The sequence below is a fragment of the Phascolarctos cinereus genome, unplaced genomic scaffold, assembly GCF_003287225.1.
Source record: "Phascolarctos cinereus isolate Bilbo 61053 unplaced genomic scaffold, phaCin_HiC Scaffold_2;HRSCAF=192, whole genome shotgun sequence".
In the NCBI taxonomy this organism is placed as follows: domain Eukaryota; kingdom Metazoa; phylum Chordata; class Mammalia; order Diprotodontia; family Phascolarctidae; genus Phascolarctos; species Phascolarctos cinereus.
The window spans coordinates 317470164-317614342 of NW_027555625.1; the positions used below are offsets into that span (position 1 = coordinate 317470164).

The 144179-nt window shown below is 43.8% G+C and overlaps 1 protein-coding gene across 9 annotated transcripts; it reads right to left on the bottom strand.

Moving 5' to 3' along the window:
• Positions 1–1200: 1200 nt before the first annotated feature.
• Positions 1201–114548, bottom strand: SRC (SRC proto-oncogene, non-receptor tyrosine kinase). 9 transcript variants are annotated; one of them, XM_078150215.1, is made up of 16 exons: positions 112847–113794; positions 89325–89373; positions 40440–40586; positions 38837–38901; positions 35455–35700; positions 32654–32753; positions 31528–31545; positions 21588–21686; positions 20686–20789; positions 14315–14464; positions 13172–13327; positions 10713–10892; positions 9387–9463; positions 8103–8256; positions 6377–6508; positions 1201–4800 (listed from the first exon to the last, which is right to left on the bottom strand). In XM_078150215.1, exons 5-16 carry the CDS (start codon positions 35690–35692, stop codon positions 4592–4594), a joined length of 1617 nt encoding a protein of 538 aa, XP_078006341.1. In that variant the 5' UTR covers positions 35693–35700; positions 38837–38901; positions 40440–40586; positions 89325–89373; positions 112847–113794; the 3' UTR covers positions 1201–4591. The 9 variants fall into 9 exon arrangements, with proteins under 9 accessions (XP_078006341.1, XP_078006343.1, XP_078006344.1 ...); XM_078150217.1 differs by lacking the exons at positions 38837–38901; positions 40440–40586 and adding exons at positions 54284–54327; positions 58617–58673; XM_078150218.1 differs by lacking the exons at positions 38837–38901; positions 40440–40586; positions 112847–113794 and adding exons at positions 54284–54327; positions 114527–114548.
• Between the last annotated feature and the right edge of the window lie 29631 nt (positions 114549–144179).

Genomic DNA, 144179 nt, shown 5'->3' on the forward strand with positions numbered 1-144179 from the left:
GGGAAAAAGAAGTAAGAATCAGAGGTGCTCAGCCCAGGAAGGCCTGGAGAGGAAGCTCCGTAATGACTAGGCCCTGGCAGGGGACCAGCCAGGGGTGGGCAGCCTGCGGCCTCGAGGCCAAATGTGGCCCTCTAGGTCCTCAGGTGTGGCCCTTTGACTGAATCCAGACTTCAAGAAAAACCTTAATAAAAAGATTTGTTCTGTAAAGCTGGACTCAGTCAGAAGGCCGGACCCAAGGACCTAGAGGGCTACGTGTGGCCTTGAGGCCGCAGGTTCCCCACCCCTGGCTGATCCCCTGCTAGGACCTCAATTTTAGACATTCTCTTTGGCTGTTGGAGTTAAGTGCCTCACTGAAAAACTCACCCTTCCCTCCCCACCCCTTCTATTATAAACCTCCTGGCAGCCAGAGCTGAAAAGGCTATGGAGCAAGGGAGAGAAGAAGGCACCAGAGATGAGGCATTCTTCAGGCTAAGAGCTCCACCTGTCAAGGAGAAGACCTGGCCTGGCAGCTTGACCTTCTTCATAGGACAGGCCTGAAGACAGCTCACAACTTCCCCCTGAAAAGTTTGGGACTTCGACTTCTGACGTTCTGAGTCTTAAAACCAAATTACAGTGAACACACAGGTAATGTGTGGGCACAAAGGTACTGTGTACATGTGAGCTTGGTGCGTACTCTTTTTTTTTCTCTCGATGTAGTGGGGTGAAGTGACCTGCCCAGGGTCACACAGCTAGTAAGTGTCAAGGGTCTGAGGCCAGATTTGAACTCAGGTCTTCCTGAATCCAGGCTGGTGCTGCATCCATTGTGCCATCTGGTGCACTCTTATGCACAGTAACCTTTGATATGTTTAAGGATCTGTGATTTCATCAGCCTCTCATCCTCTTACCCTGATGCAGATCTCAGGGCACAGGGATGTTTTCATGAGATGCTGTAGCCACCTTGGAGGTGCCTTTGAACTTAATCAGGCCAGTGCTCAGATAACAACCAAACCCTTATTTAAAGACTTTTCTGTTTGGTGGGGCCCGCAGAAGCTTTGGATGAGCTGGTATGGCCTCTGATAACCCAGGGTCATCACAGTGAGGTATCAGAGAGGATGACTGATGGTGGAGGCAACATATATACAAACGTGCACAAACATTCCTACAGAGGTACACATGCCCTCTTCTCCCCCCCCCACACATAAATACACTTTCTTGCACCAGTGAGGTCTGTTTGTGTTTAATCAGACAAAATGCAAAGTATTTACAAACCACCTTTTTGCAATTCTCAAAACATTCCTCCCTCCCCGCCCCCCACCAAGGCTGAATGCTACGCATAGCCAAACCAGGGTGAGGGCGAGAGACCCCAAGGCCTCTGCATAGTCATCTGGAATTTACAAAACACTGTTTTAAAAAATGACAGCTTCAGAACCTCTTGTAGCAAGGGACTGAGTTCTTCAGAAGGACAGGAATGCTAAAGAGCATCCAGACAGTGACAGCAATCATTATGGTACAGTTTCATTAGGTAACAAATTACCTCTTTATTGGCTGGGCGTGAGGGAGGGGAGGTTGAAGAATGGAAGTGGTGAAACCCTCAGAACTGCCTGAGGCATCTAGGGAGGCCATCACCAGTGCCCTTCCTTATAGGCAAGGCCTGGTTGGCACAAGGAATCCCAGCCACCTCTTCCTGGGGCTCCCTGGGCCTGAGCCTGCATTCTCAGCTAATTGGTGCAGAGATTGGAGAGATTAGCCCCAGGTGTGGCAGCCCCAGGCACTGGGCTGACCCAGCACTGGGCAAGTGAACCCCAGGGTGCCTGTGGTCATTATTGCTATACTACTGAGAGGTGGGAGGGATGACAGACTGGGCCTATCACTGGGGGATGTGGAATAGGAAAAAGGTAATGTACAATGTTCCCCAAAGGATTTTTTACATGTTAAATATGGACACACAGCTACACACATGCACCCACATACACACACACACGCCAACCTTGGCTTCCCGACCTTTTGAGGACCTCTTTTGCAAAGTTAAGTTTCTGAGGAAATGCTGCTCCCTCCATCCCTGTTGCCATCAGCATTAACAACCTTGTCAGGGTCTGTGCTTGAAAGACAAGGTTGAAGATGGGAGGTTAGGGGTGGGGGTGAGGGTAAAGGAGGGATAGGAATGAGGAAGACCTAGCCAAAAATGGCTGTGAGCCTTCAGGGTCTATAAGAAATGCCAGGCCCCTGTCAGGCAGTGTTCTGACCCAGGAAAGACTCTAGGGCCAGGTTCCTTATCTTTGACAGTTGTTTCTGTCACCAGATTTTAGATTCCTTCTACCAGGCCCCACCACTTTTCTCCTGCCTCATGAGTTGGAGGAGCAGGTCCAAGTTCTCTTGGCACATTTAAATTATTTTAAAGGGAGCAAGTTTCCTGTCATTGGTTTCCAAGCAGAGGCTGGATAATCCCATCAGGGATACTGACAGGGGGTTGGACTGTAGAACTTCTAAGGTCACTTCCAACTTGGAGACTATGAAACTCCCCCACCACCACCAAAAAAAAAAAAAGACACCAAACCCTCTCCCCCTCCCCCGATTTCTCTGTGGCCATATTGGGTTTTCCCTCTCAACCAGCACATTTGGTCATTTGGTGCTAAGAATGGTCTGGGGTGCACCACCTTGGAAGGGGTGAGGGTGTTGCTGGTCATCTTGGTCACTGCTTCTGTTCCCATCTCCCCGGAACAAAGACCATCATGTTCTCAGCTTTGGAAACAGGTTTTAAGCTGTCAGATTCTCCAGCTGTTGTCATGTTTCAGGATTCTCAAGTCCCCACTCCTGCCACTAATTCGCTAATTCACTGTGAGGGAAAAGTTCTTTTCCCTCTGCTGGGCCTGTTTCATCCCCTGTAAAATGGGGTCATTAGACTAGTTGATGTCTTTAGAGCCTGAAGTCACCTGGTCAGAATTGGAAAAACAAATAATAAATCTTTAAGGATAACAGGGACTGAGTTCAGAAAAGGAAGAGAACTGTGATGGACTTAGACCACTAACGGCTGCTGACCAGTCCCTAGCTCTGTCCTGACTTTTCTGGTTCTTCCCCTATTCCACCTCCTTCCTCCCCAAATTAGAAGCCCTAGAAGCCCCACCCTGGAGGAAGAACATTCTTGAGGAGGGGGAAGGAGTGGAAAGCATGGGAGGGATCAAGTGAGGATTCTATACCAGCCTTTAATGATGGAGCCCAGTGCTCAGTGGGCATCCCATGTAGAGCCCTGGAGACACTGCACTGGTCTGGAACAAGGGAAGGAAGATTTGAAGGAAGTCATTGTAAAGCCTGCAGCCCCAAAGGATCAGGACCTGCTGCTGATCTATGAGAAAGTGAAGAGTGAAGCTGTGATGGGTTGGGTCCTCCAACATGCCCTTAGAGCTCTGTAAGATTTAGTCCCTCATGGGGATAAAAGGTCAACTCTAACGCAAAGGGGTTGCAAGCACAGTGGCTAGGGGCTGCAAGACCTCTTACCCCCATGGATTGACAGGGAAGAGTGTATGAGTGAAGGGTGAGGGAAAGGAATGAGCCCTGCAGCCCTGGAGGACCCCTGGGTGAGAGGTGGCTCTTCGCCTTGGAAAAGGGGATCTTTGGACAGCTCAGGAGCAAGAAGCTGGGAATAAATAAATCAGCAACAGGAGGTGGGGGAAAGGGTTTGATAGGTACTAGGCCTAAACACTGAGCCGACCACAGCCAAACATTAAATGGGAGTGATCTCAGAGAAAGCATTCATTAGAAATGTTCGACCAGTTTCAAGGAGAAGAGGAAAGTCCTCAACATGAGGTCCCAGAAAATGTTAAGAAGATATCTTCATCGTGATTTTCTAACGGACAAGTCCTGTGGTGTTAACTGTTGAAGGAAGGAGACTAGACTGGAGACAGGGACTGGAAGACTGATATCTGCAACCTGATTCACACTGAGCCAGATATGGGCCTTGCCCTTGTCTGGGCAGGCTCCAGGCCCTTTGGGCTGAGCTAGATGTGGCTCAGCTGTGAGCAGAAACGGCTCTGAACATCCCTAATCCACCCAAGAAACGCCCCAAGCTCTTTTTTTCCATAAGAACCTGTTGTTGTACTGGCTGGTAACACCAGACAAGGCAGTTAGCCCAGGAAAGGTAACATGGTTTTTTTGGGGGAGGAGGGAGTGAGTGACAAAGGACAGTTAAGGAAGGGAAAGGGGTCTTCAGTGCCCACGTTGACCTTCAGTGCTGAGATCTGCTGCTCCAAGAATCTGGTCCCTCCATCCTCCCAATGAGCAGAGGGAGGCTAGGAGCTGGAACGCCCATGGCAGAGTAGGCCTAAGGCTTAGACATTCAGCCTTTCAGCTCCATAACTGGCAGCTCTGGGGCCACCACCTCACTGCTGCTCACCTCAAGGACAAAATCATCATCAACAAACTGTTGGCAGGGAGGGGGTGACCAAGTCCCTTTGGCCAGGCAAGGGGGGAAGAAGTGGCCCATTGCCCAAGCTCTGGGAAGAGCCCACCATAGCTACAGCACCATGGTCTCAGCTGGATAGGCCTCTGGCCCAGCAAGCCCTCAGGGCAATCCTGAGGGACAAGAGGGAGTCTTTGGCACCAGGGCCCCAGCCCAACTCTATAGGTTCTCCCCAGGCTGATATTGGGGCTCTGTGGATGTGAAGTAGTCCTCCAGGAATGCTTGGAGGTATTCAAAGGTGGGTCGTTCTTCGGGGTCCTTTCGCCAGCACTGGCACATGAGGTCATGCAGGGATTCAGGGCACTCTGGTGGGCAGGGCATCCGGTATCCCCGCTCAACCTGGTCCAGCACCTCCCGGTTCACCATCCCTGTGGGCAAGGGTGAGAGGAGGAAAACTGAAGGGGGCAGAAGGGCAGGAGAGGGATGCCCTCTCCTTTCTTCTAGACACTGAGTCCATTAGAATCACAGAGGTGAAATCACAGACGCCTCTAGAGCAAACGTCCCTATCTGAAAGGATTCTACTCTGCGGCATGTGCCGTCATCCAGCCTAGTCCTGCCTTCTGGGGCCAAGCAAACCAAGTCTACTCCCCCTTCTACAGGACAGCCCTTCAAGTACTTGAAGATAAAGATAACCACAAAGTTTTCCTTCTCCAAGCCAAACACCCCTAGGGTCTTTTATAACATGATCTCCAGTTTCCTCACCGTCTTTACCATTTTGCCCTGAACGTTCTTCAAACCTGCTAACATCCTTCCTAAGATCTGGTGTCCAAATCTGAATACAAAATTCCCAATGTGCTCTGACCCAGACACAAGACAGAGGGATCATCACCTCCCTCATCTGGGACATCAGGCCTGTATGACAGTGTCACTCTGGATGCCACATCATCCTCTTGATTGCCTCGGGTTCTTCCCGGGACACAACCCCTGTCTGTAGGCACCCCCAGAACCAAGCCATCCTTCCTCAGTGCCTTCTAGGCTGCTCCGGCCTGATGAGGAGGGGGAGCCCACAGCTGATGATAGGGCTGGTCTCAGGCATTCACCTTATTGTTCTGAATACAGGCCACACTTTCTTCCTCAAAAAGGGCATGTAGAAAACATGAGGATGGTCAATAATCTTACTCCAGTTGGTTTTTATCTATCTGCCACTAACCTAGTGACAACTGGATGTTGGGGTCTCATTTCCCTTCCTGGTGATTTTTTCCCCCTTTGGCCTGAGAATTTGCCAGTGATGCCTGGTAGAGACTACTCCAGACCAAGTATACACAGCTCCCAGCCCTTTCTCAACCATCTATCTCTGCAACTTTCATAATAACAATTATTTTTTCAATGTTGACCACTAGGGGATACATTTTTCTGTCCATAGCCACCCATGAAGACTATCTACAAAGCTATGTCAATGAAGAGAACACGCACTTCATTGAAATCGTGGGTTCCCTAAAGTATATCTAGGGTTTTTTTTCTTCTCAAAAAGACCTTTTTTTTGGGGGGGGGTTGGAAGTGAGGTGTTGCCATCCATACCTAGGTGGAGCCCATATTCAGGACAATTTGGTATATAAAAGTCACTGGGCAGTTTCTTCCTGACCTCTACCCATGTTCTTGTCTGTGCCTATAATTCCACCATTTGGTTTTCACTTGTTCCTTAGGTTAAGGCATTGCCACTTGTAAAAATGCAAGTTCCTTCATGAAAGATTATGTTCTAACTTGTTCTTACTCATTACTTTTCTAAGTTAGCAAGAAGAGTGCCAGAAGTAACTTCTCAGTGGGAGAAGCATAAGGGGAATTATGTGACCAGAAAAGCCAGGTCAACCAAGAGCACGGATACACAAGATGAATTGTACCTGTTCATTTTTGGCTGCATGCTGGTCCTGGAGGTACCTACCAACTGGGCGGTCCCTTTTGGTAGTCCTGCTGACACCCACCCAGAACCCTGCACTCTGTATTTACCTGGGTAGGGCACTCGACCCTTGGTTGTCAGCTCAGTCAGCAGGATTCCAAAGGACCACACGTCAGATTTGATGGTAAATCGGCCATATAGGGCAGCTTCTGGAGCTGTCCATTTGATAGGAAATTTGGCACCTAAAGGAGAAAGGTGTGTCAGGGAGGAAAGAGAAGCCGCTCTGTCCCTAGGGGGACCTAGGCTAAGGACTTCCTGGCTACACAGATGTTACAGAATCACATGTTCATAGTTGAAAGGGGCATCAAACGGCATCTAGCCCAAGCTTCCTCCCAGGGTAGCCCCTCCACAGCTTCCTTGACTGTTCACTCCCTCACCCCAGGTATATAAACAGTTGCTAAATCTTATCATTTCTCTTTCCACAACATCTCTTGCAAATGTCCCCTTCTCTTCACCCACCTAGCAACCACTGTAGTTCAATTCTTCATCATATATCAGCTGGACTATGGCAATAGCCTCTTAGACTCTGCTTCTAGTCCCTCCCTTCTCCAAAGCATCCTCTACCCAGCTACTGAAGAGATTCTCTTAAAGCACAGATTTAACCATGTTGCCTCCCTCCCTTATTCAGTAAACTCCATTGGTTTCCTATCGCCTTCTGAATCAAGTACAAAGTCCTCTGTTTGGCATCTGTAGTTCTGTATAATGCGGCTCCTTCCTACCTCTCTAGTCTTCTCAGAAATTATTCCCCTTCCTGCACCTAGGGCTCAATTATCCTGGCCCATTGGGCAGCTTCTCCTGTCTCGGTGCCATTGCTGTGGCTGTTCCCCAAGCCTGGGATGCTTTCCCTCATCCCTTTCTCTCTTGGAATAGCTGGTTTCCTTCAACACTCAGCTCAAGCACTATCTTTCACAGGGGACCTTTCCTGTCCCAGCCCCCAGCCCAGTTGCTAGTGCTTTCCTTTCTAAGGTTACCTTGTATCTTATCTATACCTATGTGTGTCAGTAAGGTCTCTCTCCATTAGAATGCCATGGCTCCTTGACAGTAGGATGGCAAATATAGTTCCCAAGAGCAGCTCTTCCCCCCAGATCATGACTAGCCTCAGATGGTGTACACACGTCAGCTTGGAACAGAGCTCGTGCTTTTAAAAGCATTTTCAGGTCCCTTATCTCATTCAGTCTTCACGAGACCCCTTACCCTGGTCAGTAGGTGAGGGCATGTGTTTCTGTCCTCATTTCACAGATAAGATGATGTGACTGGCATGACGTCACATGGTGAGTTAGGGATTTATTAGTAAGGCAGGGAATTAAAGTTGGCAAGGGCCTTAAAGATCATCTAGCCCAACTCTCCCACATTCTGAAGATGGAAATGGGCCCAAAGACATGAGCTAAATTATCCACAGCCATGCCAAATCCCCTGGGCTACATGGCTCTCTAACTTGCTTCCCCACTGGTACATTTGTTGCATCTGCCATAACCTTCCATTCCCCTCCCCCACCTCTGCTAATCCATATCTCTTTGCTTCTCCTTCAAAATCAGACCAAACCTCACCTCCTCCAAGATACCATCACTGACCACTGCCTCAGTTGAAGTCAATATCTCCTGGTAAACTGGATAGGTGTCATTATTCCTATTTTGTAAAGAAGGAAACCAAGTGGGCAAGTGAGTTGCCCGAGATCATGCACTGAGTGAAGTCGAAGCAGCCTCTAGGTCTGCTGACCCCAGTCCTCTCTGCTCCGCCAGCCTGCTGACGACTTCCTCGCCCGTGGGGCCCGCATACCTTGTCTGGCGGTGTACTCGTTGTCCTCAATAAGCCGAGCCAGCCCGAAGTCTGCCACCTTGCATACCAGATTCTCTCCCACCAGGATGTTGGCAGCCCGGAGGTCTCGGTGGACGTAGTTCATCCTTTCCACGTAAGCCATACCAGATGCAATCTGTAGGTAAAAGCCATGTTTCTGGGAGAGCCCTAACCAGGGGCCGTGCTGGCCCCTCTCAGTTTCTGACTCAAGTCACTGAGCTCATTCACACATCCAGCTGGAGGCAGGTTTTGAAGTTTAAAACAAACAGCTGGGTCCCCATTAGCCAACCCAGCAAAGGGAGAGAGCTAAGAGCAGCTAGAGAAGGCAGGCCATCCCGGGAAGGGTCAGGTCTCATACATGTTCCATTCCCTACTTACAGGATTTGGAGGTAGAAGAGCCCTTACAGATCCCTAGTCCAACCCCCATAGTTCACAGAGAAGGAAAGTAAGGCCCAGGGAGATAAAATGACTGCCCGAAGCCCTTTGAAATCCTCAAGTCTAAACCCTCATTTGAAAGATGGAAGAAGCTGAGCCCCAGAGAGAAGAAACAACTGGCCGCACATCAGTGGCAGAACTGGGGCTCAACCTTCAGGCTCTGGGCCCACACAACTACTCCTCGTCTTCATTAACCACTTCCTAAGGGTATACCCTTTTGCTAGACTGCAAGTTCTCTTTGGATGGGTACCAGGTCTGGTATATCTGAATCCCCTCCAGTACACTAATCGTTCCTTGATTTCCATCCAGTCAGTAAGTGCTTAATACATACTTAATGATGGATTGCTTGAATCAATAGTAATTACAATAGTCCACATAGCTAAAGTACTTTTAGCCTTATCCAGCACTTAATAGCCCCCTTAGGGAGGCAAGGTAAATAGTATTATGCTCATTTTAGAGATGTGGATACTCAGGTTGAGAGAAGAGGTCACTCAGCTAGGAAACAGCAAAGCAAGGACTGAAAGGCAGGTCTTCTGAATCCAAGACCATCCCTTCTGCAATACCTCACTGCCTCTCAACCAATCAACATGTTCACTGACTTCTTCCATGAGCCAACCCAGCAGTCCCAGCCAAGCTCAAATTTTTTAAAGACACAATTCAAATGATGGCTCAGACAATAAATCCTACAAGTTTATAGAACAGGAGGAGACATGCTGGGCTAGAATGGCCTGAGGGAACCTGGGCTAAACCTTAAATATGAGGCAGTGTTTGGGAGGACACATAAGCCAGAAGTCTAGGTGCACAGGACTCTGGACTACTCCTTGAGCTCACCTGAGCAGCCATGTCCACCAGCTGGGGCAGCCGAAGATACTTGCCCATGTCACCTTTAAGGAAGTCCAGCAAACTCCCTGTGGAGGAAGAAGCATAGTTCTAATCAGGGGTGGCCCTAAGCCTCCCCATCCCAGTATCCACCCCCAATGCCAAAGAAAGGTACCCCAGCCTTGGCTATAGGACAGCGAAGCCAGTTGGGGCACAGGACAAGGAGTCCTAATGGAGAGTAACTTTTGAGGTGTCAGTCTCATGGCTCCTCAATAGAAAATGGGAGGAACTTGCTTTTCATACCACAGGTTTCATAGGATTTAGAAATGAAAGCACCTCAGAGATCATCTAACTCTCTCATGTTGCTGATGGGAAAACTAAGGCCCCAGATGGAAAATTGTTTTTTCCACAAGACCACATGGCTAGGAAGCAGCAGTGCTGTAATTTGAACCCAGGTGTCATAGAAAAAGGCACTGGAAGTCAGAAGGCAGAAGACCGGGGTTTGATTCCCTGCTTGGCTACTAAACAGCCACATGACCTTGGGCAAGTCACTTCTGTGGAAACCTCAACTTCCTCCTCCATAAAATGAGGCTGTTGGATCTCTAAGATCCCTTTGGACTTTGTGTCCCAAGACTCTACAAGAGGGAATATGAAAATCAAGTGAGTGCCCTGAGGGTGCTCATTATTTTAAAGAGATTTCAGGGGAACTTAGGACATGGGTGAGACTGCCTTCGGTTGCCAGTCTGGAGAATGTCAGGACGTTCTGATGTGGTCCCAGGGTCGGCACACAAGGCAGCTCTGGGCCGGGTCCAATCAGGCTCCCAAGATGTTCTCTTAATGAGCCTTTTGTTCAGTTGAAAACCCAATGAAACATTCCCATGTCGAGCAGCAAATGAAAACAGTTTGTTCCAGCTCGTGGTTCACTGTTCATTTCAGATCTGGGGGGCAGGGGGTGAATCTTTTATATAAAATAATCTGTTCTATGAATGTCATCTATTAAGTTGTCCAGATCCAGAATTTACTTGTATTCCCTCCTAAAATCATAGGATGTAGAACCAAAAGGAAGTTCAATCACCATTTTACAAATAAGCAAACTGAAGGTAGAAATGGACCAGTGAGGAAACTGAGGAAAGAACTTGTCTGACATCACATAACTGAATGTAGGGTGAGAACCAGGATCTAAACCCAGGCCTACTGCCTCTCTTCAACTGCTCCATCAATCACCTTTCCACAGGCCCACTGCCTCCCACAGTTCATCTAGACTGCTGTCAGACCCAGCATAACTGACCCATGGCCAGCCCTCTGCCCTATGGCTTCCTCTCTTGCCCTGCAGCTCACCCTTGTTCATATATTCTGTGACGATGTAGATGGGCTCCTCAGACACTACAGCATACAACTGTACCAGCTTCTCATGCCGAAGCTTCTTCATGACCTGTGCTTCTTGCAAGAAGGCTTCTGGGGACATAGTGCCAGGCTTCAGGGTCTTTATCGCCACCCTGGTGGTGCCATTCCAGGTCCCTGAGGGTTGAGAAGTGGTGGGCTCAGGGAAAGGTGCCCCCCAGAGGGTGCCCACCCTGATCTGCTCAGCAAAGGAGAGCTGAGAGACACTGAAAAGGTGGAATCAACGAGATCCAACAACTGATTAGATACATGAAGTGGATGGAGGAGAGGGAGAATGAATGAAGAGTCAGGATTGACTCTGGGGTTTCAAACCTGGATGAACAGAGATAGGGAGGTCAGAAGAAGGTATGGGCTTACGGGGGCAGATAGGAGTTTGGGTTTGGACACGTTGAGGTTGAGATGACTGAGGTACCTCCGGGTGGAGATGTCAAGCAGGTAGTCAGAGATGCAGGACCAGATCTAAGGTCCCAGAGAAGATAGAATCCATCCTATGTGAGAGCCATCAGTTTCCCTCCTCTACTCTTCAGACTTCAGCCTTATCACTCCCTCTCTTCTCCTTCCCTCTGGTCACAGAAGAGGCGGTAACCCTCTGATCATGGGCACTTGATCCTATCCCTCCCTTAAGCCTCCTGTGGCAGCCATCCTTCTCTCTTGGGCATCTTTAGTCTCTCCTCTCCTGGCTCCTTCAAAGCTGCCTACAAACATGCTCAGCTTTTCCAATTCCTTTTAAAATGACCTTTGACCTTTCTATCCTATTCAACTACTATTCGTTTCTTTCCTCCCCATCACTGCTGAACATATGAGAAAAATTGTCTATACCTAATAACTCTACTTCCTCAACTCCTTGCAACCAGGCTTCCACCTTCACCAGTCTGCTAAATTACTCTCTGTAGTCATCACTGACCTCCAGACCAATGGCACTTTTTCAATTCTTATCCTCTCTGCCCTCTCTGCAGCTCTTGATACTGCTGGGCACCCCCTTATTGACTCCTTTCTCTTGTCCCTGGGTTTCACAGCCACCATTCTTTTACTTCTCTAACGGCTTCTCTGTCTCCTTTGCTCCTTCCCCATCTTCTTCCTCACCCCTTAATTGGTTGGTTTTCCTCAAGAGTCTTTCCTCTCTTCTCTCCTTACATCCTCTCCCTTTACCATCTCATTCATTGCCATAACTTCAGCTATCAACATCTCAAGGTAGATTTTCCAGTTCTTCAGTCCTGACCTTTCTTTTGCATCCCAGACATGCACCTCCAACTGACTGTATGACTTCTCTATCTGGATACCCCACAGGCATATCAAACTGAACACATACAAAACTGAGCAAATTAATTAGCTGGTATAGGCCTTCATTACTACCCATGTAGACTGCTGCAACAACGTTCTCCTGCTCAAACACTGTCAGTAACTCCCTTATAGACTTCCAGAGAAAGTTCAGGCCCTTCTGCCTGCCATTCAAGGACCTTCACATACTTCATATTCATCCCCTCTGAAAGCCAACCTAACTGGACTCCTTTCTACTCCTGTAATATGCCCTATATACTCTCAACTGTTCCATTTTGCTTAGGCTGTTCCTTATGCGTGGAATATTATCTCTCCCCCACCTTTTTTCTTTTAATTTAAAAAAAAAATTTTTACAGCACAGAGACTTTTTTATTCTTTTTCAGACTGTCACACCAAAAGGATGGAGGCCATGTCTTAGTTTAGCTTTGTATCTCCCCTCTCCCCAAGTGCCAAGCACAGTGTTCTGCACATAGTATGTGCCAAATAAGTGTTCAATGAATAGATGAATGGAGCCATATTGTAAAAGGCACTGAATGCCAGGCTAAGAAGTTTAGACCTTGGTGGTCATTGCTGTGGGGGAGACGGGAGAAGGAACAGTTCATTTGGAGTGACACAATCAGAGCTATGATCTAGGAAGATTACTCAAGAGGGACTTTGGGTCTCTATGAAGGGGGGTAGCTTTGAGTAAAGGGAAGCTGGCCAGGAGGGGTCCTGATATGATTGACAGGACTGGGCCCAGATACTTGTGTGCATGTCTCATCTCCGCAGCCAGCTCTTGATTTAATTTCCTTCATTTCAGGGACCAGCTGACTTCTCTGACCTCAACACAAGGTGTCCCCTTACAGGTCCAGCAAACAGTAGGGGCTTCATATAGCTTTGCTGACTGACCTGCAGTGACTTAATTAGAAGATCAAACAATATGCCTGAGCAGCAGGGGAGAAATGATGTATACATTCCAAGCTGAGGTGGAGGGTTCAGGTATTTTTCCTGTGCCTTAGGTGGGGAAGTTGGCCAGGCCAGAAGGGAGGATCAGCTGGCATCAGGAACAAAAAGGTAAAGAGAAGAAGAAGGACAGAAGACAGAGGAGGAAGGGAAGCAAGGAAGGAGGGAGCTCTCACCCATCCACACTTCTCCGAAGCAGCCCTGACCCAGTTTCACTTCCAGCCGCAGGGACTCCCGGGGGATCTCCCAGGCATCCTTAGCCAGGCCCTGGGTCTGTGGCTTGGACGTTGGGCAGACGTTGGTGAGTCTGTGGCACAAGCCATCAGCATGTTCTGGAAGAGTAAAGGGGAGAAAGGGAAGTAGGACAGGCCAGACAACTGATCAGAGAGAAACTCCAAGGTAGGCCACACCCTGCGTTCTGTTCCTTAGCTTTTCAAGATTTTGACTGAAGTGATGAAAGTTTATTTGTCCTGGGAACCTTCCTTCTTCCACCTCTTGCTAAACATACACACACACATACATACACGCATACACTCACACACACACACAGAGCAGATACAGAGCACACATCCCATGCACAAAAACACACGTAGGCATGCTTCCAAAACAGACACAGATATGAAAACATATGCAGATTTACAAGTATGCAAAGTCACACAGATGTATCTGCATATACAAATACATGCAGGCAGACACTACTACGGCAATACATACAAACACAGGTCTGCCTGAAGACATGCAGATACTTGGTTAGATGACAAACCCTCCAGAATCTATAAGCAGTTATGCAGAACAACATACATGTGCCCATGAAGATACAAACCAACATAATCATGCACATACCAATGTACAAAGATGACCACAGATACATATACAAATCTACAAAAACAGGCCCATGCACACCCATGCAGCTATATACAAACGCCTTCAGGCACACAGAAACAGATACAGATACAACATACACACATATGCAGATGTGCAAGAAACCACACAGCCACACAGGGAGGTTCACAGCTTCTCCCCTAAGCGGCAGCAGCCTTCCTAGGGACGAGTCTAGCCAGCTGACCCCCGGAGGATGCCCGCATCTCTGCAATGCAGGGGAGGTTCTTCTGGCTTCTTTCTCCATCTCTGGCTCACCCACAGCTCAGTCTTCACCAAGGACCCCCACTTCTTCCTCTTGCCAAGATAAGACACCATGCCCATCACACACATACAACATACTCCATCATTGCCAGGCCCAAGGGAGCAGAGCAGGGGTACTGCTCCATCCCTGTGTCCCTACCCCTGGAACAGCTGACCAGCTCACAACAAAAACATACTGGAGTAATAGGCCACGAGCTGCTGCAGACTGCTGAACTGTGTGCGGGAGGTGATGTAGAAGCCTCCGCTGTCCAGCTTGCGGATCTTGTAATGTTTCACATTGAGGCCCTTGGCATTGTCGAAGTCAGAGACAGAAAGGCAATAGGCACCTACAAAAAGAGCCAGGAGAAAACAGGTTACAGAGGCAGGGCCTCTGCCAAGGAGCCCAGGCCCCTTCTCACCTCAGGACAGCAAAGGAACCACATTCTTCACTCAACTAGAGGTCTCAGCTGGAGAGGGCGGCCCCAGGAAGGAATCCTGAAAGGGAGCCCTCTTTCCCAGAAGGGACAGGGGGTCTCTATGCACACAAAGGACAAGGCACTGGACGGTGGCCAAGACCAGGAACGCTGAGTAAGGATACTCTAGAGATTTACCTGTCACACTGCTCCTGACAGTATGGAGGACCTGCCGGGCCCAACCCAAAGCCACAGCTTGGGAGCAGGGGAACCCCAGGGAATGAAGGGGTGCAGGAAGCAGGGAAATCCTCATCCTTGACCCTCGCTCCACTCCAGGCTTAACAACCTTTGTATCAGATGGCTAGGATTTTGTCCCCTTGATAAACAGATGCTTTGAGTGGAATGATCACAAGGCCAGAAGTCAGAAGAACTGGGTTCTCATCCCAGCTCTATCCCTAACTCACTGTGTCACGTCCCCTCCCTGAGCCTCAGCTTCCCCATCTGTCAAATGGGAATAATGATAACTTTCCCACACTGAAAGTATAAAATCCCAAGTCATTTTAAAAAGAGAGGCCTGCACCTTCCCCTGCTTTTTTGCAGAGGTGGGGAAACCACAGGTGTGGAATACTGCATTATCATCAGGTCAGACTTTTTAGATATGTTGGTCTCTTTTGTGGATTTTTTTTTTCTTTCTCTTTTCTTATTCTTTATCCTAAGCGACTCTCAGGCAAGGCATAACGGGAGGGATAGAATGGGAAATGTAGGTGATATTAAAGCAAAAGCAGTCAGTAAGATTCATTTTTAAAAAAGAAGTGTCCACTGCTCCCTACTATTAACAGTTCAAGATCTAGGAGGCAGTGAAGTGGTGCTGAAATGGAGCTGGATTTTAGACCTGGAGACCTGGATTCTAGAACCACTGCACCTGGAACTGAGTGACTCTATAACCAAGAGCAAGTGATGAGCTCTCCCAGCCTAGTCTGCTCCTCAGTAAAATGTGGATAATGATATTTATGCTAACAACCCTGGGGGACAAAGGGGAGGTGAAGAAACTACTTTAGCAAAATGAGGACTATTAGTATTACCATTACTCTGGGCAGGATGAAGAATTAGTGAGTGTCCTGCCCACCCCCACCCCCCATCTCCCACCCAGCAGCCACACAAATCCCCCTGGGTAGTTGGTAAGGAAGTCCCAGGTCTGCCTGAGTAAAAAATTAACCAGAAATGCTTGCCCCTGTCCCCAGTCCAGGCTCAGGGCCACATACCACCAGCCTAATGGCCCCTGCACTTCTACCTCGGGGAAGCAACAGTAACCTCCTCCTCCTCCCTCCCCCGAGGAGGCAGCAGCCTTTCCAGGCCGGGACTCCAGTGGCCTGAATGCATCATCCCCACAAAACGCTCAGGGTGGGCTGGGGCGGGGGCGGGGAAGTGCTTGGTAAATAGCTAGTGCAGCCACGTTGGTTCACAGTCACATTCCATTCCAAGGTTAATTTCTGTGTCCACATAATAAGCAAAGAGTGGAGCTGGGGGGGTCTGGGGGGAAGGAGGCAGGGAGAAATGTTCAAAACTTGTAGGAGACGGGTTTCTGGGTCATTGGAGGAGGGGCTCTTGAGAATACAGTCTCCTCCAACGAGCCCAGAGCCTGGCTTGGCCACCTGCTTAACACAGAATGCGGGAACCTTATAACAAAACACTGCATGTGACAGCTGGGAGGATCCTTGGAGCACAGAACTTCACAACTGGAAAGGGCCCAGAAATCATCCAATCCAACCGTAACCTCCAAGAAGGGAACAGCGCTTGGGCAGAGTCACAGAGCAAGTCAGCAGCAGTCCCAGGTCCTGAGCTGTGCAAGCATCCATACAGGCTGCTCTCTCTGTCTCTCTAGCTCGCCGGGTGCCAGAGGCTCTGCAGAAGGGGGAGGCCCGAGTCCTCGGTTGTCATGGGTTACCCAGCTATTCCCAGCTTCCTGACCCACTTTCCACACAGCTCTTGGGGAAAAGGCTAGAGCCAGGGCCAGGGCCAGGGCCAGGGCCAGGACTGGCTTCCCACGTGAAGCCTGACGCTCTGCTGATTGGCTGAGGGAGACAATGAAGGGGCCAGGCATCCTCCAAAGGACAGATCAATGCGGCCACAACAACGTGATAGAGAAGGAGGGAGAGGGGAGGAAGAGAAGAGGCGGAGATGATTTGCTGCAGCTCAGGAGGTGGGGAGATTAGAGCTGCTGTCTCTTTCAGTGGTAACCACAGAAAAAGGATGACAGAGAGTCATTAATCACCAGGGCCCCCTCCCCCATAAAAGAGCATTGGGGGACCATGGGGAACTTGGGCCAGCTGGGGTTTAGAGATGCACATGTGATGAATGTGCTCCGGTTGTCTCATGCCTGGAATGCACTTCCTCCTCATCTCTGCCCCTCTGAATCCCCATCTTATATCGAGTCTCAACTCCTTTAAAGCCTTGCCTAATCATCCTAGTGGTCTCTATCCTCTCCCGCCTCAAATGACCTTGCATTTACTTATCTGTGCGCAAACTGTAGCCCTCTGGCGAGAGACAAGCTCCTAGGGGCAGGGGCTGTTTCATCTAATTAACAGAGGTCTAAAGAAAGGCTTCCCATAGAAGGTGGGATTTTATTTGGGACTTAAAAGAAGCCAAGCATGTCAGTGGTCAGAGCAGAGGAGGGAGAGCATTCCAGCCAAGGGGACACTCAGAAAGAATGCCTACAGCCAAGAGATGGAGTGTCTTGTTTGTGAAACAGCCAGGAGGCCAGCGTCACTGGATCGAAGAGTACTTTGGGGAGGAAGGTGTAAGAAGACAGGGAAGGGAGGAGGGGGCTCGATAATAAAGGGCTTTGAATGCCAAACACAGCATTTTATATCTGCTCCTAGAGGCAACAGCAATCCACAGTAGTTTATTGGGGGTCAACCTGTCAAGGAACACAACAGGTGCTTAATATATCTTTGCTGAATTGATAAATAATGAGTCCTAAGATTCAGAGTTAGAAGGAACTTTATGGGTCACCTAGTTGATGAATGTGATTGCTGAGCCACCAACAGGGATGTTTATTATGTGTGTTTTAAGGTTTAGTGATGTTTTGTTTTCCAGTTACATTTACGGTTTACCACCATTCAGTGAGAAATCACTTGTAACAAAACAAAACTGATAATACAGCGACCTTATCTGAAAGTGTATGCAACTTTCCACATCTGTAGCACCCTCCACCTCTCTGCTTTTTAAGCAAACAGAAATCTGTTTTTCCTCCTCTCTCCTCCCATCCCATTGGGAAAAAAAAGAAAGAAAACCAAATTCCACATAAGAAATATGCATAATCAAGCAAAACAAATTCTCTCAATGGCTGTGTACAAATATATGCATTAGTTATCCCTTCCACATCACGACTTTCCTCACTGAGGTTTCAACATATTGCAGATGGCATGAGAAATTAAATGGGAATTTTTTAGGAGTTTTGCGGGAGCTGCAGATGACATGCAAAGGCCAGCAGGTGACATGGAGCCTATGACCAAATGCTTAACCCAACTTTTACAATAAACACCCAATAAAAGAAAAAATTCCGATTTCTTCTTTGGTATGAAGGGAGGGCCAAAAAGTTTTACATGTGGGGGCTGTGCCCCTAACCCCTAAAAAGGCTTGTGTGTGTGTGTGTGCGCGCGCGCGAGTGCGTGCACATGTTTGGCACACTATTTAAATACGGCAGAAAGTGGGAGAGGTACTACAGAATTGGAGAAGGGCTAATGTACTGATTAAAAAACAAATAAGAGAATAAGTTCTGAAAACCATTGGCTTCCAACTTGACTTCAATTCCTGGCAAAGTTCCATGATAGATTATTAAAGAAATGGGTAGGAAACATCTGGAAAAGGAACAGTAATCACAGAGAAGCAGTATGACTTTATTAAGAACAAATCATGTGAATGTGATGAATTCAGAGAAGGATGGAAAGATCTACATGAACTGATACAGAGTAAACAGAGCTAAGAAAACAATATACACAATGACAACAATAATACAAATGGAAAGAAAAACCACGCACACACACATGCAAATCAACAGTAAATCTAGAAAAATGGATAAAGAACAAGAATGACTCAAAAGTAATAGATGTAAGAAAATGCTCCTACTTCACCCCTTTACAGGGGTGGGAGGTCCTCAAATGTTGCACATTGCACATATTATCAGACTTTCAATATATTAGTCAGTTATGCTAATTTTTTCTCTTTTTTTCTTAAAAAATACTATTTACTATATGGAATAGCTCTCAGAGGAAAAATGAAAGAAACTATGGTGATGTAAAAAAAAAGACATCAATAAAACTTTTTTTTTAAAGAAGGAATAATCATGCCAGATTAAATTTATTTCCTTTTTTTTTTTTGACAGGGTTACCAGAGACAGGTAGAACAGGAGATTCGTGTAGATAAAGTTTACCTAGATTTTTGCAAATTATTTGATAAAATATCTCATGCTAGTCTGGTGGAAAAGGAGAGATGTAGGCTAGCTCAGAGGTGTCAAACCAGACTAAAAAATAATTGGGAAATGTTGAACAAAATAAATAAAAATACAATACAACATAGATAATGTTTAATTCATGGTTTTTAAGCCAATGTGCCCTACAGAGATTTGTTTCTATCTGGGTTTGAAACCACTGGCCTAGATGATAATACAATTAGATGGATTCAGAACTGGATGAAGAGTAGGTCAATGATTCAATGTCAGCTTGGAAGGAAGTTTCCAGTGGAGTACCACTGGAATCTGTTTGACTCTGTGTTAGAACATTTTTGTCAGTGACTTAGATAGAAACAGAGATGCCATGCTCATCTTATGCAAAGATGTTACAAAGCTGGAGAGATAGCTAACACACTGGATAAGAGAGTCAGGATCCAAGCAGATTCTAACACTGTAAGAGCAGGGGTTGGCAAACCACTGCCTGACCTAAGAACCAAATCTAGCCTGTGGCTTGTCTTTATATGGCCCCTAAGCTAAGAATTCTGACATTTTAAAATAAAGTTTTACTGTATTTAAAAAAATTTTTTTTAGATTCTTAGCTCATGGGCCATACAAAAACAGGAAGAGGCCCTCAGACTGTGGTTTGCTGACCCCTGGTCTAGAACACTGAGCTGAATCCACTGGGATGAAATTTAAAAGGGATAAATGTAAAGTCTTCTACTTTTAAAACTGACTTCACAAAGACAATGTGAGGAAAGCAGAGTTGAAAAAGAGCAGAAGGTTTAGGAGGCCTGCAAGCCCCATAGGAGGTGACTGGGCATGTGGAGTGGCCACTAAGAAAAGCTAATGCACCACTGGGCCTCATAATGAGAAGCCTAAGGAATAAGGAGGTGATAGGCCTGTTTGGCTCTGCCCTGGACAGCCTGTAACTGAAAGGCTTCGTCCAGTTCTGGGAGGCATTGGGCAGGGAGGGTGTGACTAAGCTGGAAAGCATCCAGGGAAGGGGCAGCCACCGGGATGGTAAAGCGTCTTGAGCCCATGCTCCATGAGGAGCTGGGGAGTTTTAGCCTGCAAGAGACTTGAGGAACACCCAGCTGAACCTGTTTCAGTATTTGGAGTGTGGAAGAGGGTGAGACTTCTTCTGTGTGGTCCCAGAAAGCCAAACCAGAAGGAGCAAGGGTAGGAATTGCAAAGAAAATGAAGTGGATAGCAGGAGAAACTTCCTAACAACCAGACGCCAGATGTTCTGTTATCTAAAAGAGGAATGGAGGTTCCTCCTTCTTGAAGTCTTTAAGCAGAGACTTTTCTGGTATGTTCCAGGGAGGATTCCTTTGACAAAGAGGCTGGACTAGATGGCCATTAAGGTCCCTTCCAACTCTTCATTTCTGTCCTTTAATTTATGACCCTGAGAGGTAAGTTGGGCAAGTATTATTTCCATTTAACAGACAAAAAACCATGAAGCCCAGTGAAGTCCAGTGACTTGGTCCAAATCACAGAATGAATTAGAGATACAGCAGGGACTTAAACCTAGGGTACTAGAACCCAAGCCCAAGGACCCTGGGAGTTGATGGGACCTCTAGATTAACATGGGTGGTGCTTAGTTAGGTACAAGTTGTTTCTAAAGACTCCATCCCAAGCTGAGGCCCTCCCTACAGTGCCCTTTTAGTCCAAGGATCCAGGGGCAAGGAGTGGAAGGGATGGATACCTTTGGTGGTCTCACTTTCCCGGACCAGAAATGTGCCTCGGGGATTCTCCGAATTAAGCAGCAGCCGCTCAGACTCTCGACGGGTGATCTTGCCAAAGTACCACCTTAATTTGGGATGGGAGGGGGAGGGAGGGAGAGGGAGGGAGGGAGAGAGAGACTGCTGATTTTTGCTGCTAAAAAAAATCAAATTTAATTAAAAAAAAAAAGATAGAAGGAGCCAAGTTTGTGTCGGCCCTCTCCAGCATCATTGAAAGGATGCTAGGATGTAGGGCCACAGAGAGTCTCTAGAGGTGGTCTCTAGTACAATCTCACCCACCCACTCCCATTTTAAACATAGAGAAATTGAGGTTCAGATGGTTTGACCAAGGTCCTTTGGGCAGGAAGCAGCAGGGCAGGGATTCAAACCCATGCCCTCTGATTCCATATCTAGCACTGCCCTCTGGGAAAGGCAGTCTTGCCTTATCTGATGCCAGTGAGTCTCTTTTCCTAAGGACCTGGTGGAGATGAGCAGCAAATTAGTTACAAATAGGGCTCATTTCTATAGGGTTTTATGCTTTACCCAAAGCTTCAAGTGCCACAGCCCAGTGAGGCAGATGGTATCATCTCCCTTTTCATAGATGACCAAACTGAAACTGAGGGAAGTGACTTTCCCAGAATCACACGGCTTGCAGAAGCGGTGGGAGTGAGACTTGAAATCAAGTCTTTGATTCTTAGACCGCTGCTTTTTCCTCTAACACCAAAATGCCCTCTTGAGTTAGAAAGGCAAACACTGCTCCTCTGAACAGGCCCACATGAGCCAAGCAAGGACAGGAGGAGGCACAGGGAGCAGGGCGGCAATTGGGAAGCTATCCCCACTGAGAGGGCTGGAGTGGGGAGGGAGGGGTGGCAGGGCTGCTACTTACTCCTCAGCCTGGATAGAATCAGATGGGGCTACGTAGTTGCTGGGGATGTAGCCAGTCTGCCCAGTGGTGAGTGAATGGGCCAGCCACCAGTCTCCCTCTCTGAAGTAAGGGAAGGAAAGGAGAAGAGGAGCTGTCAGTAAGGAGGTCCAGGAAGCTCTCGGTGTGATGCTGAACTCTCTCTGGGCCCCAAAGTGCTGCCCTCCGGCCGACAGGAACATAGAATGGCAGAACTGCAAGGAAAGTCAAGCCCTCCACTCCCCATTTTACAGAGGAGAAAATGGCAGCTGAGAGAGAAAAGAAAACTTGCCTGAGGTCACATGGCTATAGGAAACACAAAATGCAGCTGCTCCAGGCTCTGGGTTCAGCCAGGATCTATTAGATAAAGTTATCCCGAAAGCCAGGGAGGTGACCAAGGGAACAGATATGGTCTGGTCTGGGCCCTCCGCCCTAAACATCAGGAGAAGCCAGGCCTGTCTTACTTTGCCTCATCCACCTGAAAGAGGCAGGGGCTGCACAACTGTCTAAATGGAAGCCCTAGTGGCCAGTCCTCATTCCCAATGGGGTACAAGGTGGCTGCCTAGGTCCCGAAAGGAGAAGGCAGGATGTGACTATTACAGAGGAAGGTACAGCAGCTCTTTGGCTTGGGAAGCTGGGGGCTGCAGTAAGAAGCCACCAGCAGGGGATGGATCTAAGACCGTACTCAGAGGCCATCATCGTTGGTAGGGACCCTCAAATTCACACCCTCCTTCTGTACAGGAAGAAACTGAAGCCAAGAAAGGGGAAACCGCTTGCTTGGGGTCCCAAAGTAAGTCAGTGGTGGAGTTGGGGTTCAAATCGCTGAGGCCTGACTCCTAATCTTGGCTCTTCCACAGCAGTTTTATTGGCACCTTAGCCAGATCCCAAATATCCTGAGTTCTCCATGCTCCCTATCCAGGGGAGGTTGGTGCAGGCCTAAGTCAGGACACTTGGAGAGTTCTTCAGGTTATAAGTTATCCCTTTCCAGATGCCATCATCCTGTAGGGACAGGACCCAGACTCAGGCATAACTGGCCATCTCCTGGGAGGGAGGCTTCTTACTGGCTCTCTGGCAGGGAATTTGGAAATTCCCACCTGAAGGGGCATTGGCACACACACAACACAAGCAAACACACACACACCCTTTGAAGAGATGGGAGAGGAGAAGAGTTTTGCAGTACACACACCAGCAAAATAGGAAGATGAGAGTGGAGGTCTGACAACCTCAACTCTCTGGAGCCTCAGGATTACCCAATAATAATAGTAATAATAACTCGCATTTACATAGTATTTTAAGGCTTACAAAATGCTTTACATATATGATTTCAGTTGTACCTCACAGAGACTTGTTAGGTAGTTGCTATGATAATTCTGACTTTATAGATGAGGAAACTGAGGCTTACTGAGGTCAAGTGACTTGACCATGGTCACACTGCTAGTATCTGGATCAGGATTTGAACCCAGGCCTTCCTGACTCCCTGCCCAGCACTGTATCCACTATACCACAATGCCCTGGGAAGGAAAGAAATTATAAAAACAAGAAGATGCCTGTGATCCTGGCTTTGCAAACCCAGCCACCACCCTCACCTTGTCCTGTACCCTGACTCAGAGGCTGTGATTCATCACTACAGGCCTGCCCCCCTCTTCCCCAGGGGGCATCATGGCTACTTGGGCAGAGCCCTCTCCCTCATTAAATGAATGGCCATCCATTGACGACATGAATTAACTGTTCAGTTACTAGTTTACCCAGCAAATCCAGCTGCTGCTCTTTGCCTGGTGCCGTGTCCCAGCCCCAGCCCCAGCCCAGGTCCCGGCCCCAGCCCCAGCCCCAGCCAGGCGCCCTTGGAAGGCAGTTCCCCAGGATGGGGGTGGGAGGGGGAGGAGAGAAATACCTTTGGAGCCATCTGAATGTGAACCAGGTCTGGCTGGAGCACAGGGAATCCCGATAGACAACAGGGGAGCAGGAGGAAGAAAAAAAAGGAAGAACAGAAAAAGAAAAGAAGCAGAATGATGATGATAGGATAGCAAAAGGGACAGAACAGAAAGAGAAACAGCCCAAAGCATCATCATCTGCCAGATGCCAGCACACAGCAGAAGCAACCAAAAGAAACATGGGCAGGGCATGAGGAAGGAAAGGAGAGAATGGGAGAAAGGATCTGGAGGGGCAGGGGCTCAGCTTGCTCTATGAGGAGGTAGGAGGGAAGGTTGGGACTGAGGGGACCTTTGACAAGTCACTTCCCCCCACCTCTCAATTTTGTCCTCTCTGGGTTCTGGGGGTCAGACCAGATAGTTTCTGAGGCCTTTTCTGCCTCTGAAACTCTACAGACCTCCCAGCTCTGGAATTCTATGGTCTACAAGCCCTTTTAGCTCTAAATTTTTTATGAAATCAAGAGTACAGTTTTAAGATATAAAAGGCATTTTCATCTCTCTTTGATTCCCACAACTCACTTGAGGTGAGGAAGGCAAAAAAAGGAAACAGAGGCCCAGAAAGGGAAATGACTTGTCCAAGGTCATATAAACTGGTAATATTGGAGTTAAAATTCAGATCTCTTAGGTCCTAGTCAGTACTCCTATACCACAAATGCCATGAATATCTAGTGTCCCAAGGATATCTGAAGTAGGATTTTGCTCCAGTATTAGACATCTATATAGAGATTATATATAGATTATATGTACACATACACACAATACACATATGCATATATATACACACGTGTATATACATATAAGTATATACACATGTGTGTATACCTATATACACATATATACATTCATATATATACATATATATGAATGAGTTATAACTGTCACTAAATCCCTATGAAACAGGGTGGGGGCAATGTTACCATTCCCATTTTTATATGGAATACATGAGGCCTAGAGATGAGAGGAAGAAAGAGATTCGATTCAATTCAATAAGCATTTTTTTAAGCACCTTCTACATACCCGGGCATGGTGCTAGATGCTAGGAACACAAAGACAATAATAAAACATTGCCTGACCTCAAGGAGCTTACATTCTACTAGGGAGAAACAAACATGTATGCAGATAGTAGAGCTTACAACATGAAGGATGCATGCTCTCACCATCTGACTGGTCTTAAATCAAGGCAAACTGGGCCAAGAAAAGAGCATAAATGCTAGGAAGCAGATCTGTCCAGCTCAGCCCCTCCCAAATGGAATGATGGACAAGAGTCTAGTCTGAGCCAGTCTGCAGCTTGGAATTTAAGGCCTCCCTTTACTTGGCCCCCAATGAGTCAGCTTCTAGGCATTTTTAGAATATCAAGGATGGGGGAAGGGGGTGGAGGGAGGGAATGCCTGTATCAGTCTGATGGGGGAGGGGGTGGAGGTCACAAAGGGGAGCATACCTGTTTTCAGACTCACCAATCCGGTATGATTTAGCCTGGCCAGGCCTGGGCAAGGAAATATATCCAGGTGTGAGGTTTCTGTGCTTGCTGAGCCCAGACCTGGGAAATTCTAATACAGGAAGTTGGCTCTGCCCAAGGCCAGGCTGACCAGTGTCTGAGGTAATGCTACGGAATATGGAGACATTTTCCAACATTTACCCACCAGAGTTTGTACACCTGAGGGCGTGCTGTCCCCTCAGGAGGCTGAACATTTATTTCCATGAGAAATGGTGTTTGGAGCCATGTGGTGGCCTGAAGAGTGCCGAACTTGGGCTAAGAAGTTTTGAACTTGGGTTCAAATCCCACTTATTCGGCAAATCCTCCAACCTCACTGAGTCTCTGTTTTCTCATCTGTACAACAAAAGGGTTGGACTGGTTTATTCTAGTATGATGATCTTGTGATGAGGCACACAAAACCAGCCTCTATTCCATAATCACACTTTGTTTTAAGTAATAAATGGCATTATCTGATGGGAGAGGCCACCTTATTCATTACGCTTAGCTGTTTACATGTACAAAATCTACCTTCAGAGGGTAAAGACCCACCACCATTGATGTAGTGTGGTGTGGCAGAAAGATCCCTAGGCTATGAGTCAAAAGACCAGAGCTCCCAGCCCTGGTTCTGCTACTGATTCACTGGGCACTCGGGTGAATCACTTCCCCTCTGGGGGCCTAACTTAAAATGCAAGCACTAGAGATTCAATAATCCACCAGCTCACAAATTCTATTCTAATTCCAAAGAATGTACTAAAAGCAATTCCTAACCAGAAACTCAGGTTCTAATCCAGAAGGTTTTATCCTTTTGTGTGTCATGGGCCTTGTTAGCAGCCTGGTAAGACCTATGGACCACTTCTCAGAATAATATTTATTAAATAACTGAAAGAAATGCTAAATTTCACTTAGAGGTTAGTGAAAATAAAGGGAGAATTTTTTATTGCCTTCAAGGACCCCAGGTGAAGAACTCATTATCTAATCAATGACTGTTTTGCTAGAATAAATGGAGCTTGGGTAGCTAGGTGGTGCAGTGCATAGAGCATCAGCCCTGGAGTTAGGAGGACCTGAGTTCAAATCTGGCCTCACTAGCTGTGTGACTCTGGGCAAGTCACTTAACCACAATTGCCTCACCCCCCGGCCCCCCAAAAAATATGAACATAGAATAAATGGAGCTCTTAGGGCTTCTACTTCATAAGATATTTGATTCTGAGTTCCCTGGGCTAAAAGGCCAGGAGCCCTATGTTGGTGGATGGTTTCCAGTCAAAGGAACACCAATTATCCCTCTCTAGAAGCCTCTCTAGGTTTCACTTGCCCTATGTTTATGGGGACATGTTTAAGGGCTCATAGAAGAATGTTCCTGTAAGATTCTCTGAGAGGCCTAAAGAAAAGAACTAAAGACACAAGGGGTATTCTTCAATCCACCCAGAGCCAATCCTAAAGCCTGTTATTTGCACTAGATGTAGGGTCCTACAGGCTGCATCCACAGCAGAGGGGAAAGTCAGGCACATTTTACATGGTCAACCCATGTTAGCCACTGTCACTTCATACTATAATGTTACTGATGTTGAAGTCACAGGTCCTTTGCAGGCCAATTAACACTGGCTGTACCCCTAACCTCAACCAGTAATTCCATCCATGTAGATCTCTAGTCAAAAAGAAGCGGCAGGTAAGACAGTATAGACGGCACTCTACTGATCCCCCATCTTCATTCTGAGGCCAAATCAGGAGTAGCCCCTCCTCATGGTGGGTCAGAAGCACTATCTCCAGTTATATAAAGGCCAGGCCATGAACAGATAAATCATTTTAGCCTGAAAAGCTAACAATCAGATGGTGTGACTCACGCTTGCCAACAAATAATTGGAGTTGGACATCGGGGTTGATGATTCTAACAAGTAACTTTTGGGGTGGCCTAGTTCTGATTCATTTGGCTGGTACAAATCCAACCCAAACAGCCGCTAGGCCAGCAGCGACTGTGTGCCAAGCCTGGGTTTTAGAGGCCTTCCATAAGGGGCTCACAAGAATGGGGAAGCCCCAAAGAGTTTACTCCTGGCCTTGTGATTCAAAGACTAGAAACTGAGAGAAAATGGGTTTGTCGGTGACATAGGAGGAAGAAGGAAGCTATGCAGAGTGTCCAGCTCCAGCTGTCAGATACAGAGGCTAGGGGAGCAAGGAACAGAAGGGAGTCTGTCAGTGAAGGGGATTAAGTTCTATAGGCAGGAGGACTGCAGGGGTCATAGGACCCTGAAATGCTGAGACACAAATGCTTAAAGCAAAGCAAGGCCCAACCAGATATCACAAGGCCACACAGACATGCTTCTAAGTCTCTTCAAGCACAGTGGGGAGCCCCAACTCCTGGGGACCTAGCCTGGACTCAGTCAGACCCAGAGTAGATAACCCCAAAGAAAATCAAGGAGAAACCCCAGAGGCCTAACATTCTGGAGGAGCCCCCACCTTTACCCCCAACCTAAAGCCTTGCCCCAAGTCTCTGCTTTCTTGAAGGGCTGGTTGGTGCAAAATGATTAAGTTAGCAATTTATTTTCTTAAGTTAAGTTAGCAATTATCTAAGTCACTAGACTTGGTTTCTTGGACAGAGCCATAACTAAGGTGGTAAGACTAGAATTTTTGCCCCAGGACACCAAAATTAAGAAGGAACAAGAACTTAATCTATGCATTCTTTCAGCAGAATAAAAACCACTGTAGTAACTAATTCCTCCTCCTAGCCAACTGAATTTGTCTTAATTACCTTTTATATTTATATACACTTTTTTTTAATATGGTGGATTACAAATTTTATGTGAGGGTGTGTCTTGTGTTATTGGCCCTCAACACTCAAATTGCTAATAATAGTTCTGATGCTTACCCAGAGAAGGGCTCAGGGCCTTGAATGTGCTGCCCCTCCCAGAGGAATCTGACTTTTTGAGAAAGGATTCTACAGGGGACAATACTTAGCCTAAAGTAATTAATGCAAATTCCATTCGTGTTAGACTTTTAGGCACTGGGACCTATGGGTGGGGGAAATATTTGGGGACAGGAGAAACTTCTGAGTACCACACAGGTGACTGCCTAGTGCATGTTCATGTTGAGCAGGTAACCTGTAACTCTAATATCTTGTTATGTCTTGAGAGACATATGGTTTTTTTATGGTTCCCTATATTTTTTATTTCTTTAACAGCTCTCCTTGCCATTGAAGAAAAGAGGATTTGGATTTTATATTACAGGCTCCAGTGTCCTAGCTGCATAACCAACTTTTATCTACTAAGCCAGGGCTGATTATATCCTAGAGACTTGAGTTCTGTAAAACCCAAAGCCCAGTTCAACAACTGGGTCATGGAGCATCCCCATCTGGAGACTCAGGGCCTCTCAACCAATGGGATGCCTGAGGTAAAGTTGGTTTCATAGGATTTATTGTATTTTCCTTGTATTCAATCACTTTACATTTTCCAGTAGCAACCTGGGCCTGCAAAACTTTGACGACAGCTGCAAGGAAGGCTGAGGAGGGGTAGAGATGGGATGGAGAAAGAGAGATGGGGGTAGAGAGATAGAGGAAAGAACAGAGGCAGCTTTGGAACTGGATAAAAGTGGCTGTAACCAAAGTTGGGAATCACATACAGCAAGGGTGGGAAAAGTGGCAAGCTCCCCACTGTCTTGTGAATTCCAAGAAGCCTGTCTTTTGTGATCAGCTAGAGCGTCTGTGAGCATGGATTCTTGGCTTAAAGTGGCTCTGGGTTTGAAGCCACATAGGAATCAAAGCCAGGAGAATGTTGGGGGTAGGAGTGGATATGGGCTGCACAGAAATGTCCTTGGGAAAAACCATGGAGATCACTACTGAGGGAGGATATGGCTAGGAGGAATTGAGGGCTGAGGTGCCATTAGAATCACAGAACCTTAGAGCTGGAAGCAATCTTAGAAGGTTTCTCATCCAATGTGCTCCTAAGCAGAAATCCTCTCTAGAACATTCCCAACAAGTAGTCATATAGTTTCTGCCCAAAGACCTCCCGAAATGGGGAAGTCACTACTTCTCAAAGCCGTCCATTCTACTTCTGGAGGTCTATGACGGTTCAGAATTTTTTCCTTCTAATCAAGTGAAAATCGACCTCCCTGAATCTTCCTCTTGTTCCTATTTCAGCCACCTGGGCCCAAGCTGAAAAAGTTGAATCCTTCTTCCATATGAAGGTCTTTCAAATACCTGAAAACAGCTCTCAGGTCCTTCCTCAGTCATCTCTTCTCTAGAATAAGTATCCCTGCTTCTTTTCACTGATCCTCACAAGTCATGTTCTCCAGTCTCCTGGCTACCTACCCCCTCTTTCAGCCTCGGTACACACTTCAGCTGGTCAACGTCATTCCTAGAGGGAGGTGCTTGAACCCACAAAACTCCAGAGAGTGCCCCTGGGGCCTACCCTGCTTAGACCCTCTCATTTCCCTTGCTCTGGCTGAGAGAGCAAGAGAGAATGAGAGAGAGAAAGCAAGAGAGAGAGAGAGAGAGAGAGAGAGAGAGAGAGAGAGAGAGAGAGAGAGAGAGAGATCTATTTGTAGACAGATAGATCTAGACAGATACAGAGATATATAAACCTATATATCTCTATATATATTAATGCAGCCTCAGTATCTTGACCACCATGTTGCTAGTTCATGCTGAGCCAGCAGTCCCCCAAAACCTTCAAATATTTTTCACAGAAATCATTATCTAATCATGCTTACCCCATCCAGTGCTTGTAGAGTTGATTAACATGCAGAATTTGACATTTATTCCTACTAAACTTTATCACATTAGATTTAGTACATTGTTCTAGCATTCCTTCCCTTCTTCCTTCCTTCTTCCCTCCCTTTCTTTTTTCTTTCCTTTCTCTCTCCCTTTCTTTTCTTTCTTTCCCCCTCCAACCCTTCCTTCCTTTCTTTCCTTCTTCCCTCCCTTCTTTTCTTCCTCCCTTCCATTCTTTATTCCTTCCTTCCTTTCTCCCTCCTTCCCCTTCTTCCTTCCTTCCCTCCTTTCTTTCTTCTTCCCTTCTCCTTCCTTCCCTTCTGCCTCTAGAGTTCCAGGGAGGATAAGGAGGTCTAACTGTTGCCAGTCAGTCTCTGCCTCCTCCCTCCAGCATTACAGGACCTTCTTAATTTCATAGGTTGAACTAGAGTCATGACCCACCTGCACACTCTATCCTCAGGCCTACATGCAGAAAAGAGAAATGGTTTTGGAGTCAGTGAACTTGGATCCAAATCCTGGCTTTGCCACTTACTACTTTACTACCTAGTGACCTTGAGAAAGCCACTTCATTTTTCTAGGCCACAGTTTCCTCCTCTTTAATATGAGGTTAGATTAGATGAACTCTAAGATCCTTTCTAGCTCAAAGTATTACAAAAACTCTATATGCTGTCAGTCATCTTCCTTAACTTTGATCATGTCCCTCCCCTGTCTAAACCTTTTATGGCTCCCTATTATCTGTAAGATAAAACCGAAACCATTACCAAATCTTGCCTCTGGTCCTCCAAAACCTAGCCCCAAGACTACCTTCCCAGCCTCATCCCCCACTACTTCCCTACAAAAACCTTCTATCCCACCAGGTCCATCTCCAAAATTCCCTTTAAATATTTCTTACACATTCTCACCTTTATGTCATCAGTCCTACTGTTTTCCTAGGCTTAGAATAATTCCCCACCTCCTCAAAACCTTGGAATTCTGACCACCTTCTAAGAACCAGATGAAATCCTACCTCCTCTGGAGACTTCATCTGACCATCCCTGCTTCTAAAGTGGCTTTCACTCAACAATTAGCATGGACTGCTTGTTCTGTGTGTGTGTGTGTGCGCGCGTGCGCGCATGAGCGTGCGTGCGCACCCCCTCTCCTCAAGTACATTGTAAGGCCCTTGGAGGAAAGGACTATGCTTTATTCATCTTAGTATCTACAGAGCCTTTCATATGGTAGGTGCTAAGTAAAGGTTTGATAAGGGATGGATAGATGGATGGATAGATGGATGGATGCATGGATAGATGGATGCATGGATGGATGCATGGATGGATGCATGGATGTCACTAGGCTTCCATCTCAGCTAGGCCCTGGGTAGCACCTGGGGGCTGAAGTGGAATGAAACTCACAGAGTAGGCCACTTGCAAAATCTAGAATGCACAGACTAAAGAGCTAGGATAGGTTTATACATGGAAATGTGGCAGTCACTGCCCCCCTAGTACTCTCCTACCCAGGGCTGGCTGATATTTATACTGAGAATGGATGCAAGCAGCTTGAGTCACAGGGGATGGGAGAGGAGAAAAAGGAGATAAAGGAAGAAGAGAAAGGATGAGAAGATAAAAAGACAGCTGCAAGCCCAGGCAAAAAAATAGGAGGGCGTTAGTTGCTCTGGATGAAGGAAAGCCAGACCTGGATGAAGCAAGGTAAGCACATGCAAACACAAGAACAGGTGGGCTCCATGAGGGGCCGCCCCAAAGCATCAAACGCCACTAGCAAAAGCACCAATTGCCTCCCCCACAGGCCAGCTGACCACCCCCAACCAAGATGAGAAAAGAGCAAGGTACACACCTGACATCCACTTTTCTCCTAAGCGCAAGCATGTAGCAAGGGAGAGGAGAAAGAGACAGAAAGGGCTTGAGATCAGCACTGTGGAGGGTTAGAAGCTGTTGGGAAGCAAAGTGGGTCACTTAGAGCAGAGGATGGCTCCCAGGAAGCAAGGTCCCCTTAAGTCTGCCCGGCTAAGGCTCAAAGTCCAATTCCCTTCCTCAGCCCACCCGGGACCCTTTCTTCAGGCTCAGGGACTGGATTATCTAGTGGCCTTTTGGCACTAAGCCCTCCCCACTCTGGGCTGAGATATTTGGGCCCTCCATCCCAGGTGAGTGTGCATAGTCAGGGCACAAGGCGGGCTCTGCATTGCCAGTGGACATTGCTCAGCTTCAGAGACTCATGCTGTTGACTACCAGAGGCTTCTTGTTGGCCAGAATCAGCTCCTAGGAAGGAGTATATCTAGCCAGAGCAAGCACAGCTTCCAAGTTCCTTTTCCAGGTAGGGAAGAGATCGGGAAGTAGAGATGAATCATGTTAAAGATGGTTAGAAAGTAACCTTCCCCTGAGCCCGGGCCTGGGCCCTCTCACTTCTCTCCTCTGCCCTCTGTGGCTCCTGTATCTACGCCTCAGCTCAGGCTGCAGTCCCAATTATGCCTGACCTTTTTGGCAGGGGCCATCCCTTTCACCAAGGCTGAGACAATGTTAGATCACTGACACCCATGCTTCCCATGCCAACCCTGGATTCTCCAGAGTCCCTCATCAGCTACACCTAGGGTTAAGGCACATGGGAGCCAAGTCCAGAGTGCCCCAGGGCAACAACCCGAGCATCTGGGATTTTCTCAGGAAAGATCCTGGAGTAGTTTGCCATTTCCTTCTCCAGCTATTTTACAGATGAGGAAACTGAGGCAACCCATGAACAAGCCACAACCAAAGTTTCTGACGCCCTAAAATCCCAACCTAGACAAAAAAAAAACCCATCCCCTCCCCACATTAACAGTCAGGCATTGAGCCCCATAAGAAAGGGAAACAACAGCTAAGCTTGGATTCACAGGGGCTACTTACTGACATGTGGGATTCCAGGTAGGCCCTGAACCTCCCCTCCCCAGGGGACTCAGAGCAGCTGGGAGGGAGTAAGAGGAGACACTCACGTGTTGTTGACTATCTGCAGCCGTTCCCCTTTCTTGAAGGACAGGTCTGTCTCAGTGCGGGATTCATAGTCATACAGGGCCACAAAAGTGGTCACCCCACCTGCCGCAGAGACAACAGACAGGCTATCAAGGGCTACAAGTTAAGTAGACGCAGCCAGTCCCATCTCAGGCTGGGGTCGGGGGCCATCCTTTCAGGCAGCACCAACTCCCAACCTCTTCTTGGTACCAGAGCCCCAAACAAAGGTCGGTCTAGTCTCAACATGGCACAGAAAGAGGGTGTTCAAGAAGAGACTGAAACAACCTTTCAAAATCTAAACAAGGGGAACGAGGCCATGGGCAGAGGTGCTGCCAAGGAGAAGCACTTCCACTTCTATGCCACCCTAAAGTATGACAAGCACTTTCCTCAAAATGACCCTGGGAGGCAGGTAGTAAAAACAAGATTTTAAGTTTTACAGAAAAGGAAACAGGCTCCCCTACAAATGACAAAAATGAAGACTACAAAGTGATAAAAAAAAAAACAAAGAAAGCAGTGTCAAAACGATATATACATGAACCGTGAGTGTGGAAAAGATAATAGTAACCATCTGACAAAAATAATACAGGAATCAAAAGGGGACACAAAGAAATAGGGTTTTATGACTTATTATTTCACTAAAGTTATTTTTTTTTAGTTCAGGTCTCTGATTTCATTGGTATAGGGAGCTTCCTGAGCGTAAACTTCTTTTACCAATGTAGATCAATACTTGTTCTCACATGAGAGTCTTGGAGAGTCCCTTGGGGGCTTTGTTGTTCTTCTCGTTCAATCATGTCCAATTCTTTGTGACCCCATTTGGGATTCTCTGGCAAAGATACTGGAGTGGTTGGCCATTTTCTTCTCTAGCTCATTTGACAGATGAGGAAACTGAGGCAAACAGGGTTAAGTGACTTGCCCAGGGTCACCCAGCTAGTAAGTATCTGAGGCCATATTTGAACTCAGGTCTTCCTGACTCCAGGCCTAGAGCTCTATCCACTGTGCCACCTAGCTACCCCCTTTGAGGACACCAAGAGGTTAAGTGGTCACACAGCCAATAGGTTTCAGAGGCAGGATTTGAACCAGATCGTCCTAACTTTGAGGGCAGTTTTCTATATACTGCCCTAGACTTCTTTTCTAAATGTTTCAAAAGAACAACAAAAACAAATAAACTGAACCTTAGAGAAATAAACTGACTTGCCCAAGTTCTCATGGCTATTAAGTGTTAGAGCTGGGACTCTAACCAAAATCTCTGGCCTCCACATCCCTCTTTCCACTTCACCACATGGATCCTCCAGTGATTTTAAAAGCAGCATGGGGTATTGCAAAGTATTCTGTGCTTAGAGACAGGAGACCTGGTTTAAATTTCAACTCTGATACATACAGGCTACCTCAGTCATGATTTTGCCTAAAACCAGCCTCAGGATCAATACTGGCAGACAGGCCATGATCCAGGGTGGCTATGGAAATCTTGGAGCTGTTATCTCTTTCTCCTTCAGATGGGGCAGGGTACCCCAAAAGGCCTAAGGAAGGAACCATCCAAAGGGTCTGAGAGGCAGGAAGAGGCAAAGGTCCATAACTTGCAGCTCTTCTCCCTTGATCCCGAGGCTGGCTTTAGGCAAAATCATGACTGAGGCAGCAAAGGGACCCCAGTAGGAAATTTTCTCACCTTGCTGCTTTCTAGCCTTCCCTCCCCATCTCCCCAGGAACATATTCCATGTTCCACTCCCTAATGTTTCCTCTCAACTGCTGCCCCTCTCAAGGATAGCTGCATTTAAATAGAGGAGTCAATGAGGATACACATTCTAAATCCAAAGAAAGAAATTTCTAATGGCAGAATTTCAGGCGCTATTACAGTTGTGGAGACAGATGAGGGCAAAGGACTCTTCCCAGCTCCTTTCATGCAATCACAGGATTTAGAAGGCAGAGCGAGAAGGCTAGGTGGCAAAGTGAATAGAGTACAGGAACTGGAGTCAGGAAAACCTGAGTTCAATTCTGGACTCAGACATTTTCTAGCTGTGTGACCCTGGGCAAGTCACTTAACCCTGTTTGCCTCAGTTTCCTCATCTGAAAAAATGAGCTGGAGAAGGAAATAGTAAACTACTCTAGTATCTCTGCCAAGAAAACCCCAAATGGGGTCACGAAGAGTTGGACGTGACTGCAATGAATGAACAACAGCAAAAAAGATGGTGCAGTGGATAGAGTGCTAGGCCTGGAATCAGAAAGATCTGAGTTCAAATCTGGCCTCAGACACTTCCTAGTTCTGTGACCCTGGGCGAGTCGCTTAACCTCTTTCTGCCTCAGTTTCCTCACCTGCAAACTGGGGGGATAACAGTAGCACTTTATCTTCCAGGGCTATGAGAATAAAATTGTATAATATTTATGAGGCACCTAAAATGATATATGAAGGCTGGTTATTATTATTAGTGCCAGAAAGGACCCTAGAGACCAGTGAGTCCAACCCCTCCTTTGACCAAAGAAGACACCGTTGTCCTGAGAATGTGCATGGCTTGATCAGAGTCACACAGAAGCAGGACCAAGGCTCCATCCCAGGTCCTCTGGCTCAAAGCTCTCAAATCATTGTGCTTCCACATAAAGCCAGTTCTCACTCACTCATTCCTCTCAGTTTCAACAAGGCTCTTCCTGGCCCCTTTTCTGGAGCTGACCAGGTGAGAGAAACCCCCAGGGGAGACAGTGAGTCCATGACCAAGTTTTGGGTGATTCAACTTAAGAGTCCTAAATCCCAACGGAATCCAGGACCAAAGGCACCCAAACCTGAGCTTCTCCTCACCTGCCAAAGGCCCCGAACGCTGCGGGGAGGTGACTGTGTCTGACATGTTGAGACCCCCAAAAAGCTTTGACTCAGGTGCTGAGCCAAACTGGGGGTTGGGAGTTCGGTGGGCATCAGGCACAGACACCTTGCTGGGGGTCTGAGAGGCAGGGAAGCCACTGTGGAGGACACTCTCGGTGGGTTCCAGGCTTCGGCGTCGTTGACTGGGGTCTTTGGGTTTGCTTTTGCTACTCCCCATGGTCCAAACTGCAGAAGAAAGGAGAGGCCAAAAAATATTTATATCATATGTTCTCTTAGTATTAAGAGTTACACACAGAATATCAGAGCTATAAGGGACCCTGGAACACAGAACAAAGAATGTCAGAGCTGAGAGAGATTTTAGAACATAGAACACAATGTCAAGAGATGGAAAAAACCTCGGAAGATGGAATATCAGAGCTGGAAGGGCCCTTAGAACATAGACAGTCAGAGCTGGGAGGGATCTTAGAGATCATTTGGTCTAACTCCTTTGTTTTTTAAAAAAAAATTAGGTAGAAAGTGGACAAAGGTCTTGTCCATTGTCAAACAGGTAGCAGGCTGAAGTTACTATTTGAATCCAGATCCCCTGATTCCAAGTCTGACGTTCTTTCCACTATATTTAAGACCAGTTTGCAGCCAGGAACTTTCATCTGACTCCAAGTTCTCAAACCTACTCCCTCTCCTAGGAGGAATCCTACTATCTGAATTCAACTTTCTATGAGCCAAGGATCTCTATGTGCAAATGCCATCACCATCAGATGCCCATGGCTTCCAACATTTCACCTCCATCTTGCACCACAGCTGAGACATGTTGATGTTCAGTGAAGATTTAATTTACAACTTATAAAAGGAAAAGTAGAATTTCAGAAATTATACCTTAAGGGAGAGCTCATCTAAAGAGAGATAAGGAAGGTATACCCAACTAGGGGAAAAAAAAACACAAACACCAAAACCTGGAAATAAAATGGGCACCCATCAAGTGGGGAAAATTGAAACAAATTATAGTATATGAATGTAATAGAATACTACTGTAGTGTAAGAAACCCTGAAAACAGAGAATTCAGAGAACCATGGGAAGAACTGTATGAAGTGATGCAGTGAGGAAAGCAGAACCAAGAGAACAGTTTATATGATACTTACGATAATGCAAATTACAACACTAAAAAGCAGTCAAACTCTGATGAACAATTATAATGAACAATCATGGTCCTAGAGCTGACAAAGAAACCTAGCCTCCTCTTCTCTGTAAAAAGCTGGGGGCTACAGGTGTGGAATGTAGTTGCTGTGTTGGCTGGGTTAGCTTACATTTTTCTGTTTTGGTTTTAAAGAAGGGTTCACAAATCTGGCCTCAGACACTTGACACTAACTAGCAGTGTGACCATGGGCAAGTCACTTAACCCCTATTGCCTCACCAAAAAAAGAAGAAGAAGAAGAAGAAGAAGAAGAAGAAGAAGAAGAAGAAGAAGAAGAAGAAGAAGAAGAAGAAGAAGAAGAAGAAGAAGAAGAAGAAGAAGGGTTCAGTGGGGAAGGAAGAAAGGTAAAGACTCTGGTCTAAAAAGCAAAAAGCAACAATAAAACTTTTTTTTTTTAAAAAGTCCCCCACCACTGACTAGGTAGCTTCTTTTCAAGCTTACTAGATTAATAATAATATAATAATAATAAAAATACCCTGGGCCACATTTTTAACCCTGCCAGAATTCTCCAGGCTCACATGGCAGCTCACATAGCCTTGTCCTTAGACATAAATCCTTCACTCCACCCTGGCCTTGACCCAAAAATTGCCTGATCTACCTCGCCCAGGAGATTGGGCCTAGTCACAGCTAGGTGCTCTGGGTGGAGTTCATTTATTTGTTTGATAGCCAACTGTCAGCCAACAATGAAGCCCCAAGCCAATCAAGAAGGCTCCTGTCTTTCAGTCACCTGAGGCCATCCCTTTTTTTTTGCAGTGGTTGTAGCCACAAACGTGTATAAAGTACCACCAGTGTGTCCGGAACTATGTGAAAGGCTGGGAGAGACACAAAGATTACCCCAGCCCCGAAGCAGCTTGTGTTCTCTTAAGAGGATAAAACACAAACACAAATAACTGGGATACAGAACAGTGCTGGACATGGGCATTAAAGAATTATAAAGCAACAAAGGGCCATGTGAGGTCTGAGGGAGAAGACTGTCAGAGACCAGAGGGAGCAGGGGAAAAGCCTCACAGAACAAGTGGCATTCGAGATGGGCTTTTAAGGCTAAGGAATGATTCAGCACGTAGAGAAGGAAGGCCCTGCCCAGCAGAGGGAAGGGGCGGGTGGCAGCTGGGAAGGCGTCCAGTTTGGCTACAGCATGAGGTACCTGAGGGGACAAATAGAAGATAAAGCAGGAAGGCGCGCTGGTGCCAGACTGCAGAGGGCCGTGACTGCCAGGTAAAGAAGTTTCAACCTTAGGAAACCACTGAAGATTCCTCCATCACATTCATAGTATATCCCCCCCCCCAAAAAAAAATACTGGACTTGGGAGTCAGGAAGACCACTTTTCAAATGCCACCTGTGACACTTACAAACTATGTGACCTTGGGCAATTCATTGTACCTCTCTGCCCCCAAATAGCTCTCTAAGCCTATAAATTTCAGGTGAATTGCTGACCTGCAGTGGTAGAAGGAGTTTTCACACCAGAACTACACTGATAAAATCACGAATTAAAAAAAACTAAAAATGTCAATTGCTGTTATGATTATTCCCTAATCAGTTCTGGTGCCGCTTTCTCCACTGGAGCCTGGAATATTTTTAACAAGTCCGTAATGCAGTTTTCCCATCCCTTCAAAGCTGTGGGGAACCTGCCGCTGCCTTGTGGCTTTATTCTCCCCCATCCGGTACTACTGATAGCCTTGCTTTCTAACTGTGTCTCTCTGAACCCTTCTCTTTGCTTCTACTTATTTTTGTCTCTCTGGGTTCTGACCAGCAGCTCACCCTGCTCTGAGAGCCGGTGCCCAGCTGATCTAAAACATAACCTTGTCTCTATTTCAGAGGTGGCAAGGTGCAGTAGAAAAGAAGGCTAGATTTGGATGGAGTCAGAGGAACTGGGCTATTCACAGCCTATGTGACCTTGAGTGAATCATTTTTTGTCTCTGGGTCTCAGCTTCCCCTATCAAGAAAATTAAGTTTGATCTTGAAATTCTCTTTCAGTTCTTTTTTTGTCCCCATTCAAATTTTTTTTTAATTAACAAGCATTTTTTTTTTCTCCCTGTTCCCCCCACCTACCCCCACATTGGAAAAAAAAATAGAAAATCAAAACCCTTGTAACAAATAAGCACAGTCAAGCAAAACAAATTCCCCCATTGGCCCAGAAACATGTGTCTCATTCTGCATCTCCAGTCCGTCACCTCTCTGTCACAGGTGGGAAGCTGGTTTCATCACCTGATGTCTGAAGTCGTGGCTGGTTACCGCGCTGGCGTCAAAAGCAAACAGAAATGGGGACCATTAAACCAAACAGAAGGATCCCTGTGGGCCATATTTTGACTTGAAAACCACATATTAACAATTATGTTTTACTGTTTTTGATTATTTTTTTATCTATTTCCCAATTACATTTTCATCTGGTTCAGGAGTGCCTGCTGTACTTGGGAATGTTATGTGACACTTCATGACTGATTCCTCTGAGTTACCGTACTGATCAGAGTTCAAAGTTTTTCATCTTTTCAATGTTGTTATTACTATATAAATGGTTCTCCCCATTCAGCTTACTTCACTCTGTATCAGCTTTCCCTAGTTCTAAATTCTATGAACCTGGCTCAGTTACCTGGACCTGCTGGGGCTCATACCCAGTATGATACCTACCGACAACATGGCCAGATAAATGGGAGCAGAGGGCAGTGGCCATATGTTCCCAGCCCTGGTTGGTGATATGAGTAATAACTTATAATAGTTAACATGTATTTGATGCTTTAAGATTTATAAAACACATTCTACCTGGCACTCTATATACGGGAAGTGGGGGGAGAGGGTACTGTAAATATGACTAGCTCCATTTTACAGATGAAGAAACTGAGGCCTAGAGAGGGAAAGTGAGTTGTCCAAGGTCATAACTTGCCTAAGGTACTTGCCATCATGTAGAAGGGATCAGCGACATGATCCTTTCTTTCCCCAGGGCTCACACCCACATGTGATCATCACCCTGTGGTGGCTAGACAGGCCCTAACCTCTTGGGATATCCCAGCTTCCTCATCTCTGAGGTGGAGAAATGACTCCTTCCCCCCACACAGACTGAGGCAACACCTGCTAAAGATCTCGAGTTCCCTGACAGCAAGGACTCGGTACTTGGCCGACTGCTTTCTCTGTGTATTCCTGTAAACGAAGGTGTTCAACGATTCCTTAACTGAGGGGCAAGGCACCAGTATTTGGTCTCTCTATTTAGAGGCCTCAACCCTAGAGCCTCCAGCAGGAGAGTGAGATGGCAGAATCATAGAACTTCAGAGCTGCAAGGGACCGCAGAGGCACCGAGGCAGAATCCCTATATGAACTGAAGTCCTGGTCATCCAGCTTCTGGCTAAGGACCCTTAGTGTTAGGGAACTGCTTCCCACGGGGGCCCATTCTGCTTTTTGACATCTCTAATTATGCACGAGATTTTCCCTATATAGAGTCCCAGGGGTGGGAAACTTGCAGCCTTGAGGCCACATGTGGCCCTCCAGGTCCTCAAGTGTGGCCCTTTGACTGAATCCAAACTTCAAGTTTCAAAGGGCCTCATTTGAGGATCTAGAGAGCCACATGTGGCCTCAAGGGTGCAAGTTCCTCACCCCCGGAAGCTACTTCTCTGAACCTTCTACCCTGGGGCTGAGCAAAATAAAGCTGACACCAATTCCTCATGGCAGTCTTACAAATACCTTAAAGACAGTTACCATGCTCGACTGGGTTATCTTCTCCAGACTAAATGTCACCAGCTCACAGCTAGGTACAGTGTAAAAGAAAATATACTTAAATTAACCCACCTCAATTATGGTCCTGGCGTGGCCTCTCAATTGCTGTGTGGCCCCTGGACCTGCGGGATCATTTAGTCTGAGTCTTGGTTTCTTCACCTGTAAAATGGGGAGGGTCCCAGGCTGTCTCCTTGACTCACAGGCCTGTTGGAGGCTCAGCTGAGAGGGCAGATGGAAAAGAGCTCTGTCAACTATAAAGAACCAGACAGAGGTGAGAGAATCCACCTGCTCCCTCGTCACCCAATGCTGCTGAGCCCGGATGGTACAAGTCTGAGGATCTGTGTCAATCATTTGCAGCCACTTTTGATGGGCTTCACTAGATCACTAGTGGGGGTTGCCAACAGATAGGAGATGGAAAGTGGGGGACATGCTGTGTTCAAATATCTGAAAGGCTGTCACGGGGAAGAGGGATTATTGACTCATTCTGCCTGACCCTGGAGGGCAGAGGCAGGATCAAAGTTGAAGAGAGGAGAGAAAGGGAGACAAATCTTGGTTTGATGTGGGGGGAGAAACTTTCTAACAACGAGTGCTGACCAAAAAGCAGCATGAGCTGACTCATGAGGTGATGAGCTTCCTGTTCCCAGAAGTGTTCAAGAGGATGGATGTCCACCTGTCAGAGATGTCATAATATGGATTCCTGCTTTAGGTAGGAGCTGGACTAGTGGCTCCTCCAGAGCCCGTTCTGTGAGTCCACGACAGAAGCAGGTTATGACTCAGAACCATAACACAGCTAACTCTGAAATCACCCTGAAATAATTCCCCAAATAGGAGGAGACCTAGAGAACACACATCTGAGGTTTAGAGTAGAAAGGAGCTATGGCAGCAAAAACCTCAGACATTACTGAAGAGGAGAGAACTATGGAGAATCATTTTCCAGGCTCTTTTCTCGAACAGTGGAAGACCAACAAAATTATTCTGCAGGCTCTCACTTGTTTCCTGAAATTCCCCCAACATAAAGTGCCCATTTAGCTCTTGGCAGGCCAGTTCCCAGATGAGCCAGTTGCAGGGCCAGAGTCAGATGAGATGAAATCTGCCCACCTGCCTCCTCTCCCTCCTCCCAATCTCCCAGGCTCTCCCTGACTAGGTCTCTGGATCTCATAAGTGCAGTGACCTACATCGGATGTCTGGGCTTCAAACTGTTGGTCTGACCCCCATCACATTTCTTCACCTCATTAGTTTAGCTTTGCAAACAAACAAACAAACATCTCCCAACTACCTATAGTCACTGGGGACCAGCCTTACGGGATCATAGGAACATTAATTTAGAATTGTAAGGCACCTTAGATGTCACCTTCAATCCTCACATTTTACAGATGAGGAGACTAAGGCCCAGAGAGATGTGCCACAAGCTAGTTAGTTAAGTAGCAGGGGTAGGATTTAAACAGTGGCCCTCTGGATTCAGTGAGACAGTGCACAGGCTTTATAAACCACAGAGCCCTAAGAATATGAGAAGCACACAGACACATTGTGAGTCAAGTCAACAAGCTTTCACTAAGCATCTACTATTATGCGAAGCACTGGGGATACAAAGAAAGGCAAAGGCCGGTCCCTGCACTCGGGGAGCCCAGAGTTTAATGCGGGAGACAACAGGCAAGCACAATTATGTACAAACAAAAGGCAGACAAGGTAAATTGCAGATAATCACACAGGGAAGGCACTAACATGTAAGGGGATTATAAAAGTCTTCTTGAAAAAGGTGAAATTTTAGCTAAGACTTGAAGGAAGCCAGAAGGTGAAGATGAAGAGGGGGGAGCATTCCAGGCATAGGGGACAGCCAGTGAAAATGCCTGGAGTCAGGAGGTGCAGTGTCCATCAAACATGGGTGGTTCACTTTCTCACTCCTCTCCTGTCAGGCCAGGGGAACAACCCTTCCTGCCCGGACTCAGAACTGAAGACTGTCAGAGCCAAGATAATATAGGATGACAGCTGTCAGAGCTGGCAATGACCTTAGAGATTATACAGTTCAACCTCCTCATTTTATAGGTGTTCATTCAGTTCCAGAGGGAGGCTGTGACTTACCCAGATTGACTCAGTGAATTTGGGGCAGAACTGGGCTTATTATTAAGAGTAGTAATAATTCCTGAGATGTATCTAGCGCTTAGCAAAGTTGGTGCCTAATAAATGCCAACTGACTGACCATATACGTTACTTTATGGTTTGCAAAGTATTTTCACATCCCTCAGCTCGTCCGATCCCCTCTGTGACAGCATTAGTACCAGCATCGTTATTCTTATTTCATAAATGGCAAATTCAAGGGGAAGTGATGTGCCCAGGTCACATGCCTATTAAATGGTGGAACTGACTGCTTCTCAGTGCTCTCCCAACCACATTACCTTCTGCCTTACAGAAAATGTCAATGACCCAGTACCCCAAATATACCCTAAACTTTGTTCCCTTTTACTCTGTTTCCTCTTTTTTTGGATGAGGAACAACAGCCCTGTGAGGAAGTACAAGGACAGTGATGCCCATTTTACAGATTAAGAGACCGTCAGAGACAGGAAGTGATTTACCCATAGTAAATCATACCTATCAGAGCCGAAACTCAAACTGGACTCCTAGTAAAGCATTCTTTCCACTATGCTATCCTGACTTCGACATGAGAAAATGCACGAAACTGGGAAAGGGTGGGGATTGTAGATTATGGGGAATATTGTGAGATGAGGCCAAGGTCAGATTGTGGAGAGCCTTGAATGCCAGACTAAGAGTTTGGGCTTTGTTCTTTAAGCAAGGGGGAGACAATGACAGCTTTTGAGCAAGAGGATATAATGATCAGAGTTAGGCCTTGGAAAGATTAATCTGTAGGATGGATTGTTCCAGGGGGAAGGGAGGGGAGGGTGGAGAGAGACCGTAGGCAGCCATGGTAGAGTGGAAAGAACTGAACTAGGTGCTGGAGTTGTAGCCCTGGCTCTGACACTATGGAGCTATGTCATCATGGCTGTTATCTCCCTTCTCTGGGACTCAGTTTCCCAATCTGTAAAATGAGAAGGTTGGACCATAAGATCTCTAAGATTCCTTCCGACACTAAAAAGTATGACTCTGTAATTCTATTACCACTACCACCACACACACACACACACACACACACACACACACACACACACCACACACTAGGGTGGGCATAGGGTAATGAGGGCCTGAGCTGGGCAACGATTGAGAGGTTGAAAGTAGTGGACGGCTACAGGAGACACTAGAAAGGTAAATAAAGCTGCCACGACTTGGTCACTGTTTACATCCAGGAAACAATGGCTTCACTGGGAAAGATAACTAACAAATGGAATTTTAAACAATATAAAATGAGGATATCACAAGATGGTGTAAGCTCAGTTGTCCAAAGAAGTCAGGGCTTTGAGTTCCCATAGGAAGGGTTCCTTAGATCACAGGATATAAAGTTGGAAAATACCCTAGAGAATCAACTCACCCAATCCCTTCACAGGATTCAAACCCAATTCTTATGACTCCAGATTCCTACAGGCCCACTTATATTTTTTTCATACTCTCCACTTCCTTTTATTGTTTAAAAAGTGAATGCAGAATTTATGTATAAGCTAAACATTTTCTTTTTTCTTTTTACACTCACTTAACAGCAAAGTTTAATAACTTGATGTAGTTATTTCTTTTTTTTAAATTTTTAAATATTTTTACATAAAGTTTTGAGTTCCAAATTCTATCCTTTCCTCCCTCCTTCCCTTCCCCCCTCCCTGAGATGGTAAGCAATCAGACATAGGTCATATGTGTGTGATTATGTAAAACATTTCCATATTAGTCACTTTGTACAAGAAGACTCGAATAAAAGAAAAAAATGAAAGAAAGTGAAAAAAGCATGTTTCAGTCTGTATTCAATCAATACCAATTCTTTCTCTGGAGGTGGATAGTATGCTTTGGGATTGTCTTGGATCATTGTATTACTGAGAATAGCTAAGTCATTCACAGTTCTTCACTGTACAATATTGCTATCACCGTATACAACATTCTCTTGGTTCTGCTCACTTCACTTTGCATCAGTTCCTGTAAGTCTTTCCAGGTTTTTCTGAAATCATCCTGCTTGTTATTTCTTATAACACAATAATATTCCATTACAATCATACACCACAACTTGTTCAGCCACTCCCCCACTGATGGACAACCCTTTGATTTCCAATTCTTAGCTACTGCAAAAAGAGCTGCTATAAATGTATTTTTGTACATATAGGGCCTTTTCCCTTTTGTGGATGTCTTTGGGGTACAGACCTAGCAGTGGTATTGCTGGATCAAACTGTATGCAGTTTTATAGCCCTTTGGGCATAGTTCCAAATTCAACCACTTACTGAGGAAGATTTACTAATGGAACCTGAAGGATTTAAATAGGTGATGAGCAAAGATATTTCCAGTGGGGGTAAAACAGAGAGAGGAAGCAACAGGCTGGGTGTGTGATGGGCTCAGAGACTACACTGACAGGCAGAAGTAGGAGGAGTGTTTAAGGGAGTAATGAAAAGTAAGGCTGAGGCCAAAGGTTAGAGAGATTCTGGAGAGCTTTGGATGACCGGCTAAGTCTGGACTACATCCTGTAGACAAGGGGGAACCACAGATAGTTTCAGAGCAGGGAAAGGATATGATGAAATGACATTTTCCTTGAACAACGTTCTCTGTTTCTACCTTCTCCTACCCAGGAGAGGGCTTCCTCCTTCTGGCTCCTACCATTTAAGGATGTCTGTCCAAAAGCCATGTTTCCCATTCATCTGTCTCATTCAGCCTTCTGCATCTCTACTCCCCTATCTGGAAAACCAGGCTGCTGCCCCTCTCTCGAGCACTCTTGGCCACCCCACAGCCATCCTCTTGCAACTGCTCTTCAGTATGGTGAGCATTAATCTTCATCATCCCACTGCACTGTGACACACAGACCCAGGCTGCCCCTGCCCTAGCTCCTCTTACCAACGAGGTTCCTGATGTTTTCAAGAGGCAATCAAATCAGAGGGGCCCTGCCCTTCCTTGGGTTTTACACAAAGGACAACGAAGTCCAGTTGACACACTAGAGCAGCAAATGCTTCGTACTTGACATCAAAAGACCTGGGTTCAAATCTAAATTCAGACACTAGCTATGTGATCTAGGGCAAGTCTCTTTTTAGGTTCATCCTCTAATCCTCGCACTACCCTGTCACAAGGTTGCTATAAGGAAAGCACTCTAAATCATAAAGGATTATACAAATATGAAGTGTGAAATAATATTTCTATTTCAAGGATCCATATTTTGTTGGTATAAGTACTCTTTCTACTAACACAGATCCCAACTCCTTTGACTTAATGGGGGTCTTTGAGAGCTGTTGTGGCCAGAAAAGTCATTCCCCTGTGGCCATCCCAGTCATGAGCCTCTCCCAACTTTACCTAGAATAATCCTCAGGCATCAAAAATGCAGACCTTCCCTGGCCCCTTGCCAAGACCTACCTAGAGGTTACACTTTTCTAGAATCATCTCTGAAAGCTCAGAGTCACCCTGGAATTAGGATATTACAATAAGACTAATAAAAATAATTACTGTTATGAATACCATTTTTTTTATCAGACCTGTGATTTTATTGGTGTACGGAACTTCCCAGTGAGAAAACACTATCCATGTAGACCAGCAACTTGTACTCATAGAGAATTGCCTGAGGTCCCTACCCAAAGGTCACAAAGTGACACTTACTAGCTGCATCACCCTGGACAAGTCACTTATTTGCCTCAGTTTTCTCATCTGTTAAATGAGCTGGAGGAGGAAATGGCTAACCAATCCACTACTTTTGCCACGAAATCCCCAAATGGGGTCACAAAGAGCTGGACCGATTAACAGCAACGAACGTTGCCTTCAATATGGGCAAATACCAAAAGCAGGCGAGGGTGAGGAGTGGAGAACAGAGGTGTCACATACACAGCTCGCAGGCCACGTGTGGGCCACGACACTCCTGAGTGCGGACTGAACCAGACCCAAATGGAATTGGAAAATACTAAATAAAGTAAATAAAAATACAATAAAATATAATGTTAAAACGTGGTTTTCTAAGTCCTGATATATGCTTTAGTGCCTTTCCCCTCTCCATCCTCCCTCACCCCCTGTTTCCATCTGAGTTTGACACCGATGGTGTAGATTATATGAAGAGAAGTCAGAAGAAGGACAACAACACAGGCCTTACAGATCCTGAGGCCAGGTCTCTATCCATTACCCCAAGATGCTGCGATAAACAATATTGCACAGAGGGACAGGAGACCTAGGTTCTCTTCCTGGCCCTTTCAGTAATTTGTTGGGTGACCTTGGACGATTCACTTTCCTTTCTGGGCCTCAGATTTCCTTCCATTTTGACTCCAGAAATCAGGAGGCCTTCAATTCTAGGATAAGAGGCTTCCTTCGACGTTCTCATGAAGGTGACAGGAACCCCTGGGGGCTCTGGTTCAAGAGAGGATCAGATCTACAATGGTGTTTTAGAAAGATAACTGACAACAGTTAGTGATTAGTGAGCTAGAAGCCAGAGTCACAGAACTTCAGAACTTGAAGGGACCTCGGAGGCCACTGCCCAAAAGTCATCTCCACTGTCACATGTCTGTCCAATGGTCTTCCAGCCTCCACTCAAGGAGCGCCTGTGAGGGAGAGCCCCTCACTCCCCTCATCCGCAGTCCTTGTCCTTGCCCCTTTTGGACAGCTCTATCAGGAAGCGATTCCTGACTGCAAGCCCAACTGTCCTACCCCTTGCTCCTGGTTCTGGCCTCTGAGACCACATGGAACAAGGCTAATCCCTCTTCCCCACAAGAGCCAGCAGGTCATTCTCCTCCCACTCCTGTCCTCACCCCTTGGCTTCTGCTTTTCCAAACTAAACCTCTTTCCTTCAGTTCCCAATGCTAACACAGCATGGACTCGAGGTCCTCGCCATCTTGCATCCCCTCTTCTGGCCACTCTCCAGTTTATCAATGTCATTCCTAAACTGTGCGTCCTGGAACAGAGACAATACTCCGGATGTGCTCTGACCAGGCACAGCAAGACCATCACCTCCCTGTCCCTGGAAGCTCTGCCGCTCAGTGCAGCTCAAGAGCAAAGTAGCCTTTTTGATGCTGTTGTGAGCCACCAGAACCCCCAGATCTTTTTCAAACTTCTATCTAACCATTCCTTTCCAATAATGTACTTGTAACATTGAATAAAAACAAACGAACCTCAAATTAAAATTCTGAATGGCTGTCCTGTGGAGGGAGATGAAATTTGTTCTATCTGGCCCCAAAGAGCAGGAATAGGAGCAATGGGTGGAAATGTAGCCCTATTGAATTTCTTATTAGATTCAGCTCGATAATCTTGTCTGTCCAGGTTGTTTTTAGATCCTAATTGTGTCACTCAGCTATGCCTTCCAGCTTTCTATCATTTGCAAATGCCATAGGATGTCACCCATGTCTTTATAGAAGTCATTGACTGGGGTGGGGGGGGGGCAGGGGAGGACTCAGAACAGATCCCCGTGGGCCTCCATTGGATGGACATCCTTCTAGAGCTAACACTGAACCATTAAAACTACTCTAAACCTAGCCATTCAACCCGTTCCAAATTCATCTAACTATTATCTAGGTGACCCAACAGACAAAACTCTGGACCTGGAATGAGAAGACCTAAGTTCAAATCCTACCTCCAACACTAACTAGTTGTATGACCTTGGACAAGTCATTTAACTTCTGTCTGCCTCAATTTCCTTATCTGTAAAATGGAGACAATAATAGCACCTACGTCCCAGGGCTGTTGTGAGGATAAAATGAAATAATATTTGTAAAGTATTAGGCAAACTTTAAAATAGTATATAAATGGAAGCTATGATTACTTTTATTATCTAACTCTATTTTCACCTAGTTCAAATCTCTCCATATTTTCCACAGAATAGCATGAAATGCTTTATCAAACATTTTACAAAAATCTAGGTAAACTATATCTAGAGCATTCCATTCATGTGCCAGTTTAAATAAGGTTAATTTCTACATGATCCGTTCTTGATGAAAGCCATGCTGTCTCTTTATAATCACGACTTCATTTTCTAGATGCTCACTAACCATCCCTTTAATAATCCATTCTAATTTTCCCAAGAATTCAAGTTAAGCTGGGTCACCTATTGTTTGTAAACTGTTATTTCCCTTTCTTAAAACTCCTGGAAGGATAGACGGAGTTACTGGGGAGCCAGATACCTAAGAAAAAAAGTTTAGTTCTTCAATCAAAGGTACTAATCCATTGTGCCAAGGTCTTCTTGCTCCTCCTGTTCTCACACGGTATCTTTCAAGATTCTTGGGCTATCTGTGGCAGACAAATGATTGCCACCAGAAAGTTTGGGGGAGGAGAGAGGAAGCAACTAACCAGATAGTCAGGCCTCAACCCTCCTGCTTCTCCTCTTCCTTCCCTTCCTTCCCTTGTATCCCTTTATTAAGGACCTGAAGAGATGTCCAAGAATAATAAATAAGGCAATCTCTTATAGTTTCTGGAACACGTTTCCAGCCACTGACACATATGATACTCAGTAATAATAACAAGGAAATCAGTGTGAGAATTAATATCCTCATTTGGAGGAGAGGGAAACTAAGGTCCAGAGAGGTGACATCAACTTGCTAAACAAATGTCACATACCTCATGGTTAGCAGAGGTGACTCTGCACCTCATGGCCAATGTGAAGTCTCTCCTCTCTACAATTCCGGTCCCTTCCAGAGACAGAAACTGAGCCCAGTTTCACTTGGTGCTGAATCATGATGAGCCACTCATCCCTTCCCCCCACGTTCAGGAAAGTCTTTATTTCACATGACTTCCTCTGATTCCCAAGAGGCCCCTGGTAGGAGGGGAAATTCTAGGGGCCCCACATGAAAATGTGTCACAGCTATAGACAGGCTGACAAGCGGCTGATGAGGGAGTTGTGGTGAGAGGGGGAGGGGAGGAGACAAGATGAGAAGGTAGGCAGCTTCTCTAAAGCCACATGGCACTCCAATCATTTCCTATGGTTGAACTCTGTGGCTTTCTCTTTCCCCTTCCTGGACTGGCTTATCTCTATTCACACCACCCTCTCATTTCTAATGCGAATTTAGTACTCACTAGGTCCTCTACAGGAGACAGCTGGCTGGATAGAGTGCTGGAGTCAAGAAGACCTGAGCTCAAATACAGCCTCAGACATTTAACTTCTGTTTGCCTTAATCCACTGAAGAAGGAAATGGCAAACCACTCCAGTATCTTTGCCAAGAAAACCCCACGCACAGTATGGTCCACAGGGTCATGAAGAGTTGCACGTCACTGAAAAACTGAACGACAACAATAAGGTCCTCTACACTTTCCCGCCCCTGGACCTTTGCTTTCATTCTTCTCCAAGCTGGAATGCCCTTCCATCCCCATTTCTGACTATTTTAATGTCTCCTCACTTTTGAGGTCTAACTTTTTCACAAAGACTTCCCTGTTCCCGTAATTAGGAGCAATCATTTCTCCCTAAGACTTCACATAGCACTTGGTTTGCTCATCTCTCATGCATGGATTACATACAATTTCATATTATACTTATTTGAAGTTGCCTTGTATATCCCTCTTCTAGATAGCAAGGCTATGAGAATGATAGTATGGTTCTATTAATCTTTGCTTACCATATGTTACCGACCACAGGCTGTTGTACAAAGCAGGAATGTAATAAATGTTTGTTAAAGCCACCAATATGCTTTACTTTCAGTCAAAGTGCTAAAGGAGAGAGAGAGACAGGGAGAGAGAGAAGGAAAAGGAAGAGAAGAGAGGAGAAGGGAAGGGAAGGGAAGGGAAGGGAAGGACAGGGAAGGGAAGGACAGGGAAGGGCAGGGCAGGGAAGGGAAGGGAAGGGAAGGGAAGGGAAGGGCAGGGCAGGGAAGGCAGGGCAGGGCAGGGCAGGGAAGGGCAGGGCAGGGAAGGAGGAGAAGGGAAGGGAAGGGCAGGGAAGGGCAGGGCAGGGAAGGGCAGGGCAGGGAGGGCAGGGCAGGGCAGGGAAGGAGGAGAAGGAAGGGAAGGGCAGGGAAGGGCAGGGCAGGACAGGGAAGGGCAGGGCAGGGAATGGCAGGGCAGGGAAGGGCAGGGCAGGGAAGGGGAAGGGGAGGAGGGGAGGGGAGGGGAGGGGAGGGGAGGGAGGGGAGGGAGGGGGGAGGGAGGGAGGGGAGGGAAGGGAAGGGAAGGGAAGGGAAGGGAAGGAAGGGAGGGAAGGGAAGGGAAGGGAGGAGGAGAAGGAAGGAAGGGCAGGGAAGGGCAGGAGGACAGGGAAGGCAGGGAGGGAATGGCAGGGAAGGGAAGGGCAGGGCAGGGAAGGGAGGGAAGGGAAGGGGAGGGGAGGAGGGAGGGGAGGGAGGGGGGGAGGGGAGGGGAGGGAAGGGAAGGGAAGGGAAGGGAAGGGAAGGGAGGAAGGGAAGGGAAGGGAAGGGAAGGGAAGGAAGGGAAGGAAGGGAAGGGAAGGGACAGACCTTATCCTTAGGGACCTCAGGGCCTAACTGGGGAACTAAGACTCTCACACAGGAAACAAGAGCAGTCTTATTTCAATTTAACAGGCATTTTACTATACTCCTGACTCCGATCAAACTGACCTGTTACCTATGGGATTAAGTAAATGAAATCTTTGACTTTAATGCCTTTGTACAAGTGGTCCCCCAAGTCTGGAATGAACTTCCTCCTCAGCTCTGCTTAATGGAATTCCTAATTTCCTTCAAAGTATAGCCCACCTGCCTCTTCCCACATGGGAACCTTCCAGAAGCTCCTTCCCCCCAATTGTTAACACACTCTTCCTCCTGAATTACCTTTTATAAGTTTTCAATTATCAACCTGGCTGTATTATAGTCCCCCAACACCAACACTACCAGCAACTGACTAGAAGGTCCTTGAAGGCAGGAACTGTTTCACTTCCAGCTTCATATTCCCAGCACCTAGCACAAGGCCTGTTGCTGCTCAGTCATTTCGATTGTGTCTGACTTTTTGTGACTCCATTTGGGGTTTTCTTGGCAGAGATACTGGAGTGGTTTGCCATTTCCTTCTCCAGCCCATTTTACAGATGAAGAAACTAAGGCAACCAGGGTTAAATGATTTGCCCAAGGTCACACAGTTAGTAAGTGTCTGAGGCCAGATTTGAACTCAGGAAAGTGAGACTTCCTTGACTCCAGGCCTGGTACTCTATCCAGTGCTCCCCCTAGCTTCCTTGATGTATGTCAATGTGCTGCAAGGATGTCGGTGCTTAATAAATGTCTGAACTGAGCTGAACAGTATGTTGTGTGAAGGAATGCACAGAGCTCCAGAGGGTATTGCTACTCACTAAGTGTGGGACCTTGAACAAATCACTCAGACCCATCTGGGCCTTAGGTTCTTCATCCATAAAATGAAGGCACTGGATGGCATGATCTCTAAGGTCCTTTGGAGCCTGATACTAGTATGGGATACTATGATACTATCAGGGATCTCTGATTTTGTCAGGGAAAACACTCCCTGTCTTACCTTAGCAACTCATTGCTTCATGAGTTTCTGTTGACAAAAAACAAAAAACCCATCACTTGTTCAACCTGATGATGACCATCCTTAGACTGGTCATAACCAGAAACACGAGGATGGTCTGTCACCGAGCCACACAGGAAGGCTTTCTGTCTTGGCAAAACTTGCCAGAGCTTAGACTTCATTGGCATAGCTTGCAAGAGTTCTAAGGTCAAGAGAAGTAACATGAGACTCTATCAGAAAATACAAGCATCAGACTTGGGTTCAGACCCTACCTCGATACTCACTAGTTGTGAGTCCCTGGGCAAGTCATTTAGCTTTTCTGACTCTCAGTTTCTTCATTTGCAAAATAGAGATAATAATGGAACCCATCACATAGGGTTTCTGTGAAGATCAAGTGAAATGATATATGCAAAACACAATATAAATGTCTGCTTTTTTTTTTTAAAAGAGTGATCAGGGTCACTTCTAAACCAGGGTAAGGCACTGAGGGAAGCTGACAGGAGAAAAATAGGAAAATAAGTCCATATGTGATAGTTTGATTAACAAGGGCTTTAAGAGATTTCTAGTAGCTGAAAAAACGACAATGGGGTTGTTTTGGGTCAATGGGAAAACTATAAACTATAAAGCACTAGACTAGTATAAGGGAAAGAGAGATGACACAAGGGAAGATAAGGGCACTGGACCTGGAGCCAGGAAGATCTGAGTTCAAATCCCACCCCAAGCACTCATTAGCTATGTAACATATGAGTTAGAAAGTAGAACATCTGAGTTGGAAGGAAACCCATATGTGCTTAGGTCCCATCCAGCTGTGACATTCTATGTTCTGTGTTCTGAGGTTCCTTCCACTTATGATATGATATATTCTTTACTGGTCAATGGTTCCTAAATCCATACCCATTTGGGCTTTCTTGATGCCTGACATTTTCACCCACATTAGGTAGCAGAAGACAGGACTGATTCTGATTTGTGTTAATGGTTTGGGGGAGCTTTGTTTAATGAAGACTAGCTGATCAATTTAACAAAACAAATTCACCAAACATTTTTAGTGTGTAAGGTATCTTTCTATAGAAAGCAATTTATTCCTTTTGAAGTGATTGTCTGATGTGATCCTTAAGATAACTCTAAGCTCGGCTGGGTGGCAGACAATGAGGTCCTGACAAGTATCCGGATTTGTTCTGGCTTAAGAGCAAACAGTGCCAGAATGGGAAATGGAACCTAGATCTCCTGTGTCTCAATTCAATGCCCATGTCAAGGCACCATGATGTCTTACATCTGTTTGCTTGAGGTCATCTCACTATTACTGTACCAAGTCAGGAATGATCAACCTAGCCCTTCCCAGGAACAGCCTGATTTACACCAGATAGAACAAAGAATACAGGATGTTGAGACCATCTAGTCCAAATCTCTCATTAGAGGTGGGAAACTGGCCCAGAGAAAAGTGATTTGCTCTAAGCTACCCAGTGAATGAATGGTAATGCCTATCTTCCTTACTGCACAATTAATTTATAGCCACAACTCTAAAACCAGAGATATACACTCCCTTAGGGGACCCATCCTGAGGGGTTGTGCACCACGTCAGACTGAGATTAATTCAGTTTCCCTCTCTTCAAAAGGCAACATGAATAGTCAATTGGCTGGAGAGGGAAGGAAAGAGTTAACATTGCAACATCTGCACATAAGCCAGAGGGAAGCTATGACAGCAAAAAGAAATGGGATCACCACCCTCCCCACCACCTCCCAACCTCCTTCCAATAAAGCACAAAGAGGTCACTGGCTATTCACCCACACAGCAAAAGAATCCACATTGATAAAAGGGGCACAGCAGAGGCCCCTAGGAGAAAGGCCTATTAATGAGCCAAGAATGTCCATCCACTGAAAGGAGAGAAGCAGAGAAAAAGCCGGGTGGAAAGGGCTGACTGAGCTTGAATTCTGTCTTGCCTCCTAATCCCAGTTAAAGATTTACGTCCTCCTTGAGGCACCCTTCCCCCCTCCCCATCTCAACTCGCCTAAAACAATAAAGATCACCTGGGAATAATGATGTCATTAGGCATTTTTGTGACCTGTTATACTTTTTCAAGATACTTTCACAGACTGGGTTCCCCTCATCCCCTTTACTATTTTTTTTTTTTTGTTATAAGGACTGACTCTCTCTGGGAGGGGAAGGGGATTCACTGTGAAATGTTGGTGCTATAAAAACAAAAGCTACTGATAATCTTTTTAAAAAATTCTTTTCCTGCAGGAGGGGGCAGTCCTAGGGGCCAAGAGACATGGCTCTTACTAGACTTCGAGCTCCCAAAGGGTAGGGACTTGGCTAGACTTGGTCTCTCTTCCAGCACAGCAGGTGCTTAATAATGCTTGTTGAATTTAATAATGGACATAAAGGTCTGTTAGAAATCCACATAAAGGTGAGGTATGATTATTATTACCTTCTGATCCAGACTTTCTTTAGGTAGTCTTGTAGGCAGAAGACCTGGAAGGAATAAATAGATTTACAATTGTTAAGGACCTTAGAATTGATCTGGCCCAACCCCCTCATTTACAGATTAGGAAACTGAGGTCCAGAGAAGGTAAATCCAAAGTCACATAGGTAGTAAGTGGCAAAACTGAGATTTGGACCCAGATCTTCTGACTTTAGATCCAGTGTTCTTTCCACCCTAGTACCCACATTAGGCAGCAGATTCTACATGTCTTGGTCTCGATACTTCTTGGTCAATTCCAGAGCAAGTCATTTCACTCTCTGGGGACCAATGTGGTAAAAGCACAGGATATGGAATTTAGAGGCTATGGGTTTGAATCTTGGCTCTGCCACTAACTAGCTGTGTGACATTTGGCAAATCACTTAATCTCTGTGGACCTCAGTTTCCTGCTCTAAGTCTCATCTTGCTCAAAATCCCATGATCTTGTGATTCTGTTCCCTAGTTTTCCCTAGAGATGGCTTGCTGTAAAGAAGGGACTTTGAAACATAAGCATGAGATCTCTATGTGTCCTGGGAGGGTATGGGGGAGTGTGAGTGTACATGAGAGAGGAACTTGAGTTCCTATTCCCCACTCTCTCACATCCTCATATCCATTCTCTGCTGAGGCAGGGGAGGGAGGAGCTTGCTGGGTACAGAGACAGGAATGTGGGAGCTGGGCCCAACTTTCCAAGGCCTGGCCAGCAAGGGGATCACCTCAACTAATGAATACGGGGCTCATTCTTTCCAAGCGGACTTCTTTGGTACAGGCCCTCGGGGAGCGTGCACTCATTTTTAAGTGAGAGGAGCTGAGTTCGAATCTTAGCTCTCTCGTTCTCTTGTGTGATCTTGGGCAAGGTCAAGTCTTAGGTTTCTCCCCTGTAAAATAAGAGGTTGGAATCAGATGACCTAAAGTCCCTTCCAGTTCCAAATGTATGAAAATAATAAATAAAAATCAGTGTGTTTTTGTAACCCTTTAAGATTTACACAGAACTTTTCTCACCATTACCCTTTGAGGCAGGTATTACATCATCCCCATTTTGTAAGTAAGGAAACTGAGTCTCAGGTCACACTCTTAGGTCACACAGCTGATAAATATCAGAGCCAGCACTAAAATTCAAGTCTTCTGACTCCAAGTCTAGTGAATGCCTTTTACCCTATACTGCTCTGTAGGGAAGAGCTTTAATAGGAAAAATTGAATGAAAAAACTGGGGTGGAGGTGGGGAAAAACCTGGGACCCAGATATCTTTGATCACCTACTCTGTGCCCAGCACTGCATAGAATAAAGAACACCCAAATCTAGTTCAACCCCCTTATTTTACAAATGGGGAAGCAATCAATCAATCTACAAGCATTTCATAACCTCGTACTATATTCCAGGAACTGTGCCTGGCACTGGGGATACAAAGAAAAAGCAAAAAACAATTCCTGCCCTCCAGACACTCATCTTGTAACAAGGAAACAGCCCGTTCATAAAGAGATATTCATAAGGCAGATGCGGAGTAGATGGACAGTACTCTTAGAAGGGAAGGCCCTAGGGGCTGGGGGCAGCACCAGAAAATGTCTCTTGCTGAAGGTGGTGTTTCAGCCAAGTCCTGAAGGCAGCCAGGGATTCTAAAAACAGAGGTGAGGAGGGAGAACATTCCTGAGGAATGGCCACACAGGGAGTTAGGGAGAGGCATGGCTGAGCCCGGCATTGAATCCAGGATCTCCTATTCTACAGGTGAGGGCACCGAACCCCAGAGGAGGCAAGAGACTGCCCAAGTGGACTTGGTTCATCACGGACAGAACTGAGTGGAGGACTCCTGCGTCCTGACTCCTAAGAGCCAGGCTGGCTGCCTCCCAGGAGTACGCCTCATGAACCTTGCTGCCCACGAGCTTACAATCTACTTGGAGAAACTAGATTAAGAAGCTTAAAACAAAAGATTGAATATTATTTGGCATGTACCACCTTGGTATTGACTGGAAAAACTGCTAAAACCCTAAAAGAAACTAACTTCACTTATCAAGTTCAAGAATCCAAGCATCCAGGGGCAGCTAGGTGGCACAGTGGATAGAGCACCAGCCCTGGAGTCAGGAGAACCTAAGTTCAAATCCGGCCTCAGATATTTGACACCCTAGGCAAGTCACTTAATCCCATTGCCTAGCAAAAAAAGAAAAAAAAAGAATCCAAGCATCCATTTGGGTCCCATGACTGTACTAAGGTTACAACATACCAGCCACAGACCATCAGCGGCCTTAGCCAATCACCCACCTCCCAGGACCTCATGTCCTGTGGGCATATGTGAAAAAAGGATTCCCAGGTACCTCAAAGGGAGGTATCTGACAAATGTGAGCAACATCTGTAGCCTCAGAAAACAGCTGTCTCCCTGAGCCTAGAACACCTTCTGCCTGGGAGCTCTCAGAGCCAAGGAGGCTTAGCTAACATCATAAGGATGCTGGTTCCAACTAGAAACTCAGTAAAGACCGGCACCCAAGGGGTCCCTCTTTGGTAACTGGATGCTCTACTAGGATAGAAGAGCTAGAAGGAAGTTCATCAGAAGACTTTCATTTGATGAAGCCTCAGATCACAAAGATATGAAATCACACAGCGGCTTGTCCATTGAGAACTAGAATGACCTCAGAGGCCATCTACTCCAACCCCTTTGACAGATGAGAAAACTGAGGCCAAGGAAGGCTAAGTGACCCAATCACAGTCACCTAGGTAGTAAGTGGCAGAGGGAGGATATGAAGCCCAGTCCTCTCACTCCCAGTCCGTGCTGCTTTCTAGTAACCCAGGCTGCCTCTCACTGAGCCAAAGCCCTTCTTGGCAGTTATTTGTTGCCTGCCCTCCCCTCGGGAGTATGGTTTAGAGCCATGGCTCCTAAAATGCTCTCTCTTCTAACCCCTACACCCGAGGATCCCAAGCTCCCTCCATAGCTTGTCTCAGGTACCACCTCCTTCATAAGGACTTCCCCCAGCACCAGATGGTGACTTCGTATATTATGGACTTTCTCTACGTATATGTTGTTAGTGCCTCTCCCATAAAGTTACCTTTGCATTTACTTTTATGTAGTTTGTAAATGCTTATATGCATACATGCTGTTTCCCCAGTAGAACATCGGCTGCTTGAGGGAAGGGACTATTACTTTCTTTGTCTTTGCAGCTATTACAAAGTTTTGTCAGCACTCCAATATCGAGCAGGGTCTGGCTCGTAACAGGCATTTTGCAGATGCTTGTTGATTGACTGATTGACTGACTGATATTGCCATTTGCCCTGGCTCTTCTAGTGCTATAGAGAGGACCATCTCTCTTCCTCACACCCCCCAAGGCTGATTCCTCCCACTCCATAATGGAAGACTCTCCAGCCAGTAGGTTCTGTCTCCAGGCAGAGAACAACTAGATAGGATTCAGGCAGGGGAACAGGACAGAAAGGCAAAATTCAATCATTTTAGCATAAGGGGAAGCATGTCCTGGTGAGAAGACAGGTGGCCTCCAGCAGATCCGCTCCCCTCATTTGTGTCAGTAAGGACAGTATAAGGCAAATGTAACCAAACAGGGCCTTGGTGAGGTCAGATTGGAGGACTAATGCCCTAAGACAAACAATATCTTGTGTATTTTTCAAAACAGTTTCCAAACCATTTACTCATCTGCTCAAGGAGCCTCACAAACTATACTGCGAGGGAGGCAAAACATAGGTTACCCCTATGTGACAGAGGAGGAACTTCGGCCCAGAGACAAGTGACTTGCCCTAGGATGAGAACAGGGGTTTCCTTAATCCCCTGGACCATTGTTCTTCCCACTGAAAGGACATCTCCTATCACCTTTTTTCTCTGCACACCTTAGCTAGGTAACAACTCTGCTGTCCTTTTCGTTTGTGGGGGGCTCATCTGCCCCAGGAAGGTTAGGAGGTCCCCAATGACAGAGTAATCCTCAGAGAAGCAGCACCCTAGCATAACGTGCAGACAGCCAGGCCTTGCAGCCAGCATGAACTGCGTGTTAAGTGCTGCCTCTGAAGCACTGAAGTACTGGCTATGAGACTCTAGACAAGGCACCCAACTTCTCAGGGCCCTAGCCAATTCTGTAACTCTAGATCATAGGACAGTTGTTGAACTACATTGGTTAAAGAGAGTTTGCTCATCAGGGAGCTCCCCACGCTGACCAAATCACAGATGTGGACAAAGAAGAAATCCTCACCTCACCCCTCTTGGTCCGAGTGATGAGTGAGCTCTGCACACAGCCATGGGCTGGCTGACAGACTAGACAAGGATCTCATATCTCCATTGTTCTGTCTGTAATGACTTTATATGGTTGAAAAATCCTCTTACCTGGCTCAGTCCCTGACCCACAGGGCTGGGGGTAAGGGGAGGACCAGATGTTCTCAGCTGAAAATCAGAGAGGGATGAAGAAAAGGTTAGCCAAGAGCTGTTCTCTGTGGCCACAGGGGAGGGGCCCAGAGAGTCTGTAGACAAATGAAACTCGGTTGTGAAAATATTTTGCACATGTACCGAACTTTACAATTTCCCATTTCCAAAGCATGTGCATATTCATTATCTCACAGAATCATTCCCAAAGCCCTGAGAGGCAAAGAGGGCAGAGAGCGTTATTCCTACTCAGCAAGTAAAAGAAACAAAGCCTCAAGGAAGCTCTCATCATAGCATTTTAGCATTGGAAAGGACCTATGAGATCAATTTCAGGCCAACACCCGTATTTTATTTTTTTTAAATATTTTTTATTGATACCTTCATGTTTTAATCACCTTCTTTTGCAAATACGTCCCTCCACTTCTCCTACCCAGGGAGCCACCCCTTGTGACAAAGAATTAAAAAGCAGCTCAATAAAACCAATCAACACCCTTATTTGACAGATGAGAAAACTGAGGCCTAGAAAGTCGACCTTCATTTCCAAATACATCCCTCCTTGACTCTCCCACCCAAAGAGCCAGATGGAGTGAACTTCAAAGGGAACTGGTTGCTGAGTGATGGTGGCAGAGGGGAGGTCTGAAAGTAGCAGTGGGGATCACGGAGCATGCCAACTTCACCTCCTACTTTGTATGCCTAGGATTGGAAGGGAAGGAGTAGCCGGCCTTGGAGAGGGTGGTAAGAGATATGCTGTCTCCAGAAAAAAGTACGTCAGCAAGTACCAGAAGACGGGAGGAATGTATGTGAAGGGGATTTTAAAATAGTTTTACAAATCTGATAGAAGAGGATTAGAGGGCACAGTGGAAAAGACAGGGACTGGGGAGGGCGAGGACTAAGTTTACTGGCTGGGGGAGAGCCAGCATTCCTGATGTTGTTACCTTTGATGTCAAACCCACCCCTTCATACGCAGGACCTTGAGCTGACAGGAAAACGAGTCACACAGGGCAGGGGAGATGTGGCAAATCACCCAGTATAATTCCCTCATTTTGTACATGGGGAAGCAGTGCCAGAGAGAGGAAGTGATCTCTCATCCAGAGCCAGCAGGGACCGGAACCACCATCTGATCCAAGCCCCTCATTTTAGAGACAAAAATATCAAGGCCCAGGGAGGTCCAAGTGATTTATCCAAGGTCACACAGGTAGTACACAGCAGACAGAGGCAGAATTTGAACCCAGGGCTCTGGTTCTAGAGCTAGTCTTCGGTCCACTTTCTTGATGCCTAGTCCAGCTGCTTTCCCCTGGACCACCCCACTTGTCACAAGTATAACTTTGTGAGTTGTCTGAGAATTCAGTTTTAATTCTGGCCACTGCTGCCCCCTCTCTCATTCTGCTGGGCAGTGATGAAGAGCCTATCTCTACTCCCTATGTTTATGGGTGGCTAGGTAGAATAGTGGATGGAGCACTGGGCCCAAAGGCGGGAAGACTCATCTTCCAGGGTTTAAATCTAGCCTCAGACACTTAGTAGCTATGTGACCTTGGGCAAGTCACTTAACCCTGTTTGCCTCAGTTTCCTCACCATAAAATAAGCTGGAGAAGGAAATGGCAAACCACTCCAGTATCTTTACCAAGAAAACCCTAAATGGAGTCACCAAGAATCAGATATGACTGAACAACAATTGACCTGTTCACTGCAGACAAGAGTCAGCTCATATAGATCTTATACTAAAGTGGAGGTGTTATAAATATCATCTGTCGTGGCAGGGAATTAACCGGGAGAAACAGAGGATGACAGAATTTAGAACTAGAAGGGCCCTTAGAAAACATTTCATTCAAGCCCTTCATTTGACAAAAGAACAAACTGGGACCTAGCGATGTGGGACATTGCAATGTTTTATAAACCCAACCATGACACACAAATTCAAGCTGTTATAGAGAGTTGTTACCCAGGGTCACACAGGTAGTAAGTGAGAAACAGAGCCCCAGGTCCAAGGTCTAAATCTATATCCACTTATTCCATGCCTAGTGTTTTCCCCAGAATCAGGAATACCTGTATAATATCTCTTGTCATTCCAGGAACAGAAAAAAGTGAAAACAAAAGAAGTTAAGGCCAGAAGAAGGGGGAAGCCAATTTGGAAGGTGACAGGTTGAAAAGAGAGAATGCAGGAGGGTGCATATGAAGAGGCCAGGAGAATATGGCCTCAGAGGGTTTAGGGGACTCTCCAGAGGATGATCTAGCATGAATTTTTGATAATGAAACCTAAAAAATATAGAGGGGGATTTCTTCAGTGAGAGCACAGAGCAGCTGGGCTTTAGCTTAGATCAGGGAAATCGAAAGCAAAGGGAAACTCAGGAAGAGAAACCAAGCCTTTAAAAAGAGTCAAGAGAAAGATCTGAGTGTAAATGGGCTGAGCTCAGAGGAGTAGCTTTAACTGAGGAAATCCTCAAGCAAGATTTCTGTCTTAAGTTTGACTCTATAACTATGCCATGTACCTATAATTTTCTCAGTCCAAAGTCAGGCTGTAGTGACCCAAGATGAGGTCGTCTTTCAAGCCTGAGATTGTAACATGCTTTTATAGAATAGCCAATGGTTCACAGATTTAGAGCTGGAAAGGACATTTTAATCCTTTCATTTACAAATGAAATAAGTGTCCAAAAGGTTAAATGATTGGGACCAGAGTCACACAGATAGAATTGGGAGTTTCCTTTTGGGGTCCCTTTGGTGTCTTATTATATAGACCAAATGCCTTAAAAGTTCCACAATACTTGCCCCCTCCTCCCACCCTCACATTTCATCACAATGTCTGCTTTTAGCTTAAAAAAAAAAGTTCCCAGCATGTTCCTCTTTCATAGTGAAGGACAAGGCAGTCTTATTTTTTTTTAATCATTCTAACTCTAAGTTTGCAAAAACATGACCCCCTCAACATTCACTCCTTCAAACCTGGGCCACCTGGAGATACAATTACAAATCTCTCTCTTTCCCAACTGGGCCTCACTCTCAACTAGTCAACTGAATCGCTCTGTTCCCATGGTAACACTCAGGCAGGTGGGGTAAGGGCTGATCTCTCCTGTGCACCATGGATGGAATTTCCCTTTGGGAAATTTCTATGAATATAACAAAAAAAAACCCCACAACAATTCAGTACAGAAACATATTCAATAGGATTAATAATTTTAAGAAATCAACTTTAATAAGTAGGTCCCTCTTTGAGATGAAGAGTTAGGGAGTTGGAGAAGGGCAGGGGTTCTTGTTGGAGAGCCTGTGTGGCCAGAAATCAGGCATCTTAAGCAGCTCCCTCTGGGTCAGAGGCCTTATATATATTTTATACTTACTTATCTGGTACAAGTTATTTCCCCTAACAGGGACTGTTTTTGTTTTTGTCTTTGTAACTCCAGCACCTAGTATGGTACCTGGTATGTACCAGGCACTCAATAAATGCTTGCCCAGTGACAAGGGAGGAAGCATGGTGTAGTAGAAAGAACATTAGCTGTGGAATTAGAAGAGGCAGGTTCAAATCCTGCCTCTGATATTTACTATCTGTAAGACCTTAAGCAAGTCATTTCACTTTTCCCTTCTAGGGGGCAGTTTGCTCAACTATAAAATGGGGGGGGGGAATCCTGACTTGATGGCTTCTGAGATCCTTTCTAGCTCTAGATGGATGATACTGAGTGAGCCCACATTGCCTCACATTAACTGTAGCTTCCCCTGGCAGGAGAGGCTTCCAACAAGCATTTATTAAGTACTTGCTAGGGACCTATCAGGCACTAGAGATAAAACCCGGTCCCAGCCCTCAAAGAGCTCACGTTCTAATAGAGTGAGACAAACCCAACCAACTATGTACTTAACAAGATCTGCACAGTGTGAATGGGGAGGGAATCTTGGAGGGAAGGCACTACTAGATGGGGGGGGGGGGGGGGGGGGGGAAGGACCAAACCAGCAGAAATGTGAATTAAGGCACATTGTACAAACAAAAGAATATTTACTGAAAGGCCTCTGTGCACATGGGGGAGGTGGTGGAAAAGAGATTCAATTCAATAAACACTGATTTAAGTACCTACAGTATATGAGGTCCTGTGTTTAGCTGTGAGCATACTAAGATAGGACACAGTCTAGCCCTTCTCTTAGGGAGGAGAAAGAACAAACACCCAAATATCTATGATCAAGGATGAGTATAGGGGCAGCTAGGTGGCGCAGTGGATAGAGCTCTGGCCTTGGAGTCAGGAGGACCTGGGTTCAAATCTGACCTCAGACACTTGACACTTATTAGCTGTGTGACCCTGGGCAAGTCACTTAACCCCAATTGCCTAAGCAAAAAAAAAGAAAAAAGGATGAGTATGGTTAAGTGTAAAAGAGGAGTAAGATACACAGTCCTTGTCCTCAAAGAGTTTCCAGTCCAGCCAAGAAGATAGTACTCACCCACAGAAACAGAGAAAAACCACAGATGACTGTTTTTCTTATCCACTGCTTACCTCCTCCCATTTCCAAACCCACCAGAGGCCTTTGCCTCCTCTTGCCTGGACTACTACAATAGCCTTCTTTCAAGCAAAGGGTGGGAGAGATACAGGGGGAAATTTAGGTGACATAAAAACAAAATATGGCAATAAAAATGTATTTCTTAAAAAGTATCCTTTGCTTTAGTCTCCCTACTCCCAGCCCAACCTGCACATTTTGACCAAGTCGTCTTCCTGATGCCCTTCTCTGGCCACTTCCCTCAGAAGCTCAGAGACAGAAGAGGTCCTAGAGATCAGCGGGAAAAAGGAATCCCCTCCCTGGCTCAGAAACCTCCAGTGGTTACCTGCTACCTAGCACATCTTGTCTCAACAACTCCTTCAGAAAAAATATATTAAGCTATTACACAAATGCTTCTACTGGATCAATGTTTATTAAGCATTATTTTTGGAAATTACTAGAATCTAAATGTATGACAGTTATGCCCGTTCCCCCAGTGGATAAATCACCAGAGAGTATCAAAAGACAATTCTTTCAGGTGGAAAAATGGATAGTTAATAATCACTTGAAAAAAAATTTCAAGCTCTCCAATAATCTGAGAAGACAACTCTGAAGTAATAATAATAATAGCTAACATTTATACAGTACTTTCTGTATGCCAGACACGGTGCTAAGCACTTTACAATTATTATCTCATTTGATCCTCACAACAACCCTGGGAGGTAGGTGCTGTTATTATCCCCATTTGACAGATAAAGAAACTGAGGTAGACAGAGGTTAAGCAGCTTGCCAAAGGTCACACTACAGTGTCTGAGGCCACATTTGAACTCAGGTCTTCTTGCCTGCAGGCCCAGCACTCTATCCACTGTACCACCTAGTTACCCCTAAGCACTACCTTGCCCCTATCTTACTGGCAAAGATAAATGAAATAACAAAATACAGTGGAGGCAGAGCTATGGGGGAATGGTCACATGATTCAGCTGTTGGCAGAACTGTAAATTTGTATACAGTAGTCTTTTTGGAGAGCAACCTGGAATTATACAATTAGAATTATAAAACAGATCACATCCTCTGACCCAGAAATCACACAACTAGGACTGTCTATGACCTAACAAAATACTGAAAGGGAAAAAAAAAGTGATAGAAAAATATTCACAGCAACAGTAGTTGCAACAGAAAAAGAAAACCTGCCTGGAAATATCCTACATGTTAAACAACTACTGAATACCTTATCTGAATTACTTCTATGTTTGCATTTTGGGAGAGGCACTCCTGGCATAGTGGATAGAGAGCTAGCTTTGGAGCCAGGAAGAACTAGGTTTGAGTGCCACATTGAGACATGCTGACTGTATGACCCTGGGGAAGTCACTTAATCTCTAAGGGCTCTAAGTAAGAAGGTATTGACCTGCATTGGTAGAGTGAATTGCCTCATCCATGAGTCACCCATATCAATGAAACCATAGGCCCACATCCCATTCTCATGTCTTGGAACACGTCTCCCTTTCCTCTCCACCTTTCCCACTTAAAACATAAGCTCTTTGTGGGTAAACTTTCATTTTTAGTCTTAGTATATCCAGCACCTAGGACAGTGCCCTTATACATCTTAATAGGATCATAGATTTTGAGCTAGAAGGGACTTTATCAATCATCTAGTTCAATCCTCTCATTTTGTAGATGAGGAAACAGATGATTGGAGAGGTTAAATTAATTAGATGTTAAGCCAAAGAACCAGGGCTTCAAACCTAAGTTCTCTGATTCCAAACCCAGTATGTTTTTCATTATGGCACACTAATTAGGCAATTCGGTGGCACAGTGAATACAATGGTGAGCCTGAATCCGAAAGACCTGAGTTTAAGTCTGGCCTCAGGCACTTACTACCTAAGTGACCATGGGCAAGTCATTTAACCTTTGTTTGCCTCAGTTTCCTCATCTGTAAAATGGGAATAATAACAGCACCTGCCTCCTGTAATTGTTGTGAGGGTCAAATGAGATAACTGTAAAGCACTCAGCACAGTGTTTGGCACATATTAAGTGCTACATAAATGTTGGCTATCATCATCATCATTAGTGTAATTTAACTACTGAATTAAAATTTAAGCATATCAAGATGACTATTCCACTGTAAAAAAAAAATAGGGCAAAGACAGAATGCAAAGAATGGGGAAAGCAACAGAATGCAATGCTGAGTGAGGAAAGCAGAATCAGAATGACCCAGCACACTGACAACATCCACAGAAAAGAAACAAAATGTTTGAAGTCCATAGAGAAATGTGAGATTGGAAGATGACCCAGAGCAAATAAGTTGGGTTGGTTTTTTTTTTATCATTTTTGCCAAAAAAATTAGATTTTCTTTTATGAAAATATAACTAGCTCAGTTTTATGGTTTTACTTGGGATTGTATTCTTTATGTTACTTATTTGTATTTCTTGAGATTGTCATGTTCATGAACTGCATTCTGAAAATAAATAATGACCTCCTTCAAGGCTCTCCATTATCCTGTCCTACCCCATTTTTCCAACCAAATCTCTCTCTATTCTCTAGCCTACACCTTAGGCTCTGGCCAACCCAGTTTCTCTCTCTCTTTTTTTTTTCAGGGGGAGGAATTGGAGATTTATTCTAAGTGTTGTCTTTGTCCCCCCCAAAAAAAAACCGCTTTTCTTCCCCCATGGGTTTCTTTTTTCCCCCCACATTAGTCATGTTGTAAAGAAGAATTAGAACCAGTAGGAGGAACCACACAAAAGAAGAAACTAAACAAAACAGAAAAAAAAAAGCAAATGGTATGCTTCCATCTGCATTCAAACTCCATAGTTCTTTCTCTGGATGTGGATAGCATTTTCCATCATGAGACTTTTGGAGTTGTCTTAGATCCTTGTAGTGCTGAGAAGAGCTAAGTCTGTCAAAGTTAGTCATTACACAATGTGGCTGTTACTGTGTACAACATTCTCCTGGTTCTACTCACTTCACTCAACATCAGACCATACAAGTCTTTCCAGGTTTTTCTGAAGTCTGCTTGCTCATCATTTCTTTTTTTTTCTTTTGGTTAGGCAATGGGAGTGCTCATCATTTCTTACAGCATAATAGTATTATATTCATATACCACAACTTGTTCAGCCATCCCTCAATTGATGGGCATCCATTCAATTTCCAATTCTTTGCCACCACAGAAAGAGCTGCTATAAATATTTTTGTACATGTGGGTCCTTTTCCCATTTTTATGATCTCTTTGGGATACAACCCTAGAAATCAAGCCTGTGTCTTGACTAGACCACAAAGATGGAATGGCCATTCAGCCCCTCCTTAAAACATCTACAGACGGTCATTCACCTCCTCCTTTCATCTACATCACTCCTATCTCACAGCATCTACACACACACACTATCCACCCACCCCAGACGATTTATTTCACCCTCCTCCCTCTGTCTTGCTACTTACTCACTAGATATGTAACTACAAGTAAGTCACTTCCCTTCCCTAGACCTTAGTTTCCTCATCTACAAAATGAAAAATTGGACTAGGTCCCTTCCACCTTTATAGCCTAGAGATCCTACAAACTCTTTGTCATCTGTCACCCATTTATTCCCCATCATTCTTTTTACTCCAGATATTTCTACTCTTGGAATCTCAACCCTGTCACACTAATCTCCAACTATATCCAAGTCAAATGCCACCTCTTCCATGAAGCTTCCCCAATCCCTCTCAGTCATAAATGGCATTTCCTTCCTCAGACCTTGATCAGCACTTTGTACCTTTCTCATACAGTCATTATATTCTACTTTGTATGGTAGTTATTTGTATATGAGCCTTATTCCACCACCACGAGCCCCAAATTAGACTGCTAAGTGCTTGAAAGGGGGTAGTGGGGAGAGAACAAGGGGACTAGGGCAGGGCCAAAATCTCAATAAATTCCCAAGCCTCAGCTCTTCTCATTGCACCTACATTGAGACTTCAAGCTTGGGCAAAGGACCATGTCCTAGACCTCTCTGCATCCTTGTAGCACAGAGCACAGGGTTGAGCCCAGAGGAGGAACTCAGTACAGATAAGTTGGCTGACTGTATACACACACTTATGAGTTCTCTCAACCCATTGAGTTATATTTTCCACTATTTCCTATTTTTTCTATTAATAAGTCAGTTGCCCTATTTTTAGCAGGGTTTGATTGGGATAATAAACCACCTTTGACTGACAGTATCTTAAGCTTCCTAAATTTGTAATTCCTTCCCAGGAAGTCCTTGCTGGAAGTGATCACCCAGCAAGAAGTCCCCCCTCCCCAACCCCTACTATTCCAAAGTAGTGGCCAGAGTTCATTCTACAAGGCTCTCCTTTTTCTCCAGTAAGGAAACACACCAAGACTCAAGACAAAGCATAAGGTGATAGTGGGGAGTAAATGAAAGAGCCTCGGCCAAAGAATCAGCAGACCTGGGTTCCAGTCTTGGCTTTGTCACTAATTCGCTATGTGACTACAGGCAAGTCACACACCCCTCTGCACCTCTTCACCCCCCACCTCTGCCTTGTTTTCTACATGTATCATAGGATGATTTAGAGCTGGAAGTGACTTTTGAGATTATCCTGTCCAAATCTCTCAATTTATACTCATATACTCCAAATGGGAATTTGGAATCCCAAATATTTTAAAATAAATGTTAAAATAAAGTTTAGATAGATAGATGGACATAGAAGAATAAATGAGCAAATATTTTAAATGGACCTATGATCTCATCCACTTTCATATTCCTAGCAGTAATGGAGGTCATAGCCCATTCCTGCCTGTCAGATACTCAGATAGCAACTAGCAGTGACCTCCCCCTGCCCCCCAATTAAAAAATGAGTTCCTTAAGAGCAGGGACTGTCTTACTTTTCAACTTTGATCCCCAGCACTTAACACGGACCTTTGTACACAGTAAATGACTAATAAATGCTTTATTCTTTCATTTATTAAGGCCCACAACTAGACTTCAAGCTTGAGGAAAAGGACTACGTCCTAGACTTCTCTATATCCCTACAGCAGAGAGCACAGAGTTGGGCCCAGAAGAGGCACTCAGTACAGATAAGTTGGCTGATCATATACGTATATTTATAGGTTCTCTCATCCCATTCAAATTATATCCCCCACTCTTATATAGCCAGGCACTGTGCTAAGTGTTGGGGATACAAAAATAAGGCAAAACAGACCCTGCTTTCAAGTTCAGTCTAATGCTTGTTTATCCTGTGTGACTTTTGTCCAGGTCCTCCTATAAATTCACTACACAGTGTTCAACCAAGATACTGAGGGGACCCCTTCCTCAATTCAGGAAACCAAAGCCCAGAGAGATAAAGTAATTTGAGTAGCAGAGGCAAGATTCAAACCCATACACAATGAGTCCAAATCCCATACTCTTCCCACTTGGCCATCAAGTTGGGCATAACAATGCCTGCCCTTACTAAAACTTAATTTCACACATGCTCCTGCTTCTGGCACAGTTTGGGAAGTAGTCTTATTCTGTGGGATCCCAAGGATTGAACTTCAACTGATGAGTTGGAGGCAGATTTTGGTCCAATATAAGAAAGAAATGTCCTAACAACCAGAATTCTCCAATAATAAAATGGTCTGCCTTATAAGAAAGTGAGTTTCCCATTGTTACAGCAGTTTCCGTGGGGTCTGGAAGATGACCTTGTAGGGAGGGGATGTAGTTGAAATGCTTGTACTGAGTGGGAGGTTAAGGAGATAAACTCTGAGGTCTCTTCTAGCTAAGAGATTGCAATTCATCTACTGTCCTGGCCAGAGGATCCTAGGATTCAGAGCTGGATCACTTGAGAAATCACTTGAGCTCTGTCATTTACTACCTGTATGACCTTGGGCAACCCTGTGGGCCTCAGTTTCCTGATCCACAAAATGAGGGGGTTGGACTAGATGACTTCTAAGGTCTCTTCCAATTCTAAATCTATGATGTTATCATCTGGTCTGGCTCCTTCATTTTATAAATGAAGAAAATAAGGCCCTGAGAAATTAAGTAATTCAGCGCCCCGCCCCCAGATAACACTAGTAATAAGTAAGCAAGCCAAAATTTAAATCTAGGACCACTTACTCCAAATGCCATACCTAACTTCTATCACCCTGGAGATGGGGTAAAGGGGTGGGAGTAGAGAAGATGATCCCAAGTAGCATGCACATTCTTAGAAGGGGGAAGAACCAAAGTCAACAAAAGGAAGAACTTCCCCATCCCCACTTACCTGACCAAGCTAGATCAGAAATGGATGAATCTGTGATCCTAGACCCAAGCAGAGGGGTGCAGGTCAGCCTATCACCCCTACCCCAACACAGGAGAATGCTTCTTTTTCCTTGCCATGTAAACAACCCAGCTTCTCTTCCACATTCCTCCTCCCTCTCCCAAGGATATGGAGACGGTAATGAGATGGACAATTCCACCCATCTTCCCCCCCACACACAGACTCTAGTGCCTCTCCCCAAACCTTACCCTTCAAAAGAAGGGCATCAAGGAACCAAGGCTCTCCTCTTCTTTCCACTCCAGCAGAAACAAAGAGGGTGAGTTAGAGATAACTGACAGGTTTTGTTAGAACATGTAGCCTTAGGCATAGCAAAAATCTCCTGGAAGCAAACACTGTTTGTACTTCCTCCTCCCTGACAAAAGGCTCCAGAAAGCAGCCTGGCATAGGGGTAAGAGCATTAGATCTGAAATTGTAAGAAAGGAGCTCAACCCTCACCTCTGACTTAAACTTAATATGTGACCTTGAGCAAGTCTCTTCCCATCTCTGGGCCTCAGTTTTCTTATCCATAAAATGAGAGGTTTGGAATTGCATATATTCTGATTGCTTGCCTTCTCAATGTGGAGGGGAGGGGTAGGAAGGAGGGAGAGAATTTGGAACTCAAAAAAAGTTTTAAATGAATGTTAAAAATACATTAATAAATAAAAGATTTTTGAAAAAGGAATTGCACATATTCCATATATACTTACATATTTATATGTTGTCTCCCTATTAGAGGGAGGCTAGGTAGTGCAGTTGATAGAGCTCTTGGCCTGGAGTCAGGAAGACACCCCCTGAGTTCAAACCTGGCCTCAGACACTTACTAGCTGTGTGACCCTGGGCAAGTCACTCAATTCTGTTTGCCTCATCTGTCAAATGAGCTGGAGAAGGAAATGGCAAACCATTCCAGTATCTTTACCAAGAAAACTCCAAATGGAATCATGGAGAGTTGGTCACAACTAAATAAAACTGAACAACAACTCCCCATTAGAATGTAAGCTCCTGGAGGGACAAGATTGTTTCAATTCTCTTTATTCCTAGGGCTTATCGACAGTGCCTAATAAATAAATGCATATTGATTGATCTATGGATTGATGATCGCTGAGATCTCTTCCATTGTAATATTATGAGACTATGATTTATAACTGGCCTTCTCAAGCCATTTAGCAAAAGGAAAATCCAAGGGGAGGAGAAATGGGGAGGCTGCCATTCTTCCCAGTCTCCCAGCCTGGCAACCTTGGAGTAATCTTTGATTTGTCCTTTTCTTTCCAACTTTGTATCTAAACTGTCAGGAAATCAGGGTCAAAGAATGTAACTGAGAGAGCCCTGAGAAATCTAGTTCAACCCTCTCATGTCTAGTAAGGCAGTGAAACCAAGGATAAATTCTTTCCCTGTACACCACATTACCACACTCTGAGAGATGGTCTCGTATAGTTCTTTAGACGTTCACCATTCTGGCCTTTTCAGCTGCTCTCTCATCCTCTTCCTCCTTGCCATTCCTCCAGCCACACCCTCTAGGTTCTCATTACCTTACCACCTACGTGATGTTGGGTAAGTCTCTTAACTACTCTGAGATTCTGTTTCCTCATATAGAAGATGAGGGGATTGAACAAAATGGCTTCCACTCTAGAGCTGAGTCTAGGACCCTAGGCCATAGTGTGCAGCAAGTCAATAGAACCATATGATTCTAGTCCTGGATTTACCACTAGCTCTTTGATTTTATACAAGTGAGTTCCTCTCCTTGTTCTTCAGTTTTCTCATTTGCAAAATGAAGGGGGTCGGGTAGCTCTCAAAGGACCTTTCCAGCTCTCAATATCTGTTTCTTTCATTACTGCCACAGCCAACTGGTTTTTCTGCCTCCCATCTTTCCCCACTCCAATCATTCATCTTGCAAACCATGTCACAGTAATCTTCTTAATGTACTGCTATAATCATATCACGCTACTAAAAAAACATTAAATGGTCCCCCATTGTTTTCAAGATAAAGCCCAAATTCCTTACCCTGGTATTCAAAGCTCCCAGGCTCTGCCCTCAAAATACCTTTCCTATCTTGTCTCCAATTATCCAACTTTCATATACTATACACTCCAGCCAAATGTGAATGAATACTTAATGTTCCCTAAATCTACGTTGTGCTTTCCCATCGCCATACATATCCTCAAGCTGTTATCTGGAATGTCCTCCCAACTAATTAACACCTTTTGAAATTCTATCCATCCTTCAAGGACTAATTCAAAAGTCAGCTCTTACTTATGTGAAGTCTTCCATAACTAATCCAAACAGATATGAGCTCTCCCAATTCCAAGTTGAACAACAACTTGTCAGTACTTTTTTTATGCACTTATGCACATAGGTGCATGATAAATTAATTCTGGAAAAAAAGTATAACATTTGAAAATCTATTAGAGTTTTTAAAATTCCTAATATGAAAAATTAGAAATTTATTTGTGAATCAAATTCAAATTATAGAAGTACATCATAATATAAATTTACTTAAAATGAAACTCATGAAATTCATAATACAAAATTCATAAAATGAGGGATAACAATGTAATTATTGTGAAATTATTTTTCTAGTAAGACTTTTCAATTACATCACCAATATTAAAATCAAACAATTTTGCTTAAAGTAATCAACATTCTGGTACTAAATATTTTCTATTCTGTACTTTCAATTATATAGAAAAGATATTAACAAAACGTTTTAAACTTAAGTGAACATTATAATGTTCTTATATTAAATATTTGATAACTTTCAAAGCAGATACAATTGACAAAACTTTTTTTACTTAATATGACCAGCAGAACAATAGATCATATCATACCCTTGTTTTATTAAGATTAACCTTTTACTTTCAGCTACAACCTATAGGCTATCCCTGGTGTTATAATTATCTGTGACATGTTTTATTTCACTACCGGATGAACTATAAGCTGCTTGAGGCAAAGGAACCAAGCATGTAAGGTCACATATGACCAACGCTTTTGAAAACATGAAATGACCAAAAGAATGAATGAGACGGCTAGTGTAGCATCAAACATCCTGGATTTAGAGTGGAGAGATCCAGATCCAAATCACAGCTCTCCAACCAGCCGCCTGTGGACCGATCATTTAGCCTTTATGGGCGTCGAAGGAATAAGACCACAAAGAAACAACTAAATAAAGGGAGGAAGGAAGGAATGTACAGACACACACATACACGTGCACACACAGAGACAAGAGAAAGAGAAGAAGAAAGAGGTTGAAAAGGGAGAAGAGAGGAAAGAGAAAATGATTTGTAGTCTGGAGGCCTGGGTGGACGCGAAGCTTGTATACAGCACCTACACAAATGTGCAGCACACAACAGCAAAACCGCAAAAAGAAAATAGAATAAGGTTATGCGATTTATAGCTGCAAGATCATCCAGTCTAGTTCTTGACCTAGGATCTTTACTTGGATGGGGGAAAAAAAGTATACCTGGATTTCAATATAATTGGTTTTCCATTTAAGAAGGGCTTCCAAGACAGTCGTGTCTCATTCCTCTCCATGCTGCAGAGGACTTTACTGGGTAGTTTTGTTCTCATACACACACACACACACACATACTTTTTAGCTTCCTTTAATGTGCTGTCCTCTTCCATGAAACTTAGAATAAGAAGTTTCTCCCCCACTAAGTAAGCTTAGAATATAAGCTTCTTGAGGACAGAGACTGCCTTTCTTTCTACTTGTATTTGTATTCCAAGGGCTTAGCCCAGTGCCTAGAACATTATAAGCACTTAATAAATGTTTGGGATTTTGTTTTTCCCTTTGTAATTCTATTGTTTTATTTTATGCATTTAAAAATATGAGTCTGAGAAGAGGTCAGTATGTTTAATTCTGAGAAGGGTTCATGACACACAAAAAAATTTAAGAACTTTTGACCTAATCCAATGTCCAGGCTTATTCCCAACCACCACCACATTTTATAGATGAAACTCAAGCCCAAAGAGATTAAATGATTTGCCCATAGTCAGCCAATATGCAAAGGATATCAAAGAAAGAGGAAAAGGACCCATATTTACAAAAATATTTACAATAGCTCTTTTTGTGGTGGCAAAGAATTGAAAACAAAAGGGATACTCATCAATTGGGGAATGGTTGAACATGTCAAGGTATACAAAAATGACAGAACATTATTGTACTGTAAGAAATGACAAGGGGGGTGACTTCAGAAAAATCTGGGAAGACTTACATGAACTGATGCAAAGTGAAGTGCAAGGAAACAGGAGAACAATGTACACAACTGATCAATACAATGATCTACCACAATTCCAAAGGACTCAAGACAAAACATGCTATTCACCTTCAGATAGAGAACTGATGGATTTAGAGTGCAGATCTAAGCATATTTTTTCTGTTTTTCTTCCTTTTCCCCCAGAACATGATTAATGCTGAAATTTGTTTTGCACGACTACAAATATTTGTAATATGCTCTTTTTTTTGCCATCTTATTGAGGGGAAGGCAGTAGGGCGAAGGAGAGAATTTGGAACTAGAAAAAAATTTTTTTTTAATTTCTGTACTTTAAAAAGAAGAGGGGAAAGGTAAGTAAAGGAACCAGAATTCAAATCCAGTTCCATTTACTACAAAGTATAAACAATGTACAGAGTATTATGAAATGAAGGGAATATCTTTTTTTTTTGGGGGGGGGAAGGAAGCAGGGAAGACACACACACATACATACATACACAGGCACCGTGACTTTAATCAAGTCACTTTCCCTTTCTGGGCTTCAGTTTCCTTTTCAGTAAATTGGGAGAATTGGATTAGCTGATCTCTAAGGTCCCTTCCTGTTCTAACATTGTATGATCTTCAGTCCTTCCATCTGGGGCACACAGAGTTCTGTTCTAAGCACATCTTTTCTTCCATCTCCAATTGTCTCCGTGTGTCCATGGACAAGAAAGCAGATCGGGAAGAGAGCACCAATCCAATAGAAGAAGAGATGGAGAATTCTCTGCCCTCTCATTCCCCAAATGACATTCCACTTTGGCTAAGAAAGATGAGTTTCTACTTCTTGAACTGATCTTCCCCCTTGCCTGACAGCCCCTTCCCCTCCAACCCTCAGTCCTGATTTGGTGCTGTTTGCTATCTACTATGGATTTGGTGTCAGGAAACCTGGGTCCAAATCCCAGCTCTGCCACTAAGTGGCTGGCCACACGACTTTGGACAAAATACCTCTCTTGGAGCTCAGTTTCTTTATCTGCAAAATAAAGTGGGCTGGATATGGCTCAGAGATTCTACAATCTTATCACTGTCCAAAGGACTGGCCTAATTTACCTAGAGGCTTGCTGGGAGAGGGCTACCTCAATTCAGTTCAATTCCATTTAACAAATATTTATTAGGTACTTGTTGTGTACAGGGTGCTGCACTGGGGGCTAAGAATAAAAGGATGATAACTGAACAGTAGTTTCTGCCTTCAAAAATATGATACAACATAGAGTGGGATGGATGAAAAGGAGAGATATGAAGTGCAGGGAGGCAGTGTGGTACAACAGAAAGTCCTGGCTCTAGAATCTCTCATTCTACAAACATTTATTAAGCACCTAATATATGTCAGACACTGTGCTAAGTACTAGAGATGCAAAGAAAGAAAAAAAAAAACCCAGTCCCTAGACTCAAGGAGCTTACAGGGGAGACAACATGCAAATAACTATGTACAAAAAAGCTGTGTACAAATAAGCTGCACAGAAGATAAATTGGAGAGAATCACAAAGGGAAGACACTAAGACTCAGGGGAATAGGCAAGGCTTCATGTAGAAGGTAGGAGTTTAGCTGAGCCTTGAAGGAAGCCAGGGAAGCCAGGAAATGGAGATGAAGGGGGAAGAGTTCCAGAAATGGGGGATAGATAGTGAATATACAGAATCAGGAGATAAGAGTGTTGTATGCAGAGAACAGAAAGGAGGTCTGTGTCTCTTGGTGGCAAAGTATGTTGAGAGGAGAGGGCAGGGGAAAGTAAATAAAAAAAGAGAGGGGATAAGTCATAAAGTGCTTTTAAACGTTGTGTGTTTTTTTTTCAAAAAGGATTTTATATTTGACCCTGGAGGTAACAGGGAATTGATTGGATTAGGAAGAGAGAAGGGATGACATGGTCAGATCTGCACTTTAAGCCGATCAATGTGACAGCTGAATGGAGGATGGATTGGAATGGGATGAAACCAACCAGAAGGCTCATTCAGTAGTCCAGGTATGAGGTGATGAGTATAAGAGGAGGGAAGGAGATGTATACATAGATATTCTGAAGGCAGAAATGAAAGGACTTGGCAACAGATTGAATATGGGAGTGATAACGAGAGTAAGAAGTGGAAGATGACACCTTGGTTGCAAGCCTAGGTGACTAGAGGATGGTGGTCCCTTCATAATAAAGAAGTTAGGAAGGGGGAGGGTTTAGGGGAAAGATAATGAGTCTCGTTTTGAACCTGTTGATAGAAGATGTCCACAAGACTTACAGTTTGAGGGATCCAATAGGCAGCTGGAGATGCAACATTGCAGTGAGGAGAGAGATGAGAGCTGGACAAATAAAGCAGAGAATGCTCCAGATCTTGATGATAATTGAGAATTGGAGGGCCTGAGGTCATATCCCACCATCCTACTACCTGTGGGAATTTGGCAAGTCCTTCAACTTCCTTAGACCTCAGTTTACTCATGTGTAAAGTGAGGGGCTTGTACTACATGCACTCTGGGGTCTCTGCTAGCTCTAGATCTATAAGCCTATAATACTATGAAAATTTGTTTAGTGAGATCACATTAAATCAGAAGCAATCAAGAAAGGCTGCCCAGAGGAGGTGTCACCCACGCTGGGCATCAAAAGAAAATTTCAACAGGAGATGAGCAGCAAATACGTTCCACCTCTCAATTAAGTTCCATTCTTCACACCCCTTCCCCACCCCCCAACAAAGGGAGTGGAGTCTGAAAGACAGACTCTCTCAGGGCCTCAAGGAAACAAAGGCTCGCTTCAAAGTTCCTTCTAAGGCTCCCCAAAGTGAGCTCAACCTGAAGGATCTTAGGGCCTCAAAAAAGACAAAGGCTCGCTTCAAAGTTCCTTCGTCCTCCCCTCCCCTCCCAAAGAATGTGTTGCCCTCAGAGCTCTCAAGGCTAAACCCTGCTGTCTATGGGGCTCAGCAGAGGGAGGGAGGGGAAGGAAAGCTTTACAGCTTGGGGGTAGAGGAGATAGGGCAATGACTCTGTAACAGACTAAATGGGGCAGATAGAAAGGCCAGGAAAGCCTGGGACACCATCTTGCACCAACACTCAAGGTAAGAAGACATTCCCCAGAGGGGCACGTATGAGAATAATAAGCCTTTGTGTTTACATGGCCTTTTGCTTTCACACACATTCTCTCATGGAGAGAACATCCTCCCTCCCTCTCCCCTCTCACCATATCCAGCAGGTTAGTAGCACTGTGGCTTAGCAGCAAGAGTCCTAGATTTGGAGTCACAGAACATGGGTTCCAACCTCAGTTCTGCAACCAAGTGGACAAGTCCTTCAACCTCTTGGGGCTTTAGTTTTCTGTCCATGAAATGAGGGGGTTAGAAAAGAAGATCAATAAAGTTACTTCTATCTCTCACTTTTAAAAGCACTGAACTTGGAGTCAGAAGACCTAAAATAATAGGGTCCTGGTTGGCCACCTACTAGTTAGGAAACCACTAGTCACTTACCCACTCTGTGTCACCATAGGCCAGTCACTTTTCCTCTCTGAGCTCCTCAGTTTCCTCCTAAGCAAAATGAGGATAATAATGGGGGCAGGGGGTCGAGGGAGAGACAGAGACAGAGACAGACAGAGAGACAGAGAGGGAATTTACAGAGCTCTTGCTCTGTAAATACTGGTAGACACAGGGATGATTATCTCCTCCTAAGAATAGATTTTATTATGGGGAGGGAGGAGGGAGAACTGGACAGTACGGATGGTCTGGAATGGAGCTGGGGTGGGGACAAGGCACAAGTGAGGGGAGGCAGCAGATATTGAAGACAAACTTAGCAATTTTGTCACATTTTGTTGAAGGATGGGGGAAGCCTGTCCAACCCTCCCCTCCCCAGGTTTGTGGGGGAGGCGTTCCAAACAGGTAGTGTAATTAGAGTCAATCTGAGGTTGGGGCAAGGCAGGATTAACTTAGTCTTAAATTTCAACCACAAGGTCCCAGAAGGAAGGGAAGAAAAGAGATGGGGAGGAAACAGAGACCTTTTAAGAGGTCTATGGAGAATAGAGAAGAATATAGAGGCTGGGCACCTAGTGGCCCCAAAATCCTAAAGATTTCCCCTGCTTGAGGAAGGTGGTCTGTGGGGGAAAGCAGGGTCCCAATTGTGTGCATCAGGGGAAGGGGTAAAAATAGGCCTGGGTAGTAAGTAGTCCAACCTGTGTCCTTTTCCAGGGAGAGACAGGGAAGTGGGTGTTGGGGGGGTGGGAGTGGGGTGGGAAGAGGCATTAATTTTCTGTTCCCAGAATAAAATGGCATAGGGAGTTCTTTCCAGGGAACAGTACAGTACCCAGCATACAGAAGACAGGCTGGTGACCAAGTGTTCTCACAGCACTGCCATCTGCCCTTGCAGAGAGAGCACTCAGAATTAGGCCCTCCAAGTGCCACGTTGGAGCTCTACTGAAAACACTTCAGGTGCTTCTCAGTTCACTCAGCATCAGGCACAGAGACAAGGAAGGGCAGAGGGATTTGAACCCAGGAGGCCAAATCTTATACCCTTCCTACAATTCTGAGTAGGTCACTTAACCTGCCTATACAATGAAAGGGTTGGACTAGAGTGAGATGATCTCTAAAGACCCTTCCAATTCTAAATCCTGGGCCTCCAAGATCCTCTGACTCAAAGTACCAACAATGAAGTATGAATGCCTCAACTTCCTGCCACTCTCCTCAGGGTGTATACAAGAGAACTAGAATTGGAGTCAGAAGATCTAGGCTCAATTCAATTATTAAGTACCTACTCTGTACCAGTCGCTGGGCTAGGCACACATCTCATGAAGGGAAAACGTTTTTTAAGAGTCTCTGCCTTCAAGGTGCTTATGTTCTATTGAAGGGAAGGAACACGTGCACGAATAAGTCAGTGTAAAATTTATACAGGGAAGCACTAACAAGCGGGAAAGAAATCAGGAAAGGCATCTTATGGGACATGGTATCTGATCTGGGCCTTCAAGCCTGCTGAGGATCCCAAGACCAGGAAATGGGGAGGCAGAGCACTGAAGTGACAAAGGCCACGCTGTGGAAGGTTAATGGCAAGCAGGCAGTTTGACTTGAATGTAGGGTTTGTGAGAGGAGAAGGGGAGAGGGGAGCTCAGAAAGACAGGCAGGACTCAGACTAAAAAAGGCTTTAAAGACCAAACAGAGGGAACTGGCATTTTATAGTACAGGCAACTGGGAGCCACTATAACTTGTTGAGCAGGGGAGTGACCTATACTTAAGAAAATCACTTTGGAGGATAAATTAAGATGGGAAGATGCTGAAGGCAGGAAGACCAATTAAGAAGCTATTGAAGGGGGCAGCTAGGTGGTGCAGTGTATAGAGCACTGGCCCTAGGGTCAGGAGGACCTGAGTCCAAATCTGGCCTCAGATACTTGACACTTATTAGCTGTGGGACCTTGGGCAAGTCACTTAACCCCAATTACCTCACCACCACCCCCCAAAAAAAGAAGCAGCTACTGAAGTAGCCCAGGCAATAAGAGAAAGGGGCCTGGACTAAGGGGGAAGCCCTGAGAGGAAAGAAAAGGGGATGGAAATGAGATATGTTATGGAAATATAATGGACAGCTTATTGAATATGGGAATGGGGGGAAAGCCATGCCAGGGAAGAGTCACATGTGACTCTAGTGTTGCAAACTTTGGTGTGGTTGGTTGAGACCTGGCTCTGGGCCTGACTAGTTGTATGACTGAACAAGTTATTTTTCCCCTCATCATAGTTTCCTCTTCTATAAAATGGGATAATAATACTTTTACTACCTACTTCACAATGTTATTGTGAATACTGAATACTGAAGAAATAAGTGTGCATTATTATTGTTACTGATGGTAAAATGTCGCTCCTCTGTGAAAAGGCGGGGGAAGCATCAGAGTGGGTGGGGTGGGAGGCCAGAACCTTTCCCAAGATGTCCCAGCACAAAGTGGTGGCATCTGCCTGCTCACACAGACGGACATGAGGAGAAAACACATGATGGGATTTAGAGCTGGAAGAAATCTCAGAGATTATCCAGTCCAAACTCCTCATTTTACAGACAAGGAAGCTGAGTCCTGGGGAGGTGAAGTGATGCTACCATACTCTAAAAGAAAAATGAAATGTTTGTGTCTGAAGCCCAAGCTAAGGCAATCTTTAGCAGACAGCTCAGGAAAGTAGAAGTCTGCTTGTACCCTCAGGAAACCAACAGGAATCTGGCTTTATGCGTGTGTAGTGACTGTATTGCCTCAAAGCAGCTTAGCAAATATGATTCTGCCCCCAACCAAAAATGGCCTGTTAGGACAGGCCCTACTCTCCTAAAGCCTATACTCTGACTTCCAAAAAAAAGACTGAGAACCATCTCCCCAGATGCCAACATCCTAGGTTGAGGTAGGGAGAAAACTCTCCTTTCCACAGGCAGTTACATGAGAGGCTTCCAGGATGAATCTGGAAGAGTTTGAGAAGCAGAAATGGGAAAGGGGACTAATACAGACAGAAAGCCTAGTTGGAACTAGTGCTGGGATTGGGATGGGGGCATGGGCAGATAGTATATTATTGCTTCAGGTGTTTACAAGATTCTTCTATGGTATAACAGAAAAAAGTGTTGGACTGAGTTGAGGGTCAGGAGAATCAGGTTCTGGTCTCGGCTCTACCACTAATGTGCTATTTTCTTAGGCAAGACACTTCCTCTCTCTGGGCCTCAGTTTACCTATATGTTAAGGTTTCTCTCAATTCTGTGTTCCAAGGTTCCTTCTACCCCAATCAATCTGTATTCTGCTATAAAAGACTTCCCAGCTTTGTATAAGTTCACTAAAAAACAAAGAAAGAAACAAAAACTGAGCTCTGCAAAATCACATCTACTTATACCATAGTGTGTAGGGAAAGTTTTTTTTGGGGGGGCTTCCAATTTTTCCCCCCATAAAATGAGGCTCTTGCAGCTTTTTAGATTCTTCACTATTTTTAGGAACAAGGGCAGAACTGCAACATGGGCAGAGGACTCACTTACCTGAAGCCTTAGGGTCTCATACTAAGAATTCAAGAGAAAATGGTCCCCCAAGGTCCACATCCACATTTGGCAATTACATAGCAGGCAACCTATCATTTGGGTCCGTGGACATCTCCCAGACCACGGACAGAAGCCTCAGTTTGAGCATATAATGCATTATCTTCCTAACAGGCTCTTGCCTAGACTTGCTGTTTCACTTCCACACTCTCCCAGATTTCCTTCTGCATTTTGTGTTGGAAATTTAGAGGCCAGCAGAGGCTGGTGGGTTTGACTAAGAGCCATTCCAGTGCGGGAATCAGAGAGAGTGGAGACGCTACATCCCTAAACGCTTCTCCACCTGACCCGTCCATGACACTCCCTGGGTTTCCAGTCTCCCTCCCAAACAGAAATGACTCAGCCTGATAAGTTGGCCAAGTATGCAGGGTGTGTCCGGGCACTACTCAGGGAGTCCAGGTGGAAGAGAATGAACCTGAAGCCCTGGAGGAGGAGGGGAAGCCCTTGTGATGGGTACCCCACCCTAGCTAGGTGCTCAGACACCCCTAGAATCTCAGAGCTGGGGGGAAAAAACTTCAGAGGGAAATCCAGGCCAACTCTGGCCTAAATCACGTATCTATTTTATAAGAGCTCTCAAAAATGACCAGCCAGGCTTTGTTTGAACATGTTTGGCCATAGAGAACTCACTTTCTCATGAGGCATGCTGTTCTACTTTGAGACAGCTTTAACTTAGAAAATTCTTCCTTTTGAGCTCAAATCCGCCTCCCTATAATATCTCCCCACTCATTCTAGTTCTGCCTTCGGCGACCAAGACAAACAAATGTTGTCTCTATCACCTAACAAAGAAAGATAGAAGGTTGTCTCTTAGGCCAGGAAGAGGTGAATTCACCTCTCACATGACACATCCTGACAACTAAACCTGGGCAAGTCACTTAGCCTCCTAGTGCTGTAGAAAGGCAATTCTCTAAGACTTTAAGTTTCAGGAAAGGAGCTGACCTGTATTTATTTGTAGAGGAAGTTTCTGCATCTGGGGGTTCACTGTGTCAATGTCAAACACAGGTCAATCCCTACGCCTAGCTTCACAAAATAACTTTGCAGATAGTTGAAGATCTACATTAAGTTTCTTCTTCTTGAGACTCAATATTTAATTTAGTGGAACAAGCATGTATCTTAAGCACCTATTAGGTGAAAGGCCCTATGCTGGCTCTGGGGACACAAAGATTGGACACAGATCATGATTTCATAGACCTTACAATTAAATAAATAGCCCTAATTCCTTCCACAGTTCCTCATATGGTTTGGCTTCAAATCCCTTAGAAACTCCAGTACTGAACACAATTCACGGGGGAGTGAGGGAGTTAACCAAGGCAGAGAACCGTGGGGCTTTTCCCTCTCTTCTGGACATTAAATTTCTATTATTGAAATCCAAGACCTTAGGATTGTTTTTGTTTGTTTTATTTTTTGTTTTTGTTTTTTAGCTCCCATGCTGCTGATTCATAATTGAAAGGGAGGTAAGCAGTGAAGTGGAGAGAACGCTAAACCTGGAGTCAGGAAGTCCTGAGTCCACATCCAGCCTCAAACACTTAGTAGCTGTGTGACCCTAAACAAGTCATGTAACTATATTTGCCTCAGTTTCCTCAACTGTAAAATTAGGAAAATAACAGTACCTACCTGTCATCTGGTTTTGCAAAAGCATGACATTAAGGAAAACAAAGTTACTAAGGACAGTTTCACAGGAAAAATGCTACAAAGGGGTAGTTATCTATTGGAAGGGTTTCAAGATTCTCCGGCGAGCTTGTTATATTGAAATAACAATGTAGTAATAATAATTATGATGATAATTCCCATTTCTCCAGTGCTTTGAGGTTTCCAAGGCACTTTACAATACCCTGTGAAATATAAGGAGCAAATATTATCCCCATTTTATGGATAAGAAAACAGTCTCAGACTGGGGAAGTGACCTACGAAGGTCACCCACCAAGGAAAGTGACAGAGCTGGGACTCCAACCGGCTCTTTCCTGATGCTGAGACAAATGCTCTTCCCACCCTGCCAGGCTGACTCTGCTTTTATGAAAGGATGCTGATCAGAACAAACTCCTACAGGGCTTCTCGGTGCTCTCTGCTTTCAGGATCTGTTTAAAGTTAGTCTTTTCTCCCCAAAGAGACTGTAGACTCCTAAAAAACTCGACAACTCTCTGTCTCCAAAGATACTGCACACTCTGCTGCCTCTTCACCTAAGTTCACGCTGCCCCTCGTATCTAGACTATTCTCTCCCCAACCTCCTCTCCTGTTGAGAAATTCTTTCTATCCTTTAATGCCAAACTAAAAAGCCACCTCCTCCACGAAGTCCCCCTTAATCCTCTTGGTCAGTCAGTCAGTAAATCAGTCAAAAAACATTTATTAAGCACCTACTATGTGCTAAGGCTCAGTAACAACCTTTTTTTTGCATCTTCTAAATATATTTATCACGTATTATTGTGTATTACAGTTATCTTTTTCATGTATTGTTATATATTACAGTTATCTCTGTTTGCATTTTATTCCCCTACTTGATCATTAACTTCAAAAGGGCTGGAATGATGTCTGATATAGCTCCCCTGTCTAACCAAACACTGGGATGGTCACGTAGGAGGTACTTGGGACCTAGAACCTGAATTTAACTAAATAAGGTTCCCTTTTGAGAGCTGGCCATAGAAGCTCACCTGTTCAATCCCAGGCCACATCCACCCTGAACTCTGCATCACTCACATTAGAACAGGATTCAAGGAGGTGGTGATATGGGAATGACATCATCGCGCATCAGGCAGTGCAGAGGAGGCATTGAAGTAGTCGCAGGAACACAGCGCAAGGAGCCAGTGAAGAGAAGATGAAGGAAGAGGACAGGGAGGCTGACTCACTAGCACTACTGTCTGCACCTACATCCTAGGCTAGCCCCACCTCCCTCTGGAAGCCTTCCTTGACCACTCCCGCCCACAAGGATCTCTCATTACTGGCTCCCTGTACCTCTTCTCACAAGTACCACTGGAAGAGCTCTCTACCACTGGGTGGATCCTCTATGGTGCAGGAACCAACTGTGATTTCAGAGGACAGAGGGTGAAGTACGCCCCAGGCTTCTTGTCAGGGGTGATGGCATTTAGAGCTCTCCTTCCTAGCTTTCCCATCATCTTCCACATGGCTCTTTCTCATTCACCCTACGCGCCAGCTCTACTGGTCTGTGTGCTGCTTCACAAGGAACGCTCCATCTTCAGTCTCGTGCCTTTGCCCTGGCTGTTTCCCATGCCTGGAATGTTCTCTCTCTTCACTTTTGCCTTTCAGAATCCTTGGCTTTCTTCAATGTTCAGCTCAATCATCATCTTGTTCAAGAGGCCTTTTCTGGTCCCCTCAGCTATTAGAGGACGCTGGTGGAGCAGTGGATAGATCCCTGAGCATGGAGTCCAGATGACTTGAGTTCAAATCTAAATTCAGACACTTCCTAGCTGTGTGCCCCTGAACAAGTCACTTATGTTCTGTCTACCTCAGTTTCCTCATTTGTAAGATGGGGATAACAGCACCTACCTCACAGGTTGTTGTGAGGATCCAGTGAGATAAAATTTGTAAAGTGCTTAGCACAGTCCTGAGATAGAGTAGGTGCTTAATAAATGTTTGTTCCTCCTTCCCCTTCGAGGTCACTTCCCATCTACCTGTGCATATGCTGTACATATTTCTTGTGAATCCTCTAAGAAGGCAGGGGTCATTTCTGTTTTTCTCTGTATCCTCAAGGCTTAGCACAGTGTTTCACTGTGCTAAGTAAGCACTTCATAAATGCTTGCTGATTGTCTGAGTGAGTGAGGGGAATTACGGATACATTTTCAGACATGGCCAGTGTGATCTAGAAAATGAGAGGTCTGTACTAGATGTCCTCAGAGGCTCTTTCTAGATCTAGAGCTGTGATATCATGATCCCATGATTGGCTTTGCTTGACTGCACCTATCTGTTACAGAGGAGGGTCCTACTGAGGAGGGTGAAGGTCATTGAGACCTCCTACGGCTGACTGACTACCAAAAAGAAAAGAGCAATAACACAACATTTAAAGAAGGAAACAAGATAAGGATTTCTGGGAGGACATGAGCAAGAATAGCATAGACTGGAAAGGCATGAATAGGCTGTGATCTGCACTAGTGGAGGGAAAACCTCTATTTATGAGACAATGGAACTATCCTAGCACAGAAGTGTAACCTATTGCCTCATAAAAGCTTGTGAAAGGGGCAGCTAGGTGGCGCAGTGGATAGAGCTCCAGCCTTGGAGTTCAGGAGGACCTGAGTTCAAATCTGGCCTCAGACACTTGCTATTTCCTAGCTGTGCGATCCTGGGCAAGTCACTTAACCCCAATTGCCTCACCAAAAAAAAAAAAGCTTGTGTATCATCTTTGGCCAACAGCCCTTTGGACATTCAGCTAGGAGAAGAAAAGGGGGCCTACCATGATCTGGGCTCTGCCCAGCCACTACATCAACCACATGTGGGTTTCCAACACTGCCAGGTACCTTTCCTTGAATGCTCCAATCCCCTGGGGGCTCTCTGGCATAACAGGTAGCATGGTATATCAGGAATAAACCTAAATATGAAGTCAAAAGACCTAGATTTGAATGTCAGCTCTGCCATTTGCTAACTGTGTTACTTTGGGTAAGTATTTTAACTTCGATTTCTTCCTTTGTAAAAAAACAAACAAACAAACAAAAAACAGGGGTTGGGCTAGATAATGTCTAAGGTCTCTCCCAGCTCTAAATCTTGCAATTTTATAACCAAAAGTTTGCTGGGAAGCCTTAATGAGATAATGTCTATAAAGCACTTCATAAATCATAGGGCCAACATAAATGAGCTATTATTAGGATAGCAAGGGGTTGTTGAATGAGGTGGGCTTGGGCATCCTAAACCTGAAGCTTTCAGAGAGGCTAACCTGAGACCACAGCAGGCAAGGCTGAATCTGGGAAATAGCCTAGAACCCATTAGGCCTCCTGGGGATTATGTTGGGGTATTGATCAGACCCAGTTAAATTCAGGGGTGGGAAGGCAATGGCTATTAGTAGCAGCATGGCATAGGAGATAGTGTTGGACTTGGGAGCCTGTGTTTGAATCCTACCTCAGACTGTTAAAAATCCCAGAATCCCAGAATCCCAGGACTAGAGCTAGAATGGACCTGAGTAGACACACTAGTCCAACCCTCTCATTCCCTGAAGCCCAGGAAATTTAATCAACTTGCCCACAAGGGTAGTAAATCTCAGAGGCAAGATTTGAACCTAGGTCTTCTTATGCCAGAGCCCACGCTCTTTCTACTATACCATGATACTTTACTAGCTGTGTAACTCTGGACAAGTCATTTGTCCTCTTTGAGCATCAGTTTTTTCATCTGTAAAATGGGAATATTGGTAGCACCTATTTCCTAGGATCTTGTGCACTGAATAAAGAGATAACATTTGTAAAGTACTTTGCAAAACCTAAAGCATAATATAAATGTGAACTACTGTTGTTGTTGTGATTATTATTGCTGTTGTTGTTGTTGTTAATAGCAGTGGGGGGAGAGTCGGTTATGCTGACCTTCTTGACCCAGGGTACTACCACCGCCCCAGCCTGCTGGATTTCACCCTTCTCTCTTCCCTTTGTCCCGAAACCACCCTTCCCAAGACAGGAAGTGCCAGCACAGAAGAAAACCAACTGAGGTCAGGCCTCAAGAGGCCTTCACTTCTCCCTTTAAGGCTCTGACAATTAAACTTCATTTCACTAACTAAGTGTTAGACTGACACACCTGTACCCATGGATGGACTTAAAAGTATGACTTCAGGGGCTGGGAAGCCCAAGCCTGCCATCTACTCCCTGAAAGGCTTTTCACAAAGGACCAAACCTTTAATTCCACAATTAAAGAGGCAAAGTATTGTTCCCTGGATCAGAGAATATTAGAACTGAAAGGGACTTTAGACTCCATCATCCATTCCGACTCCTTCATTTTACATTTAAGGAATCTGAAACGCTTTTAGAGAAAGGAAGTGGCTTGCCTTGAGTGCCAAAGCTCATAAGGAGAAGATCTAATAAGCAAATACAAGTCTTCTGACCACAAGTCACTTTTTTTCCTACTACACCATATTAGTCCCAACCATGAGACCTGATCCAAGCCCCAACTCCCTGTGACCCAAGTCACTAACTCCCTGTGTGACCTGGATCAAGGCACATCCCCTCTCTGCACTTAAGATTCCTTCTATGTAAAATGAAAGGGTTGAACAACAAGGTCTCTGAGGTTCCTTCCAGCTGTAATATTCTATGATCTATTACTCTTCAGGCTGGGACATGTTCACAGCCAGGCAGTAGAGGGGAGGTCAAAAGGAGGAGGAGAACGAGGAGGAGGAGGAGGAGGAGAAGGAGGAGGAGGGAGGAGGAGGATGAGGAGGAGGAGGAGGAGGAGGAGGTACTAACAGAGCAGCTGGGCTGGGGAATTCAGAGCCTGTCAGCCTAAGGCACTCCCCACACTCAACCTCACCTCCTGCCTACATACAAGCTGGCTGGCCATCCTTGGGCAAGACGAGCAGTCACCAAGGCTGGAAGGCACTGAATATGTCAATTAACCAGGACACAGAATCCTGTCACCAATATGAGTATACTCTCGGTCTCCTAGGTTTGAGCTCACTCAAAACTCTGGACTTGTCCTTGACTCCTTTCTCCCCTTCAACTCCCACATCCAATCTGTTGCCAAGTCCTTCAAATTCTCCCTTCAAAATGACACTGGCATCTACCCCTATGGCCACCCTACTAGCCTGTGTTATCGTATGCCTAAACTACTGAAATAGCCTTCTAACTCACATCCCCACCTACCCTCTCTCTAGTTTCTTCTCTCTTTCATGTGTTGCCAAGTTAATCTTCCTAAAGTCAAGCTCTAATCATACTTCACTCTCTTGCTCATTAATCTTCAATAGCCCCCTGTTATAGCCCACAGGATAAAAGTTCACACTTCTCAGCTTAGCATTTGAGACCCTCCCCAATCTGGATAGAGCAGACCTATTCAATCAACCCTATCTCCTCTGCTAAAAGGCAATTAGAATGAGGACTTGAGTATTAGTGCTACCACTTACTAGCTGTGGAAGCTTTCGAAAACCATTTCTAGGAACACAGGATTTAGATTTGGAAAGACCTTTGGAAATCATCTCATCCAAGGGTTCCACGGATCTGGGGTCCATGAACCATTGATTTCAGAGGGTGTTTGAACTTGTCATGGATGAAAAGCTACATCATTATTTTCACAAACTTCTAAGTAAAATTTAGCCTTTCCTTCAATCACAAATATAAGCAATAAGCCATCATTCTGAAAAGGAGCTCCTAGGCTTCACCAGACTGACAAAGGGGTCCATGAAACAAACCAAGTTAAGAACTCCATGACCTAGTCTAACTCCCTCATTTTCTACCTGTGGAAAATGAAGTCCTGAAAAGTCCAGTGACTTGTTCAAAATCACTTAGTTAAATGACAAAGTGAATTTCTCCAAGCCTCAATTTCCTCATATGGGAAATGGGAGTGTTTAAATTTGTATGATCTAACCCACAGAACTGTTGTAGAGAACAAAGAAGGTTATGCATAGAAAGCACTTTTTAACCATAAGGAACTATATAAACATAAGCTATTATTATTTTTACATGTACCCTGGTCCCCAGAAAAACTGGTCTATTCACACTGTCCCTCTAATATACCTGGGACTTTCCTAACTCCCTGCTTTGCTTGAGACTGTTAAATTTTGTTTTGTTTAAAAAAAAAACCATGCATATTAGCAAAAGAAATAAAAAGATGATCCCAAAGGCACATATGCTTTACTCCCTAGGAACATTTTAGGCACTTGGGCATGCTACATTTACATTTTCAAGTCAATAGGTTACAATTGGGTACATCAGTGAAAGAATACAGTTATTTCTTTAAAAGTACTAATATTACTACTCCCAGGGATTAACTTTTGTTCTAGGAGAATCTAGCTAGCACATCATAGCTTTTGAGAAAAATTGGCCATCATTGGGGAGAGTCCAATTGCTAGCAATTCTGCACATTCCTCCCCCCACCAGTGACTTTGTATTTACTTTATTTGTACTTTGTATTTATTTTATCTGTGTACTTGCTTCTCCCTAATAAAACTCAGATTCCTTGAGGGAAGGCCATTTTCACTTTTTGTCTCTGTGGTATATGGCACATGGTGGCACTGACACGCTCACTGAACTGAAGACAAGCTCTCCAAATCTTGTGCCCCAAACACCCATAAGCATTCATCTCCAATCCCAACTTCTGCAAAGCCTTTTCTGTCCACCCCAAGGATCATATATACCATTCAGCTAGCACTTGGCAAAGACTGAGTCACACCATTAGACGTCTTCACAGCTCTACATCTATCTATGCAACTACTTCTAAAGAGTTCCTCTCAAGCAGGGATCATATTTGATTCATCTTTGTAGCTCACATAGATAGTAGGTGCTTAGGAAATCCTGGTAGGAATGATAGGTGCTTAGGAAATTCTGGTCAGTTGACTGGCAGACTGATACCCACATGTCAGCTCAGAACCCATTAAACCTCTGACTTCCTTTCCCAGAACTGTAGGTGCCAGAAATTTGACTCCAGCCCATTCAGAAACAAACCAGAGGCGAGGAGCCAAAAGTGGAGATCCAGGCCCAGCCCAGATGGGGAACTTGAACTAACTCTCAGAATGTCAGAGTTGGAAAGACACTTAGAGATCATTGAGCCAACTCCCTTATTTCAAAGAAGGGGAACTTGAGGCCCAGGGTGGGGAGAGTCTGGCCCAAAGTCACAAAGAGCTGGTTCTGCTACTTACTAGCTGTGTGACAGTCGGCAACTCACTTCATATCTCTGAAGTTCCTCATCTGTAAAATAAGGATAACAAGACTTACACCATTTGCCTTACATGGAAGTGAAGAATTCACACACACACACACACACACACACACACACACACACACACACATACATACACAGAGTTCACTGACTTTGGAAGACACGGGTTCAAATCCTTCAGTGGACTTTCTAAGAGCTCTCTGGGCTTAGCTTTCTCATCTGAAAAATGGAGGAATTGGACTAGGGGGCCTCTGACGTCCCTTCAAGCTCTAGATCTATGACACTGGATATGGACACATATGTACACTATGTATATGTGTGTATACTCATGTGTGTGTATAATACATATACACATAATATAATAATATATAATAGTGTATATATATGTGTATACACACACACATACACACACATATATATATACACACTACTACATGAAAAGGATATATACCCACACACATGCGACCTGGGCTCCAATACTGCCTCTAACTTTACTTGTGTGACTTTGGGGAGTCACCTTCCTTGGCCTCAGTCACTTCACCTGTAAAATGGAGGAGGGGGGAATTAGACTAGATGGACTCCAAAGTTCATTCCAATTGGAAATCCAAGATCCTACAACACTATGATTTTCTATGTGTGCTTATATAGCTTATTTAATTTCAAATATTAATTAAATTTAAATCTATGAATATGTGAGTTGTTATTATTAAGAGAGGAAGCATGGAGTAGTGGAAAGAGTATTTTTTAAAAAAGATTTTGAATTTGGAGACCTAGGGCCAAATCCCTCACTGACTACCTATGGGTCACTTCTCTCAGCCTCAGTTTTTCTCATCCTAAAATGGAGCTAATTATTAGCATATACACTTCCTATTCCTGAGATAGACACTAAGTATACACTGTCTGTCCCAGATGGTGGTTAGGGGTGGGGGAAGATGCGAGCTATGAGGAATTATAAATTAATAATACACATAATAGCCACAAAAATAAGCCCAATTGGAACCCAAGTATCCTAACTCCCAGACCTAAAATATTTCCCTTACACGGAATTACCTCCCACTCCCCTCACTCCTGGTTCTGAGAAAATTGCTTTCTCAGAGGAGAGGATAGCCAAGGGGTCTGCAGCCTCAGGGCCCAATTTAGAAGGCTCAGGGTGGAACTCGACTGAGAGCTTTCTTCTCTAGCACAATAGGGCTTTCTTTCCTTCCCCCTGTTTACAGCCCAGAGATGAAAAGCTGCAGGGGACAAGGAGGCCTAGCTCCCCTACCCACTTAGATCTGAGCCAGAACACTGGAATTCAAAGCAGGGGCCAGTCACCTACACCCCTAATATAAGAACTTCTCTCTTCAGGCCATGGGACCTGCAGTTTCCAACTTTCTAGAATCTCTGGAGAATCAGAACCTGTCTCCTCTTTCCCCTGGGAACACAATGAGATTGCAAAAGCCTCCCACAGCATCGTGGATATGCCTCTCTCCTTTCTTGCCCTGTTCTCTCTTTTCTCCTTTCCCCTCTTCCTTTCCCACCCCTACCTCCACAATGGAGACTGCCTTCTCAGACTCCAAAGCCTTCTGAAGAGGCCTAAAGCAATCAATTCTGACAGCCAGGCTGCAGCCAAAAGAAAAACTACTAGATGGGGTCAGGGGATCAGAGTTCTATTGCTAAGAAGCTACATAACCTTAGGCAAGTTACTTCTTTTTTATGGGCCTCGATTTCCTCATTTGTAAAATGATGATCTCTAAGGTTCCTTCTAGTACAATTCCTGGTTTGTGTAAGTACTGAAAAATTAATGTTTGTTGATTAATTGGTCTATATTCTAAGGTCTCTCCTGCCCCTGAGAGCCTATATTTTATATTCTAAGGTCTATCCCTTCTAGCCCTGACAGACTATTTTTCAAAGTGTCTTGTAGCCATAACATCCTACATTCTATGTTCTAAGACCGCTTCTAAGGCCATCACTTTGGGTTCTGAGGTTCTTCCTTGTTCTAAGAGTCTATCTTGTATTTTCAAAGGTCTGCCCCTTCTAGTTCTGTTCTGAGGCCACTTCCAGCTCTGTCACTCTAGGTTCTATGTTCTAAATTTCCTTCCAGCTCTTACATTCTACATTCTAAGTCCTAAGGTCCCATCTAGCATGTACTTGCAAGGGCCTCCTCAATTCTGACACTCTATGATCTAGATACCAACCATAGACATTAAGCAAGCCACAAATCAAATGCCAGAATGCACCACATTAGCTTGCAGAACCCCAAAATGAACCCAAGGAACAATATTTTTACTGAACCGCAATCCCAACCAACAATATTGTTTGTTTTGGGTTTTTTAAATACCCAAGGAGCCGGTTCCAACTGGTAACCAAACCTACATATTTTCTAAAATGAGTGTAAGAGAATATACCAGGAGCATCAGAACATTCCCCAAATAGAACCAGCATTTCATGTTCCTGTGTTGTTGTGCCCAGAGAAGCACCTGTCATTGCCTGGAAGGAGGAGGTGTGCCTACTTCCTGTGGGCCTAAGGAATGAGGCTCAGCATCTCTATGGCCCAGAACGCAGGACCTTGAAGAGCAAAGTGACAGGGGCTGGGGACAAGGTCAAAGCCACCTGCCCCGTTTTGACTAGGTCTGATGCCAGTCTTTCCTCCAGCCTCAGACATCAGGATGGCCACAACACAATATAATACAACAGACCTTTATTAACAACATGGTCAGTGTCCTTAAAGAGCTCAAAGTTTAGCAGGGACAAAAGTCATACAGATAACTATAATACTCAATACTATATGATAAAGGTACTTTAAAAGCTAGGCATGGTGGTACATGACTGTCATCCCTGCTGTTGGAGACACTGAGGCTGATGGGTCTCTTGAGTTTGGGAATTCTGAGCTACGGTAGAGCTAGAGTCAATCAGGCATCCTCACTCAGTCTGGAATCAGCACGGTGAGCCCGAGGGAGGGGAGGGCTGTAGGCTGCCTAAGGAGGGGTGAACCAGCCCAGGGCAGACAAAAAAAAAATGGAGCAGCTTCAAGCTTCCACGCTGATCATTATTGGGATCAGGCCCTGAGTGGCTGCTTGCACTTCTAGTTTGGACAAAGTAGGCAGGCTGGAATCTCAAAATAACAAAAACAAGTTCTATGTGAAGTCTTAGGGAGAAGCTTGTTACTGGCTGAGAATGGATGTTAGGGGAGCTGGGGAAAAACGGAGAAGAGTTCCCCAAGGTGATCTCAATCCTTATCCCCAAGGTTTTGGGGATACTGTCCTTGGTAACAAGATCTAAGCCATGTCTGTCATGGCTCTGTGTCTATCAAGGGCTCTGCATATAGTGAATATTTATAAATATTTGTTTTGTAAATGTTTGCTGAGTTGAATGAAATTTGGAGGACAGGAAATGAGATACCCTGGTTGGAGTGGGCAGGCCCTGTAGGGCACCCGGGTACATCTGGTGACAACTGGCAAACCTACCCTGGCTTCTGAGGGAGCCCTCCTGCCCTTCTGTCCCAGGGCACTTCCTCATCCTGGAAATCAAGGGCAAAGTCTAATTATGCCGAGCCCTGAAAGTGGAAGGGGGTAGTACACAAGTTGTATTAGCCCTGGACCACTCTGTGAAATGAGCCCATTGTGGTGTCCCTATTCCCGTAGAATCCCCTTCTCAACTCCCCCTTCAAAGTCTGAGTAAGGCTTTACCTCCTGGTTCGCCACCTCCCCAGCAGAGGACATCAACACCCCACCCCACCCCCACTCCATCATGGCCTGCCCCCTTCTGAGCTGGCACACTCAGTGTTCCCATCTCTCCGCCTTTATAACACCTGTCTTCCCTGGCAAAGCCAGGGTGGGGAGGCCAGAACAAGTAGTGTGAACAACATAGCCTCAGAGGAGCTTAGAGTTGGAAGGCTCCTCAGGGATCATCTTAAACTTTTTTTTGTCATGGATCCCTCTGGCAGCCTATGGAAGCCTAAGGATCCCTCCTCAGAATAATGTTCTAAATGTTTAAAATAAAATACATAGGATTACAATGGAAATAAATTATACTGAAATACAATTAACAAGTTTTTTTATCAACAAACTCCCAGACTGCATATTCAGAATCCCAGAATTCTTGTCCAACACCCTTACTTTAACAGAGAAGGAAAGTGAGACCTATGGAGAAGAAATAGCTTTTCCAAAGTAACAAGGGTGACAGAGCCAAGATTAAAGCTAGTTCTTTGGACTCCAAGTCCTGGGCTGTTCCCACTGTACCAGTCCATCTGATGTAGCCCCTACTTATTTTTTTTAATAAATGTATGCTTCCCCCCTCCCTTCCCCTTAGGCTGAGGATTATTCAAATGATTAGAAGAACAAGTCTGTTGGGGCTTGTCTCACTGGGGCAAAGCAGGGTCCCTAAAATTCCAAGATGTAGTGTAGACCGGCTGCCCAACTGCAGACACTCCAGCCCTAAGAGACATAAGAACTGAGGTCCCCATGCCCACAATAAGGGAATTTTGGGAGAGGGTGGGTATGTCGCCCTCAGGCTTCATGGTCCCTTTAGAGCACTGCCAGGTAAGAGAGAAAGGGAAGTAGGATGGTCTATATGTCACCAGAATGGGAAGAACAATCATCACCACATCTCCCCTGTGGGAAGCAACCAACAAAGCACCTTTTACAGACATTGCTGTATTTATCATTTCTGTGGGAGAAATTGGGGGTAGGATGGATTGCCTAAGTTGTTTCAGTGGGAAGGTTTAGGCAAGGGGTGGGGAGTGGGACGGTTTATCATAGCCCTTTAAAGCAAGTTCACCAAAAGGCAGAAGGACGTTTTCAGTCCCTCCAGAAAAGGAGAGGTGGAAGAAGGCAGAAAGGGAGGAATCTACAAAGTAGTAAGAAAGAGTCATTGGAATTCAGGAGACCTGGGTTCTATTCCAGATTCTGTCATTAAGTCAGTTAATGACACTGTATGTCCCTAGCCTTCTGTGGGCATCAGTTTTCTCCTCTGTAAAACAAGAAGTTTGGGGCAGCTAGGTGGCGCAGTAGATAGAGCTCTGACCTTGGAGTCAGAAGGACCTGGGTTCAAATCTGAACGCAGACACGACACTTACTAGCTATGTGACACTGGGCAAGTCACTTAACCTCGATTACCTCACCTAAAACAAAAACAAGAAGGTTGGATTCATTTATGTTTAAGGTCTCTTCTGGTTCTAACATTCTATGGTCTCAAGCCCTTCCCAGCTCTGACATTCTGTGTTCTAAGATCACTTCCAGGATCCCAGGATCATCTGTACTCAGAGGTCACTCTATTCATTTTGCCCCACTTTTGATACTGCCCCTTGGCACTCTAAGTACCCACAGTTTCTATAGCTTTCAGGGTCTTAACATACTGGTTCCATTACTCCATAGTCAGACCCAAAACTTGGGTCCTTGAAACTAATGATTTAATAAGTCAAATGGGAATCTGTGGAAACTTCAGAAATTCTGAACCTAGATAGAAGAAGCTCAGTTGCCAACACCCAGGTAGGCAGCATAATACAGTGAGAAGATCACTGGCTTTGGAGTCACAGGACCAGGATTCAAATCCTGCCTCTGATACTGCCTGTAGGACCCATGGCAAATCATTTAACCTTCCTCAACCCCAATTTTCTCATCAACAAAAATAAGGGCTAGATACTAGGTGACCTCTAAAGTTCCTTACAACTCTAAACTTATGATCTTCATAAATCACCAGTATTGCCCAGCTTAATTATTGCCTACTAATTTACTGCCACAGGCCAAGGAGTAAGGTAAGCCATGATGATAAGGCCTGGAACATGATTCCCACTTTCAAAACTCCAACTACAGGCAAAGAGATTAAGAAATGAACCTCTTTCCATTTGAATCAAATCTTGGTGTGACCTTGGGCAAGGGACCACCTCTCTCTCTGACCCTCAGTTTCTCTAAAGTCCCTCTCAGTTCTAAATTCCTTGTTTCCTGCTAATTGTCCTCCCAGAGAATTAGGAATGGGGGGAGGGAGGGACAGGAAGAGAGAGAGAGAGAGAGAGAGAGAGAGAGAGAGAGAGAGAGAGAGAGAGAGAGAGCGAGCGCACATAGAATCAGAGAGAGCTGCTGATCAGCTACCTGGCCCATCTTCAGGGTAGAAATAAACAAAAAGCACATGTTCTGATCCTGGCCCTGATCCATAAGACTGGAGGCTGGAGAACAGGTGTTTTCCTGTCCTGAGGAATCTTCTGCAGCTTTTCCAAGGTTAGCAACCCATAAGCTAACTGATGCCTTTCATGAAAACGATTTTATCAAGTGGATTTTCATCTCTGGCAGCAGAAAGACAGGATGGTATAGGGCCATGGAGTGAGACAATGTGTGTTTGAGTTCCATCGCTGACAATAACTAGCACTATGACTTCAGAGAAATAACTTTCCTTCCCTGAAACTCACTTTCCTCACCTATAAAAAGATCAAGGAGGGCATCTAGGTGGCACAGAAGATAGATCTCCAGTCTTGGAGTCAAGAGGACCTGAGTTCAAATCCAGTCTCAGACAGCTGATGCTTACTAGCTGTGTGACCCTGGGCAAGTCACTTAACCCCAATTACCTCACCCCCAAAAAAAGCAAAAAAAAAAATCCAAAGGCAACAAAAAGATCAAGGGGTTCTTAACTTTTCTGTATCCTGGATCTTCTTGGTAGTCTAAAGAAACCTGTGGACTCTTCCTCAGTATAATGCTCTTAAATGTATAACATAAAATGCTTAGGATTACAAAGGAAACTAATTATACTGAAATACATTGTTTCCAATATTAAAAAACAGCAACAATAAATACCAAGTTCACAGACCTGAGGTTAAGATGCTTGAACTAGATGACCTCTGTGGTCTCTTACAACTGTGACATTTTGAAGTTCTGTGATCACAATTTAATAAAAGCAGAACCTTATGGGCATGAGATAAAGAAGAGATATAGAGATGATCTAGTACACTTAGGGGTCCAGAGGGCAGGTGCTAGAAGCAGGAAGCGGGGTCCTCGAAGGCAGCCTGACATAAGGAAAAGGGCACTGGACTTGAAATCAGAAACTTCTAAGGGTTCTAGTAGTGGAACCCTTAAGAACTAACACTGATACTAATCAGCTACGTGACCCTGGGAGAGTCATTTTCCCTTTCTTAGTCTCAGTTTTCTCATTGGTAAAACAGGAATAATAACAACCTGCATTAGAAAATCATAGAACTTTAGGGATGGAAGGGACTTGGACAGCCATCTCGTCTAACCTCCATTATAACATAACTACCAGATAGCCATCCAACCTCTGATTTAAGATCTCCAAGGAGGGGCAGCTAGGTGGTGCAGTGGATAGAGCACCAGCCCTGAAGTCAGGAGGACCCAAGTTCAAATCCGGCCTCAGACCAAACACTTGACACTTACTAGCTGTGTGACCCTGGGCAAGTCACTTAACCCCAATTGCCTAAAAACAAACAAACAAAAAAAAACAAAAGCAAACAAAGATCTCCAAGGATAGGCACCCTACCACCATTCCACTTTCGGACAGCTCTAAAGCTAACAGCTATCCTCTTGATGATGCTTTAAGGTTTGCAAAGCACTGTACATGTCAGCTATTTCATTTGATCCTCACAACAATCCTATGAAGTAGGTATTATCAGCCCCATTTATTTTTGCTTTTTTTGTGTATGAGGCAATTGGGGTTAAGTGACTTACCCAGGGTCACACAGCTAATAAAGCCTCATTTTATAGATAAGGAAACTGAGGCTGAGAAGCTAAGTGACTTGGACCCAGGGTCACACAGTAAGTGTCTGAGGTGGGATTTGAACTCAGGTCTTCCTGACTCCAAATCCAACATTCTCTCTACTGTACCATCTTTTCCTGACATCCAGTCTAAATGTGTATGGGGCCAAAAAGAACAAGCCTAATACCTCTTCTACCCACCTCACAGAGCTACTGTAAGACTCAAATGAGATAAAATGTAGAAATCTCCTTGTAACAAAAAAAATCTACATAAATGTGAGTTATTATTATGACTACAAATATTGTATTTGTCGTTATTTTATCAGGATTCACCCTGTTGACCACGTGGGACCAAAACAAGAGAGCTTCTGAACAGGTTAAGTCTTGAGTCCAGAAGATGGATGTGAGGATGGACTAAGAAAAATGACCAGGTATATTGATTGTGGAGTCCCAGGGCCCAGCAGAAAGGACACCAAAGTTGGTTTCAGAGGATCTGGGTTTGGACACGAACTCTACCACTTACTCCCTACATGACCTTGGGCATATCACTTCCTGGGCCTTCCTTTTCTCACCTATAAAATGAGGGGATTAGACTAGATAGTCCTTTCTAACTCTTAATTTGTGATCCTGACTCCGATGTCTGCAGCCTGTTGGAGTTCAAAAAGTGTTTTCCTCCCAACAATCTATCTAAAAGGAAGGATCCTAAGACTCAGGGAAGTTAAGGGGCCTGCCTTGAGGCTGGGATCCCTTCCACCTAAATCCAATGTTCTGTCTGCTTGACCATGCACACCAACACACAAAGGCAAGTGGTCCAAATCTATGAGGTGAACATTAGGGCAGCACAGCACAGCTCAGCTCTCGACTAGATAGAGCTGGGCAAAGCTGGTCCATAAGGCCCAGGCCCAGTTAAACTCTAGGGAGGGTAACCAGCCACACAGAACAAAACAACAGCTTCACAAAGCTAATGAAGGGATGCTGCTGTTTCCAAGAACAGACTTAGATATTAATCTATCAAGCTACCATGGGACCAGTCAACTTCATGCCAACCTGACAGATTCAGGTGCCCACTTCTCATCTATGTCATTGGGAATCTAAGAAGAAAATGAATGTTGCATGAAAGGAGATCCATGAGGCTAATTCTCCTTGCTAATAATGCCAAGTGAAAACCTGTAACCTCTAGCCTTACCAGTCCACCCACTCTTGAAGGCCCAGCTCCAGCCTCATGTCCTCCAAGATGCCTTCCCCTGATGCGCCAGCTCACTGCGACTTCTCCCCCTCCTCTGAGCTCTTCCAGATCCAACTGTCTGCATCACACAATCAAGCTCTTGATGATAAACTGTCTTATACTATTTTCAGGCTGTTTGAAGTACATCAATTTCATCTCCCCACTGACATGGTAAGATTTTTGAGAGCAGGCACCATATCCTCTGCTTCTCTTATAACCTACACAGCACAAGGCCAGGACCACAATTGGCTCTTAAGAAAGGCTTTTGTTCATATTTAACTTAACTGTATTTTTATAATCAAGTACAATGAATTCTAAGAATGTGGTTTTAAATAATGTTCACTCTTAAAAGCACTTTTCCTTCATTGAATATGTATATGGATGTTTGCATGTTTGAGGACGGGGAAGTAAGTAATTCTACCTTTACTACTAGACATGCCCATAATTCTTGGATGTACCTTTTTGTGCAAAATTTTTTCCTTGTAAATAAGATCCAAAATACTAAATGATAATCTAATAAGCAAGACCTGTTTTTATGTTTGTATTGAGATTTGTTTGCAAAACAGCACAAAAAAGGGGGTGACCAATAAAATATGATTCTTTTTTTAAAAAAAAAGGCTTTTGTTGAAGGAGAACACCCCTAGGACTTGAAATGAATCAAATGTGGTACCTGGCAACTGATGGTTGCTACCTAAAACCACATCAGGATTCACCACGGTGGAGTAGAAAGAACCTGGGACAGGGTAGAGTCAGAACACTTGGGTCCTGTGGCTAGGGGGCCACTAATTTTCTGTGTGACCTTGGTCTGGGCCTCAGGGGCTTGGCTAGATCAACTAAAGTCAAAGGTATGCTTCAGTTCTGACATCTAGTGACTCTGATTTGGCAAGATCTGTAAACTACTGTCTCAAGTCAGCAGACCACCCCCCACCCCCACCCCCGCCCATGTCAACTATAAGAAGATAACTGTGGGCAACAACTCCTGCAAACAGCAGGGGCCAGCAGGTAGGAGTGCATGATGGCAACATCAGGCTATCACCCACTGATAACCCTCCCGCCTGCCATCTTTGGTCCGCAAGCCGTCAGTTGCCAACCCCTAAGTGTGTTACTCCACACACAGTGTGGGAATGCCCTGCCCCAGCCAAGAAGTAAGAACTGAAGCCAAAGCATCCAGCTCCACTTCTGGCTGGACCTGATCCATCTGATAGCAGGGAGACAGCAACAAGCCAAAGGGAAGAGTTCAGCTATCAGAAGCTTCAAAACTTCCACAACATAGCAGGAACCAAAAGCCTGCAATCCCCAAAGAGCCTGGACAATTCTTTTCCCTAATAATGGAGAATTCAAATGGAGATGGCCAGTGACACTCTGAAGGATAAAAACGAGATTCATCTGAGCTATAAAAATAAACAACTGGAGAGACATTCTATTTAGGCACCAGTTCAGAAGGCAATACTTCTGGATGCTTGTCATGTCACCAAGGGATTTCCATTCCAACAACAGATTTTTATAATGCACTAACCCAATACAGCCCATGCTGTGATAACGAATTAAAGATCAAATTATGGAGCCACAGAATGTCAAGAGCTAGAAGAGACCCCCGAACACAGAATATCAGAGCTGGAAGCAAACTCGGAACAGGGAATGTCAGAGATGCAAGTTGGAATTAGAAAAGACCTCAGAAATTTCAAGCTATAAGGGACTTTAAAATATAGGATGGTGGAACAAAAGAGGGACTTAGAACATAGAGTATTAGGACTGGAAGTGCCCTTGGAGCTCATCAAGTCCAAACTTCTCATTTTTCACAAAAGAAAACTGAAGTCCAGGGGCAGCTAAGTGGCACAGTGGATTGAGCTCCGGCCCGGGAGCCAGGAGGACCTGAGTTCAAATCTGGCCTCAGATACTTGACACTCATTAACTGTGAGACCTTGGACAAGTCACTTAACCTCTGGAAGGAAGGAAGGGAGGGAGGAAGGAAGGAAGGAAACAAACTGAGGTCCAGAGAAAAGAAATAACTGGCCCAAGGTCACACAGGGTCAGCAGCAGAGCAGGAACAATAATCCAGGTCTCACCTGTCTGACTGCCGGGGAAGGCTTCCTGAGCAAGGGAGGCCTTGAGCTGGATTCTGAAGGTTAGGGCAATGGCAGAACTTCGACTAATAAGAACTGATATTTGTATAGTATTTTAAGACTGGCAAAGTACTTTATGAATGTGGATTCAGTCGAGGCTCACAATAACCCTAAAAGGGAGATAAAATCAGTACTATTATCCTTATTTTACAGATGAGGAAACGGAGGCTCCAAAAGTTTATTACTTGCTCATGGGCTCAATAAATCAGTCAGATAGAAGATTTGAACCCAGGTCCTTCCAGAATGTGCAGTGTTCTTTCCAATACACAAGGCTGCTGTGGTAATGACTGAAGCCAAAGACTTGGGCTTCTGAGTCATAAAGATGTAACAACAATTTACATCTATACAGCACATTTATTTCAGACCTCAGTCACAGCAGAGCAACAAAGCAGAACCAAAAGAACAATAGATATAACAATTGCAACTATGTAAATGAAGCGAGTTCTAAATAGCAACAATGCAAGATGTTTCCAAACTCAAAAAGCTTAGCAACAACAGAGCATAGAGGAAAGCATGCACGCTATGGATTCAGAGGACCTAGTTTTGAATCTAGACTGAGCTAAGACCTGCCTGTGTGACCTGGGGTGAGTCACTTAATTCCTCTGAACCTCAGTTTCCTCAACTGTAAAATGAAGGGGGTAGATATCGAAGGTCCCCTCCTGCTCAAAAATCTATGAAATGAAATGACATAAGAGGACTTCAATTCAAAGCCTAACTCTGCTATTTGACACCTTCATGACCTAAGTCACTTAACTCTTATGGGTCTTGTTTTCCTTATTTGTATAATAAAGAGGTTGCCCTAGATCAGAGGTTTTTAATCTGGAGTTCAGTAACTTTTTTTAAAAAAACTGATAACTGTATTTCAACACAATTTTGGTTTCCCTTGTGATTCGATGTACTTCATTTAATGTATTTTAAAACATTACTGTGAGAAGGGGCTATAGCTTCATCAGACTGGCAAAGGAGGTGAGGAAACCAAAAAGGTTAAGAACCCTGGGCCTTTCCAGCTCTAAATCTACAATGCTATAATGACATTGGTAAAAACCTGTGAATTGTAGACTGTCCTTTCTTTTATTTTTTTTTTATTATTTTTTTGGGGGGAGGAGCTAGGCAATGGGATTAAGTGACTTGCCCAGGGTCATATAGCTAGTAAGTGTTATGTGTCTGAGGCTGGATTTGAACTCAGGTCCTCCTGACTCCAGGGCTAGTGCTCTATCCACTGAACTACCTAGCTGCCCTTATCCTTTCTTTTAACAAAGACAAAAATACTAAAGCATGAGGCTGTATATATTATCAATTGCAATCACTTTTTCATGCTAGTTTTTGATATTGTACATTGCAGAAAATTCAACTGGGAGTTTTTATGATGTGTTGAAACAGAATTTATCAATAAAGTTTTTATATTTCAGTGCTGTCATACTGGGTATTTCATCTTATCTCTACAGCACCCCCAGCAGATGGGTGGGGACAAAAAAAAATCACTAAATCTTTATTTTAAAGATGAGGAAACTGAGGAGTTGAGAGAAGTGATTTGCTCAAGGCCCCTTATGAGTTAGTGGTAAAGACAGGACTAGTAGATAAGATTCCTTCACTGGCTGTTTGTGGCCAGTAACAAATTCTTTTCATTTAAGCAGGTCTTCTAACTCTAATAATTAGAGTTAATAAATGCAGCTGAATACAATACAATTGTATTCCCTTTAAAATATTTTCGTAAAATTATGTGTGTGTGTTATACACACACACACACACACACACATACACACACAATGTGATGGTTGTTGTTCGGACATGTCCAACTCTTTGTGACCCCATTTGGGGTTTTTCTTGGCAAAGATACTGGAGTGGTTTGCCATTTCCTTCTCCGGTATATTTTACAGATGAGGAAAATGAGGCAAACAGGGTTAAGTCGCTTGCCCAGGGTCACACAGCTATAATAACTATCTGAGGTCACATTTGAACTCAGGTCTTCCTGACTACAGACCAAGTGATCTAGCCACTGTGCCACCTAGCCACCCAACAACAACATTCACTAAATCAGAAGGAACCTCCTCTAGTTATTCTGTGTTACAGAGGTCTAGGTATATTTTAAGAAATCTGGAAAATAAGCAATTCACCAAGTGGAATTTTTCCTGAAAGGCCTTTACTTCATTTGGTATCATGGGCTGAGCAGTATATTGTTGCATTAAATGTTAAAGAGAAATCTGGAATCCATTTGTGTGGGGCCCAAATATACAAGACTGACTGGATGAGTTGCTTAGTGACAGAGTTCACACAACAGTGCTCTCCCCTCTCCCACTCCCCTAGTATTGTTAGTTGTTAAGAATAAAGGAAGACAGCCTCTCAGAGGGCAGCTAGGTGGTGCCATAGTGCATAGAGTGCCTGGCCTTAAGTCAGGAAGAGTCATCTTTCTGAGTTCAAATCTGGCCTTAGACATTTACTAGCTGTGTGAGCCTGGGCAAGTGGCCTAACCCTGTTTGCCTCAGCTTCCTCATCTGTCAAATGAGCTGGAGAAGGAAATGGCAAACAACTTCAGTATTTTTGCCAAGAAAACCCCAAATGGGGTCACAAACTGAAATGACTGAACAACAACAAGGCTCTCAGAGCTGACAAGGAGCATAAAGATCAACTGTTCCAACCACTTTGATTAACAAAGAAGAAAACTGAGTCCAAAGAAGGGAAATGACTTAAAGACAAGCAAGGACTCCCAGGCCAGTACTTCTGCTACGCCACACTGCCTGGGGATGGGTGCATCTCAGGGCCTTCATAATCTGTCAACTTCAAGTAGGAGATTTTTTTTCCTTGTGATTATTACACTCACCCCATAGGGCCCCAAGGATGGAATCTGGAACTAAATGAGAGGACATTAGCACAAGTCTCTCTGCATTCCTCCCCTATTATATTGAGCTCTGCCCCCAGAGCCACCAATTTCACTAAACAAGTCACTTTTCTTGAGGCCTCAGTTGTTCCTCTGTAAAACAAAAGCCTGGACTAGGGCATATTCAAGGTCCCTTCCAGCACTGACATCCCATGTTCTAAGTTTCCTTATAACTCTGACATTCTATTTCAATAAAATCAATTCAACAAACATTTATTAAGCATCTGTTATGTGCAAGGCACAATGCTTGGCATTTGAGCTACAAAAATGAAAAGGCACAGTCCCTGCCCTCAAGTAGCTTACTATCTACTAAAACTAACAGACCCACCAGAACTAGTTAGGATGCCCCAATAGGCATGTTCTAAAGTTCCTCATGGCTCTAACACTCTTTGTTTTATGTTCTAAGTTCCCTTCCAGTTCCCCCATTATTTGTTCTATATTTTAAGGTTCCTTCCAGCTCCCATATTACATGTTCAAAGCTTCCCTCTAGCTCTGGGCTCCTATCCTCTTAAATGGGTTAGGTTAATCATTATACTTATAATCTAGTTTACTCTATCAATTTGCTTAGTAAACCTTTTTTTTTCCCCAAGATAAAGCAAAGGAAAGCCACTGCTCCACTTCTGACTCCTCCTCAATTGGGAGAGTCTAAATTGATGAGATTTTGCTATACTGAAAGCATTAAGTTTGCATGGTGAGATAGGCCCTGTATTAAAGAAGTCAAAGAAGATGAGGCCCATAGGAGTTTTTAACCTAGGACAGACAACAACCAGCATGTAGAAGGAAATGCTGCCCAGGCCTGGAAAGGAATCAGACAGCTCTCTGTCCTGGGGCCCAGGATGCACCATTCTGGCTGGAAGCAGTAATAAACTTTCCAATAGAGATGGGGAAGGGGGTGGGGGGAGGGGGGGAGAGCAGGAAAAAAAAGTCAAAAAAAAAGTCAGATGTAATGTGGGGAAGTGATGTCATGTGGGAAATTGTACTCAAAGATAAAGGAACAAGTGATTTTACAGACAGTGCAGGAAACAATGTAGCTTTAGTTAGCCGGCAAATTTCCCCCAAATGGTGCCAAAAAGCAGCAATTTTTAGAAGTGGCCTTTTTAAAAGAGCTCTATAGAGCTGCACAGGAAGAGAGGGACTCAATTTAGTACTTCTCTCCAATGGGCCTTTGGGAAGCTGTCCTGCCCCTCCATGGTTTATTGCTGCTTGGATTCACCACCCAAGTAAGAGACAAAAACAGAGAGCTGCCCTTTTGGAACAGGACAACCTAGAATCCTAGGGCGGCAGAAATGGAAGGATTCTAAGGACAAAGAACACAGAACATCAGAACTGGAAGAGACCTTAGAGAATACAGAATGTTAAAGCTGGAAAGAATCTTAAAACATAGAATGTTAACACTGAAAGAGACCTTAGCACATAGAATGTCAGAATTGGAAGAGAATTTAGAACATAAAATGCTAAAGCTGGAAGAGATCATAGAAAACTGAATATCAGTGCTAGGGAGAAACATTGGTATATAAACTGTGAGAGCTGAAAGGGATTTTGGAACACAGAATGTAAAAAAAATTGAAACTACCTTAGAACATAGGATTTTAGGGCTAGGAGGACAAGGTGGGAGCAGATCTACTAGAACCCAGGACTCTCAAATCCTACCATTGCCCTTTTCATATCCCATATCTATAGCCCATGTCAGCCCCTCCTTAAAAAGGAGTTTTGGATGCAGGTTGGAGCAGTCAGAGAAGGGAAAGGGGATGGTGGTGGGAGAGGAGTTGGAGGTAGACCCAGTGTGAGACAAAGCATATGAGCCAGAAAGAAACTGAGCAGTCCATTGCAGCAAGGGGATATGGAAATTTCATGGAACTTGGGGGAAAGAAAAAAGCTCAAGATCATAAATAAAAGCATTCAAGAAAAGTGAATTTTAGGTCAAACCACACATGAAGCACAAATCATTTTCTTTCCCTCTGCACACTTGGTGGGTATGATTTCTCACCTGCCTTGTCAAATGCTTCACTCATCAGGGCCAAGCAAATCCAAGCACTGAAGCTGGGAAAACCCTGCATGCAGCTGTGAGCCTACTCATCCTTTCCCATGAAACAATAACATTTTAAAAGGCAGTGCAGCAAGACATTTGGTATCAATCTCAGAGAGAAACTAAGGCACAGGAAACAGAAAACTCAGACTATGAAGCAGTATGGTATAATGGAAAGATCACTGGGCTCAGAAATCTCATTCAACTTGATTTAATTCAGTAGAACAAACATTTTTTAAGTGTTTACACTATGCTATACCTTGAAGGTACAAAGATGGGAAAAGATGCAGTCTACCAGCCAACAGAGCTACTTCCGCTAGTCAGAATGCCCTAACATAGGCAGTGCACAGAGGGTTCACCCCGGAGTCAGAAAAACCTGAGTTCAAGTTCCATCTTTGACACATATTTACTGTGGCAAGTCATTTAATCTCTCTGTGAATCTAGGCACCTCTCTAAGGCTTCCAAGTGCCAAGTGGCTGCTGATTAGCATGGGGTCCATCCCCTTACCCAGAGATCCCTACACACAGCTCTGAAACCTCCCTTCCCCACTTCTCAAAAAATGTTCAAGCCGAGGCAGCTAGGTGACGCAGTGGATAGAGTACCAGCCCTGAAGTCAGGAGGACCTGAGTTCAAATCCGGCCTCAGACCAAACACTTGACATTCACTAGCTGTGTGACCCTGGGCAAGTCACTTAACCCAAATTGCCTAAAAAAAAATGTTCAAGCCACTTTGGCCCTGTGTTTGAGCTGTGATTCTGAACTCTTTCAAACTAGCCAAGTCCCCTCTCCTCTCTAAACCTGTTTACTCATCTATAAAATGAGGATGATATGATTTGCAAGACCTACTTAGGGCTGTCATGAAGAAGGCAATCAGTAAGGAGCAGCTATCAGTGGATAGAGTACTGGCCCTGGAGTCAGGACTTGAGTTCAAATCTAGCCTCTGATACTTGACACTTACTAGCTGAGTGACCCTGGGCAAGTCACTTAACCCTACTGCCTGCAAAATAAAAAAAAGCAATCAGTAAACCCTAAAACACTAGAGAAATGGGAGCCTCTCTTGTTATCATCATCATCATCATCATCATCATCATCATCCTTATCATTGTTATCATCAGAGAAATCACAGGGTAGCCACAGACTAGTAGGTGACATGGAAGGGAAAGGGGATATGGGCTGCTCCTGAGATCTCACTGGTATGAGGAACTCCCAGGTGAAGAAACTCCCTCTACCAGTACAGGTTGGCAGTTTCTCTGCAACTTCGAGTCTTAAAGAATTACATGGACACATGATTAAGTTCAATCCAACAAACATGTAATAAGTGCCTACCACAGGCAAAACAACTGTGGAACAAATGCTCTCGGGGCACCTGCTCAGCACAGGGCACGGCAAGGGTCCAATGGGGAGAATTTCAAGGAGCTTCAGGTCTACTTGAGGAAAACCAACAACACTGAACAGGTAAATAAAAATGTAAAGCAGTTTATACTAAGTCATTAAAGGAAGGGGTCAGTGGGTGCTGGAGGCATGAATAGAAGAGCAGGGAGATTCTGTGTGGATCAGGGTGGGTCAGGAAGGCCTTTCAGAGGATGTGGATCTGAGACCAGCCTAGAAGGCTTGTTACACTTTGGAGAGTCAGAGAAAAAGGGGGAGGGCACTGGAGGGAAGGAAGAACATGAGTCAGACACACAGTGCTCTGCACATAGTAGGCACCTGAGTAACATTCCCCAGCCTCTGTCTGAATCATCATTGTGAGGAAAGTATTTTTTAAATCCAAAAACTCAATCTAAACGTTAGTCATATTGATTCCTTATCAGTGTCTTCTTTTCTCATCCTACCCTTTCTCCTCTCCATGTCTTTGAAGGCAGCTCCTTCTGCCCACCAAAAACTCCCTCCATCCCACCACATGCCACTCCAGCCATAAAATACCTATTTGCAAGGCCCAGGTCAGGTGGCATCCTCCTCCATGAAGCCTTCCTTGATGCCCCCCCAACTCCTAATGGAAGTGATCTCTCCTCCCCAAACTCCTGTTTTTACTTAAAACCCCACAGAATATCAGAACTGGAAGGAATCTTAAAGCTTATCTAGTCCTTAAGCCCCAAATGTGGTCTTGAAGAATTGAACATGACTGAAACCATTTAACAATAACAAATAGATAAGGAAATTAAAACCTAGAAAGAGGTAATGATTTCCTAAACATCCATGGGTAGCAGAAACAGGACTTGAACCCAGGTCCTCTGACTGCAACTCCAGTGGCCTTTTCACTACACTATACTGACTCTCCCCACCCACCCCACCCCCTATCCAAGTATCAATTCCTTGGAAGTAAGGCAGCTTATGATACCTTTGAATCATAATACCAAAGCTGCTCTCATGTAGCAGGAAGGAAAGGCTGCTAACCCTGGATTCACTGAAGACATGTACAAACTAGGGCCTGATCTTTATCAGCTGTGCAAGTCACTTGCCCTCTCTGAGCTTTAGTTTCTTCATCGTCATCATCGTCATATTTATACAAAACTTCAAGCTTTGCAGGTCAGCTAGGTGGCACAGCGGATAGAGTGCTAGGCCTGGAGTCAGGAGGACTCATCTTCCTGAGTTCAAATCTGGCCTCAGACACTTGCTACCTGTGTGACCCTGAGCAAGTCACTTAACCCTGTTTGCCTAACTTTCCTCATCAGTAAAATGAGCTGGAGAAGGAAATGGCAAACCACTCCAGTATCTTGGCCAAGAAAACCTCAAATGGGGTGAGGGAAAGTTAGACATGACTAGTAAACAATAAAATTAAGCTTTGCAAAGTGCTCTGTACATACACACATACATACATATATATCATTTGATCTGTAAAAATCAGAAAAATAATTTTAGTACTACCTACCTCACAGGTCTTTTGTAAGGCAAGTGCTACAGAAATGAGTCATTATCATCAAACAATAAGCACTTAATAATAGCTGAGATATATAGAACATCAAGATTTGCTAAATGTTTGACATTTGTTTCTTATTTAAAATTCACAAGCACCTTGTGAGGAAGGTACTAAATGAAATACTAATCTAATATTACAGATTTGGAAACAATAGTTCAGAGGTTAAGTGACTTAGCTCTAAGTGTCAGAGAAAGGATTTGAACCCAGGTAGGTCTTCCTCACTTTCAGTTCAAGCAGTCTTCTGAGTGACTTCTCAAGATAATATTGAAGGCATTGGGCCTCTCTAAGATAATGATATCTTATAGGATTATTGAATATTAATGCTAAAAAAGAACTTAAACATCTTTTAGTCTAAGTCAGGAGTGGGGAACCTGCGGCCTTGAGGCACATGTGGCCTTCTAGGTTCTCAAGTGCAGCCCTTTGACTGAATCCAAACTTCATAGAACAAATCCCCTTAATAAAAGGATTTGTTCTGTAAAACATGGACTCAGTCAGAGGGCCATACTTGAGGGCCACATGTAGCCTCGAGGCTGAAGGTTCCCCACCCCACCCCTAAGGACTTAGACTCTAAGTCTTTCATTTTAGAGGGAAATAAACTGAGGCCCCAGAAGTGTAAATAATTTGCCCAAGTAGTAAATGGCAGAGCTGAGATTCAAATCCAGGTCTTAGTCCAAATCCAGTATTTTTTTCCCCCAGTACACCATGATGCCAGCTATGGGAGGTGGACAGGGTGTTAGGTATGAGAGTAAAGGAAAGGAGTCAAAAGAGATGCAGATACAAATTTCAGCTACTACTTTTACCAGGAGTATGAGCATGAGCACTGACCTTCACCATTCTAAGCCTCTGTTTTCTCATCAGCAAAATGAGGTTAATAACACTACTTCCTTCACAGAATTGTTGGGATGATCAAATGAGATGTTTATGAAGTTCTAATGAAATATTTACCTAAAAAGAGAGGCATTGCGGGGTAATAGATAAAGATCAAGAAGACTTCGGTTCAAATCCAACCTTTGCTAGAGATAAGCTATGTGACCATGGGGAAGTCATTAACCTCTCAGAGACACACAAGCAACTCTCTACAACTGTACATTACCCAGGAGTTGCTGATAGGCATTGGTGAAATTTCTACTCCTGCCTTCTCCCTCAAAAAAGAGATAGATTAGACATGTCTGTAGACAAACAGATAGACAGATAGGTACACACACACACACACGCACACACACACACATACATATCTAATAGCTTTAAAAATGCATTAACATTTTTGGGACACCCTATGTGTATATGTGAGGATGCATGCATGGTATGTATATGCATACGTGTGTGTGTGTGTGTGTGTGTGTGTATAATATTTTTTTTATTTTTATTTTTTGCTTTTTGGTGAGGTGATTGGGGTTAAGTCACTTGCCCAGGGTCACACAGCTAGTAAGTATCAAGTGTCTGAGGCTGCATTTGAACTCATGTCCTCCTCACTCCAAGGCCAGAGCTCTGTTCACTGCGCCACCTAGCTGCCCCCACAGGTATGTATTTCTTGACATGCTCAGTGCTCCTAAGGAGACCTAAGGGCCTAGAGATGTGGTATAGCACACTGGTAAGAGCAGGAGATTAAGGTAAATAAGCCCTGGATTCTAGTCCCAGGTTTATCACGAGCTGAATAAGTCACTTTTGTTCTCTTGGCTTCATCTGTAAAATGGGGATAATATAGCCTTTGTCAAGGTTATTGTGAGGATCAAATGAGAGATGACAAATGTGAAAGCTTTTTTAAAAAAGTATAAAGTGCTGTGCAAATGTATGGGTCAAGTTACCTCTTCTTCAAAGGAAAAAACAGCTAAGAAAGCAAAGCAAAGAGGGACCGACAATGGGCAAGAGCCCCAGTGGGTCTGGCAGAAGCTGTTGGCACCCAGAATATATCCCAAGAAGGGCTATTTGAGGAGCTGCCAGTGCCTTCTATCCACTGTCTGGCTCCCTTCTCTCAGGCAACTTGACCCCTGGTTGAGAGCTCAGACCACAGGATCCACAAAACCAGCCACCAGCCATTACATGAGTTTGGATCAGATAAGGCATTAGAAATCATCTAAATTCAACTGCTTTTGTTTTTACAGATGACTAGCCTAGGGCCCTGAGTGGTGGCCCTAGGTAACAGTGACAGAGCCAGGATTCAAACACAGACTCTGAGGATTCCAAATCCAGCACCTTTGTCATGACACCACTCTCCCGAGCAATCCAGGCTGACAGGTTCCCAAGCTCAGCCGAGAGGGGCTTGTCTCCCAGTTACCTTCTCACCCAATCCCACAATCAGGGTTGCTTGGAATACCTCTAATATATCCCCTATTCTTTTCTTCCCTCCCTTTAATAAGTCTATCCTATAGAAAAGCAATGTTGTACAGGGGATAAAGAACCAGCTTCCAAGCAAGGGAGAACTGGGTTAGAGTCCTGCCTCTGACACACACTGCCTGTGGGACCCCAAGTAAGTCACTTCACTTCTCATAATTTTAGGAAACTCTGTAAGTTATAGAGAAAGTGCTTACCTGCAATGGTACGGTGAATTCCCTATAACACTGAAATTGCACTGCCATAACCTAGGCTAGCCTATTCACATATAACTCAAATAGTTCTGGAGTGAAGTCAAGGAAAATCCATCCTACCACCACAAAGTCAAGAGCTATGATCCCAGATTCAAATGGAATCTTTATTGTCCCCAAGACAAATAATGGTTAACCTTGATCCTAAAATTCAGAGCTAGAAGGGCTCCTGGAAGAGAGAGGAGGACAAAGAGAATAAGTATACAGTGCCTACTATGTGCCAGGCACAGTGCTAAGCACTTTCACAAACGTTATTTATTGATCCTCACAACAACCCCATTTTACAGTTGAAGAAACTGAGGCAGAGGTTAAGTGACTTGCCCAGTAAGTGTCTGAAGCTGAATCTGAATTTAAGTCTGACTCCAGGCTCTGAGAGATCATTTAATCATTGTAATGAGAAGACAGAGGTCCATAGTTTCAGTGACTTGCCCAAGGTCAAAGGAATAATAGATAGTAGAGCTAGGATTCAGATCCAGATCTTCTGAAACCAAATAGAGTGTTTCTTCCACTCTACCATAGGGCTTTATGAGTGATAAAAAGTTTTCTTCATCACAGACTCGGGGGTCCTGGTTCAACTTTCTAATCTCCATTCTACAAATGAGGAAACTGAGGTTTAAAGAGGCTAAGTGACTTGCAAGGGATGGAGCTGGGACTCACGCCCAGGTTTTTTGGCTCACTCCACCATCCACCCCTCTGATTATTCCCACACCAGAATTCACATGTTCTCTTAACATGCCCCATATTCAGTTGGCTCTCTCATTTCACCTCCACCAACCCCATCTAACAGATCATTCACTTTATCTCTCCACAATAAAGCTCTCTCATCTGACAGCCCAGAACAGGAAATCTCCCAAATGCAAACCAATGGACCCAAAACTTTTATCAACTTGGATAGCCTGCCTTGAGCTCTGAGATCTGGGACGAGGCCTGTTCCCCCTAACAGTGTTTATAAACATATTTAAAATGGATGAAGCTCAAGGAAGAGAACTTCGGCTGGGGAATGCTCAATTCTGAGTACTGAGTAGATCGAAGATTCCCACGGATTCCCCTTAAAAGACCAAGTTCAAGACCAAGACAAAAAAAAAAAACAGGGGAGGGCAACAAAGAGGGTGGCCTGATTAAGGTCCTAAGAAAGACCAATCCCATGAGCCTGGGAAAGAAGACTCACAAACGGAGCCCAACTGTGCTGAGCTACAGCGTTTAAAAAACAAAGACCCTCTGAAACGAGTATTTCAAGGGGGGAAGGAGGGGGGAACAGATCAGAAGACTCCAGTGCATCAGCGATATTAATATTTCATATTTTGCCCTAGATATGACTGAGGGTTTTTCTCCCTGCCTAGTTTTCCCAAGTGATTTGAATAAATGAACTAAAGAAAGTCTTCAATTATCCAGCTCAGCCCTGACATTCCCTACTCAGTCCCCCAAATCCACATCTCAACAAAAGGGCTCCTCCATAGAAGCCCTAGTCCATAGTCACTTCTCTCTGATGCTTAGAGCTCCCTTCCTCCGCTGAGAAGGCAAAAGCCGCCGGATTCCTCTAAAACCATAAATACCTCAACGCCCCGACATTCTTGAGTCAAGCCAGGCCAGAGCTTGGGCCACAAGGGCCCTTGGGAGGGCTTCGGGGCCCTGCTCGATGCCCGAGAGCCCTAGGATCCGATTTAAGAGTCCACTCCCTAGGTTTGGAAGGATCCTGGAGAGAGAGGCGCGGTGGGAAATGTATCTGCCGGTTCTCCAAGGCGGGTGGGAAACAAAGCCGGGGTCAGCTTCCCCGCGGCCCCATCCAGTGAGAGGTTAGGGCAACGCCGCCCCCCCCCACAGACACACACAGAGGACAACGCCCCCCCAACACACACAAGCCGGGACAACGCCCCCCCAATATGCGCGCGCGCGCGCGCACACACACACACACACACACACACACACACACACACACACACACACACACACACACACACACACACACACACACACACGCCTCAACATTCTCCCTCCCCTTTCCCCCTCCCCCTCCATACCCCAAACAGCGCGCCTAGGGTGAGAGAGACAAGAAGGAGGCGGAGAGGGGGAATCTCTTACCTTCTCTCCCCAAGAAAGACAGTGGACCTCTTCCTCTTCCTCTTCCTCCTCACTCCCAATCCTCCCGCGACACCCAGACTGGCTGGCTCCGGTGGGGAGAATGAATTATCGGTCGGAGAGAGGAGGAGGAAAGGCGGCCCAGGGAGGGAGGGGAGGGAGAAAGGGAGGAGAAAGAAGGAGGGAAAGGAGAGGGAGGGAGGAAAGGAGGAGAAAGAGGAGAAAGAAGAAGGGAGGGGAAGGGAGAGAAGGAAAGAGGAGGGAGAGGAAGAAGGAAATTCTAGGTGCTCCTGGTGGAAAGGAGGTGGACTGAGAAGGGGGTAGCTGGGGTTAGAGATAGGGATCCGGGCTATGGGAATGTGGGATAGGGATCAGGGTGCCAGGAATGAAGGAGTAGGGATTGGGGCTATAAGGGTGAGGGGCGGGGATCTGGGCTCCGGAGGGAACAGCGAAGAACCGAGGATGGAGGGGCGCGGGTAGGGAGTAGAGCTCGTGAAAGCGTGCTAGAAATGGGGGACGAGAGAATTAAGGGGTGAGGGGAAGGGATGGGGGCTCGAGGGATGAGGATCTAAGTGGTGGGCGCGGTGTACCCTCCCACCCCTTAGCTGTGGCTGCTGGCGATGGGCTATGAGTCCTGAGCGCAGTGCAAGCTTGGCGGTGAAGGCAGCTCCGCTCTCCTCCGGGGAGATTCAGGTCGAGGGTCGGGAGGCCTGCCCAAGCAGGGAAGAGAAAGGGAGAGAAAGCGGGCTGGCCCCCAACCCCACCACCTACGAAAAGGGAAAAGGATGCGGGGAGATCGAAATGGAACCAAAAGGAGGTCAAGCCAGTCCTGCCTCGAGACTAGAAGCCCAGTCTACCCTGTCCTGGTCTGAAGAGTGTCTCATAGCCTCTTCGCCGTCGCCTTCTCCACCTTCTCCTTCCCTTCCCCTCCCCTTTCTTCCCTCCCTAGAGAGGGGGGAAAAAAACCCCAAACCCTCTAGCGGAATATGGCAGCAAAACCGGAAACAGCTTGAGGAAGAAATCCCCCTCCCTTCTTCTCATCCTCCCTCCTCCCATTCCCCAACCCTTACCGCTCCCCCATTCTCCATCCCCGACTCTGACACGGCCTGAAATGAGCCCTGAGCTGGGAGCTAAAGAGGTATACCCCCCTTCTCCCTGCCGATGGGGCTCCTGGCTGCATCTGGGGGAACAGCTGAATGTCTTATTTGCTCCTGGTTCCCACAAATCAGAGGCCATAGCTCCTTCGAGTTGTCACCTTACCGCACAGTCACTCCTATCCCCTCCCCAGCCTTTACATACATACTCTTTTAATCGTGAATCACCCCCAACCCTGGATGGGGAGTGGGGGTGGAGATCCACATACTGTTTTGTTCGTCGGGTACCTAGCTTCTCCAAAAAGGGAAAATAGCCCTTGGACCATCCAGCGCTCCATTGCTGCTTCCATACCTCCCAATTACACACTGTCTCAGTTTATGTCATAGATGAGAGATCCTTGAACTGATTATATACATCGATTTTTATGTAAAAAAAAACTACTAGTATTTCTAAATACAAACAATCCTTTATGTTTATTTATACAGTGTTTCTACATCCGTTTTAAAATTTGATCCTGTGAAGTGGGTTAGAACATATCTACATTTTACAAGGGAGGGAAATGACTCTTAGAGAAGTAAAATGCCTTACCTTAAGGCAGGTTTTGTCCTGGACTCCTTTGGCAGTCTGGTAAAGCCTATGGATCCTTTCTAAAAAAAAAAAAATATATATATATATATATATATATATATATATATATTAAGGCATGAAATAAAATGTATGGGATAAATAATACCTAGCAAAGCGCTTTACAAATATTACCTCATGTGATCCTCACAACCCTTCAAGGAAGGTACTATTATTATCTTCTTTGACAAGAAGACAATGGACTTGCCCAAGGTTGCAGAGCTAGTCGGGTCTCAGACCCAACTAGAACTCAAGTCTTCCTGAGTCCAGGCCCAGCATTCTATCCACTGTGTCACACCCACATTACAAAAGAAATCAATTATCAAAATATTTTTTAAAATAAGGTCATGGACCCCAGTTTAAGACTGGAATATCTCTCTAGCAGGCTCCTAGTCCCAGCTTTCCCCACTTAGCCATCATTGGGGGCTCAGGAAAGGAAGGAAAATGATTTGAATCTTTTACTAGTGTGAAGGACACTTTCCTCTCCAGGCAAAAATAATCATAATAATTAGCTGCTTTGCATTTTCACTGAAAGTAGCAAGAGTCAAGTATGATGGACAGAGCTAGGGTGCCTACCTCCAAACCCTCTCTCAGGAGAGTAAACTGCCTTCTTTTCATTAATTCACTGAACAAGCATTTCTTATACTCCTACTATGTGTAAAACATTGCTGTACTGGCTGGGGAAAGCACAAAGCTTAGATAAGACTGGTTTTATCCTGATCTCTGGATCCATTCATTGATCTGTCCCATCCAGTACCTGGTTCCTCTTATTCTATTCCCATCCCTTCCTCCTTTCGTAGTCATGGAATTTCTCTGCTTGGTCCCCAAGCACAAAGATCCATGGGAAATTTCATCTGTGGGAAAGGTGAGGCAGAGACTACAGTGGAGGAGGAAGGGAAAGATCAGAATGGAAACTCGGAGTTTAAAAAAAAAAGAGGCAGAGAATAAATAGGTATTTAAATAATTAGAATAATAATTTAGAATTTAAAATGAAAATTTAGCCACAGAATTAAGTACCATCTCCTCATTCTGGAATTCAAAGTCCTGTAAAATCAGTCCCTCTGTAAACTATCTGAGGGGCAAGGACAAGGTAAAATCCTGTATTGTTCTCGAGATTTTGTGATCCAATGTAATGTAGTGGTAAGAGCTCCACACTTGGAGTCTGGAGAGACAAGGATTTAAGGGCAGTTAAATGTATGATCCTGGGAAAGTCATTTTACCTCTTTATTGATTTTCTGATCTTCTTGGTATAACTGGATAAAGTTCTTATACAGTCAGGAAGACCTGAGTTCAAATCCCGCCTGAGACACAAGTTGTGTGAACCTGTGCAAGTCATTTAATCTCTTTCAGCTTCCTCAATTGTAAAATGGGGATAATTAAAGCACCTATCTCCCAGAGTGGTTGTGAGGATCACATGAAATCGTGTTTTGTAAAGCACTTTGCAAGCCTCAGAGTATAGAGATGGTAGCTTTTATTATTATTATTATTTGTAAAATGGAGTAAAATAATCATCGTATTGTCTTTCTCTGGGGGTTATTGGAGGGAAAAAACACTTCACAAAAGTTATGTAAGTGTGAATTGCTGTATTGTTATCTCTATATCCCCATAGCCTCTAACGTAGGGATTTACACAGTCAAGGCTTGATAAGTGTTTATTGAATGAAGGAGCACATAATTTTTGTATATTGACCTCCATTAACACATACTGTTCATTAATAGATTGTTAATTACATATGTATTTATATCTGTGTATATATATGCATGTACATATACATGTACATATATGTACTGTACATGTGTAGCTATAGATATATGTATATCTAAAAAATAGATTATTTCATTCTTTCATGCCTCCACATAGAAGGAAGTGACCCTCAGTTCTCAAAGACAAGGTCAGTAGAACACAGACTCTGATAGGTCTATGGTTTGAGTATGGGCCCCAAAACAAACTAACATGGGACTGCTGTCTGAGACCCAGGTTAACAAAGCATCTTTCAAAATATCAAAGATTCTTTAACATAATATACACACATGTGCAAGATGGCTGATAAAACCCACAACTTGTGACCATTTATGAACAATGCCCTACAAATAACAAATGTTTATATAAATTAGTTAAGCTCCAATCTATACACCAAAATCCAAGGTATGATCATGTCATCCACCTGCTCAAGAAGTGGCTCTCCACTGCCTCCAGGATAAAATATAAACTCCTCTGCTTGGCCTTTAAAGCCCTCCACAATTTGGCTCCAGACTATCTTTTTAGGCTTATTACACATTACTTCCCTTCATGGACTCTCCATTCTCCCCACAGTTCATCTCCAGTCTCCAAACCTTTGCACTGGCCATTATTACCCATGCCTCCTCACCTCTGCCTTTTGGAAACCCCAGCTCCTTTCAAAGTTTGGTTCAAGCAAAACCTCCCTCCTAAGCCTCTTCTTCACTTCCCTAACTATTGGTTCCTTCTTCCTCCCACCCCCCCCCAGTGGCTTTGTATATATTCTGTACTAACTCGTCTGTGTATGTTATTCCCTTCAGCAACATATATGTTCCTTAAGGGTAAATACTGTTTCATTTTTGTCCCCATCCCAATCACCTAGCATGGTACCTAGTTGGGGTTTTCTTGGCAAAGATACTGGAGTGTTTTGCCATTTCCTTCTCCAGCTCATTTTACAGGTGAGAAAACTGAGGCAAACAGGGTTAAGTGACTTGCCCAGGGTCACACAACTAGTAAGTGTCTGAGGCCAGGTTTGAATTCAGGAGTCTTCCTGACTCCAGGCCCAGAGCTCTGTCCACTACGCCACCTAGCTGCCTACATAGGAGACATTTAATAAATGCTTATTGATAAAACTCCTTCACTTTGCATTCCAGCCAAATCTGTCTAGTTGATGTTTTCCTGATCATATCTCATAATTTTCCCACTGAAAATGTTTGCTCACACCATTCCCTATACCTGGATTGCTTTCCCTTCTCATATCTGCCCATTGAATTCTGCTCATGCAAGTGTAGAGGGATGTACTAGATGAGCCCAGGAGATGCCCCTGGGTCCTAGTGTTGAAACAAAAGTTTTACAGTCCTAGTAATCACTTACAAACTCCTATGGAATTAACAGGATCATTGATTTGGTTCTGGCCTTAAAAGTCATCTAACTCAAACCCTTCACTTAACAGATAAAGAAACTGAGTCTCTGAGACTTTCAATGTCTTGCCTAAGGAAACATGAGAAGTAAATGTCAATGGGAGTTGATCTCATATCTTCTGTCTCCAAACCCAGTGCTCTTTCCAAAGCACCTCCATGCCTCTCTATATTCAACTTTATATTTCAAAGTAAATCTGACTAAACAAAAAAATTTAAAGTATACTGACATTACACTGATTTGCTGTTTGAACACCAGGATGACTAGAGCAGCTAAGTGACACAGTGGATAGAGTGCCAAGCCTGGAATCAGGAAGACTCATCTTTCTGAGTCAAATCTGGCCTCAGACACTTACTAGCAGCGGCAGCGTGAGCCTGGGCAAGTCACTTAACCCTGTTTGCCTCAGTTTTCTCACCTATAAAATGAACTGGAGAAGGAAATGGCAAAGTACTTCAGTATCTTCGACAAGAAAACCCCAAATGGGGTCACAAAGAGTCTGACATGACAAATGACTAAACAACAAAAATATTTCACTGACTTGCTGAACTACAGACCAACTACTGATATTAAGGCTATTAAGGCCTTCCTCAACCCTCATCCCCTCACCCCCCCCAACCCAGTCCCTTTTCTCCCAAATGTAGTTAGAATTGTTGTTGCTGTTGTTGTTTTCAACCCAAGTCATTTTTACAACAACCTTTTGAATTAGGTAATGCCTGTATTGTTATCCCCATTTCACAGATAAGAAGATTATAGATTTTGAGCTGCAAGAGACCTGAGAGCCCACCTCCCTCATTTTGAAGATGAGGAAATCAAAGCCCAGAGAAATTAAGTAATTTATTCAAAGTCACCTTGGTAATACATGACAGAGCCAGCATTTGATCTCAAGTCATTCTGCATACAAATGCAGCATTCTTTCCACTGCACACACAATGACGATGAAGATGATAGTGAGCATATATATGGCGCTTTAATGTTTACAAAGTCTTTACAAACACATCATATGGTCCTCATGGAGACTCTGTGAGATAGGTGTGATTATTATCCCCATTCTGCAGATGAGGAAAGTGAGGCTCAGAGAAGTCATACAACTAATGTGTGCCAGAGGAAGAATTCCAACCTAGTTCTCCAGCCCAAGATGCTTTCCCCTACAATACAGTGCCACACTACAGGCTTAGTGTGAAACAACTTGAACTGAAACAAAAATCAGGGATATCTATACTTTTGAGTTATAACTTGACCAAAAATCTTCCAGCAGCATGGCCCAATGATTAAACTGGAAGGGCAGATATTCTTCAATCTCAACGTGATCCAAACTGATGTTTCCTTGAGTCTGTGTCCCTGGTGATATGTGTGAATCTAGCATGTACCCAGGCCTGCGTCTGGGGCTTAGAGACCGTGTCTGCCTTCAAGGAGCTAATAAAGCAGCCGGGCAGATGATCTCTGACGACCCCTCCACGTTTGGATCTAGGATCCTATGAGGTTTTCAAAGTGCCAAGACTAACCCTGACCTAGAAAGAGCCTGAGGCACTCCCTGAAGGGAGAATCCTAGGTGAGAAGGGGAGGTTCAACAAGGCATCCTAGAAGTGGCCAGTCTTGAGCAGGACTTTAAGAAGAAGTAGAATTTGGAAGGGAAGAGAAGTAGAAAAGTGAAAAGGCCAGTAGAGGAAGGAGGAAAAGCAGCAAAGGCACTGGCCTGGCTCCACTCATGGGTATGTGCGTATGTTACGGTGTCGCAGAATCAGATGTCAGACATCATCTGGCACACTGCCCTTCATCTTACAGATAAGAAAACTGAAGTGAAGAAGTTAAACAGCTTGTCCAAAATCAAACAGGGAGAAAGTGGCAGACTTATGATTCAAACCCAGATCTTTTAACTCCTAATGCATATTCTTGCTACTCTATCACTCTGTTTTGTCCAGGTTTAAGAGACAAGTGCAATAATAAATAATAACAATTCATATTTATATAGTATATTGAGACTTACAAAATGTTTTCCTTGAGGTGGGAGCAGAATATGGGGGCTTTAAATTTAAGGCAGACAGTAGAATAGATGCTGTAGGGAGAAGATAAGGTCCATGTCACTGGGCTGCCCAGCCTTGACTTCTACTGCTGCCCTTGCCTACTGTGCACCTCTTCTTACCCATCCAGGGCCCACACCACCAGGCCTCATATCTTAGGCACTGAGACCAGAAGAATGTGACATGAAACTGGGAAGAAAGACTGTGAGGTAAGACTAGACATTAGAAGGGACTGAACATTCCAATCGCCTTCCAGTGGCATGCTGATAAATAAAAGGCTCAGCTCACTTATTAACATTTTCTCCATCGCTTTTTTCAGTCTAGACAATGAACAAAACAATGAAGCAAGCCCTGATTCATAGCATTTGCTGATTTCCAAGGTATAAATGTTAACAATGAAAATTTAATAATCTGCTTTAGCAAGCCAGTAAAGCTTACTCTGGCACAAACCTATAGACTGCCTTCATCAGTAGAACTCCTCCCATCCATACTTTGTCTGCAGTGATGCCCCAGTAGATAACAAACTCTCATCCCCTTTTACTTTCCCTACCCCTAAGGTACTGAATCCCAAGCTACCAAAGACCAAGTCCCTCTCCGATCCCTGCTTCCCAATCTCCCATCTACCACAACCCTTTACCCCAGGGCTTCATTTCACATTTGCCTGCTCCTTCAGTTACTGCCAGTCCTACTCTATAACGCACAAACTTCTCTCCCTCTTAGACCTCTTCCTCTCATACTCTTTCCCCCTTCTGGCTCCCTTGTTCCAATGAATCATATTGCATAAGCCTTCCCTTCTAGTATCAATTGTATTTTCTGTTTCTCTCCCCAGGCTGGTCCTAAAGTAGGAAGAAGAATACTCTAGCTCCCCAAAGCTACTTCCAGACTCTTCCTCTACCACCATCACTCAGCAACTTTTTCTTTAAGGTTCATTCTATCCAACCCAGAACCCAGTCACTGTTATCTACTAAACCTCAGGACATTTTTCCTCCTTTTTCTTTTTTTTTTTTAAGTTAAAATTATTTTCAATTAACAAGCACCTATCATCTCTCCATTCTACCTTCCAGAAAAAGGAATAAAAAAATTAAACAAAGTCCTTGCAACAAATATACATAGTTAAGCAAAACAAATTCCTGCATTAGTCATCTGCTAAAATGTAAATCTCATTATACATCTAGCCCTTTATTTCTCTGGTAAAAGAAGGTCAACATTCTAAATCTTCAATCCTGGGGAATCATGATTGATCACTGCATTAACTAGGGTTCCTAAGTCTTTCAAAATTATTGGTTTTTGTTATTATAGCATAAATTGTACCCCTGAATCTGCTTACTTCACTTTACATCAGTCCAAAGTGAGGTTCAAAGAAAGAAGAAAAGGATCCATATATACAAAAATACTTACAGCAACTTTTTTTTGTGGTGGCAAAGAATGGTGAATGAAGGGGTGCTGATCATTTGGAGAATGGCTGAACAAATTATGGGATATGAATGTGCTGGAATGCTACTGGGCTGTAAGAAATTATGAAGGAGGCAATTTTGGAGAAACCTGAGAAGACTTGTATGAACTGATGCAAAATGAAATGAGCAGAAATCAAGCTTTTTATGTTGGCTTGAAACATTTTTTCTTTGACCTAGAAGCTTTGGACTTGAGCTATGAAACATCTGGTAGTTTTACCTTTGAGGTTTCTTTCAGGAAACAGCCAGTGGATTCTTTCTATTTTTATCTTGTCTTTTGGTTCTTAGAGATTTGGACAGTTTTCTTTCAAGATTTCTTGAAATATAGTGTCTAGGCTCTGGTCACGGCTTTCAGGTAGTTCAAAAATTCTGAAATTATCTTTCCTTGATATGTTTTCCAGGTTAAGTATTTTTTTATATATTGATATTTTTTCTTTTTTTAATCTTTTGACTTTATTTTAATATTTCATATTGTCTGAAGGGATGGGATATGGGGAGGTGAGAGACAGTGAAGAATCTAGGATGACTCCTAGATAATTGAGTTCTGTTTGACTCATTCTAATTTCAGGAATCCTGTTATGTGGGTAAGGCTCTATACCTCTTGTACTAAGCTTTTAATTCTCTTTCTAAGGCTTATTTCCATAGTTCTCAAATCTTTTCTAATTATTTTCTCTATCATTCTCTTCACGTATAGTATCCATTATAAGTAATTTTCAATCAATAAGCAAATGTCATTAAGTACTTGTTATGTGCCAGGCCCTGTGTTAAGCACTGGGGCTACAAAAAGAGGCAAAAGACCATCCCTGACCTCAAGCAGCTCACAGTCTAATTAGAGAAACAATGAGCAAACAAATGTGTGTGTGTGTGTGTGTGTGTGTGTGTGTGTGTATAGGCTAATTAGGAAATAATTAAAAGAAGAAAAGCACTACAATGAAGAGAAGACTTCCTGTAGACGGTGGGATTTTAGTTGAGATTTAAAAGAAGTGAGGGAGGTCAGCAGTTGGAGCAGAAGAAGGAGAGCATTCCAGGCATGGGGTACAGCCAAAGAAAATGTCCAGAGTCAAGAGACAGAGTATCTTGTTCACAGAACAGCCAAGAGGACAGTGTCATTGGATTGAAAAGTATGTGTTGGAGAGTAAGATGTAAGAAGCCTGGAAAGGTAGAAGGGGACTAGGTTATGAAGGGTTGTAAATGTCAAACAGAATATTCTGTGTTTACTCCTAGAGAAAGAGGAAGACACTAGAGTTTATTGGCGGGGGGGGCATGATCTGTATTTTAGAGAATCACTTTGGTGGCTGAATGGAAGATGCATTGGAGTGGGGAAGAGACAAGAAGCAGACTATTGCAATAATCAAAGTATAAGGTGGTAAGGGCCTGTACTAAAGTGATGGCAGTGTCAGAGGAGAGAAGGGGGTGTATTTGAGAGACACTGCAAAGGTGACATCGGCAGGCCTTGGCAACAGATAGGATATAGGGAGGTGAGAGACAGTGAGAAATCCAAGATGACTCCCAGATTGCGAACCTGAAAGACTGAGAGGATGGTGTTGCCCTCTACAGTAACGGGAAAGGTGGGGGAGGGGGGTAGGGAGAAGGTTTAGGAAGAAAATTAATGAGTATTGTTTTGGACATATTGAGTTTAAGATGTCTATTGGACCTCCGATTCAAGATGTCTGAAAAGCAGTTGGAGATGCAAGATTGGAGGCCAGCAGAGAGACTGGGGCAGGAAAGGTCGATTTGAGAATCATCAGCATAGAGATGGTAATTAACCCCATGGGAGCTGATGAGATTACCAAGTGAAATACTACAAAGGGAGAAGAGAAGAGGGCTCAGGACCAAACCCTAAGGGACATCTAAAGTCAGGGTGTGTGATCTAGAGGAGAGTCCAGTAAGAAGAAAGAGAAGGAGGGAGGAAAAGCAGGAAAGCGGTGTCCTGAAAACCCAGAGAGAACAGAGTATCAAGGAAGACAGAGTGATTAACTCTGCCAAAAGCTGCAGAGAGGTCAACAAGTATAAAGAGGGAGAAAAGATCGTCTTGTTTGACAACTAAGAGATCATTAGCAACTTTGGAAAGAGCAGTTTCAGTGGAATGATAAGGTCAGAAGACAGATTCTAAGAGGAATAAGAAGAAAATAAAAGGAGAGAAAGTGGAGGCACCAATTGTAGATGGCCTTTCCAAAAAGTTTAGCTACAAAGGACAGAAGAGATATAAGATGATAGTTAGCAGGAATGGAAGGAATGGAAGGGTTTTTTTCAGGATAGGGGAGACATGGGCATATTTGTAGGCAGTAGAAATGAGGCAGTAAAGGGGGAGAGATTGAAAATAAGTGAAAGAGTGGGAATAATAAAAAGGGCAATCTGTTGGAGGAGATGGGATGGAGTGGGATCACTTGAACAAGTAGAGGCGTTAGCCTTGGTAATTTTGTAGCTCTTGTATCAGTTCTTCTAGAAATTCTAATTTATCCTGAGGTCAAGCTGTGATTTTCTTCGAGGATTTGTTTGTAAGTACTTTGGAGTTACTGTCCTCTTCTGGGTTTGCGTCTTTATCTGGTGCCTCATGTCTCTTTATCCTTTTTCATTCAGTCATTCTTCCAGTGACTTGCTCTGGGCAACATGGTGTTGCTGGCTTAGCTAAGGATTCTAGAGGTGAGTCTTCGATCCTGAGCCCTCTAGGACAACCCTACCCTAGCCCCAAAAGCCCATGATTTGCTCTGGGTGACCCCTCACTGAGGGCTCTGGGCACTGAGTCCCCATTCTCAGATCCTCTGGGGGACAATTCCTGTTGATCTGGGCAGAGGAGCAGAGCTGAGTCCCAAATCAGTTCTGGACTTCCCTGAGCTGCTGGCCTAGCTCAATATTCTGAGTCGGCGTTCTTGGCCACTCTGAGAGACCTCAAGTTGCTGGGCTACTGGCATTGGATAGAGGCAAGTTGAGGATCAGTTCTGGGCATTTCTTCATGTTTGGCCTAGCTCTGAACTCTAGGATCCTGGCCCACCCCTGTTTCACAGTTCTTATCCTGATCCTTTGCCTGTAGGTCAAATTTGTGATTTTGGGCTGGAAAGATGACACGTTGTAGTTTCTCTGTTGAATTCTCTATCACTACTCACTTCTTAGATCATTGTTCAAGTTGTTGTATAGACAGCTGAGCTATATTGTTTCTTCTTTGTCTTCAACATCCTCTTCTGTAAAATGCAGGGTCAGACCAGATGATTTCTAAGGGCCCTTCCAAATCTATCAGTCCATAATTACTTAATGTATAGAGTGGAATTTTTACTAGGAAGGGAGAATGACACTTCTAAAATCCTAAATAGAACACAAGGAGTAAAGATAATAATCAGAATTTATTACTTTCTCAACAATGATAGAGGCCACTTGGTCTTTGGGGAGATCAATGCAGGCTAAAGTATTATAGACTTCAGTTCATGCCTCAAATGAAGCTAACATAGGGGGAAACCACTTCATTAAGTCCTCATCTTAGCTGGTCTCCCTCCCCCTTTTTCTTTTTTCTTTCTTTTTCTTTTCTTTTTTTTTTTTGAGGCAATCAGAGTCAAGTGACTTGCCCCGGATCACACAGTTAGTAAATGTCTGAGGCCTAATTTGAACTCAAGTCCTCCTGACTTCTGGGCTGATGCTCTGTATCACCTAGCTGCTCTCTCCCTCCCCTTTTTTCAGTGAGTGCCTGGCTCACAGTGCCTTATCTTTACTTAAACTTCTGCCCTCATAACAGCCTTCAACTTACATGTTGATGTTCCCTCAAATACTTTAGCCTCCCACTTCTTCAATCTCCCCAGCTCCCACGATTCCACTCAGGATCCCGCCATCACCCACTTCTTCAATCTCCCCAGCTCCCACGATTCCACTCAGGATCCTGCCATCACCCACTTCTTCAATCTCCCCAGCTCCCACGATTCCACTCTGGATCCCGCCATCACCCACAAGTGTTCCATCTCCATGATCAAGAACTTTCAAGTTCCTTCATCCAATTAGTCACAAAATCTCCTGTCATTCTATCACTCCCTCTGCCTTACTCTTCCCAAACCTATTCTTTGTCCCCATTCTGTCCCTCCCTCAGTTCTGGGCTAGGTCATCTCCCCAGACGTGACTACACTCTCCCTGCCTTCCTAAGCTCAGTGTTTTAGTGAACTAGTATAACTCTATACTATCCTCTTCTCTCAAATTCCTCACTCCCCTGTCATAATGCACTCCTGCCTTGCCAAACATCAACAATGAATCGTGCCCACCATCTGCATCTTCCACGCCTACTCACAGAGGTCTAAATGGAGTTAAAGGAAGTCATGAAACTGTGTTGTCTGGGTATGCTAGCTACAACTTTATTATCTTATCTCAATTAGGGCTTCCAAACAGCAAGATAATCCTTTTATACCTCAACTGCCAGGAACTGGCAGAGAAGCACAAGATCTCTGGGAGTGGCAGTACCCTCCAGACTTGCTTCTAGCTCAAACTGCAAAGGGATCACCTGGGAAAGCAACTGCAGTGGAGAGGGGACCAGCAATCCCATTTAGGTGGCCAACCAAGTGCCATACTTAAGGCAAGCAAGCCAGCCTAGCTGAAGCAACAAAGTACACTGGGAGACAGGAGACAGCATCTACCAGGTTAAGTCAAACCACCACCACCACCACCCCTGACCACCACCTACCCTCAGACCTCAAAGGAGATAGTCCAAGTGGGAACAGCAATCCTTTCCGCCTAGTGCTCTCAACTATCCTGGGAAGCAATCCCTGGGGAGATGCAGTCTGGCAAAATTGTAGTTGCCACAGCTCTAGCTACCAAAGACCCAGAAAAGAAAGTTCTTGCCACCAAAGCCTTTGGCATTCTGAAATGGTTCAACATCAGAAACTCATATGATTTTATCAGTGGAAATCACATTAAAGAAGAGTCACTGTCATTTGCTTTCTTGCTGCACCATCAAACCTTTCCCTTTGACGAGCATCTGAAACCTTCCATATTTGCTGTCTCCATCAACAGAAAGGGAGCTCCTTAAGAGCAAGGGCTGTCTTACATTTCTGTTTGTATTCTGTTTGTATTCCATTCTGTGTGTATTCCAAAGCTTAGCAAAGTGCTTTGTATACACTAGGCATTTTAAAATTGTCTCCTTCCTGCCTTTTTCAACTCTCTATCTCTCCCTAAAAGAAATTGATCCTAATTTTCTCTCATAAAGTCTCCGATCATATCCCCCTCCCTACTATTTCAGCTGAAGCTCTCATCCCATACTTTACCTCCACCCCACCCCCCCAAAAATCTAGGCCATTCACCAAGAGCTTTCTCTTCTTTCCTCAGCTCCCAACCCCTTCATATCATTCCCCACTATACCCTCCTTTGCTGAAGATAAAAAGATGAAACATTTCCTTAACAAGGCAACCCCTCTACATTTACCCTTTATTCCTTCCTCTCCCATCTTCCCCAGCAGATTTCCCCCACGACATCCACCTCTCTCTAACATTCAAAATCTTACTGTCAAATAGCTCCTTTCCAACTGCCTTCAAACATGATTAAGTCTCCCCATCCTTAAAATTCCCTCACTACATCTCATTCCCCCTGCTAACTTTAATCCTATATCTCTTCTCCTTTTTTCTATCAAATACCCTGAAAAGGTGATCTTTACTTAGACCCTGTGCTTCCTTTCTCCTCCTACCTATTCAACCACTTGTTCTCAGTCTCTTTTGCTGATTCATAATCCATGTCACGACCCTTAACTGTAGGTGGACACCAAGACTCTGTTCAGGGCACTCTTCTCTTCTCTCTGTACATTCTCTTACTTCATGTCCTCCTCTGCTCTCAAGGGTGCAATTATACTTCTATGCTGACACCTTCCAGACTGATAGCCCTAGTCTCTCTCAAGCCCCAGTCCCACATTATCAACTGCTCATTGGACATTTTGTACTGGATGTTTCATAGGCATCTCAAACTCAACATGTCCAAAACAGAACTCATTATCTTTGCCAAGAAAACAAAAAGCTCTGCTCTACCAAATTTCCTATTTCTGTTGAGGGAGTTACCTAGTAGCTAGGTAGCACAGTAGTTAGAGTGTTGGCCTTGGGGTCAGGAAGACCTGAGCTTAAATCCTGCCTCAAACATTTACTAGCTGTGTGATCCTGGGAAAGTCACTTACTTTCTCTCAACCTCAGGCTCCTCATCTGTACAATGGAGATAATAATAACCTATATATCAGAGGGTTGTTGTGAGGATTAAATGCGATGATATACATAAAGCACTTTGCAAACCTTTAAATGCTAATTATTATCATCATTATTATTGTTGTTGTTGTTGTTATTGTATCCTAGGTTTCTAACCTCAATGTTATCCTTGACTTCTCTTGCACCTTCTATATGTCCACTCAATTGCCAAATCTGAATTGCTTCTACCTCTACAATATCTCTTACATATGTTCCTTTCTCACTGCTCACATGGCCACCATCACGTTCAGGCCCTCACCACCTCAAACCCAGGCTGTTACAATAGCTTCCCATTTGGCCTCCTTAGCTCAAGTCTCTCCCCACTCCAATCTAACCTTCAAACAGCCACCAAAGTGATTTTCTTAAAAGCCCAGATCTGACCATGCCAGCCCCTTACTCAATAAACTCCACTAGCTCTCCATCACTTCTAGAACAGAATACAAACTCCTCTATTTGACATTTAAATCGCTTCACAACCTAGCCTCTTCTTACCTTTTCAGTCTTATAAGGAAGACGGGAGGGATTATGTGCCAGAGACTGTGCTAAGCACTTCTCACAAATATTATTTCATTTGATCCTCACAGTTCTGTGAGATAGGTGCCACTATTGTCTCTATTTTATAGCTGAGGAAACCTGAGGCAAACCGAGATTAAGTGACTTGCCCAGCTAGTAAGTATCTGAGGCTGGATATCAGCTCAGGTTTTCCCGACTCCAGGCCCAGTGCTCTATGCACTGAACCACCAGCAGCCTCTGATTATGACAAGATCCTCTCCTCCACACACTCTTGAACGGTGCCAAATTGATCTACACGCTGTTCTTGGAATAGGACACACCATCTCTTGCCTCCATGCCTTTGTACTACCCATACCCTTAAAATGACTAAAGGACACTCCCTCCACTTCTCTGCCTCTTGGAAGCCTTAGTTCCTTTCAAGACCAGCTTAGTAATTTTATAACGAAGTTATAAAACTGTGCATACCCTTTCCAATACCACTACTAAGTCTGTATTCCAAAGAGACCATAAAAAAAATGGAAAAGGACTAACATGTACAAAAATATTTACAGCAGCTCTTTTTGTGGTAGCAAAGAATTGGAAATTGAAAGGATGTCCATCAATTGGGGAATGGCTAAACAAGTTGTGGTATATCATCGTGATGGAATATTATTGTGCTATAAGAAATGATTAGCAGGATACTTTCAGAAAAACCTGGAAAGACTTACAAGAACTGATGCAAAATGAAATGAACAGAACCAGGAGAACATTGTACATGATAATAGCAATATTATATGATTATCAACTGTGAATGACGTAGCTATTCTCAGCAATACAATGATCCAAGATAATTCCAAAGGACTTATGTTGAAAAATGCTATTCACCTCCAGAGAAAACTGATGGAGTCTGAATTCAGACTGAAGCACATTTTTTTACTTTCTTTATTATTCTTGGGTTTTTTGGTCTCCGGTTTCTTTTGCAACATGTCTAACATAAAAATGTTTTGTATGACTGCACATGTATAATCTATACCAAATTGCTTGCCTTCTCAAGGAGATGGAAGGACAGGGAAAGAAAAAATAAGCAGCTCAAAGTTTTTTTAAAAAATCAAATATTAAAAAATTTTATTTGCATGTAATTGAGAAAAAAATAAAATAAAAAACCAAATGTAAAAAAGCCCAAAGACTCAGCTCAAGAGCTACCTTCAACATGAAGCTTTCCTGACTCCTCTGTCTGTTAGCACACCCCCTCCTAACATAATCCTATATTTTGTATAATGTGTCTGTACGTACACATGTGCATGTGCATGTATTTTGTCTCTATATTTTAACATAAGCTCCCTGAGGGTAGGGACTATCTTTATATCACCAAAGCTTAACATATTGCCCAATACCTAGTGAGCACCTAATAAATGCTTGTTGATTGGCTGTTTGATTGAGGCTTAGGGAAGTCACATTCATTTAGATATTCAACAAACATTTATTGGGTATTGACCATGTACAGGGCCCAACACTTGGGCACAGCAGAGGAAGATCACTGTCCAGGATGAAAGGTAAGATACAGCTACAGAGACAAACTGCAGTTATGTGAATTCATGTCCTGCCTCATGAACTTCCTTCTTGGCTTGAACTTGATACTGGGTTCATAGTCTGAATAGCACAAAGTAGAGGCCCAGTGGTACAAGATCCATAACAGAATAAACCTCAAATTCTGGGAATGAAAATTAACTACTCCCACACAACAAATGGCTGCAAATGTTTAAACTTCCTCCTTCTGTCCCTATTTGAAGAGTTACCTCTATGTGGGTGGAACTCTATGAAGCATCTACCAAAGCACCATTTGTTATTGAGGCAGATCTACTGGACTGCAGTTAGGATTGATCATAAATGTTTGCCTCCTTAGTCCTTCCAAGCAAAACACAGACCACAGGATCATAGATCTAGAACTGGAAGAAACCCTAAAAAATCTAGATCAACCCCATAATTTTCCAGATGAGGAACTTAAATCAACAGACATTAAGTGACTTTCCCAAGGTCACATATCTAATAAGTTTCTGAAAAAGGATCTGAATTGAGGTCTTCCTGACACTAAGTCCAGTACTCTGTCCACTATACAATGCTGCCTGACCAGTAATAGACATTTTAACATCCTCTGTTTGCTTCTTTTGCCTAAATATTTTCAGTAATATGATTTTCCCCAAATATAAAGAGGTCAAGGGTTAGCTAGAGATATATACAACTTAAATTAGGATAGAGAGCCTCTTTCTGAATGTTGGAAATTTTCCTAATTGGGGGCTCTGAGCTATTATGATTATACTAATAACTTTTCATCTGATATAAAGTCCATAAAATTTGAGAGGAAGGATCCAGCCTCAGTTATGAGAAAGGAAAGAGGGCAGGTAAGATAGATAAGGCCCAAGTAAGATTCAGTTCTACCCCTTTCAGAAGGGAGGAGGGAATAGAATGGCTCAAGTACTTTCCAGAGTGCCACCCATCAGTGTGACTACACCCCTACATCGCAACAAAATATGGTCATGGAAGCACACTCCTCAGACTTCCTGCTAGAACTGTTATTGCTACAAGATCTCCAATAGCTTATTCATCCACTCTAAGCTTTAATTTTTTCATGTCTGCCACAGAAACTATACTGGTTGACAAAGAGGCAGTATGATAATAGTAGAAAGAACCCTGCACTTTGAATCAGAAGACCTAAGTTCAAATGCTTATGATAAGAAGACCTGAGTCCAAGTTCCAGCTCCGATACTAATTATGTAAACCTGGACGAGTCACTTCATCTCTCTCTCTCTAAGCTTCAGTTTCCTCAACTGTAAATTGGGAGAAATTGTAATAGTAGCACTATCTATTATCATCAAGCTGTCCTAACCATCAAAGAGACAGTGGATAGAAATGGCTTTGTAAAACTCAAAGCACTATATAATGGCAGCTATTATGATTATTGTCAATATTATTTTTATTACTTACTAACACATATTCTCTACTCTAGTTTAGTGATCTATCAGTATGAAAAATATTTGCAGCAGTACTATCTATAATAACAAAAAAAACTGGAAATACACAATATGCCCAATCACATGAAAGACTGCTCCAAATCATTACTAATGAGACAAATGCCAATCAAAACAACCCTGAGGCGTCACCTCACACCTAGCGAATCGGCAAAAGTGATAAAAGGTGAGATTGATCAATGGTGTTAAGGTTATGGAACAGCAAGTACACTCACTGTTGGTGGATCTGACCATTATAGAAAGCAATTTGGAGTAATGCTTAAAAAATGGCTAAATATTCATATACTTTAGCCCACTATTAGGCATATGTGCCCCAAAAAGGTAAGAAAGAAAGTTTCCATGCACACCAAAATATTCATAGTAATACTTTTTTGTGAGAGAAGAGAACTGGAGGAAAAAAAGTAGAAATCCATCAACTGGAGAATGAATGAACACATTATAAGAATATAATGGCATATTCCTGTGATAGAAGAAATTATGACTATGGAGAATTGAGAAGATCAAAGAAAGATTTATATTGACTGATTCAGAGTAAACAGTAGAAACAATATACACAATGACTTTAAAAATGGAAATGGGGGTGGGGGTATTAACCAAGCTTGGGAACAAAGAAGAGGTGAGAAAATGTACTTCCCTTTCTTCCTTGCAGAGGTAAAGGTCTATGTATGTAGAACACTACATATATTGTCAGATATATCAGATTAGTTTTCCTGAACTGCTTTCTTTTCCGTTTCTTTTTTGTTCTTATTTCATTTATTTTGTTCTTTCTTTTTTGTTATATAAGGTACTCTGTCCCTGTCTCTGTACCTTCACATTGGTTGTCCCCATTCCTGGAATGTACTTCCTTGTCACCATCTCTCAGAATCCCTAGTTTTCTTTAAGGCCCTTCCTCATCCTTCAAGTTACTAATGCATTCTCCCTAACCACAAGTCAGTATATATACATATGTATGTATGTGTGTATATATATATATACACATATATATGTATGTATGTATATTTATAGATATATATAAAATATGTAATTAAATATTAATATATATTTGTCTCCCCCTTCCCCAACTAGACTGAGCTCTTTGAGGGCAGGGACTGTTTTCACTTTCATTTTGTATCACCAGTAGCTATCATAGAGCTTGGAACACAGCAGGCATTTAATATGCTTGTTTGTCAACTGACTGATTACAAGGGATGGCTTGCCAGGGAAAGTAGAGAAGAGGGATATTTTTGGAAATGAAGACAGAATAAAACAATATGTATCAAAACAAAAAAGCATGAGGAATGAAGTATTATTAGGCTTTCTCGTAAGTGTTAAAAAATAACTATACACAACTGGACAATGACTGAACAAAGTAGTATATAGATGTGATGGAACACAATTATGCTTCCTAGAATGATGATATTTTCACTCCCTATCTCACAGGGAAGTTGTAAGAAGAGAGCTTTGTAAACCTTAGAGTGATGTAGAAACAGAATTTTTCATTATGATTTTTAGCATCCAAAACCTAAATGAGAGTTAATGAACCAAGAGCACTCCACTCAGAAGTCTTGCTTTGTATCTCTCCAATGTACTCAACTTCGATCTCTGACACTTCCTCAGTGGATCTGTGATCATATCTGTGTGGCTACTCTTTCTAAAGATAAAGGTTGCAACCCATTTATGCCCTCTCTTAGGGATCCATATAACATGCTAGGGATTTTCCTCAAGTTCTCCTGACAGGATATGGGATCATATATCTCCCTGGGCATATCTTTAATGATGTTCTTTAAATTTAATTTTTTTAACAAACAAAATGACGTTTTATCCTTTCCAAATTCCCTCCATACACACTGGGGTTGGGGCGGGGAAGGAAGAAACACAAAACTCTTGCAATAAATATGAATAATCAAGCAAATTCTTGCACTGGCCATATCCAAAAATGTATGCCTCATTCTGCACTTTGAGTCTATCACCTACTAGTCAAGGGGTGGATAGCATGTTTCATCATCAGTCCTTGAATTGTGGCTGGTCACTGCATTAGTCAGAGTTCTTAAGTCTGTGGTGTTTCCTTTACACAACTCTTAGCTGGTAGTATGTTGAAGCCCCCTCAAGCCCATCACATGCCTCTTAATTGCTCTTTGGGTGACCCTCAATGGAATTTTCGGTGATCTGTGAATCACAGCTTTGAAATATCACTGGAAGAATGTTATTGGATGGACCTTTGTTTCCAGAAAAGGCTGCACTGTGCAATTTCTCAAAGATACCTTGTCCATTCTCCTCCATAATTATCAGTTTGGACCCAGCTCACTGTTCATTGCTGTAAGAAAAGTGCTTTGTAAACCTCAGGCAAGTCTGCCTCTGCATTTTCTGTCCGAGATATTTGATAAGGCCAAACTCTTTTGAGTGACTAGGAATCTCATTTAGGAGGCTCTGAAATGTTCTAGATTTTGATGCAATCATCGCAATAAGATCTGCAAATAGGAACATCTGGATTACCTTACCACCTATAAGGAATCCTCCTTTGATTTTGATTCTGCACTGGACATCCTCTTTGATGGTGGCATATAGCTTCAAAATTCAGTTTGAGTGCCACCTTCTTCAAGAAGACTTTCCTTCTTCTCTCAGTTGTTCGTACCTTTCCCCAACACTGTATATTTATTTTGTATATATTCTGTGCATACTAATCTGTGCACATGTTAATAACCTCCTTGAAGATAGGAGCTATCTGGCTTTTTCTCTTTGTATCCTCAGTACTTAGCTCAATGCCTGACACACAGTAGGTGTTTAATAAATGCTCTTCATTCATTCATTCACATCTAGGTGCAGCACTGAGTAAGGCAATGTTAATTTCTGGGTCCTCTTCCATGCTTTGTTTTTGCAAATTGAGGCTATGGGACCCCCTGCGGTTGCCTAAACTGCACCAAAGGAAGAAATGTTCAAGGCAGCAGAGGGAGGCCCAGCCTTACGTATTAAAGTAAAATAAGGCGAAACACAACAAAACGAAAAATGGGCAGTTCTGTGAACACTGAAGGTCCCTAAGCAGAGGCTTCTTTGATCTCTAGCAGATTTCTCTTTATACAGCTGTTAGCTAGCAATTCCATTGTCTTGGTTGACCCTGGGCAAGGAGCCAAAAAACTGAATTCTCCATTTCCTGTCCTGGAGACACCCCTACCCTATCTTCCAATGCAAAGTCCAGGGCCTCAGGTGCCCCCTTCCTTTCTATGAGGTGTGGCTGACCACAAGAGCTGGAGAAAGGCAGAAAGGAAGTAGAGAATGAAGAAGTTTTCTTAATGTTATGTGTATACTGCTTATGAGACTCAGTCTACAACCCTGAGTGGGTCTAACATATCAGTTCTTCTTCTTTAAATCTGAAATAATATATTGACCTCGAATGGAGGGTGTAATAAGCCAATCTGTGTCTGCATAAAGCATGGGAAATCTGGAAATGAAAGGTGCAAAGAACCCAGGACACCTGGGTTCTATTTGTGGTTCTACCACGAACTGTCTGGGTAACCTAAGTCTCTAAGCCTTTCTAGGTTTCAGTCTCCTCTGGAATGAGAGATTTATACTAGATGACTTCTCACATTTCTCTACAGCTTCCAGGTTTCAAAGCACTTTTATGTCCATCCATTCCATTCCAAAAGCATTTTTAAAGCACCTACAATAGGCAAGGGACTGCACTGAGCATTTGGGATAGGGATAAAAAACGAAATAATCCTTGCCCTCATCCTACTAGGAGATGGGGAGAGGAGCACAACATGTACGTGGATAGAGAAATATAAATATATACAAAGTAAATACAAAATAATTTAGCAGGAGGTTGGGAGTGAGCACCAACAACAGGGGCCATCCAGAAAAGGATGCATGTAGATGCTAGCATTTCAGCTAAGCTTTGAAGGGAGATGGAGATTCTAAGGTATGGAGACAAGAAGGAAAAGCATTCCAAGCATGGGAGACAGCCTGCTTAAAAGCAAGGACACAGAACATGGAGTGTCACATACAGGAAACAGTAAGGTCAATTTGACTTGTGAATGGTAAAATTGGTCTGGAAAGAAACATCAGAGCCAGAGTGGTTTTAAATGCCAAACAGAAGAATCTATACTTTAACCTAGAGGCAAGAGGGAGCCACTGAAACTTCCTGATCAGGAGAGTGACACAGTCAGACTTGTATTTCAGGAAATTCGATTTGGCAGCTGTGAGGAAATAAACTGGGGCCGGAAGGCAGGGGATGGAGACTGGTAGTAGGGAGATGGCTCCTTATATAAAAAGTGTTTACATGTGTGTGTGTGTGTGTGTGTGTGTGTATCTGTGTATATATATATGTATATGTATATATATGTATGTGTGTGTGTATATATATATATATAATTACAACAAAATTGACCTGGAAGGACAAAAGGTCAAGAATATCAAAAGAATTAATAAAAAATGCAAAGGAAGGTGGCCTAGATCCAAAACTATATTATAAAGCAGCAATCATCAAAAACTATTTTGTACTGGCTATGAAAAAGAGTGGTGGGTCAGTAGAATAATTTAGGTACATACAACAGTAAATGGTTATAGTAATCTACTGCTTGATAAACCCAAAGACCTAAGCTTCTGGGATAAGAACTCGCTATTTGACAAAAACTGCTGGGAAAACTAAAAAACGGTATGGCAGAAAGTAGACATAGACATCTCGCACCAGATACCAAGATAAGGTCAAAATGGGTACATGATTTAGACATAAAGGGTGATACCATAAGCAAGTTAAGAGAGTAAGGAATAGTTTGCCTATCAGATTTATGGAGAAAGGAAGGACTTTATGGCCAGACAAGATATGGAGAATATTAAGAAATGCAAAATAGATAATTTTGATTACATTAAAATAAAAAGCTTTTTTTTGTTTGTTTTGTTTTTCGGTAAGGCATTGGGGTTAAGTGACTTGCCCAGGGTTACACAGCTAGCTAGTAAGTGTCAAGTGTCAGGTCTGAGGTCACATTTGAACTCATGTCCTCCTGATTCCAGGCCCAGTGCTCTATCCACTGCGCCATCTAGCTGCCCCAGATTAAAAAGTTTTTGTACAAACAAAACCAATGCAACCAAGATTAGGAAAGCAAAATGATGGGAAACAATTTTTACAGCAAGTGTTTCTAACAAAACCCTCATTTCTCAACTATATAGAGAATTGAGTCAAATTTATAAGAATACAACTCATTTCCCAATTGATAAGTGGTCAAAGGATATGAACAGGCAGTTTTCAGATGAAGAAATTGAAACTTTCTATAGTCATATGAAAAAATGCTTTAAATAACTATTGATTGGAGAAATGCAAATTAAAACAACTCTGAGGTACCACCTCACACCTATCAGATTGGTTAATATGACATAAAAAGAAAATGATAAATGTTGAAAGGGATATGGGAAAATTGGGACACTAAAGCATTGTTGGTAGAGTTGTGAACTGAATCAACCATTCTGGAGAGCAATTTGGTATTATGTCCTAAGGGCAACCAAGTTGTGTATACCCTTTGATCCAGCAATAGATACTACTAGGTCTGTATCTCAAAGAAATTATAAAAAAGGGAAAAGGACCTATATGTACAAAAATATTTATACCAGCTCTTTTTGTGGTGGCAAAGAATCAGTAATTAAGGAGATGCCCATCAATTGGGGAATGGCTAAACAAGTTGTGGTATATGAATGTAATGGAATACCACTGTGCTATTAAAAAATGACAAGCAGGATACTTTCAGAAAAACCTGGAAAGACTTATATGAACTGACACTGAGTGAAGTCAGCAGAACCAGGAGGACATTGTACACAGTAACAGCAACACTGTGCAATGATCAACTATGATTGACTTAGCTCTTCTCAGCAATACAATGATCTAAGACAATTCCAAAAGACTCATAGTGGAAAATGTTATCCACATCCAAAGAAAGAACTATAGAGTCTGAATACAGATTGAAGCATACTATGTTCACTTTTGGGGGGGATTTTGTGGCTTTTCCCTTTTGCTCTGTTTCTTTTTTCACAACATGACTAATGTGGAAATAGGTTTACATGATTGCACATGTTTAACCTATATCAGACTGCTTGATGTCTTGGGGAGAGGGAGAAAAGAGAGGGAGGAAGAAAAAACTGAAACTTAAAATCTTCTAAAAAATGAATGTTAACTATCTTTACATGGAAAAAATAAAATATTATTTGCCAGTAAAATAAAATAAAATGTAAATAAAAAACCAAAATAGGATCTATATGACTTGGCAACTGATTGGATATGGGGGCTGAAGGAGAATGAAGAGACAAGTATGACTATATCTATTTTATAGCCCAAGATCACACAGGAGGTAAGCCCAGGTCTCCTACCTCCAGGTTTAGTACCCTTTCCATAATATCCTTACCTCACCAAAAAGAAGGCATTGGCTCTCCCCAAATGGTGCTAAATGTAGCCCCTAATATCCACTATGTGATCCTCAGAAATGCTATCCCAAGTTTGAAGCAGTTTATGGATAAACATCCATTCAAAATTATAGCTCATGGGCCCCCACTGATGTTACCAGCCATCCAAAGATACACTGGACTAGTCCAAAATAAACAATATTTACTGAAATAGCATAATAAAGTGAAAAGAAAACATCACCCCCATGCGCAGATGGAATACATTTTCAGACAGATGACCATACCACCAGTTGGAAAGGCACACAGGCAGAGAACACATGGGGCTAGGGAACATATATGATGGGACATACCTTAGGAAGCAATGTGGCCACAGCACATGTGTGAAAGGCACCCATGTCAGTAACTCATGTGGCTACAGTGCAGTGATGGTTACAGTTACAGATGTTGTACGGTAACTTATGCTTCAAAAGCTGCCAAGCTACCAATATTTTTTGGTGATGTTATTTCCCTGCTCTCCACTGCTTGATGTCGGGTATTACATTATCTCTTCAGGGCCATCATGTCTTTACTGCTCTCTACTGGGTATCATGTAATCTCTGCCAATTATCCTTACCATCCTTGTAGTTGCTAAGCTATTCATCTGCTGGGCTTTCTGCTCTCATCTGTTAAGGTGCAGTAGCTAGAAAAGCTCTCCTTGAGAAGTACATGGCCACTGAAATGCTACCTCTATTCAGGCAGCCAACAAAAAGCCAGCAACGTGCTCCTGGGTTAAGATTAGGTTGATTCTTTTAATTCTCTTTTTTTTTTCCCTATAGCAGACTCATAACTCTTGATCCCAGACATCTGATTTAGGACTATAAGAGTCCTTTTAATTCCCCATTATATCCCTAATTGGGATCTGTGTTTCCAAAATTATGGAAAACTACACACACACACACACACACACACACACACACACACACACACACATATCTTATATTCTCATTCTTTCCATCTTCTGGCATTCACTGAGACCTGACTCTCTCCAGATGACACTCTCAACATCCTGTGTAGCACTGGTTACATTTTCTCTCATACTGATCCTAGCAAGGAATTTGGAATACTCCTGGTCACAAGTAGGCCAAAAATGTCAAAAATGATGTTCAATTATTTTGTTGTTATTGTTCAGTCATTTTTCATTTGTGTCCAACTCTTCATAACCCCATTTGGGGCATTCTTGGAGTGATATGCCATTTCCTTCTCCAGTTCACTTTACAGATGAGGAAACTGAGGCAAACAGGGCTAAGTGACTTGCCCAGGGTCACACTGTTGTAAATGTCTGAGGCCAAATTTGAACTCAGGAAGATAAGTCTTCCTGACTCCAGGCCTGGCACTCCATCCAGTGTACCACCTAGCTGTTCTAAATTGTTCGTTCCTGTCTGACTCTTCATGAGCCCATGGACCATACTATTTATGGGGTTTTCTTGGTAGATACTGGACTGGTTTTTCATTTCCTTCTCTAGTGCACTAAGGCAAACAGAGGTTAAGTGACTTGCCCAGGGTCACACAACTAGTAAGTGTCTAAGGTCAGATTTGAACTCAGGTCTTCCTGACTCCAGGCCCAGCTCTCTATCCACTGAGCCACCTAGCTGCCTCCTTGCTCTCCAACACCATTTCCAGACTCTCTTTACCACCATCACTAGAGCAGTCTCTCCTCCTTTGAGGTTCATGCAATCCAAACTTACTATCCAATCCAAATACTGACAGATAATATCTATCAAACCCCAAGGCATTATCTTTCCTATCTCTCTACCCCAACTCCTGCCCTAATATTAGGAAGCTTCACCATATATACTAATGGTCCCCCAAATATCTTAACTTTCCAATATCTGCAGTTACTCAATTCCCATAATCTACTGCTTCACTCCAGTTTAGCTATACACAGAAAAAGTCATACCCTTAATTTTGTCCATACATATCCACTTCCATGTTAATGAATTCTGAAGTTCCTTGATCTCGATCATTTTAAATCATCCTATCTTTCCTTATGCCTCAAAACTCCATCTATATATTTCATCCTCACTATCAGCTCCATTCCCCTCACCCCTCAATTCTTTCCCAGGTTATCATCCCTGCACTTGCTCCACCTTCCTCCCATATCTTGATACCTTAGTGAAGGAGTTCAACACTACAATATCCCCTAACCTTGAATCCCTTTCCTCTTTTTATACCTTGCCAAACCCTAACCCTAAATTACTCCCACCATCTGCTTCCTTTGTTCCTATTTAAGTGATGCTAAATGACAAGAGAAAAAGCATAAAACTATGATGATTGGGTCCACTACAAATTTATGTCACCTAATCTCAACTGGGCCCTCACTTCATCAAGAGAATTACAGCTAGGTCCCTATCAGTGCAAATAATAAATCCCCTGCAGTGGTCACATTATTCAAATTTGCATTGCATATTTCCTGTGGACTGGAATCAATTAACATATTTTATAAAATTATAACTTTGAATATTGCAAATTCAAAAATATTCAACTACTTCAAAGGATTCATTATTCCCATTAATTGGGACCTAGCTGTATTCTACTGTTTGCTAAAACACTTTGCTATCAATTCTACAGCAGTTATTCCAAATCTTGCTTCTCCTGAAGCACTGAACAGTACTCCCTCCCTCCACCTTCTCTGCTGAAGACCTTACCTCATACTTCACTGAAAAAATTGAGGGCATTCACTGAGAGCTCCCTCTTCTCCCTTCCTCCTCATCTCACATCATTCAGACATGTTCCTTCACTATCTTCTCCTTCACTCCTGTTTCAGATAAAGAGGTGGCCTTTCTCCTGGCCAAGGACAACCAATCTACTGATACTCTTGACGCATCCCTTCCTGTTTTCTCCAGCAGATTGTCTTCACTATTATCCCCATTCTCTTTCTAATCTTCAGTCTCTTTCCTTCTATTGGTTTCTCTTCTACCAACAAACACACTCATGTCTCTCCATCCTTAAAAAAAACAACAACAACCCTTTACTTGATCTAATCATTCCCAAAGTTATGGTATTATAACTCTCTTTCCCATCTTGTATAAATTCCTTAAGAAAGTCATTTATTCTAGGTCTCTGCACTTTGTCTCTTCTTTCTTAACTCTCCATTCAATTATTATTCAACTGAAACTGACCAATTTAAATTACCAATGATCTCTTAATTACTGAATCTAATAGAAATCCTCATCCATTTTTTACCTCTCTTCAACCTTTGGTGCTGTTAATCACCTTTTCCTTCTGGATATTTTCTCCACTGAAGGTTTTAATAACACTGTTCTCTCCTGGTTCTCCTATCTATCTGACCAGTCCTCATTGTCCTTTGCTGGATCTTCATTCAGGTCATGCCAATGGTGTCCCCCCCATGCTCTGTCCTGGGCTCCTTCTCTTTTCCCTCTATACCAGAAGCTTTTAACTTGGGGTCTGTGAACTCTTTGGAATCAATGGATAAATTTCGGGGAATCTGTGAATTTGGATGGGAAAAATTACGTCTTTCTTTTCATTAATCTCTAATTGAAACTTAATATTTCCTTCAATTCTGCATGTGACTTTATCACCAAAAGAAATCACAATGGGGGCAGGGCAAGAGGTGTAAAGCCAAGATGGAAAAATCAGCGATTTGGCTGGGCTCTCCCAACCCACCCCTTGAAACAACTTTTAAAAGTATGTTAAACCAAATTCTGAGCAGGATAACCAACAAAAAGTAACAGTAAGTCACTTTTCCAGCCCAGAGCAGTTTAGGAGGGCAGAAAGAGAAGTAAATAGAGATTGGGATGAGAGCTGGTCCAGATGCAGCAGCACCAGCAGCAGCACTGAGAATGCCCAGTGCCCAGGGTTTGTAAGAAGACTGAACACCTGGTCAGAAAGAGATTCCAGGTCGACCCCTGTGTTAGCAAATGGCACAGGATCAGGTGTCATGTGACAGCTCCACTGCCCAGTACACAGTTCCAGGTCACAGCTCCAAGGCCCTTGCAGTCATGAGAGAACAAGGGGCCTATCTGGGTATGGGTTGCAGTTGCAGGGTGGAGAGGAACACTCTATGGTCATGAAGGAGCAAGGGCCATCCCTGGGTAAGAGTCAGAATGCAGAGACCAGAAAAAACCCCAGCTCATAGTACTTTGGAAGCACTGATTACCTACAGGTCCCCAGACCTAGCTGTGAAAACAGCAGAACTAAAAGCCTGAGGCTCAGGACAGTCACCTCCCATACCCAGAAGTAAGCAGAGCCCAACTCTAACAAAGAGTCCAAAGTCAAAAAATAGGCTGGAAAAACGAACAAACAAAAAAGAACTTGACTATAAAAAGCGACAATGGTGACAGAGAAGCTCAACACACAAAGTGATAAAAAAAAAATTTGAAAACCTCTACAAGTGAAGCCTCAAAGAAAAATGCAAATTGGACACAAGCCCAACAAAAATTCATAGAAGAGGTAAGAGATCTTTTGTAAAACAGTAAAAAAAAATTATTTTAAAAGTCAAATAAAAGCAGTAGAGAAAAAATTGGGGAAAGAAATGAGAGCCATGCAAGAAAATTATGAAAAGTGAATTAACAGCTTGGTAAAAGAGGCACAAAAAAATACCAAGGAAATAACTTCTTAAAAATCAGACCTGGCCACATGGTAAAAAAAAAAAAAGATACAAAATCTCATTGAAGAAAAGAATTCCTTAAAAATTAGAATTGATCAAGTGGAGACTAATGACTTCATGAGACATCAAGAAACAATTTTTAAAAGTCAAAGGACTGAAAAAATAGAAGAAAATGTGACTTAGGAAAAACAAATAACATAGAAAATAGATTGTCAAGAGATAACTTAAGAATTATTGAACTACATGAAAGCCATGATAAAAAAAAAGTTTCTAACACATTTCAAGAAACTATAAAGGAAAACTGCCCAGATATCTTAGAACCAGAGGGCAAAATACAAATTGAAAGAATTCTCAGGGAGAAGGGAGGGGAGGAAAGGAGAGAGAATTTGGAACTCAAAATTTAAAAAAAACAAATGTTAAAAAATTGTTTTTACATGTAATTGGAAAAAATAATTTTTTTAAAATAAAAAGAAAATCAACTGTGAAAGAGCTTGATAACTCTGATCAATACAATACTCTATCACATCACCAAAGGACTTATGATATAAAATGTTATCCCCACCTCCAGATAGAGAACTGATCAACTCAGAGTGAAGACTGAAGCATTTTTCCTTTATTTATTTTTTTGCTTTTTTTTGTTTTGGAACATGACTAATGTGGAAATATGTTTTGCATGACTGTATATGTATAATGGGTATTTTCTTGCTTTCTTAATAGGTGGGGAACAAGTAGAAAGGGTGAGAGAATGAGGAACTGAAAATGAAAATAAAATATTAAATCACAGATATCTTCACATCACATTACAGTTGAAAGTGGACTGGATATCCGACATGACATGTATGTTTACATGTCAAAGACCACTAAACAACTCGATATTCTTATTCAAGGTAAGCAACAATAGCCTTCACATTACTGTATCTTTAAAAATATAATTTAACTTTAATTATATTTTAACTGTGGCTATATTTTAATGTATGATCTGGTGATATAATGAGTTAATTATGAATCCTATATTCCTATATCATACTTTTGATTTTTTTAATATTTTGATAACTATGTTTCAGTATAATTGGTTTCCTTTGAAATCCTAGTATTTCATGTTATACATTAAAAAAATATCATTCTGAAAATGGGCCCATTGGCTGCCAAAGGGGTCCATGATGCAAAAAAGTTTAAGAACCTCTGTTTTATATTATCTCCCTTGGTGATGTCCTCAGCTCCCATGGGTTCAGTTATCATCTCTATGCAGATGATTTCCAGATCCATGTCTCTAGCCCTGGTCTCTCTCCTGAGCCCCTGTCCTGAGCTACCTACTGCCTTTTGGACATTCTGAAATGGATATATTATAGACATCTTAAATTCCACATGTCCCAAACAGAGCTCATTATCTTCCCTCTCGCCTCCAAACCATCTCCTCGATTACTGCTGAGGGCCCCACCACCCTCCCAGAGATTCAGGCCTTTAGCCTCAGAGTCTTCCTCCACTCCTCACTTTCACTCAAGTCCTCACATCCATCGTGTCATCACATCTTCCCGTGTCCAACAGCTCTTGTCTCCACTTGCAGAGTTGCCACCATTGTCCTGGCATGCATGGACTATTACAACAGGCAGATGGTCTGCTTCTTGGTCTCAAGTCTCTTCTGGTTCCAATTTATCCTGCACTCAGTTGCCAAAGGAATTTTCCTAATGAACAAGTCTGATCATGTCACATACCTTCACCACCTCCATTCAATAAGTCCCAGTGACTCCTTACTTCCTCCGGGTTTTAATGGAAAGTCCTCTGGCTTGGAAAGCTCTGTACAATCTGACCCCTTCCTCCCTTTCCAGATTTCTCTTACTCTGCTCCCTTCCACATACTTTATGACTCGGTCACATTGGCCTATTTCCTGTTCCTCCCCCACAACATTCTAGGTCCTACATCTATGTCTTTGCTCTGGCTTTTCTCCATACCTAAAATGCTCTTTACCTTCACCCTGATCTTTTAGTTTCCCCTCACCTTCTTCAACATTCAGATCAAATCAGCCTTGGATCATTCCCACTATCTGCTGCTTTCCTCCTACACATGCCCTGCTGAGTCAAGCTAGAGAAAATCACAAAACTGTGCTGAGTCCACTACAAATTTATGTTACATAACATAGCATAATTATGTTACATAAATTTATGTTACATTAACCTTGACTGGGCCCTCGCTTCTGCAAGGCAATCCTTGTACACCTCCCTAATTAATTCACCTACTCACTCATGACAAAAGTTCCTCCAAACCTTTTCATCCCTCCTCAAACCTCCTATGGCTCCCCCTCTCCCTCCCTTTTCAACTGAAAACATTGCCTCACATATTA

Bases quoted from the DNA above. Each gene is read 5' to 3' on its own strand.
- SRC (XM_078150218.1), bottom strand. From the start codon at position 35,692: ATGGGGAGTAGCAAAAGCAAACCCAAAGACCCCAGTCAACGACGCCGA. The intron at 20,790-21,587 runs GTAAGTAGCAGC...TCCCAAATTAAG, and splicing joins GATTCTATCCAGGCTGAGGA to GTGGTACTTTGGCAAGATCA. The intron at 13,328-14,314 runs GTATGTTTTTGT...TTACTCTTCCAG, and splicing joins GCTCGTGGCCTATTACTCCA to AACATGCTGATGGCTTGTGC.